The 144,179-nt window shown below is 35.8% G+C and overlaps 3 protein-coding genes across 9 annotated transcripts; 1 reads left to right on the top strand and 2 right to left on the bottom strand.

Annotated features, from left to right (window-relative positions):
- Positions 1-2,817: 2,817 nt before the first annotated feature.
- On the bottom strand, positions 2,818-59,297 carry PROS1 (protein S). The gene is made up of 15 exons (XM_067739176.1): positions 59,073-59,297; positions 40,984-41,141; positions 38,240-38,264; positions 31,525-31,611; positions 29,498-29,620; positions 29,267-29,398; positions 26,940-27,065; positions 24,174-24,295; positions 22,464-22,579; positions 19,244-19,433; positions 13,736-13,903; positions 12,255-12,423; positions 8,560-8,708; positions 6,318-6,543; positions 2,818-3,223 (listed from the first exon to the last, which is right to left on the bottom strand). Exons 1-15 carry the CDS (start codon positions 59,146-59,148, stop codon positions 3,063-3,065), a joined length of 2,028 nt encoding a protein of 675 aa, XP_067595277.1. The 5' UTR covers positions 59,149-59,297; the 3' UTR covers positions 2,818-3,062.
- Positions 59,298-66,540: 7,243 nt separating this feature from the next.
- ARL13B (ADP ribosylation factor like GTPase 13B) lies at positions 66,541-141,956 on the top strand. Of its 4 annotated transcripts, none has more exons than XM_067739171.1 (10): positions 66,541-66,901; positions 81,546-81,612; positions 88,163-88,412; positions 117,885-117,990; positions 119,437-119,639; positions 122,784-122,898; positions 126,066-126,291; positions 128,672-128,788; positions 129,758-129,826; positions 139,549-141,956. In XM_067739171.1, exons 2-10 carry the CDS (start codon positions 81,558-81,560, stop codon positions 139,623-139,625), a joined length of 1,218 nt encoding a protein of 405 aa, XP_067595272.1. In that variant the 5' UTR covers positions 66,541-66,901; positions 81,546-81,557; the 3' UTR covers positions 139,626-141,956. The 4 variants fall into 4 exon arrangements, with proteins under 4 accessions (XP_067595272.1, XP_067595270.1, XP_067595273.1 ...); XM_067739169.1 differs by having other exon boundaries at positions 81,542-81,612; XM_067739172.1 differs by lacking the exon at positions 81,546-81,612.
- On the bottom strand, positions 70,865-112,985 carry STX19 (syntaxin 19). 4 transcript variants are annotated; one of them, XR_010943771.1, is made up of 7 exons: positions 112,933-112,985; positions 103,202-103,269; positions 101,763-101,961; positions 79,826-79,910; positions 74,381-74,444; positions 72,630-72,691; positions 70,865-70,964 (listed from the first exon to the last, which is right to left on the bottom strand). XR_010943771.1 is itself a non-coding variant. In XM_067739173.1 (4 exons), exon 4 carries the CDS (start codon positions 100,028-100,030, stop codon positions 99,146-99,148), a length of 885 nt encoding a protein of 294 aa, XP_067595274.1. In that variant the 5' UTR covers positions 100,031-100,043; positions 101,763-101,961; positions 103,202-103,269; positions 112,933-112,985. The 4 variants fall into 4 exon arrangements, 2 of the variants coding, with proteins under 2 accessions (XP_067595274.1, XP_067595276.1); XR_010943772.1 differs by lacking the exons at positions 70,865-70,964; positions 72,630-72,691; positions 74,381-74,444; positions 79,826-79,910 and adding an exon at positions 91,348-91,845; XM_067739173.1 differs by lacking the exons at positions 70,865-70,964; positions 72,630-72,691; positions 74,381-74,444; positions 79,826-79,910 and adding an exon at positions 99,146-100,043.
- Positions 141,957-144,179: the final 2,223 nt, after the last annotated feature.

Genomic DNA, 144,179 nt, shown 5'->3' with positions numbered 1-144,179 from the left:
TTAGAAATTTATCACACTTGTCCCTAGAGGTTCCAGAGTCCCTGTCTTCTCCCAAGCTCATGTTATTAATAGCAATATCAAGACATCTGAAGTGAAATTATTTTAAATATCACAGTCTTCTTCTATACTGACCATAGAGATTAAAGGCCTAAGGGATTTCCAAAAGAAATAAAGGCAATTATTAAACAGACATACAAAAAAAGTCTTCTCTCCAGCAATAATACCAGTTCCAGAATGAAAAGAAAATTGGAAATACTCTGTAAGACTCACATATGGTGACTGAGACTGCAAGTACGATTTCCAACAGGAGAATGAGGTGAATAACTCTGTTCTCACAAATTAACCATTATTTTCACTAATACGTAACCCATCTCTGCAAATGGTAAGGTCTAGGGGAAGTCTGCAATGACCCTGTCACTTAGATTTTTTTCATGACGCAAAGCTCAAATAGCACCAAATATCCTGTTTGGCCTTCATGAAACCACTGTTCTCTACTACTCTTTAAAAGTAGGAATCGGTATATCTTGGCAAAGATCAAGATCAAAGATCTAGACCCCTTCTCTTTCTAAGTCATATGTAAGTGCATCTCAAGATAGATATAGTTTATAAATGAGTCTCTGGAGCCTCTATGAAGATCACTCCATGTTGGAAAGTCTCTGTTTTTCATGGGAAATGTGAAATTGATCTCCATAGCTACCCTTGTATCTGGGCATAATTAAATGAGAATCAGAGAACTCCTCCCCAAAGAAAATTCATTTTTCCCTTTCTTCCTTTTTTAAATTTTTCATTTACTTTCAGTTTTACTACTTCCTTGCTTTTTTACACCACTGTAATTATCAATAGTTGCTTGCTGAAATTCATCAACCACAGTCCATGATGGTTATCAGGAGAGAAGCTACATCCAATAAGATTATCTAGGGCTTCCCTGGTGACACGGTGGTTGAGAGTCCGCCTGCCGATGCAGGGGACACGGGTTCGTGCCCCGGTCCGGGAAGATCCCACAGGCCGCGGAGCAGCTGGGCCCGTGAGCCATGGCCGCTGAGCCTGTGCGTCCGGAGCCTGTGCTCCGCAGCGGGAGGGGCCACAACAGTGAGAGGCCCGTGTACCGCAAAAAAAAAAAAAGAAGATTATCTAGCACAATTTCTGGCACATGTCAAACACTCAATACATGTTACTTTTGCTTTTCTTCTCTTTCTGAGCATCAGTCTACAACTCAACCATAACTATTAATCAAATAGTTGAACTTTGTCTTTCCTAAAAAACTACTGTGCTGCATGAAGAGTTGCATGTATATTTTTGTAATTTTATGTTCTGTTCAAAGACGCGATAGAAAAGAGATATTATTTATATAAGTTTTAAAAATATCAGCAATTAATTATGTTTTACATGATGTAAAATATCTATAGTGGAAAAAGGTTTATTTTCTAAAACTGTCAGTGAAGCATCTGCTACATACCTAATGTGAATGGAAGGTTTGAGAGGGCTAAAACTTCCACCTGAAATGCATTACCAGCAAGTACCTAGCAATCTTACCTCCTTACTTTAAAGATATGATATTACAAAGACACAATATTAACTGTGTCCCTCTGTGGTTATCCTCTCATTAAAATCTGTTCTAGTTTTCATAGTTCCTTTTGTTCTTCAACAATCACATTCTAGGAACTAACTATGGCAACTGAAGTTTGATTCAGGAAAAACTATGAACATCCACATTACTCATTCTCTCATTCATTCTTTCCATCCTTAGGTTCTGCCTTTTCTAATCTATAGCTTGTGTGACCCACACAACCAAATTTAAGGAAAGTACCCATCCCAGGTTTCTACACGCATTCTAACACAATCTAGAATCTCATCCTCATAAAATCCAATTACTAAACAGTAAGATTCATGTGTTGCTCTCATGAAAATTTGTCCCACTTATTTTCTAATTCAGTAAAGCTACTGGTTCAAATGTGAAACCAGGTGAAAGAAAGATGAAGTCTTAGCTGGTTCCCCTGAGGGACTGTTTTGGACTAAAGCTTTAAGGGCTTCCACTTGATTCATACTTAATAAGCCAATGTCTCTTCTGCCTTCATGAGGAAAAAACGAAAACAAAAAAGTATCTGCTCTGATCAATAGTGTCACCAGCAAAGCCCATTAACAATTTCTCGGTAATAAAATAAAGTCTAACCTTTTTCTTTTCCTTTGTGCTCAAGTCAAGTTTCACTTGTTCACAGGGGGCCGCATGCTGAGGCCTCACACCTGCCCTTCAGACCAGAGTTCCTCCTAAGAAACAACCGTGCCAACACCTTAGTTTAGGGACCCATGTGCAGAAGCGCCGAGCAGGACCCTCAGTTCAAGATGGCGGCGGCAGGCCACGTGCAGAGATGCTGCGCCAGGCACTGCGATCTGGAGCGTGAGCAGCACAGCTGTGCCGCCCCGGGGAGAACCCCACCCCCTCCTGCTGAGATCCTTGTAAAGCAGCCCCGCCCACGGCCTGTCGGGAGAGAGTGTGCTGCGTGTGCTCTAGAGCGGGAGCTCCCACCTTTCCATTCTCTCATCAGAGAACAAAGCTTTCCTTTGCTTCTGAACCCAGCTCAGTCTCCTTCTATTGGTTCAAGCTACACCAGGCAGAAGGTCCTTTATTGGGGACCGACTTGGGAGGGACTGGTAACAGTGGTATTTAGTCACGTGTACTTTTGTTTGGATTCCAACAAAGGTTTAACTTCCTTGCCTTCCCCCCCAACACACAAAAAAAGATATTTAAACACTAGTTCATGATGATAAAATTAAATTTTACAAACGTAAAAATGAAGAAATGTCATTTGTAGCAAAAAATTCAAATTAAAAATTTTTATAGGTTTCATTATTTAATCTCTAGACAGAACAGAAGAATTTTTTTAATGCAATTTGTATCACAAGAGAATCTTGTTTTCTTGAAAAAGGACCTTTTTAAAATTCCAGGTTGAAGTACCACGAAATAATCAAGGTCTGCACATCACAGGTAAAACCCTTCAGCTATTATTGAAACATAAGTATAATTACACACTGGAAAAAGATATTATCAGCAGAGAAAAGATGCCTTAAGTATTCTTTGTCTTTTTCCAAACTGATGGACACGAGTGAGCTCTAATATCATTATGTTTAGAAATGGCTTCATCCAGATCCAACTGTACACCATTAATGTTCACTTCCATACAGCCATTATAAAAGGCATTCACTGGTGTGGCACTGAATGGAACATCTGTAAAAACAGAATATTAAAATATTAGCCCAGGATTAGCATCTTACTTGCTTATAGTTAGAGGAATTATTCAGACTGCCCATTTCCAACCAAAATCTAATCCTAAAGGAAAAGTTAATAATGTAATTCTGTTCAATAAATTCATATTAAGTGACTCCTGTACACAGGTATTGTGCTTGGCACTGAATTCAGCATAGCATGAGTTCCTCTGATTGCGTAAACAGTTCCAGCCAAACCTTAAAGAAACATACTTTAAAAAGAGTAGAAAATAGCGTATTCTTCCTTGTGATGTTCTACTTTATTATTTCCTCTTTAAATCTGAGCAATAGTTTAAGCATTATTAAGTCATTTTTTCAACTCAAAATTATAGTTACTTGGAAATCTTTTTTAAATGCCACAATAAATATATCTCTTTTATTTTTGCTGGAATTCTATATTTTCCAACGAAATAGTGTCTTGCTGAGCATATGATAGCAGGTCGTGATAGGGAATTCACTTTTATGTAATGTTTGGTGTTCTGAAAAATAACAGTTTTAATAATACTTCAGTAAATAGGGCCTCTAGGCCTCTCTACACTTTACTCTCCTTATCAAACTTAATACTTAGGCGACACCCTTGGATTCCTAAGAACTGTGGTTCATCTTCAAAACATCCATCTCTCTACTTGCTTCCTCTTTTTTTGGCACCTCATCTCCATAAATTTTAATCCCAATGGATATTCTTCAGCCCTTATTCTTCCTCCTCAGTGTCTTATGCAAAAAAAATATATATATACTTCAAATGTCCCACTTCTAACTTGCCAATGTAGTGAATAAGTCCATACTTTTCTATGGGCTCATAGCATTTTTTAAGAAAACCTTTCAAGTCTGGCTGACTATCATAGGTTATACCACTGTTATAAATATCCTCAGAATCATCTATTTCCCCTGATTTTCAATTCATAACATGCAATTTAACACGTCTATTTTGCATAACAATCAATTTACCCATCCCATAGTTCACACTCTCAATGTCTCAATTTCCAGTTCTCCTCAATTTTTCCTCACTCTTTTTCTAAACACATCTTGCTGTTCTCAGTGCTGTTGCCAAAGTCCTGGAACCACTGAAATTCTGATATTTTCACTTCTTTTGAACTCTTTCATTGTTTGTTTGATTTCCTAAAATTGCATTCAACTAATTTGTGAATAAGGTAGTAGGTAGATTTCAATGCAGAATTCATTCATTTGAACTGTAATTTTACTTCCTAATAATTAATCATGTTAATGTAACTATGTATCTATATCTATCCATGGATCTATCAATCCATTGATTTATAACTTTTGCAGCCTATTTACTTCTTTTTTCTTTTTGTATATCTTGGCCATGCCGCATGGCTGGCAGGATTTCAGTTCGCCGACCAGGGACTGAACCCGGGCCATGGCAATGAAAGCACCGAATCCTAACCACTGGACCGCCAAGGAATTTTCCTACAGCCTATTTACTTCTATTCCCCCCAAACCCAGATAAAATTTCCATATATGGGAAATGAACACACTGAGCAGTTAAAGTAACTTAATGAAGGTTACTAGAAGTCTAGACATCAAACTCAGAATTCTCCCCATGAGAATAGCATGCAAATGGTATTTGAAAATGCTTCTAAAAAACTTTCTGCCTCAATTTTTTTGTCATTTAAAGAAAAGTGTTGATGGCAATTTTATGTTTTCCAATATTAACTATTTCTCCTCCAGTTTTCCCCATCTTGGTAAATGGAATCTTCACCCATGCAACTGCTCATGCCAAATACCTAAGAGCTTCTTTCAAACATTAATTTCTATTAACTTTGTTTCTCACATACATCTCCAATCTATTCACTGTATAGTATCTCCACCGCCATCACCCTAGTCCAGCAGCTTCCCCAGCTTCCTCATCTGCAAAATGGAGATAACAATAGTACCTACCTCACACGACTACTTTAAATATCAAATGGGTTGATACAATTGAAGCACTCTGAACAATGCCCAGACTGTTTATTATGCACTAAATATGAACGATGGCAGTATCGTTGTCACTACTGTTATTATTACTGCTTCTCCATCTGAACTACTTCAGTAGCCCCCAACTCATCTCATCCACTTTTGTCTCCCACCTGTCCATCTCCATCCATTATGCAGGGAAATTCTTTTAAACTTCATTATTGATAGACCACTTCCTTGTCTAAAACTTGTTAATGATTCTCAAGGCTCTAATAATAAGATGCATGACCATGAACCAGGTCTACAAACCTCCCACCCACCCACCCATTTCACAGCCTCCTCTTGCAGTACCATCCTCCTTGCCCAATGTGCTCTCACCATACTGGTCTTCTATGTATTCCTCAAGCATGTCAACCCCTTTTCATTTTGCCATGGACACTTTTACCTGCATACTAGTTCCAGTCTCCACCCTCATCACCTGGTTAACTTCATTTAATCCTTCAAATATCAGATTTGTATCTTATTGCCTTCTTCAGAGAGCTTGTTCCTGGCCCCCATAACCAGATCAAGCCTCATTTTCAGGCTCTAATAGTAACCCCTACTTTTTTTTCATAGAAGTTATGAAATCTTTTTTTTATATTTTCCTAATCACTTGTTTAATATGTACCTCTGCCGCTAGATTGTAAAGGTCTTAAGAGGAGGGATCATATCCATTTGTTTATTGCTGTGTCCCTACTGCCTGAGACATAGGTTCTTAATAATATTGGGTGACTGATGGTTGGTTGAATTGAAGAATAAATATTAAACTCAGAAGATAACTGTGAGGATAAAATGAACTAATAAATCATTTCTGGCTAGGATAGTCAAATGCAGCCAAGCTTGGTTAGTTTCAGTTTACCATTAATAAATTAAATAAAAATGTACCAATAAAATGTTCATGCAAACCCCCAGAAAAAGAATAATGGATACTGGAATTTTCTCTTCCCTTCTGATGCCCCTTTACTCTAACTACATACGCTGTATATATATATATATAGATAGATAGATAGATAGATGCTGTTTTACTACAATTACATATTTAAAATACTATCAATTTCATTAAAAATATACTTTTTAAAACTGAAGAAAAAGTAAGAAGATACCTGGAAGGCCACCCAAGTAAGTGGCCACTGTTTCTTTCATTGCTTTGTTCAAGATGGCAAATTGTCTTTGAAAGTCTTCAGAGTGGAAGCTGTCTTTTCTATTTTGAGTCAACAGCTCCAAATTGTTTCTGTTGACTCTGATTTCCAGAAGGGATTGTTGATTAGAGCACAGACTTAGGGCCTCTATCCGAGCTATTACCATATTTTCAACAGATACCAGGATATCCTGAAGAACAGAGCAAAGACTCAATATAACAAGTACTAACGTTAATGCTGCTTAAGAGAGACTTTAGTTTGTGAAATTCAAAAACAGAATTTCAATGAGGTGGGGAAAAGTATGATAGAGCTTTCAAATTTATTTAAATGAAAAAACTACTATTATCGTAATCATAATTTTAAAATACACATTAGTTTTAAAAACTCCAGGTTTAGCTAACATGTACATGTATAGCAGGTTCCAAAAATTCAATAAACTAACAGCATTGTCTCACCAACAATGGGAACTAAAGTAGTGTCTTAAGCAATACATTTCTGTTTATGAGCCTTCCTAATTTCAAAACCTACATATGGAAAAGGAAGGAGTTGAATCATTCTTTGTTGGGGAAAAGACTTGGAAATTTTGAAGTGCTTTAGTAAGCACATGCCAGCAAGACTGAAAGGTTTATTTGTGCCACACAAGAAATCCTGTAGACTTGGGACAAATTTTATGAAGTCTCTGAGAAAGAAAAACCAGGATTGCCAGCAGTAAGTTACAGAGTATTTACCAGAAGGTTCTCTCTCTATATATATATATATTTTTTTTTTTTTCTGAACTTTTCAAACTGCTGATACACTAAATTACTCAACTTATTGAGAGTCATCTATACATCTAGCTTCCCGGCGTGTAGAGGAAATATAAAAAGAGAGAAAAAATAAAATCAAAATGAGGGAGACGGTTGTTATGATGCTTCCCAGATGGTAGAAAGATAGTCTGAAGTGTTTACTTAGGAATCCAAGATACCAATGCTAAATGAAGCCTATACTTCCCAAATACAGCTTAGCTGAGGAAATCTGTTACTGTGTTATACACATGCATATCCTGAACTCAGAAAAAGTCAGCTGAGAAAATGTTCCAGAATGATCGATATTATGTGGAATAATGTTATGAAACGTTGTTCACAGATCATAAGAAGGCAATCTGACACACCAAAAAAAAAGGGGGCTGTGGCCATGAAGACAAACACAGAAAAGATAAAATAAATATCAAAGACATGGCACTTGTTAACCTCCTCTACCGTGTGAATGTAGTGTTGAAGGCAGGATTTCCATTTTGCTTAAAGAACAAAACAAACAAGCAAAAAAAAAAAAGCTGAAACTCAAATGTAGCAAGCTCCTGTGGTCACTGGAGACAAAAGCTCAGCAGGATCTTTTTAGGTTGCTTACAGTTAACCATCAGAAACTGCCCCCATCCATCCTTTAAGTGGCAAATAGCATCCCTTTTGATCACTACAGGCATTATTCAATTATATGTCTCTTTCTAAAAGCCACAGAGAGCATCCAAGCCAACCGCGGCACAAACGAAAGCTGCTTGCTGTAACATGGAATCCCCCCACTGTGGATGACACAAGGACAGAACTATTAGCCTCTAATAGAAGTTGAATAATACAGATCTGATAACTCTCATGTTTTCTTTTATCCAAGAGTTTTTTCCTGTGCTTTCTCCTAATTTCAAGGCAGAGTTGCCAGCAGGAAGCCAAATAGACTGGTTTTAGTTTTCTGTAGTCTTTCCTAATTTACTTATGGGAGAAAAAGATTAAGAGTGCCAGAAAACACAAAACATTATAATTAGGCACTGAACATTTCAGAGTGGATTGCAGTCAGACTCACTTCTATTTTGTTAATACATACAAATTCCCATGATACTTCAAAGATTCTGAATAAGGGCAGATCTCTGGGTACTCAGAGAAGACTCCAAGCAACCTTTGTGTGAGTCTGCCTAATCGGAGCTATAGATGCAATAGGCTTTGCCATTCCCCCCTCCCATCCCTTTACTTCTTGGTTCAAACCTTGGAAATAAGCCAGCAAAAAAGTAACAATGATGAATATTTATTGAATCTTTAATGATGTGCTAGAGGCTGTGCCAAATAGCTTATATAAGTTATTTAATTTTCAAAATAGCACTTTGAGGTAAATACTGCAATTTTATCCATTTTACGGATTAAAAAAAAATTACAAACCAAGGATCATAAAGGTTTAAAGTTACCTGAAGCTCTTCAGTGGCGGAGTCCACCAAGGACAAGGCAAAGGGCACTGTGTTACTGGAAACCAAGGCCAACATAACACCGGTGCCCGACGATGGGCGAATATTCAAGGACACGTTTACTTGCCAAGCCTCAGGATTGGATACATTCTCTGTTTAAACAATGAAACAGAAGCAGGATCAATGTCCTCCTAAGGTGCACCAGAAGGAATTAAGTATAATCTTATCAATACTCAAAGCCATCTTTGTGTGATACTAAAGATTTTAGTCCTCTTTTTCAATGATCTATATAACCAAGGCACAACAGAGCAAAAGAAAAACAGTTTTCAAGGCAGGCAAGAGACACAGATGGAGCCTCATCCTTTTGTTCTTCTTCCTACAACAGAATTCTGGATTGTGGTGTTCAGGATTACTACGATTTTTTCCATTTGCTCTTTAATAGCTCTTCCTTCTGTCTTATATATTCTCCCATGGTCAAATCTCAGAGTGGCTGTATTTTAAAGTACACATTAGAAGAAAGTTCAACACATTTATTGTACTATTTCTGAGGGAAAATTTGGGTATAGCTGCCACCCCCCGCCCCACTTCTCTTCCATATAGGGGTCAGATTAGAGCAGTGGGAAAGCAAAGTATGATTTCATAGGGGTGTGGGATGGTGTAATGGTAGAGAAATACTCTGAAGTCAATAGTTAACTTTGAAATTCTAATAGGAGCTCTTGTGTGATTCTCTTATCATAATACTTAACATTCTTTCTCTTAATTACTAGGTCAATTGTCTACCCAACTTGAGTGCAAGCTCTACATGTCTCTATCATCACTGTCTTCCTCAGCAGTCCCTTAACAAATATTTATTGAATTAATATGATTTCAAAATAGTTTGATTTCTGAAAATACTAGTTTACAATCTGAATGCAGTCTTCGTCATTCAACATAAAGTAATGTACAACAATAGCCCAAATACTACTTGGAGGCTTTAAAAAGGTGAATGTGAATGGAGAAAATAATTTTCCTTTGACAAGATGTTCTTCCATTTAGCCACATCTAATACTATAACATTTTTCACTATAATCCTTTAATTCCCACGCAAGAGAAAAAAAATGCATATAATCATTTTGAAGTAAGTAAATTTACTCTAAGATATTAACAAACTCAAACTAAAATGAACATGTAAATGTACAGAAATTATAATGTAACATTAAATATTAATTATAAAGTAGGTCACTTTCATATTACCTGTGAAATAACTAATTACTTATGAAAGTAATTTCTTTCAGGTGCAATAAAACTCTTATTTTCATTTTCTTTCCAGAGATTTCTTTTTGTCCTTTGAACAAATTGTGGGCCTAGTTTTTGCCTATGTCCAGTCATCAACTCAATTTAAACTTTTTTTTTTAAAAAATACCTTCATATACAGAACAGAGCTAAAGTTAAAGACGTATTAATTTATGTTAGGAAACAGAAAGCACTAGTGTAAGATGCTTTCTTAAAACTGTAGCAATACTTTTTAAGGCTGAAAATAAAAAATTTAAAATATGTTTTTTTCTTAAATCAGAGATATCAAATCAACACTAAATTTATAATACAAACTGTTAGTAGCTCAAATAATGAACTCCTAAAACACAAAAAGACAGAGACGCCAATAAAATAATTAAGATACACAAATACCTAATAAACATATGGTGAGATATTCAACTTCAGTAGAAACTGGGATAATAATTAGAACTACAAGATTTAATTTTTCAACTCTCAAATTAGAAACAAATCCCAAGCATAAACTTTCTTCTCTTGGTAAAAGTACAAATTGATAAATCATCTTTGGAAGAGAATCTGATTGAAGAGTAGGAATTATACCTTTGCATAACCTTTGATGGAGAGAATCTGAGATTCTCTCCTACAGAATTAATCACATGAGGGTACAAGGATAAATGTCCAAGGATATCCCAGAAGTATTATTTGTAAAGGTAAAAACCTGGGGTCGGTTTGGCAAGAGTTCCTGTTCCTATCAGACTATAGAAAACTGCGGAGAGTACTCGTTCCCATTCTTAAAACAACAAAAGACCAATTATCTATATAAGTACAACTTTTCTTGAACTATCACCAAGAGCCGAGGTTGCAGAACAACTGACTAGAAACCTAAAGGAAGACAGATACTTCGAGGGAGAAACAGGAGGAGAGTACTCTCTTACCCAAGGCAGACAACAAACACTATACAATTTGGTAAAAAGCATTGTAGGTAAAAATCTTAACAAAATGCTAAAGTCCAAGTAGGGGCTGGTGTGAGAATATAGAAGCCAGGGAAACTGCAAACACATGGGAAATTCATACCCATTCAAAGGATCTTACTGGGTGCTCAAGAGAAAAACTGGGAGAAGAGAAAGAGATTAGAGAAAGTTTCCTTCCTAGTACAAGCCCAAGGGGAGAGGAACAGCAAACTGCAGGAAAGGCACAAAGTCTCACCCAGATCATTCTTTGTCTGCTCTAAGCAAGACTTAAAGCATTAGGGGAAAGGCAGCAAAACCTTGTTGCTGTTAGGTCACATCAAAGTCCCACTGCAGCTACAGATTAGGGAATGAAAACAGCAAAAAACAAAACAACAACAAAAAATCATTTACCCTGGGGAAGGAGCAGGAATACACCTTGAGTCCTGACCATTAGATATCTCCCTTACTGGTGGGCAGGAGGGGGGACAGTGGAAAGTCCACACCCCTGAGACACAGGAATGTTAACACCTGTCTAAGACTGAATCTGCACCAGAACATTAGAGAATGCTCCTCTGACCCCCAGACCCCTCTAAATTGCTAGCAAATGTCAAGTAACAACTAAGAGCACTTCTGGGAGTGAAACAAGACCAGAGAGAGACACTTTCTTGAGGCAAATGAAAGCAATATCTAAAGCTGAGGGTGGATCAGTTATTAAGAAAAATCCTCTGGCCGCTACCCTAAGCACAAGGTATATTAAAGGAATTTGAAGGGTAGTCATGGAAACAAGAAAACCGAAGCAGCTCAATTCTTGACTAGATTGATTCAAGTCCCCTCGTTAAGTGTCTAGCAAAAGGAGAGCTGTGCTCATCTCCAAATGTAAATATTATTTATCTCAGTCTCTACTGTTTTATCTGACACCCACCTTTAAACAAAAATTATTAAATGCAGAAGGAAGCATGGAAAAATGACCCACAGTCAAGAGAAAAAGCAATCAATATGACCAGATTTAGATATGACACAGATATTGGAACTGTCAGACAAGGAATTTAATTATGGTTAATAAGTTGAAGGCTTGGGAAAAGATGGACAACACGCATGAACAGATGGGAAATTTTAACAAAGAGGTTGATATTTTAGGAAAGGATTAAATGGAAATGCTAGAAATAAAGATGAATACCTTTGATGCATTAATCAGTAGACTCAATACAACTGAGAAACTGGTGAACCTTAAAACAGGTAAATTTAATTTACCCAAAATTAATCAGATTATGTGCCAATAACCTTTAAATAACAACATAAGCACATTCAACTACATTTTTTCTCCCAATATACTTGGAAAAATTCTATTAAAAATATATAACAGTATGAATAAGCCTAACACTATATCTGGCACATAGTAAGTACTCAACAATGTTTACTGAAGGAATTATTGCTGTTTGTCAATGAATAAATTTAAACAGTAATGAGAAAAGAAAGATAAAATGGGAAATCACTTACTATAATCTATGCTAAATTGAGCAACTCCAGAACCAGGATAGTAGGAACCCTTCTCCACAGTGACAAGACAATGCTTATTTTGTTTTTCTTGAATGATTTCCTTTACTCCGGAAGCTCCTTGATTCATCAAATTCCAGCCTCGAATACATCCATCTAGACGAGGGTTAATCTAACAATTTAAAATATAGATCAATGAAAGCATTTTAAACTTAAAAAAGACAGACTCATAAATGAAGTGGCTTAATTGATTATAAGATATAGGTTTTCATTTAGAGGCAAAATTCTTTCTTTGATGACATTTTAAAGTATTTAACATATTTTGAATTTTATCTAAATTTTGTTCAAGGTGTCCTTCAGATGGACAGTCTTTTTCAGTAAAAGTGAGCTTATGCCATCAGAGACCTCCACTGGGATCCTAGTGATTTTTAACACCTCAAGCCCCACCTGCCTCTTCTGCATCATCCAGCACTAACTCTTCTGCTCTCGAGTTCCATATATGCTTCTAGCTGTGCCCCTGAGTTCTAAGCTGCTTTCTGTTTTTCTTTAACTGCATTTACAACTAGGTTTGTCTTGCCGTCAGATACTAAGCCTCTTCAGGAACAAAAGTGTTTGCATTCTTCAGTCTCACCAAAGCAACCAGCCACATTCAAGACATGCAGCCATTTCATAAATAGTTGATTCTTTTTGAATAATTTATTTTACTTTTTAAATGTCTTGATTTATCAATTTCAAAGGACAGGTATATTCACTCTGACATGAGTTAACTAATTCAGGTTTTATATCATATCACAGAAATCTTTTAAAAGCTAAGGTAACTGAAAGATGGATACAAAATGGTCAATATTTAAGTTAAATCAGCAAGTGTAAAATTGGCAGACCCATGACTTCAAATGAAAAATTTAAAACTCTTCAAGGTCATTGATTAGTCTCCTTCATGAAACCTTTTCCATGGTAGTTAGTCAAATACCACATACAGAAAATCATCTGTTATATCTAACTTCAATTTATGACAGGCTGCAGTTATATTCCCACCAAAGATTTTTCTATTTAAAACATTCCACCTCATGTGCTATCCTTATCTCCCAAATTTTAGTCCTAAAACAGACCTAAGAAAGTTCTTTGACAGGCTTCTACAAAATCATGTAATTTTGGACTCAAATATATGTATTTATATGTTTAATGGCTGAGTATGGACTATTATAATGTTAACGTTGAACTGATACTCGGAGAATTTTTGAAAATCTACTTCTCCATGAGTAATGCTGGGAATTTAAATGGGCTCAAAACACTACATTCATTTTCTTATTTCCTTAATATAATTTCAAGGGTTGATAATGTTATTTTTCCATGTTCAATTCAAGTTTTCACAGTTGGTATGTTCAACAAAATAACTTCATTTGACTCTCAGAAAAACACATTTTCAAATCTATTACAGATGAAGGAATTCACCCATGATGAATGATATAAGCTTGGATCGTTACCGGTCTAATGAGTGCATTCTCCACTTTCCGAGGTATTCCTGCAAAGTATACTTTGGTTTCTAGAAACCCATTGGTAGGCTTAAAAAGGCTTTCAGGTTTATTTATATTCATTACAGCTTCTTTAGCTATTTTTACACTAATACTCTGTTCTAATTCTTCCACGGAGACCTATAATTAAAAAGACAAAAATTATCAAACAACCAAACATTACTGCATTTCATTTGAAACACCACGATTGAAAAATCCTGTTATTATTCCAGTATATAATTTTCCAAAGTAATCATTTTACTGTACTTGTTAATTTGTTCCAATACATTTGAAATGTCACATTAGTGTAAAGGTGATAAAAATGTGCTTTAGTGTGTAATTCTTGATCGAAAATTAAATCAATACCATATTTTAAAGTTTAAAAATCAATATTTTTCTATTATATTTAAACACCCATTTATAATATATATCTTTCAACACCAGTGTGCCATAAAATTAACAGTTTAAAAAAAGAAAGTGGGGGCTTCCCAGGTGGCACAGTGGTTGAGAGTTCGCCTGCCGATGCAGGGGACGTGGGTTCGTGCTCTGGTCCGGGAGGATCCCGCATGCCGCGGAGCAGCTGGGCCCGTGAGCCATGGCCGCTGGGCCTGCGCATCCGGAGCCTGTGCTCCACAGCGGGAGGGGCCACGGCAGTGAGAGGCCCGCGTACTGCAAAAAAGAAAATCTTAGAAAACTTTTAAGCGCCCTTATTTTGCATTTGTCTGATAGTATAAATATGAAATCAATAAGGTAAATAAATTTTTAATATAAATTAAGAGAAGTTAGTACATTCAGTATTCTGTTCATTATGCACAAATTATATTTTATTTCAAAATTCAAAAATAGTTGAGGTCATAAGAAAGCACATTAAATTAAATTGGTTTTTTCCAATTTTGAAAGTAGTTTGGATTTCTAAAAACGGTTGGAAGTAGTGGTAACCAACAATTAAAAAAAAAAAAATCTTCCCTGGACTTCCCTAGTAGCCCAGTGGTAAAGAATCCCCCTTCCAATGCAGGGACCGAGAGTTTGATCCCTGGTCGGGAAACTGAGATCACTACATACCGCAGGGCAACTAAGCCCAGACGCCACAACTATTGAGCTTGTGAGACTCAACAAGAGCCCGCGTGCCGCAAACTACAGAGCTCATGGGCTCTGGAGCCCGCGAGCCACAACTAGAGAGAGAAAACCCGCGCGCTGCAACTAGAGAGAAGCCCGAGTGCCGCAACGAAGAGACTGCGCGCCGTAACAAAAATATCCCACATGCCTCAACATAGATCCCGTGTGTCGCAAATAAGACGTGTTGCAGACAAAAAAATAAGGAAAATAAATAAATAAATATTTTTTAAAAAAATCTTCCCATAAAGGCAATTTGAAGAACCATTGCTGCAATCTCCTTATGTAAAACTGTAGGACTCTAAATGCAAACCCTTCGTTTACTTATCAATCAGGGAAGCCAAACAATAGGCATATTAAAGCACTACTACAGGAAGGAAAAATCTATGCTCTAAAGTAAATAAAATAAATTTGGTAACATTTACAGATTTAAAGTTGGTCAAGGCTCTGTCCTTAATATAACCAGTCACCATCATTTTATTCTAATGATTATTCCCTCTTTGAAAGATGTTCTTAACTTAGCCTCCAGGACCTCCGTCTGGCTTGCTTCTCCTCACACCCCTTCGCAGTCTTCTTTGCTGGATCCTCTTCTTCTCAACCTCTATAATAAGCCCCAGAGTTCATCCCTCTAGTCATGCAAATATTTTTAAAGGGGGCTTTATTGCCCCACTCTAGGGCAAATTTGGGGGTGGTGGGCACTTTTAGTTTTCACAGTAAGTGGTATGCTGACATTGCAAGATGCTAGACACACCCTGCAATATGCAGGATAGTCATGCAAAATAAATAATAAAATATCCAATATCCTACAAATTTTCTGAACCTTCCTAGTAGATATTCATGTAGGGTATACTCATGCTTATAATTACCTGTGCTTGTGTGTAATATAAACACTAAATATCTGTTGTACCACTTCAGCATTCACTGAATTTTTCAAGAATGTAATAATCTTGTAAACAAAGAAGAGATTGATGTTTGTTTTGTTTGGATCTTTATCAAGATTTTCTCACCATTTTGTAAAATTACTATTACTAATGGCAATACCATTTATGCACTTATGGTTTTTCAGTTGCCAATACAACACCCCCAAGCATGTCTTCAGTTGTAGCTTTCATGTTATTCTATGTATAGGAGTAAGCTTTGACAAATATTATACTTGAACTTGAGCATTTACATATGGAAATACATATTACTTTCTAAAAATTATTTTCTTTTTTATATAATAATTAGAGCATTATATTGGATGTGATAGAGTTTAAAACGACAGATTGACAATAACCAATCTCAGGGCCTTTAAAGCCCTCTTTATGCTGAATACCAAAAAGTTTTTATCTACCTTAAATTGAAAGCTGGACCTTAAAAATATATACAGAATCTGACCAATTCTCACCACTCCCACTATCAACACTCCAGTCAAAGCTGCCATCTTCTCTCCACTGTGTTGTTGCCATAGTCTCCTAACCCCACATCCTATTCTGTCCTTACTCTCTACTGTCTAGTTTCCACAAAGCCATTAGGTCCTAACCAGGATTATCTTTTAACATGCAAATTAGATTATGTCACTTCTCAAAATCATCTAAGTTAGCCTAAGACTCTGTATTTGCTGTTCACGTGACAGAATTATCTTCCCCCAAAAACCTCTCCGGTCTTGTGTCCTCAAGTCTCTTTCTAATGTAATCTCATCAGAGATGGCTTTCCTGATTCCATATGCACACTCACCATCATCATTCTCTATTGCCTGGCCTTGCTTTTCTTTTTTCTCATAGCATTAATCACTATCTGACATGTCTATTTGTTGATGCATTTGTGGTTTTCATCTCACCACCACAATGCAAGCTCCATTAGAGCAGGGACTTTGTTTTATTCACTGTTGTATCCCCACCACCTAGAAGAAGGAATAGCACATAAAGTGCTCAATAAATATTTTGTTGAATAAATGAAATTATTATACAAATTATATATTTCCCACCAATATTAGGATTATACCCAACTATGAAATATAATAATCACTTACAAAGTAGCAATATTTATTCCTACAGGTTGTAGCCATTCTAATGACTTAATCATTACACATTCAATTTTTTAAATCTGAATTACAAAACAATTCTGTTATATGCTTTAATTCTAATTTCTTATTTTTAAAGTATTTTATTTAAAATTTTAAAATAATCCATAGTCCAGTTTACAGATTAATTTAACTTAACCACTTTGTCATTAATTAAAATTAAAATACTTATTTAAAGTATTTATTTATTTGAAATAATTTCTGTGCTGCATAAATTTGTTTGAAACAGTATATAATTCTTTAATAAATCATCAGGATTAAAAGCTAGTAAAACTACCATGCTCGGGGACGTAAAATGCATAAATTGTTACAATACTGGATTACAGTTTAAAGAAAAACAGCCAGCACCAAGTTTATTACCAGAGTCAAGTTTTTCTCTGACTTGCTTATTGTTCTTAAACTTTATTTTTTATATAAACTTGTATTCAGTTTATAGAGGGAGATTTTAATGTAAGTGTTTTAGTTAAAACATGGGCATATCATTAAATAATAGTTTCTTTTTAACAAGAATCATAAACATAGGAGACAAATAAATGAAACTGAACAGCTACCTTCCATCCATCCCGAATCCTGTCTCTTTTTATTTATTTATTTTTTTGCAGTACGCGGGCCTCTCACTGTTGTGGCCTCTCCCGTTGCAGAGCACAGGCTCCGGAAGCGCAGGCCCAGTGGCCATGGCTCATGGGCCCAGCCGCTCCGCGGCATGTGGGATCTTCCCGGACCGGGGCACGAACCCGTGTCCCCTGCATCGGCAGGCGGACTCTCAACCACTGCGCCACCAGGGAAGCCCTCGAATCCTGTCTTTAATAATATCACTCATGAACAGTTCTTTAATAAACACTACTTGCAACTCATGATAATTTCACAGATAAATATTTACCACCTTCTTTATACATACTATATCCTACCTAGAAATTTATCTAAATTCACCTTCAAACAGCTGATATTTTCAATTTGTATAAACTCATTAGAAAAAATTCTGTTCACTCTCTTTTGCTGCAAAAGTGATTTTAGCAGTTTTAGATAGGTGATTTAGGGACGTTAGGCATTAAAATGTATTCTGCAGCACATTGGAGGTATAGCTGTATGCATCAAATATTCTAGATAGAGCTATAGTAGGAAAGATGTAGTAACAAAGATACACTAATAAGCATTAGAAGTCAGAGAATTTTAGTGACTTCTCTGACAGTTGCATTTGATCTTGTGAAGACACTATTCTTTTAGAGTTAGGAGCCCAAAATCCATGGCTGCCAAAAGACAGACAGCCCCCTTTTCGGTGAACCATATCTGCACCCTACTGTTCTTTATTACCACCTTCCTGTAACATATTTCACATTATATTGTATTAGTTCATAAGGCAGCATCAGCTACTAAACTGTGAGGTACTAACCTCGAGCAAGGACAAACTCTTGCTATAGTTTTAGAGCCTTGAACTCAGGGATGTAGCACTTTAAACATGCTCACTAAAAGCTTATTGCGTATATGACTGCAAGAGTGGATAAATATAAGAATGAAATAATTTAGTGATGACTTTACATGGCTGCTCAACATGGACCTCTTGTCAGTTCCCACAGGCTTAGGTAGTGTCTGTTTGGGGCACAACATTCTTCTCTCTGCTCTTCTCTGCTGAAAGCAGCATTGATTTAATTGCAGAAAGGAATTCTCCCCTCTGTGGACTAACAGTAATCCCTTCTCCAAGTAATTCCTTCTCCAAGAAAAGTTCCATTTTAATACAGTAAATTAAAGTGCTGTTCTTGATTATTAAAATAAAGACTCACTTTTAGGGATTATCTAAAAATGCTAGTTTCTAAGCACTATAATTGGTACCAGCTAGTGTATCCTGTTTGTACAAACTGATTATACCTACATGATAATATTTAAAATTAAATTAAATTTTTTATTTTGTTACTATGTGTATTTCTCTTTTACATTAAAAATATTGATGGCTATCCAGTGTAGTTGTCCTTGATCAGTGTTGTCTTAGAATAACCCCTGACCTATACGAGCAATATCACTGTTCACCCAGTGACAGCCACTAAAAAAGGTAAAAAGTTAAGGACAGAGTAGTTGTCTTTAACAAAGCAAATAACTGAAAACAACTTCAGTTATGGGAAATCTGCAATATATTGAGAGATAATAACGTCTCAGGCTGTTTCAGGGATTTACAGCATGTAGAATATACTTCACACAACATCAGATAAACCCAAAATTATTTTGCTTTGGTATCACTATTAAAAAAATGATCAATGGTTTTATACAAATTGCATCAAAGTGGAAAGATTCTTTATGAATTCAGCAAAACGTACCATATTCCATAAACCATCATTAATAACTTTGCCTCCAGTTGTGACTTTGGCTGTATATTCATTCTTAAACTGAATTTCAATCTTGCCCTCACGAAGTGCAATCAGGAACCAAGCTGAGTGATCAGAAGATTCTGCATACAGGATAACACCTTCTGAATCATATGTCCGGAAATCAAATTCAGCTGAAAATCTAAACAATGGACAAAGAGAGAGACTTAATAGTAAGAAATATTGAAGACTATGTTATTCTTTTTTTTTCTTGTACTGGCAAACAGCAATACGTTGAAAGAGTCAACTCTTTCCCTGGAAAAAATAAAAGAGAAGGGCAGGACTAAGCTGTTCTTGTATTATCTCTGGCTCCATGTGTGTTTAAAATCAAGTTATTATATCTTCTTGCTTATTCGTGGAATCTTTTTTCCCAATGAAAAGATGCTTTGATAATTTTTCATCTTTTGGCATTTGTTTTGAAGGCACTCTTTAAAATGCTGGAATACTCATGTACAAATATTAGGCATATTGTCTCTCTCCTGGAGCCTTTTATACACTATGTAATCTGACATTAAGATTCCTTTTTTTTTTTTTTTTTGCTGTATCCATACATGATTAGTAAAAGATGTTACAATTCCATGATTGAAGTTTATCCATCAAAAACATATTTTCCTATGATTTCATATATGTCAGGAAGGAATCAGTCACAGAGATACACAAGGTAGTATCTGGATGATTGCAAGCTTAATTAAGACTTCATGTGTGGTAAAAGAAGGTAAAGTCAAAGACTTTTAAATGTATCTGTTCATTTAATTTCAAAAGCTCCCCCAAACTCTAATTGCATAAATTACTATACTAGAGTACATGGAAGGAGAGCTTAAAAGATATAGTCATGCGTTTGGGGCTATCTGAGCTCTGATAACACCTGTTGCTGTTAAGACTCTGCACATATATGTATGTAGCTACTACAGGGGAGGAAAAAATCTTAAGTATGCTGGACTAAAAAATAATATATATCAATTCAGTGCCCTTAGGATACTTTAATGAGAATTAGCATTAAAGTTTCCAAGGAACCAGCAAAGCAAAATGACTGAAAAAAGATAAACAGGGAATAGGAAAAATAGTTGTATAACTATTAGTCATCTGAGTTAAGTTAAAATAAAGGAAATTTAAGTTAAAAAATCAAGAATTCAGATAATTACTAAATAAGGCAAGAAAGAATCCCACACTCTTTCTTATTCCACATATAATAGTATAGTGATAGAGGCACCACTTGCAATGGGGCACAAATCTACCTCAAATGGAACAAAGAAAAGGTGATAGGGCTTCCCTGGTGGCGCAGTGGTTGAGAGTCCGCCTGCTGATGCAGGGGACACGGGTTCGTGCCCCGGTCCGGGAAGATCCCACATGCCGTGGAGCAGCTGGGCCCGTGAGCCACGGCTGCTGAGCCTGCGCGTCCGGAGCCTGTGCTCCACAACGGGAGAGGTCACAACAGTGAGAGGCCCGTGTATGACAAAAAAAAAAAAGAAAAAGAAAAAGAAAAAGTGATAGAATAAACTTTTTAGTCTTTAGAATTCCAAGAAAATATTACAAAGAGGTAAATGTGGAGTAAAGTATGTTGGGTAGATAACAATGTAGTAGGAATTTACTGAACTCATATTAAAAAGAACCATTTTGCTTCGAGTAGGGACTTCTATTCTCTTTCATATTCATCACATTTTGCTGATGTGAAGCATTATTATCTTGCCAAAATCCAAATCTATGTACTCTCAGGATCTTATAGAAGTTCATCCTATTATGGAGATAATTTCCTTCTCTTTGTAAAATCATGCTAAACCAGTCATTCAAAGAGTCGTGTTCTGCACATTTTCTGTCTGGAATACATCAGCATACTGACTCATTATATTGGGGAACAATTCGTTCTTTTTCAGAAGTATTGTAGAGTGAAAAAAATGAATCTGCTAACTTTGGGGTAGGGTAAGTATTTGATCATGGGAAACAGAGCTGAAGGAATTTGCAAAAAAAGAAAAAATAAATATAAAAGTGTTAGCTGTTCTTTGTGTTCGTTACACAGGTGGCAGCTTATAAAAATTCATCAAGCTTACATGTAAGATACATGTATATTTCTATGTGTATATATATATATTTATAATACTTCAATACAAAGTTTAAACTAAACAAATAATAAACAAATAAATACTGAAAGAAATAATTGATCCAATTTGATCCAATGTTACAGCCCAAGCATTTGTGAATTGTGAAAAATGAATACCTCTGAAAGTGCCTGAAGGTATGTAATAATGAACTCTCCTCTCTCATTCTCATTACTCTCATAGCAAGGAAAGGTTGTCTACAATCAAATCACTAGAAGATATTATTTGCTCTGAGATGTTAAAGGGGAAAACCACAACTTGGGGGAAACGAGAGTGTCAAAAGAGCACAATTAAATCAGTGAATAAATTTCAATGTTCCTGAATGGTAAAATTTCTATGGATTGAGTTGAATTATTTAATGAATAATCACTCATATATCTAATGAATTAAATATTCATGCTTATCTAATTAAAATATTTTAAAATTTGTACTCTATAATCAGTCTCAAATGTTTCCTTTCCATTATTCCAACAAAATTCTGAAATTCTTTTCCTAGTTCCAACAATGTATGGCTCTGAGAAAATTTGATAATTAGTCATGACTCAAAAATAGAAGAAATTACTCCCTCCCAAAAGTCAGCCTAACTACAGGAACGACAGATAAAGTACCCAGATAGTCAACTAAAATCATGCGATGCATTCCTTTAAAATACTACTTAAGCAATCATATATAGTTTCCTTAATAATTATGAATATAACTATATTCTAAAAGCAGTATTTTGAATATTTCTCTTTACTTAATTTTTAACAACATGTATAAAGAAAGAAAATTTCACAAATACATTAAATCTACTTTCCCAGCTTCTTAGTAAATATGTATTCACTAGAAAAGGAAGAACTATGGATTAAGATAAAATGATCATTGGAGAAAATCAGCCTAGAACGACCCCAAATGATTCAAGCATGAAAATTACGTGTAAAGATAAAAATGAACTTTGGGGTACCTCATATCATCTGACTGATAATATACCTAACTTATCTGATAATAAAATTTCATACATTTTAAACCTTTCAGTCACTTCTTTTCTTATGTCCTGACCTGCTTATCTCTAGAAATTATCATTGACATTGATACCTCACCTGGTGATTTCCGGCAAACGAAATTTTAAATACAAAACAACCCCTACAAACTGCTCTGCCAAGTAAAGCAATTCATAATTTTTGTCAAGGTTCAAAGGAAGACACACTGGAACAGCCTGGAGAAAAGGCAACAAAACAAACAAAAAGCATAGGTTACTGCTTGGTGTTTGTGTCAGGGTATCATCTTTTCTCTATTTCCTAGTGTTCTTGTCAAATGTATCCTCTGTGATACACTAAAATAAATTAAGAACACCCATGGTAATAATAAAGCAATATCTTTTACTTCCTTGTATAGCCCATCAGTATAATCTCCAAGAATACACATTTTAAAGTCTTAATTAAGCCAAAATTTTTCTGAGCAAAAATTTGCTATCTAGATAGTAAAGGGAATGCTGGAAAACCGGAATGGGTTAAATATAAAGTAAGATATCACTGTAATCTCCAAGGAATTCACCAAAAAAAAAGTGATTTAGAGTCATCTGATGTAACATCAAGGTTTTTTCCTTCTAAGAGCAAAAACAAATATTAAAATGGAAAGGTTTTTAAGGGAGAAGTTCTTGGGCATACATACAGGGATATTCTGGGGGGAACTGTGTAAACAGCACTGTATTAAATCTAGGTCCAGAAATAATATCTCATTTCCTCTTAGAACTTCCATAAATCTATTCCAAGGTAGATGGTAATGTGTAACTACAACAAATACTGAAATAATAGAAAACCAAATTACAAAATAGACATGAACACAATACAGTCCAATGAAGTACTACCAACGTTATTACGTATGCCAACTAGCTTACCTTACCTTTCTTTACCAAGTAGGTGGCATAACATGAAATGTTACATTTTTTGGACATACACAGCTTTCTCTGGGTAGCAGATAAAGAGGTATGTGTAAATTCATGATTAAATCATTATTTAGTTTAGGGCTTTTTTTACTATCTGCTTCATAAGCATTTGAAATTTCACTTTAACTTTTAAAAATTAAAAGAGATTCAAGAATTTGACTAAAGATCACTAACATGTGATCCTTATTTAGGAAAAAAAAAAAAAGAGCTTCAAATGTTGATCTATTTATTACAATGGAAGAAGAACTAGAACCTACCCCCAACATTCAATTTCTGGATCAATTATGAATTGAATCTTAGTAACTAAAAGCAATTTTGAGAGATACAAATTAACAAAATTGACCTCTCTGAATTTCCATATACTTAAACCCCAACTAAATCCTACTCTGACAGAGTTGTTTCCACCTGAGATTCTATGAGCACTCTTGCAAGTACTAACATGCCTGCGGCATGATCAAACTTGTCAGAGTGAGATAAAGAAAAGCAGACACTGGAAAATGTTTTCTCTAAAGTTCTATGAAAGACTTTTTTCTCACAAAGAGGAGTATAAACCTCAGCTTTTCTTAGTTTCTTAAATAAACATACACTTTGCATTTTATAAATGTACAGGCTATACAGATGAGCACTCTCTGAACTGTGGCCCTGCAGCTTTTCTTTTTTTTAATCCAGTCACTAATTATCCACAATGTTTACCACTTACATGACCAAAATTAGTAAAATGGACTGTGACTCATAGCCTGCTTTGAACTATAGCAGTTATAATAGACATCTGTATTCTCTTGATTTACCTCAACTGTGTGGAAATAAGTACCTGGTTCTTTCATTTTAAAAAAGAGGTGGGAAGGTTAGCCTTGCAAAATGTTACCTCACAACTCTTCTGGTCTTGAGCAAGTTTGAATCCTTTCTTCCCATCACAGTAACAAGAGTAACCTCCAGGGTGATTGACACAAAGTTGAGCACACATGTTCTCAGAGCATTCATCCACATCTGGGGTAAAAGAGAACATAAATTTTAATATCTCCTAAATGTTCAATCTCACAGAAGAAGGACTATGTTGATTTTAGTATGAGATAATCAATGATAATAAATCCTTTGTGAAAGAAATTCCTTTGACATCAAATCACATTCCTTTGACATCAAATCACAAATCACTTGCCATGGAAATTTAAGTGAGTTACAAGTGTAATTTCTATTTATATACCTGACCAACAAATTTAATGAATAACTCTCAGTAATTAATAATTAATAAAGATATAACAATTATACTAATTTTATGATTTTGAAGAAAAAAAGACTGAGAATCTCCATGTAACTGTCACATCTGATCATATGAATTCCATTGACACTACTTCTTAACTCTTTGCTTTGAAGAAAAGAAAAGGAAGGGAAGGGAAGGGGAGAGGAGGGGAGGAGGAGGGAGGGGAGGATAGGAAGATAGGGAAGGGAAAGGAAGAAAAGATCCCTTTTAATTGAAGGTTAATGTAATTGGAGATTAAATGATCATATCAAGAAAATTTCACTTTCCATAATGCAACGATTACTGGCGACAATAAATTTAAGGACATATATTTATTTCTTATGTAAAAAAAACAAAAAACCTCACTGTGCTATTACCTCCCATACTGTGAAATCTTCTATATGGTCCCTGTTCCTACTCCATATTTTAAGAAAATCATTCTTGAAAAGCTGTAATAAGATACTTCAGCTAAAGTACACTTCAGAGCTAGCTACCTACAATCCTTGACCTTTTTGATGAATACACCCTGTGATCTTTGAAAATTCCCAAACTCAAATACTATTATAGCATATAAGTTCTCCCTTAAAATGTCTTAAAATAGACCTCCCCAAATTAGTGAACCCTCAGTACCATAAAAATTGAATAGTATAACTAGAGGAATAAAGTAATATATATTTATATATAAATATATTTACATTTTCACATTTACATCTTTTTAAAAAAATCTGTCATTCGTTGAATATAACTACAATATTGATGATGAAGTTGGATAATAATAAGTCTGCAAATGCTTAGGGCTTACTACAGTAATTTCCACCTGGAGTGGTGGGAGAGTAGAAATGGTGGGTTGGGGGGATATTTTTCAGTGAGTGCATAAGGTTATAACACATCAAAATCTCAAAAGGAGTACAAATAGTTGAAAACAAAACTATTCTAAGATTATCATCAATTTAGGCAAACTCATAGAGGCAGAAGTAAGTTGGAGGTTATCAGGGGCTGGGAAAGGGAGGAGGGGGAATTTATTGCTTAACAGTTACAGAGTTCTGTTTGGAAAAGTTTTGGAACAGATATGGTAATGGCTGCATAACTGTGTGAATGTAATTAATGCCCCTGAACTGTACACTTAAAAATGGTTAAAGGGCACATCTTATATATATATTTTGCCACAATAGAAAAATTATTGATTTGATTAGTTTTAGTCATGGTATTAAATTCATTTTGAAATTTTAAAAAATTCAAAGGAGATAATTTATATATATCCATGCTTTTTAAAAAAATCTCTCTAACACAGTGGTCCCCAACCTTTTTGGCACCAGGGACTGGTTTCGTGGAAGACAATATTTCCACGGACGGTGGGGGGATGGTTCAGGAGGTAACGTGAGTGATGGAGGGACATGGGGAGCGGCAGATGGAGCTTCGCTTGCTCACCCGCCCCCTCACCTCCTGCTCTAGGTATGGCCTGTTCCTAACAGGTCGTGGACTGGTGTAGGCCCGGCCGTTGGGGACCCCTGCTCTAACACATCTAAGCTACCTGAGGCACACATGGCAGCACCACTGGAGCCAAATGAAGTAATCATAAGCTCCAAGGGGCTCTCCCAAAACCACAGGCACTAACATTACTAATCAGTACTTCTTAAGGTTTTAGAGCTTGGTTATCATTTGGTTATGAAGAGACTTTCTTTTACATGTATTTAATTATAATAGAACTAGGTCAGTTACTATTTTACAATAAAAGGCACACTGATATATGCACAGAAAATCATTGAAAAGCTTGGTATAAAACCGAAGGTTTCTAACCACCCTTGTTGTAACACCCACATGATTTTTAAATTTGCCTTTCTTTTTGTGCGTGTGTTCTTCCTTAGAGCTAGAAGTTCTTTTTATCTTTGAATATTATAAAATGTGTTTTTTCCCTGGTGGCACAGTGGTTAAAATCCGCCTGCCAGTGTAGGGGACACGGGTTCAGTCCCTGGTCCGGGAAGATCCCACAAGCCGGAGCAACTAAGCCCGTGCACCACAAGTACTGAGCCTGCGCTCTAGAGCCCGTGAGCCACAACTACTGAAGCCCGGGCGCCTAGAGCCCGTGCTCCGCAACAAGAGAAGCCACCACAATGAGAAGCCCACACACCACAATGAGGAGTAGCCCCAATTCGCTGCAACTAGAGAAAGCCCGTGCACAGCAACGAAGACCCAACGCAGCCAAAAGTAAGTAAATAAATAAATAAATAATTTAAAAAATGTGTTCTTTTGCTTCTATCATATATGGGAGGTCTCCGATTCACATACAGCTTAGAGGGCCAATCAGATTGCATACTACTAAAGAACCAATGCTTCTCACATCAAATCAGGGTGCAAACACCCTCTTCACCACCAATGACACCACCAGAACTTTACCTTCACAAGACTTTGATACGGGATTGTATCTGTAGCCTTCAGTGCATTCACATTCAAAGTCTCCTGGGATGTTCTTGCACACAGCTGTGCCACAAATGCTTGGCTTCACAGAGCATTCATCCACATCTATAAATGAAACCAGTATATTAAAAAACATTTTTCCCATACCAGAAGATACTAGCAAAGACCCCTTGATTTGCGTTTCCTGGATCTAGTTTAATATATCTAATGAGACAACAAAGTGGCCTGGGAATAACAAAATATTAAATCTATCATCATATATTAGTTCACTAAATAGGACTTCTTTATACAAATACATAGGGAATTTGATTGATGGTTGCTATTTCCTTTGTAGTCACGTAAAAGAAAAAAAAGCACTTTTTTTTCTTATCTACCAGGATACAGTATGAAAATAAATGGAAGAAGAGACTCATCATATTCTTAATATGTATTCTTAAATACATGTTTCTGAAATATGGTCTTAACAGCATATTTACTCTGTATTATCACAAATATAAACAGTGAAAATGAGATGGCTCATCAGTCTTACACCTTTCCTTTGGAAATGGACAATAGCTAAATCTGCATACTACTATTGTGGCTTAAAGTATTCAAGAGTGATTCAAATTTTAAATGGGATTGGGTAAGGTGTTAAAGTACTTATAAAGTGCAGCTAATTCAGCGTAAATTTTAGTGTTAAATTACTATTCCAGAAATTTCAGATGCGTTTATATTACATAGTAGAGTAGGAGACAAAGTATTGATTGGAACTAGTTACTGAATAAGCACCTGTGAGAAAAACAAAACAAGTGACAGAAATAGTTCAATAGAGGTGTAATTATTAGTGAACTCTTTTCATTTGTACTCTCTGAGGAAAGGTGAGCTCAGAATGAAAAATATATTTTCTACTCTAAAAAGTTGATATTGATAGTTTAATTTTTCCACAGACTAAGAGCCAAATTTTCAGACATTTCTCTATTTAAAATGACCTGCACAAAAATAAATGAATCAATTCCTTGTGGTAAGGGAATTTTTCTGTATGTTGATTGTATTCGTGACAATATCCTGGGTGTTATAAGGTACTATAGTTTTGTAAGATTTTACTATCGGGAGAAATTGGGAAAAGGGTACAGGGGATCGCTTTTTATTATTTCTTACAACTGCATGTGAATCTACAATTACTTCAAAAAATACTTACTTTTCTAAAAAGAGCTATAAAATCCATATTTTCAACAGAAAGTAAAAACATATGACTAAATTTATTTGGTTTGAGGCATATTACAAGGACTCATTTAAATCATATGAGTGTCGGTTATAGCATGTACATTTTATGACTCTACACTGACATCTAATGTCTGATGAAAAGTTTTATTCTTGCATTTTTGCACATTTACTGGCAGCTTAATCCCAGCCATATCCACATTTTAGCAAAGGCCCTATTGTAACAGTTGTATACATATTCTTCTTCTAGGTCTGTACTTTATTACTTAGGTATCATGGATAAAAGACTATGTAAATGAAGAATGCAAGAACATATGTCCTGATCATCAGAGACACTCATTTATAAGAGAACTTTTTGTTAAGGTGTATTAACTCAATGGATAAGGATTAAATTCCTATTAATTAAAAATATAAATCACAAATTCTTTAGCAGTATAGACTATCCAAGTATTTAGATGTAGAAGTTTTAATGGGTATTATTTGCTTGTGGAATGTATAAGGTATCCCTTCATTATAATGGTTTTCTATAACTGGTGTTTTAATGATATTGATATTCTAAATCTTTAACCTCAAACACCTTCAAATAGGCAAACAAGAAACATATATAATCTGAAATTGGATAACTGCTTATAATAAATCGTTAGCTTATACAGTTCACCTTAGAGTCACTCAATTGCACTTCAAATGATATTATAGTAAACTATGCTAGACTAAACACTACAATACAGTGAGGGACAGACCACTCCTTGAATATGAATTCAATTTAAGGATTTACCAAAGCAGATATGAATAGAGTTGAAAAAGAAAACTTTACATTTTAACTTACTAAATTTTTTACTTCATCACAAAAAGAGGAGAAGTGGTGGGAGAAAGAAAAAAGAGAAGGGGGAGAAGGAGGAAGAGAGGGAGGGAGGGAAGAAGGAAGAAAAGGAAGGAAAGAAGGAAGAAAGGAAGGGAAGGAGGAAAGGAGAGAAGAAAGAATAACTTGCTCCCATTTTCTAAAGGCAACACCTAAGAGTTTTCCAAGAATTTCCTGGGGGAATTCCTCTAATTGAATTTTGCTCTCACATAGTAAATACCTTTTTAGTCTACCTTCTTACTCTTACCTTTGCAGTCCTTTTTATTTGAAAGCATAAAAAAACCACTTTTACAGGAACAGTGGTAACTTCCAGGTGTATTATCACAAATCTGGCTACAACCTCCATTTACATTTGAAGGATGCTTGCATTCATTTATATCTAAAAAGGAGGAAATAAATTACTTTTAAAGTAATAAAACCTTCAGAGAACTTTTCAGGAGGCCAATCCAGATGAGCCAGCTGGGTTTATTGTACATACCAAATTCACACTTCTCTCCTTGCCAACCTGATTTACAAATGCAAGTGAATGTAGCTTGGCCATCTTTGCAGGTCATATATCCATCTTCATTGCATGGCAGAGGATTACACTGGTCTGGAATGGCTGAAGGAAATATATATCTATTTAATTTTTACCACATGCCATGGTAAAATAGAATTATACACCCTTTAATAGAATCCTGTGCACAAAGCCTGTGGTCGATGGAAAAAAATTACAACTCATTCCTTCAAATACTTTTTCATTAAGAAAAGTGGATCCATTAGACAAATCTTTATATTTTGTAAAAGGGAGCTACTTTTATATTTGCATATATATACAGTACTTTATAACTGTAATTTAATATATTCTTTTCATATATTACCTTATTTGATCCTTAAAACAATTCCACGAGGTAAGCAGAACAATAAAACTACTCAATATCAATAGAAATAGTGTAGTATCAATAGAAAAATTTGGAACTTCCAAATTGGGCTAAGATAGAATAACAGGGACCAGATTTATTCTCCTGCTTTAAATAAATAGAATTCTAGTCAAATGGTTTTCAGACATTGGGAAACAGGTAGCAGAATACTGTGATTCCTAAGGAGGGACATTTTCTTCATAAAATGTCACAGCACTTTATCACTATCTTAAATGATATGCCCATTTGTGTCTTGACTTATTTGTGGTCACTCTCACCTCACTAGACACTGCAACGGTCCCTGGCTCCTGCATGATTCCACACCTGTTTCTCCAGCCTTCCTAGCTCATCTGCAAGTTCCTTCCATCCTTCCTTTACATTCTCCTTTGTTTATGTTAGCAAAGCAAACTGTTACTTGCAAACAAAAAAATTTTTTAATCTAATTAAAACCTAATTACTGAACTTTTCAAAAAAGTCCTCATAAAATCAAATTTTTTGAAAATTAAGTATTAGTTAAAATGACAGAAAACAGGCTAATCAGGAAATTATCAAATTTTTTTTTGTCCTTTGGTAAATTGAAAAAATAAAGTATGAATTAAATATACACGTTTAGGCAAACTGTTTTACTTGCGTAGTTACAACTAATTTTGAATTATAGAAAATGCACATGAATGAATATCTCAATAATGCCAATGCTACATTTAAAATATTCACTGGACAAACATCCCAGTTTACATATTGCCATCTCACTTTTTTCTCTCTGACTGTAAGTCAGGAAATTGACAAACTAGAGACAAATAATCTATGAGAATTATCACTAGGCCTTATGTGAACTTCAGGGGGGAAAGGCTAATTTGATATCACAAGATTTTCCACATTTATATTGTTGATGCCAAAAGTCAGAAAAATAAACGTGGTTCCACTTTGACCTATTAATCAACTCTAACATTTGGTCATAAGTACATGATTATGCAACAACAGCCAAATTAAAGCTCTTGGGAATAAAATTCTGAAGTCAATGACCTAAAGCTTGGCAAACAAGGAACACTTCAATTTAAACATTAGGTGGAAAATTCATTTTAAGTAAAACAGCAGCATTTACATCTAAAACACATTCCTTCAGGGAGTTCCTTGGCGGTCCAGTGGTTAGGACTCAGCGCTTTCACTGCTGTGGCCCAGGTTCAATCCCTAGTGGGGAAACTAAGATCCCACAAGCCACACGATGTGGTCAAAAAAAAAAAAAGAAAAAGAAAAAAATTCATCTTTCATGTACATTGCTGTACACATACATACATATATGTATGATACTTCAATAAAAAGTTTAAACTAAATAAATAATAAACAAATAAATAAATACTGAAAGAAATAATTATTTGGCCAATTTGATCCAGTGTTAGAGTCATGTGGCATGGCCAAAAAAATAAAAATAAAAAAAAATTAAAAACATTCCTTCAAATGCATTTTGAGAATACCTCCTTGCTGGGCCTTGCAGCCCTTCAAGGGCTCATTTGTTGATTTTTAAACATTAGTTATATTTATATGGGGGTACTTTACTTGCAGGTTTTTGTTTTGTTTTGTTTTTTAAACTGATGGTAGAGGTGTTTACCATTGACACAGCTCCTTAGGTCAGGGTAAGCATTAGTTGACAGACGAGCAGCAGTGAATAATCCAGCTCTGAAGGAGCCAAGACAACCTGTAAATACAAACAAGTGTAATCTTAGAGCAGACACACTTACTTGATCTGAAATCATGGTAGAAATTATCCGAAGTGGTAGAATATTTATGCTTCTGTAGATTTACATGATTCAGCATTCAAAACGTCAATCCTAAATGTTTCCATCCACCTTTTTGAAAAATTAAAAATCTACAAGCAAGATTGCAATAAACACAGAATCATGAAAAATAGATTTATAGAGGCTTCTCTTTGGAAAAGAACCTTAAAGCCAGAAGTGAAAAATATTTTGAATTAGCAGGGAAATTTATTGCCACATAAATCTATGTTCTTAATTCTGTAGCAGAGACCTAAAGTCACCCTCAAATCTATAGACCAGAGCCTAATTTAGAAATTGTCTATAATTAAGTCAGTAGAATAAGTCAGTGTTTCTGGTTGCTGTAGGCAACTTCCAATTCTTCCAATGTTGCATAGAGACTAACAAAATAATATTTGTATAATGCCTCAGTATTACAAAGCAGGTTTACTTTATTCATTTTATTTCTTACTAGAACTCTGTGAAATTAGATATAGCAATCTGGCAGAAATAACAGCTGAAATAATAGAGATAAATTATGTACAGACTTTAACCAGGGGTCATTTAGTGCCAACAACATAACATTTCTTAATAGCCACTGAAGACATTATATATATCAGTTCATTGGACAGATAGTCACCAACTCACTAAAAAGGTGGTGTTTTGGTTAACTTTTGCTGGGTAACAAACAACTCCCGAAATTAGTGGCTTAAAATAATCATTCTATTTTGCTCATGATCCGTGGATCAAATATTTAGAAAGGGTTTGGTTAAGCTGTTTGTCTCTGCTGCACATGGGATCAGCCAGGGTGGCTGGGTCTGGAAGATCCACCTCCTGGATGGCTTTTCACTCATATGTCTGACAGCTCAGGTTCCTTAGCATCTCTATCTCCACATGGTATGCCATGCTTCAGGGCTTCTCCATGTGGTTGAGTTTCCCTGAGTATGCAGTCCTAAAGTGGCACTGTTTTCATGGTACCTAGCTTGCAAGAGGAAGAAGGCGGAAGCTGCCAGGCCATTTAAGAGGCATTGTATCACTTGCACCATAGTCTACTGACCAAAGCAGTCTCCGGGTCCACCCTGATTTGGAGGAGGGAGAAAAGAATAGATTCCACATAGTGTTGGGGAAGTGGCAAGATGACATTGCAGAAGAGTATGTGAGATGGGAGATATTTTTGCAGCCACCTTTGGAAAATGCAATTTATCACAGATGGGTTTAAAGGCTCATTTGAAGTCAGTGGGTATATTCCTTTCCGATTGCTTTTGTGACAAACACAATCTCAGTGGCCTAAAATAACACAGATTTATTATCTTACAGTTACAGGGATCAGAGGTCTAAAATTAAGGTGTTGTTAGGGCTGCATTCCTTCTAGAACTCCAAAGGAGAATCTATTTCCTCAGTTTTTTCAGCTTCTACAAGCCAGCTGCATTTCTGGGCTCATGGCCCCATCCTCATATCACTCTCAACTCTTGCTTCATTGTCATATGAACTACTACCAACTCTGACGTCCTGTCTCTCTTGTTTAAGAACATTTGTGACTACATTGGAACCACCCAGATAATACAGAATAATGTCTCCATCTCAAGATCCTTAACTTAATCTTCAAAGACAACATTTAACGTAACATTAGAGGTTCTGAGGACAGGACATGAACATATTTAGGGGGTCATTATTTAGCCTACCAAAGTAGGTTATAATATTTTCCCATAGAAACAATACTTTACATCATTGTGGTCTTTCTGGAGGCCCAGTGAGACCTAGGCAATCTTAAGTCTTGAGTATTCTTTCCCTGAATTCATTTGTCCCTCCTCTTGAATCACCCACTCCCAGAATTATCTTATTCTAGTGTGAACATTCCATTAGGATTCTCATTTGTAAGAAAGCATCATTTTGCACTTCTGGACAAATCTGACAGCTAAAATTTGAAACCCTTAAGCTAGAGGTTCAGCTGAAATGACTTCATATGGTGATTAGGACCCCAGGCAAGATTACAAAGTAGGTTTAACCCATAAAGCACCTTATATATGAGTCCATACTAATATATGTGATAATGTGTTTTTGGAAACCTGCATTTAGAATTACAGTGAGAAGAGCCAGTTGCATGGCTATTCCAAAGCAGTGCAGTCCCGATCCCTTACCTTCCCACTTCTCTTTCTTGCTGCCCAACAGGAATGGAGGAAGTTGGAGAGAATGAGTAGGAAGGTGAGAGTTGGAGAGAGATTGCCATAGCTTTTGTAGCCTGAAGCAGAAGCTCTTCTAAGAAATGGAAATAGAAATAGAAACTCGGGCCATCAGGGAGGAAAGCCTAAGAAAGAGGCACTTTCAGGAGAGGTTCCAGTGGTCAGGACAGAACATCCTAGAAAGAAATCTTGGTTCTAGACTACAACAGTTCCTATATCCATATTATTATATGATCATATTTTGTAACTTTTTATGATTATATTTTATTTTATAATCTTTATTTTATGATTATAAATCCAATCTATGCTGGGTTTATAGTATTTCCCCTTTTTGTCCTACACTTTTTGTTCTGGCATTTCTTCTTTCCCTTTTTTTCTTTCTCCTTGATTATTCTTGCCAGAGGTCAGTCTAACTTACTTTCCTTACTTTACCTTCTCAAAGAATGAGATTTTCTTGTGTTAATCTTCTCTTTTGTTTTCCATTTAACTTATTTCTATCTCTACTTGTGTTATTTCCTTATTTTTTGTTACTCAGGGCTTGCTCTGTTGTACTTTTAAAAATTTGCTTGATTTGAACGCTTAGGTTCTTTTTTAACTATCCAATCTGTCCTCTTACTGCTGCCTCAGCAGTCAGAACCCCAGGTCCCCATACTAGGTCAAACAGCCTTCAGTCTATCCATGGGTTTCTCACATTTCTTGTTGTTTTCATTTTATTTTGTTATTATTAGTGCCTGGAATGCTATTGTTTCTCTTGAGATGATTTTAAGAGAAGTCAGCAGTCTGAGCTAATCCACCAATTTGGCAAGAACTAGAAACTAAAAACTATTTCTGATGTTTACATTTTGGCTCAGAATTTAGCATTCTTTCCAAGAAGTTTTTCTCCCATTAATTTAATCATCCATTCTAGTGGGTGATATTTTAAAGCCCAACATAGATGGCAGAGTTTATTCCATTTTCTAAGGAAAAGAACACAACTTAAAAACTTATCTTTATATAATGAAATGCAGGGTATTTCTGCCCAAATTCCATGTTTTCAGTGCAGTATATGGATAGACTAATGTGATTTCTGAACACTTACAACTCTAAATCCAAACACTGCCAAAAAGTATGGGTTAGTATTAGTGGTCTAATTTCTTGGGTGATCTTATCTCACTGTAAGGAGCTCCCAGCATGAGCTGTGGTAATTAGTAAAATTACTGTTGGGTTTACCAGAGACAAAATTATAAAGGTTCCCCCCACCCCCCAGTTAGGACCACTGGCCTACAGGATATACACATCAAAAGACAGAAAGACTTAACTTAGAGTATTTCTTTTGTGTTTTCAACAGTGGAATTCATCACATACGCTTGTAACTAAAGACCAAAATATAAAATGTGAATCAAAAAATATATCATAATAAAAAGTATATTTTGGGGCTTCCCTGGTGGCACAGTGGTTAAGAATCTGACTGCCAATGCAGGGGACCCAGGTTTGATCCCTAGTCTGGGAAGATCCCACATGCCGTGGAGCAACTAAGCTCGTGTGCCACAACTACTGAGCCTGCGCTCTAGAGCCAGTGAGCCACAACTACTGAGTCTGCATGCCACAACTACTGAAGCCCATGTGCCTAGAGCCCATGCTCTGCAACAAGAGAAGCCACCGCAATGAGAAGCCCGCGCACCGCAATGTAGAGTATCCCCCGCTCACTGCAACTAGAGAAAGCCCGTGTGCAGTGATGAAGACCCAACACAACCAAAAATGAATAAATAAAATAAATAAATATTTTTAAAAGTATATTTTTTGTTTCACTATATAAGTCAATTAATAATAATACTTTACATCTGAAGAAAGTTTGACATAAAAAAATCTATCTACATACATATACTTATGTGATATTCCCAACAGCTCTGAAGTTAGAAAATATAGTTATAGTGTAAGTTAAATACAGAACCTCAAAAGTTAAATAAGTTTCCTAAACCGACACAGTAGAAATTTTTATGTCTGAGACTAGAGTCCACATCATATTATTATTATTATTATTTTTTTTAGGACTTGGCTTTTCTGTCATACTTCCAAATAAGATAGGCAAATAAAAGAGAAAGTTGGGTAGAAACAGAGGCAGTTGAGAGGAATGGAAGGAAAAAAAGAAAAAGATTTTATCTAACTTTTCCAAAACACATAATGTTGTATTAAAATGTTATTTATGTTTATCCAAATGTACTCTGTGATCAAAGGTACGTTATCTTCCAGAGTATTGATGCCTGCAGAAACACAGCCTCATTACATGGACCTAAGAATACCATATTTTAATGTAAGCTTATAATTTTAACAGCCAAATATTGTCTATTTTAATTACAAAATATTTAAATTCCTACCTAAAATGGAGAGAATGAAATAGTCTTGATAGTCTATCTTTTCTTGACTTTAAGACTATAAACCTTTAATTTTTGCTTTAGAAAGTAAGGAGTCAAAGCATAACTTTACAAAGAAGAAATGTTTTTCATGGATGTATATCAAAGATATGACAGCTAAAGTTTTTAGAAAATCTTGTTGAATTTTCATATCTAAAGTCATAAATAATATCACTACATAATTTTTATAGTATCCTCTTTCCAAATTTGAATGAAACTGCTTAAGTCTGTTATTAGCAGCTAGAAAAGGGAAGGGAAGGAAAGAAAAGAAAATGTGACTAGAGGAGAAGTTAGGGGAAAAAAATGAAGAGAACTAGCATGACATATTTTACTAAGTGCTTTGAAAACATTACCTCATTTTATTTCTTGCTAGAAACTTATTAGGTAAATTGTTACTATCCATTTGACAAATTAGAAAACTATAACTCATAGAGGTTAAATAATTTTAAGATCTTGTGGGAGATAAATGTTCGATTGGAATTAATAAAAAGAAATTATAATAAGTCAACTGGAAAACACCCAGCAGCCCAAGAACAGAAAAGGGTCATGCTATGGAGTTCTAAAGAGAGATACCATTGAACCGATGTCCTGCAGTTGATGAGAGGGTGAAATGAGAGGCAGTGTATTATAGCTGGGTCTCCTTGACTCCGGATTTGCCACAAAAATAAGATTCACACCATTGTGGACACTCAAAAAAGGGAAGAGTAACCACTTTAGGAACTATGAAAAAGAGCACTTGGTTCAGAAAGGGTCTTCTCCCAATGATGTTGGGCTCTTATATTGTTAATTGCCCTGAAGGGTAAATGTAAGTACATACCATCAATTCAATGTAAGGCTCTCTAGGAAAGGGGGAAAGGTATATATAGTCCCCTATCTACAGATGGTCTCTGGGATCTCTGCATGGGTATTCAGAAGTAAAACAAAAGCAAAGTGTAATACCCTAAACTATAATTAAACCCTAAAATTTCAAGAGAAATGAGAGTTTAATAGAAATAGTTATTTGCTAAATTATATTAACACTAAACTGCATACTTATTACTGTATATCAGAGTACATTCCTACTTTTTTTTTTTTCAAGGAAGATTTACTTTTCAGTTTTGCAGGCCTTGGAGTCTCACGTTGGCTGGCATGAGAGTGGGGTAGAAAGATGCACAGATGGGGACTATTCTGAGCTCAAAGGAAGAGGGAGAGCAAACCTCTGTGGGCTGGACCTATAGAGAATCTCATCAGAAAGACGTGTACAAATGCTACTCCACTTCCATTCTTTGGAAATGCTGACAAGTCTCCAAAAAATATTAATAAAATATTTTTATATTTATTTAAAACAAACTGTAGCCTTTTAATTGACATTTAGTTGAAATCATCTAATCTCTTTAGATATGGAAATGCTACCTCGCTCCTTTTGCTTTTGTATCCAAAGGCAAAACATGGATGGGATATTGTAGGAAATGAGGAAATGGTGCTGCAAAGTGGGAAGTTGTTAATAATTTCTATCAATATTTAAATGATAATTATGTCACAAGCTCTGGAGAGTGTAGAGATCTTTCCTTTCATTAAAAGATAACCCATGAAGAACATATGTATATATATAACTGATTCATTTTGTTGAAAGCAGAAACTAACACACCATTGTAAAGCAGTTATACTCCAATAAAGGTGTTAAAAAAAAAAGATAACCCATGAAAATTCATGTACTTATAGAGAATATTCTGTTACCTAAATATAACTTTGCATCAGCTCAGTGACTCTTTATGAGAAAGACAAAAAAATGAAAAAGACTAAAAGACAAAATGTCACATAGTAATTAAGAGAACCATTCCAAATTCATCTACATGACTTTACATAAAAGGACAGAAAATTTGCATATAGAATGAGAGAGATCTTACTCCCAAGGCTAATGAAATTGTACTGGATGGAATATATATGAGTGGAGGATTGGACTTCATCATATTTAAGTTTTCTTCCATTTCTAAGATTATATGATTGAGGTCCTTTGAACTTACCTAAATATTTTGGATAAAAATATTCCTAGAAAAAAAAAGAAAAGAAAAAATATATCTTAGCAAATCTAAATTTCATATAAAGTTAAAACGATTTTAAAATGTGTTTTTATATTAAAGATGCAATAAATTACATATAACTCTCATTTCCACATTATAGCATTTTTTCTATAGTAAAATATATACCAGGAGTAGATGACTAATAACATTAAGCCATAAGATGCTTAGGCTTAAAGCAATACTGATCAATTAGATCATGTTTCAAAGGTTTCTAAACTGAAAACAGGCCCCACTGAAGATGTCAAATGTGACTATATATGCCCCCTTTACGTAAATCTTTTAATTTTTCCAAGATGGTTAGATACCCATTTGATACATCTCACATCATGCTGAGTACACACACCAGATTCATTGTTGAATAACAGTAACATAATTTGAATTGAATTAAAGTGGACATTTACCTTTTAGCATCTTATGTACATGTAATACCTTGCTTATAAATTGGTTATGTACCAAGAATTTTTCTGTAAATCAGTAATTTGGACTAAGGAAAGCACTTCAGCAAAAGGAGAAAAATGTTAAAAATGATTTCTGATGGTAAGGTTCCCAGGCTAGTTCGCAAAAGCCTTCTTAAGCCATAATACATCCAATATGCAGCATTAATAACATAAGAACTCCTCATGAGAAACCAGTGTTTCTACACAAAAACAACCTCAAGTACAGAACATAACTTTCATCCAGGACACAATTAAAGTCCTCATTCCTTCCTCCTCTCACATATAAACCTACACAACACTTAGCTACTAGTTTATAAGATGAGATCTCCCACTAAGCAATTCAGACATCAGTGTTGTCATCTACAGAACAAAAGCCAGGATATAAACAATGATGAATTGGTTCAAAAGGAGATGATGTAATGGTGAAAGGACTATATTAGGGACAGTGGGGAGACAAGCAATAAGATGGTGACTAGGAGTGTGGACTAGGGTATGAGGGATGTGGGCAGGGAGTGTCTGGAGCAAGATAGAAAGCGAGAAGCAATAACAAATGGGTTTTTTTTCTTCTTTCATGTCTCCCATTTCTTTCTTACTCTCTCCATCATCTCTTTCTCTTCTGACAATAACACAACTGTCAGAATGAGTGGAGGAGAGGAAGCACATAAATAAGTTGCTTTTCTCTACCCTTTTCCCTTCCCTCCATATGGCTTCTGTCTCACTCCCCATTTGCTACTCAGAGGCTAAGCTATGAGAACATATTTACAGTGTTAGATATACACACTCAAGTATTTATGGGTAATATAATCAAATGAAATCTTGAGCATGCAGGCTTGCCTTAAAATGTTCCAGCAAAACAAAACAAAAATTAGAGTGGGTGGGGTAGAGAATAGGCAGAACAAGAATGGCAGATTGTTGATAATCATTGAAAGGGAAAGTAGGTATATTGGGGTTTATTATATTCTTCTCCCTACTTTGGGATATATTTACCATTTCCATAATAAAAAGAAATTTGTGTATACGTGTGTGTGTGTTTATCTGTTTCCTACACAATATGAGTACACTGCTATACTGTGTGAAATAAAATATTTTTGTCTTAATTGCTTTTCCACAACAGGCAACAAAACTAAGACAAACATTTTGATTCAATCTTGGAGAGTGTTAAAAATGAATCTTCGGGTACCCTGGGAAAAATTCCCTTTGAACCTATTAGATTAGGTGGAGGTAAGAGGATTAAAGGGCAATCCCAGACAACACAAGTTATTACTGTCTTGGACAAGTTCTCTAACTATAGACAAATGGTTCCTGCTTGTTATGGCTCATCTAGTCTCATGGTTCCAGGAACTAAGGCAGAGGTAAAGGAGGTACTTTGCGTATGTTTTCTCCCTCATTTCCTTTTGGTTATACAGTTCATCTCAGGGAAAAAAATCTGAGGTAACCCTGAAGGTTATCAAACTTGAATTCTTCACCCTAATTCATAGAGGCACTATTTATATTCCTGCTACCCACAGAACATGTTAAAGAACCCCCTTCTCTAGGAAAATTAGGGGACTAAAGATCAGATCTAGGGGCCCCATATTTCTGTATGATATTTAGGGGTCTTTGTGATCATTTTATTCTAGACTAAATTGGAAAAATGTATACACTAAAGGTATAAATTCCAACCGCAGGGACTATTGATGATTTACAGTGCGCTGAGGAAACTTGCCAACAGTTTATGGAATAAATTAAAAGTATTCTCAGGGAACACAGTACTGTAATGAATCCTTTATTAAGCATATACTGAGTACCTATTATGTACCAAGCTCTGAATTAGAGGCTCTGTTTTCTAAAGCTTGGTTAAAAATGCCAATGGAGAGAATTAATGAAGCATAGTGATAACAATGTAGTCACACACACACGCAACACACACACACACTTGAGGTGCCTTCCCCTCACCCAACACTACAAAATCCTGGTTGGGAGAAAGTAGTTACAAACCATGAGGTTCATACTATTTGTGATAATTAGGTATAGTTGAATTATAGTTTGGTCAGAGCACATTGGTTTTGACAAATAGTGTCTCCCTAACAAGCCCACTTTCCTTTGAACGTAATTCCTCCTGAAACGCTTCAGTGGGTACATGTGGAAGGTGATATACACAATCATTAACTTTAAAAAGAAACACAAGGGAACACAGACTCAAGCTGCAAACATCCCGTCTGTAACTATATGTCTAGGTATGCTAACTTACCACTTTTCATGAATTCTTACCGTTTCAGGGTTATTTTCAAAGACCTCCCTGGCTTCTTCTTTATTGCACAGTTCTTCAATGCATTCTCTTTCAAGATTACCCTTTTTTGTTTCTTCAATCAAAGAATTTGCACGCCTTTTCCTAACCAGGACTTGTGAAGCATGTTGCTTCGACAAAACTGAAGAAAAACAAAAAAAGTTTACATGAACAAATCTTTCATTTCTCCACCTAAAATATTATATTAAGCAATGATATATTATATAAATCATTTTCTGCCGGTAAATTGTATGCCATTTAAACTTAGTATGCTATTTAAAGTTATGCCTGTCTCAGGACTTCCCTCGTGGCGCAGTGGTTAAGAATCCACCTGCCAATGCAGGGGGCATGGGTTCGAGCCCTGGTCTGGGAAGATCCCACATGCCACGGAGTAACTAAGATCGTGTGCCACAACTACTGAGCCTGTGCTCTAGAGCCCACAAGCCATAACTACTGAGCCTGTGTGCTGCAACTGCTGAAGCCCACACACCTAGAGCCTGTGCTCCTCAACAAGAGAAGCCACTACAATGAGAAGCCCCCTCACCAAAACGAAGAGGGGCCCCCACTCGCCGCAACTAGAAAAAGCCCGCGCGCAGCAGCGAATATGCAATGCAGCCAAAAATAAATAAATAAATAAATTTATTAAATAAATAAAAATTAAAGTTATGCCTGCCTCAGTAGGGTTGAACTGAGGAAAACACATGGATACATAAGCACTTTGCTTAACAACTCAAAGAGCGGTTTGGTGTGTAGCTACAGCGTTTGTCTAATGATCTACACAAATTATTCAAGCTTATGCTTGAGGTCAAACATACCAAACAATAATTTAATGTTTACCTCGTTATGACTACATTGGTAAAAGCATCATGGTGAAATGGCTATAAAGTCATAGCCACAGCATCTTTAAAGCTAGAGTAACAAACTTTCTCAGTTTTAATGGAAAACTTGTGTGATCTCTGTGGAGAAAGAGAAATGCAGGAGTACAGTCCAATCAGCTATTTGAAAGAAACTTGATAGGCTAAAACACCTGGTTATTTATACAAACAAGAAAATAAAATTCCATGGCAAAAGGAAGACCTTGTGCAAAGCACAAAATACAGAAGAGAAAAAATCAGTAACTTTGAGTATATAAAAAATTGCAAGCAGTTGACAAACGATGATAAAAATAACAAAGTTCAACATCAAGCAACAGATTGCAGGAAAATATTTCCATCATATATAACAGAAAAAATTACATCCAGAATTTATAAACAACTTTTGCAAATTAAAGAAAAAGTAATACAACAATATGCCAACCAATACAGGAATGTGTGCAAGGTTAAAAACAAAATAAATAATATAAATAAAATATAAACAAAGCAATATCATTTACACATCACTACAGAGAAAAATTAAAGTAGCCAATAAACATGTGAAAAGATGTTTAACACAAATTTTTAAAAACAATTGGATTTTTGCCTAATAGATTTGCAAAAATTTAAAAGACGGATAATATCAAGTATTGGTGAGTGTAATAGGAATATAAACTGATAGGTATTATTTGAAGGTAATTTGGTAGTATCTGAAAATTAAAAGTACATATACTCGGGGCTTCCCTGGTGGCGCAGTGGTTGAGAGTCCGCCTGCCGATGCAGGGGACACGGGTTCGTGCCCCGGTCCGGGAGGATCCCACATGCCGCGAAGCAACTAGGCCCGTGAGCCATGGCTGCTGAGCCTGCGCGTCCGGAGCCTGTGCTCCGCAATGGGAGAGGCCACAACAGTGAGAGGCCCGCGTACCAGAAAAAAAAAAAAAAAAAAAAAGTACATATACTCTTCAATTCAACAATTCCGCTTCTAAGTAGGTCCTACAGATATGCAAATGTTGCTGAAAAAGGTATGTATAGAATGTTTATTGAAAGATTGGAGACTTCCCTGGTGGCACAGTGAATCCGCCTGCCAATTCAGGGGACACGGGTTTGATCCCTGGTACGGGAAGATCCCACATGCTGCAGAGCAACTAACCCCGTGCACCACAACTACTGAGCCTGCGCCGCAGCTACTGAAGCCCGCGCGCCTAGAGCCCGTGCTCGGCAACGAGAGAAGCCACTGCAATGAGAAGCCCATGCACCACAATGAAGAGTAGCCCCCTGCTCACCACAACTAGAGAAAGCCCACGCACAGCAACGAAGACCCAAAGCAACCAGAAAAAAAAAAAAGAAGAAGATTGTTTGTATTATCCAAAAATTAGAGGACTTCCCTTGTGGCACAGTTGTTAAGAATCCGCCTGCCAATGCAGGGGACGTGGGTTCGAGCCATGGTCCGGGAAGATCCCACATGCCACGGAGCAGCTAAGCCCGTGCGTCACAACTACGGAGCCTGCGCTCTAGAGTCCGCGAGCCACAACTACTGAAGCCCGCACACCTAGAGTCCACGCTCCACAACAAGAGAAGCCACCAAGATGAGAAGCCCGTGCACCGCAACGAAGAGTGGTCCCCACTCATTGCAATTAGAGAAAGCCCGCACACAGCAACGAAGACCCAACGCAGCCAAAAAAAAAAAAAGAAATGACCTAAATACCTATCAAGAAGGGAATTAAAAAATAAACTATATAATACATTTGTATAGTAGAATAATATGTGCCTATTCAAAAGAAGGAAGATACTTTTGCACTGAAGATCTCCAAGATATAGTATTAAATTAAAAAAGTGCAAATTGTAGTTGCTACACCTATAGCATAATCCTATATATACCAGCCACACTTGTAGATATGTAAACATCATGTGGACAAATACAGAGAAAAGACTCTCAAGCTACAATCTGCAATTATATTTGAAGAAAAGAATGGATAGTATGAAGTTTGGGCCTTATCATTTTAGAATGTGAATGGAACATTGTTTTTTAATGAAAACATTTTAAATTACAAGTAAAATCTACAAATAACTTTTTTTAATCCTGATTTTTAACCACAAATGGTTCTTTGACTAGGAAGATAAGCAAATAATATAAATAGCTAAATTTATTTTTCTCTTATTTCTCTTGTAACTCTGTAAATAAGAATTAATCAAAAGTTGACAATAGAATGAAGAAAAAGAAAAGCAAAAGGACTAATTAATCAACACTCACCATAATTATTAGTTGAACAACTGAACATCTTTCAAGAGAGAATAACATTTATTTATTTATTTATCTATTTTAATTTTATATGGGTTTTCCCACTTACCAAGACAGAAGTTTAAATGTGATGATTAACCAGCAAAAGTGTTTGAGTTATATTTTTAACCCTACCTCTCACCATCTTTATCACTGCTCAAGATCAAATCAAGGCTATGTGCGTCTAAAAGATGTTATTCTGGGGCTTCCCTGGTGGCGCAGTGGTTGAGAGTCCGCCTGCTGATGCAGGGGACACGGGTTTGTGCCCCGGTCCAGGAAGATCCCACATGCCGCGGAGTGGCTGGGCCCATGAGCCATGGCCGCTGAGCCTGCGCATCCGGAGCCTGTGCTCCGCAACGGGAGAGGCCACAACAGTAAGAGGCCCGCGTACAGCAAAAAAAAAAAAAAAGATGTTATTCTGTGAGCATGCCACCCGCCAAGTGTATTGCTAACTGATAAATGGCAGCCCAATCAACAATGAAAGGGTCTGACATTGCAATTATCTCATTTATTTGAAATAGTTTTAAACATGCTACTTGATAATAAATATAGCAAAAACTTGGCCCTTCTGAACTTCAAAGCAAATATGTGAGTCTTTCTGAAAAAACAATAACACTTTGTATTAAAGATAAATATTTTGATACAGTAATAAAACAATCAAGGTCAAATGCAGTTGGAAAACAAAACATAGACATCACTCCTTGGCATTTCTTCCTTACAGAATATTAAGTTTTAGAATGCAGAGGTTAATATTAATATTTAGGAATATCTTTTTCCCTATAAGGGCCCCCACTGCAGGACACAGACCAGCTGTAATAACACATCCTATATTCATGTTTGGGGAAGTTCTCAATTGTCCAGGGAGAACAAAGGTGCAGTTTAAAGGAATGCTCACATACATTTATAAAACTAGAAGGAAACAAAGTAACCTCCGTTATTTCAGAGATGATGAAAATGAGATGACCTCAATATTCAAGGTCAAGATATTTGCTCTAAGTTATAAAGCTAATAAATAGCAAAAGTACAACTTAGATCACAGGCATCCCAATGCTCAGACCTGCAACCATCCATTACTATTTGCTGCTGTTTTTCAAAAAGAGAGTACATTTTATTCAAGAGTGATTCCTTCCAAAACAACAAATACGTCTACCCAAAAGACAGAACCGGCAGCTTATTACCCAGAAGTTTCACTGTCTCAGATGATAAGAGGAATATTAAAAATGAAAATTGTTACACCTCTGACCTAAAGGATAATGAAGCTAATAATTTAAAAAATAATTTTGTCTAAATAAATTTTGCCTGAATTTGAACGTTTATGTTTTAGTTCATCTGGGTTCACCTCAATAATACTTCCAATTGGCATGATACTTAAAAATTTTCAAAGTGCATATTAATGATTTCATTTGATCCTCACATAAATAATGAAATATATTACAGGACAGAATTATCATCCCCATTTTCCTACTGAAGAAATTGGAGCTAAAAGCGGTTACATGGTTTTTTCAAGGTCATAGAGCTACAAAGTTGTGATATTGGGACAGGAATTTAAATGTACCCATCCTCCTAGTGCAACACTCTTTCTTCTATGTATTCTGCCACTTAAATGCTCACAATGTACTTGATCTAAAAAAATAAATTACGTGGTTGTGTAGTGGACATGTTTGGTATCTTAAATAAGACATTTACTGTCCTTTATAAAAAAGATCCATCCATCTAACAGAGTGTGCTTCCAAAGGAGTCTACTATTCATGTCAAAAAGATACAAACATGATACCACAGATCCAAACTAAGAACTACAGAACTGTAGGATGAGGCAAATATATGTTCCAAAGTGTTTTTATCAGCTGGCTCAAAGTCAATCTGCCCAAAAATATCTACCCTGCTGGCATGCAGGAATGTCTAAAAAGTTCCATAATTTATCATAATAATAACTATGGCACCATAAGCACATAAATGCTCTTTTTGCATTATCTCCTATTAATCCTATCACAACTGTTATACACATGAACTAACTGAAACTCAGAGAAGTTGAGTTTAATCTTACCAAGTTCACACAACTGAGAACAGTCAATCAAACCTGCCTCCAAAACCCATTCTCCTTCTGCATTACCACATTGTCTCTAATTACTTGTTTCACTTCTTTAGATCAAGAAGTTTTTCAAGAAAGTCCTTGTGAAAACACAAGTATGTGCTTGAAAAGTGTTACATTCAGATTCAAAGTTTAGGTTATAATGTTTAGTTATGAATCTTTCAAGATTAGAAATATGACTGAATCTGCTTGATTTTTTTAACAATCTGAACAGTGACCATAGAAGTTGAACAATTATGTCAATAACATAAACCATTATGCAAACATTAACTAGAGTTCTTTTTTGAAATTGTCTTCACAGCCTTCACATGTTCCCTTCAATATTTTCTGTGGGGACCAATTTTTTTTCCAACATAAATTTGACCATATAACAGAAAGTAATTTATTGTTGTTGGTACTTCACTTAAGCATCTGTCATAAGGATAGTGGGGTTAGCATTGCCTCTACTCACAGGAAAATTCCCTCACAGTTCAATTCAGTTCGACCTTGGTCAAGGATTAATGAAAAATGTTAAAAGCCCCTTTCCCACTTAGTTGTCCAAGCTTGCCACCCTCTGTTCAGAGGGGTCAGGACCACAGAGCTGCAGGTTGTCCAAAACTGATCAGTCAGATGTGGGTCTAAGAGGAGGAGGTCTAAGGTTTAGAATAGTTCATCCTCTGAATCTCTTCCATTCTGCTCTCTTGTCTTTGCAAAGATGGTTCTCACATTCCTCCCTCCAAGAGCTCTTCTCTTTTTAAATTCTGCTTTCTGTCTCTCTTTTGGCCCTTGTTATTTGGCATCCCAAGAATGAAAAACTGTCCCTAAAAGAATGTGTCTGAGAAGGGAATTTTAGGCTAGCATTTGGTTTGGCAGAGTGTTTGAATCTTTGTTTCTTCTTCACTGTGGGACAGGGTCAGGGAAAATGGCACTCAATGTACAAATAGAACAATTAGATAATACTTTGAGACATGTCTCCTATGTCTCAACTGTTGAAATGGCATGTTTTGCTTACAAAAAGTCTGATAAAAATAGAATCGCATGATATAGGAAAACCATTAGTTAATAATGAGGGGATTTTTATTTTACAATTTTATTTTAAATAATCACATATTAATTAAGTATAAAATCTTTCATTTTTATCATAAAGATTTATACCACAGAAGATTTATAATTGAGGAGGGATATTAAAAAATGTGAAGTTTGCAAGGACTAAGAAAAAATCAAAATAGATTTTTAATTAGGCATTCATCAGCCTACATAATTATTACCAACTTTAAGAAAAGCTTGTGTTAGCCTTCAGAAATAAATGCTATGTCTGTATGTATGTTATACTTCAATTTTTAAAAGTAAAGTTTATTTTTTTAAAAGAGAACTAATATACTACCTAATGCACTTCTCTACATTTCACATTTTGTTTAGTATTGAGGACTATGCTGCTGAGCAACTGTTTCTTCTCATATTATTATATTAAGGGTTAGAAAAACTTCAGAAAAAGTATTCTGTAAAGGTGAACCATGCCTCTGTCCTTCAAGAGGACTAAGCAATAAATAGGCTGATGAGAAATAATTTAAGAGAATCAAATATCATAAGAGGTAGGTCTGCATAGGTTTAAATCTGGGAAACAAAAAGAGGATATAATCTGTGAATTATATGTTGCACATATAAAGGTGAGTTCTATAACATTTGGATTAGAAAGGATGAGGGTTGGCATTTATTTAGAAGTAGGAAAGCCAGTGTCATTAAAAAATGTGACCATTGACCCCCATTCTGGAACAGATCAATGAATGGGTAGGGAAACAATGCTTGAACTGTTCAGCCACAACAGAAGTGAAACGGACCTCTCCTTACTTGAAGATTTAATTTTAACTAATTTACAGCCCCTAGTCTAGGGGAACAAAAAGAGTAAATCAAACACTCTAACCAATTCTCCCCAAGATTAAACCTTTGCTTTAGCCATAGACAGAGAAAGCAGTACATTTTATTCAATAGTTATTCCTTCCAAAACAACAAATACGTCTACGCAAAAGACAGAACAGGCAGCTTATTACCCAGAAAAAAAACTACGTTGTCCATTTCTGTTATGTCATGTGTTTGTTCTTGGTAAGTGATAAATTAAGGTACTTCTTTTGAAGGAACTTAGAGTTCAGATTTTGGCAAGGTCTGAAGAGGAAATTTCTAGAGCCCTGTCTTTTCTTCTCTAGACCACTACACTGCACACTGGCTACACTTTCTGAGGCTACAATGGGAGGTCTCTTTTTAGGATGTGCAGCAAGATATTCATGTAGTCAGCTTGCTTTGTCTTTTTTATCTCCTACACATTAGGACACCAAAACACTATCTGATTCGATGTCACGTAGCAAGAGGTTACAGCACAGTAAATGTCTTGTTTTTGTTCTATTTGACCTATTTTGTTAGGGTGGCATCAATTAATATAATTAGTTCACTGGCCTGTGTCTGTATTTACGTTTGGAAAAGCAAAAGGCAACAATAAGAGAGCTGGCCTAATTCTGCAATACCCCACTTCCTGCAACATCTCCCAGATCTCCCCAATAAGCAAGTCTGAAGCACGCGTAGAGGCTTAGAAAGACTCTAGATCTTAATGGCTTCCCTTTTGACTCTTAGGATATTACTATTTTTTAAGTGCTGATCTGGAAATGAGATTATTTGGAATATTGGTAAAGCATCGAGTAGGAGTTTATAATGCAATATAATTTCTACCAGCCTTTCAGAACTCCCTGTTGACTTTCTAAAAGGCCATAAGACACAGTCTAAATAACAATGGAGTAAAATGATAACCTAGGAAAGGAGAGAAAATGATTGGGATAAGGAGTCGAGGAAAAGAAAACAAGTAATAAGGAAAGGTGCATTTAACACATACCATGTGGGAGAAGGTTAGTAGCACAACTAGAAAGAGTTATTTTCAAAGAGTCAATGTCCTCCTTACCTTGACAATTGCTCTCGACCAATTCCCACAAAGTCTCCTAAACAGAAGCCTGCCCAGTTACCTAGGACTGATAACAAGTTTCCCCAAAGCAATGTCTTGTTAGAAAAACAGACCTCAACAACCACAGTAGAACCCTAAGCCAGCTACCTAGTCAATCTAATCAACTTAGGACTGTCTTCAAAAAATATGAAATAACAGCTAAAAGTCAGTAGATATTTGCATAAAATTAATAACATGAAAGAGAAGGTCAAGAGGAACATAAAGACTCCAAAGGAAATAAAGGTAATTGAAGACACAGAAGATAACTTTAAAAAATATATAACTAATATCCTAAATAAATTGAGAGAACCTGGCATCCATAAAACAAAAGTATGCTATGAAAAAGAAGTAGAGAACTAAAATATGATTTCAAAATAAAAAACTTAATGGATGGGGCTTCCCTGGTGGCGTAGTGGTTGAGAGTCCGCCTGCCGATGCAGGGAACACAGGTTTGTGCCCCGGTCCGGGAAGATGCCGCGGAGCTGCTGGGCCCGTGAGCCATGGCCGCTGAGCCTGAGCATCTGGAGCCTGTGCTCCGCAACGGGAGAGGCCACAACAGTGAGAGGCCCGCGTACCGCAAAAAAAAAAAAAAAAAAAAAAAAAAAACTTAATGGATGAACTGAAAAATAGAATGGACTACTCCCCACCCCCCAAAAAGTCAGCCCTTTTTCATTCCTATCACACTGACAAAGATTTTAAAAGTTAATATCCAATGTTGGCAAAGATGAGAGGAATCAGACACTTAAAATCTACTTTTAAAATCAGATTCCCAAGGGAAATCTAACAATATGTGTCTAAAACCTTCAAAATAGGCGCACTCTTAAACTGTTATATATAGGATGGATAAAAAACGAGGTCCTACTGTAGAGCACAGGGAACTGTATTCAATATCCTGTAATAAACCAAAATGGAAAAGAATATGAGAGAAAATGTATATATATGTATATATAGCTGAATCACTTTGCTGTAAATCAGAAACTAACACAACATTGTAAATCAACTGTACTTCAATACAATTAAAAAAAAAAAAACAGTAATTGGGGGCCACCTTAGAGGCTGTCTACCACAGGCCAGAATGATTTTTCCCTTTGGATGTTTCCTGTATTTTGTTATTGATATTGTGTTTTTCCCCTGGGTAGATATTTTTAGAATTTTTCATTACATTTGAGAGTAAGATTTCGCACCAGTTAAAAAAAAAAAATAGGCACACTCTTTAGATATTCAGCTAACAGTTCAATTGCTAGGACATTAAACTGAGGAAATGAACATGGACATAACATTGGAAATAATTTAAATGTCCAAAAATATGATTTTAGTTAAATATATTATGATGAACATATATAAAGGAAAATTATAAATCTACTCTAAAGTGTGACATAGATTTTAATTTATTGATATAAAAACAATTATCATTTTTAGATGAAATATCAAGTTACAAATAATATGCAGAGCAAAATTCCATTCTTTCGCTTATATATTTTAATTTCTAAGAACGTATATACACAGACAAAGGGGCTTAGAAGAATATAAAGCAAAATGTTACATAGGTCTCTTGCTAGTGAAACTACAGATGCATTTTTTTAGCACATTATATTAAGCGTGGATTACTTGAATGGTTTAAAAATGTAAGGAGATAGTAGGATATAGCTGGTAGTTTAAGTTGAGGAATGATGTCCAAAAAGGACAGAAGGTCAAATGGAACCCTAGGAAACTCTAACATTTACAGAAAAGGAGAGATCATCAAAATGACAGAAATAGAATTAGTAACACATACATATGCAGAGAGAGAAAGAAAATTTGAAGATAATGCTTATAGACATAAAAGGAGGTCAATTTCAAAAGGATAAGTTTCAAGTGTCAAATGTTGCAAAGAAGTTATTAATAATAATTACTATTATTTAGGATGAGAGCTAAAATATATACAGTTGGTTTAACAATAGGATCACCATTAACATTCTCAGTCCCCAATACAGTGGGAGGGTGAGAAGAGAGGAGACCTCCAGAACAAACTATTTCTTCAAGAAGATCAAATGAGACTAGGAAGAGAAAGAGTGGGTGATAACTTTAAACAGAGGCAGAGAAAATGTAACGTTTTCCTAAAGTCGGGAAGGTACATCACGGAATAGCTGTGAAACTCAATGAGAAAATGCCAAATATGCTATTTTGAAAGATGGAAAATATCATATAATTGCAAGAAGTTACAATTTTACCATTTTTATGGAGATTTAAAAGCCAGTGTTCTTGAATGTGTCCTTTTAAAGTCCATTCCAAAAAATGGACCAGAGGACTAAGAAGAATTATGCTAATGTCCTAGAACCAGTAAGAGCCAGTTCCTGTTACCACTCCTTCGTAGAAAGACTCAGAATCTATGTGCATAAGTTATCCTTATTTTATTTTCCCTCAAGCCTGGAGATTTCAAATTCTATATCTGGAACAATGTAATATAAATGAAGGAGTTTTCCCCATACTGGACCTAATAACAATTTATTACGTTTAGAAAAAACAAAACTGCAACATTAAAAAATTAAAGCAACATTTGCACTTTAAAGTTAGCCTTAGAAACCCCAGTTCCTAAAGGTCCTCTGTTACCCTCACATCTAATAAGTTTTTACTGAAGACCTTCCCTACAGCTGCGTTCTCCTGCCATGGGGCTCAGCTTCTTTCCTCCCTTCTCTGACATCCTCTCCCCTTCTCTGTCCCTGGCCACTGTCTACTGCCACCCCTGCAAATTTATGTTCACTTCTTATGCAGAATCATTTATCTACCTTCTCTACTATGGCCTTACAGACCAGAATGATTCAAACTCGAAGTGTAGGAATTACCTGAGAGTCTTGTTAAAATGCGTATTCTGAGTCAGTAGGTCTGAAGTGGGGTCAGAGATACTTCATTTCTAATAAACTCCCGGGTAATGCTGCTGCTGGTCCTGGACTACACTTGAATAGTAAAGCTATAGACCATGTTTTGGGGACTTTACTTTCTAAATCTAAAGCCATTTTCAAGGCAATTTCTAAAATAATAACAGTTCTCACCATAGGAATAATTTCAATATCAACTGCTACAATATGTTTTTCAAGCTGCCACATTAATAGCCAACTTAATGTCATTATACTAAGTCATCTGCTGGTCTGTTCGTAGGCATGTTAATTATGCTCTCCCTCTATCACAAATTTTATTCAGATAGTTAAAGCAACCTTACACTGTGTAATACACATCACCAAAGGTTTAAATGGGCAACAAGTAGTTGTGCTTCTCTTAGAGGAAGAAACAGTAATCTTAACCTTGGAGGAAAAATGTTTGTAACAGAGACAATGCTGACCAAATATTCCATGTGCTTCCTTGCATTGGAAGCAGATGTGAGTTTTGTTACTTCCACGCTAAGACGGTTAAGAACAAGTACGAAACTGAGTTATTTGTACTGAGGTGGATGGACCTAGAGTATGTCATACAGAGTGAAGTAAGCCAGAAAGAGAAAAACAAATACCGTATGCTCACACATATATATGGAATCTAAAAAAAATAATGGTTCTGAAGAACCTAGGGGCAGGACAGGAATAAAGATGCAGACGTGGACTTGGGGACACTGGGAGGGGGAAGGGTAAGCTGGGACGAAGTGAGAGAGTGGCATGGACATATATACACTACCAAATGTAAAATAGATAGCTAGTGGGAAGCAGCCGCATAGCATAGGGAGATCAGCTCAGGGCTTTGTGACCACCTAGAGGGGTGGGATAGGGAGGGTGGGAGAGAGATGCAAGAGGGAGGAGATATGGGGATATATGTATATGTATAGCTGATTCACTTTGTTATAAAGCAGAAACTAGCACACTATTGTAAAGCAATTATACTCCAATAAAGATGTTAAAAAAAAAAAAAGAACAAATATGCCTCCTCCATTGCTTTCCTTTCTTGTGGGGACATTGGATGCCATGTGTTCCAGATGGTACAACTAGAGATGTAAGAGATTTACACAAACCACATTGAACTTTACATGACTAAAAAATAAACTCTTATTTTACTAAGTCACTGAGATTCAGTGATTTGGAGATTAATTTGAAGATTTGTGGATTAAAGTGTTATCACACCATAGCATATCTTACCCTAATTAACATAAGATTATGAAAAATTTAAACTAATGCCTATATTCAATAATGTGCTAATTTTCTCCTTTATTAATTCTAAAAATAAGAGAGTTCTAGTGAAAGCATAAAACACATAGATAAGACAGAGTACTTCAGCGTATTCCTTGAATAAAATAAACAATAAAGCAAAAGAATGAAAAAAAGCCCTAAATATATTTAAATATTAGAGAATAGCACCAAGAAAATATCAATTTTCTAAATTACCCTATAATATAAATGGGGAAGTAAAGACCTTAGAAACCTTTATCACACATCAATCCATGATCCAAAAAAAAAAAAAGGAACAAAATCTTATAAAATATCCTAAAGTCTAAGAAGGCTAAGGACAGATCACCTGGTATGGTTGGGGAGGACAATAAAGAGAAAGAGTCTTTCAAAAAGAAGGACTGGGCTTCTCCGGTGGCGCAGTGGTTGAGAGTCCACCTGCCGATGCAGGGGACACGGCTTCGTGCCCCGGTCCGGGAAGATCCCACATGCCGCGGAGCGGCTGGGCCCGTGAGCCATGGCCGCTGAGCCTGCGCGTCCGGGAGCCTGTGCTCCGCAACAGGAGAGGCCACAACAGTGAGAGGCCTGTGTACCGCAAAAAAAAAAAATCTGGTCATGTCGGAATATTCCTGCTCAAGTGAGAAACAAGTTGTTATATACCTGGCTGTCCATTACTAAGATGGAAGAATAGATTTTGATGGACCTCTTATTTTTGAGGCATATTCCACTTTTAGATGTTCTACTCTGAGCTTTTTACTGTGAGTCCAAAAGCTGCCAAGTGTAGGTGGAAACCAGAATAAGAGAATGCTCTCTAGCTAGTTCAAAGTTCATTTCAAACAGTCTGTCATGTAGCCGAGCCAGTGACTCATCAGATCTAATTGGGCTTAAGTGGTCCATAGGACATCAGGGTACTCTTGAGACACAGTTCAATTGTGAAATGTTCAAATGGTATGAATGGGATGAGCCTAAAGCACCACTAAGTGGCCTGGGCCAGTTTCTCATTCTCCTGACTCTTTCCCTCCCTCCACCTCCCTTTATGGACTCATGAGGAAAGGCCTACAGCCAAGAATGAAAAGGAAAAGATACCTCAGTGTGATGTACCAACATGAGCCAGAGGTAGACCTGCTACAAAGCTACAGCCAGAGATGAACTACAGCCTCTCTCAAGGGTGATCCTGAAGAGCCCAGGAGAAATAAAACCTTCACAAGGTGGGGACAGATAAGCAGTTATTTCTCATTGTCCACTTTGCTTAGAATGAGAAATTATCAGAGATCAGAATCTTTGCTACTTTCTCAATAGTTACAACTGGTCTGTCCAGTTGTTCAGAGACCTGTAAAGAGTTAGATCTTAGGCCTAGAAACAAGGAAGTTTGGGCAAGAATTGCCCCAGAGCTGAGAATATTTGTGTTCCAAGTGGATAGCCCCATATCAGGGAGGTTCTTAATTATAAAAGGGGGCAGAATGGCCCACTTAATGATTGTCAGTTGTGGTTCTTCTCACAATATGCACCTAACGTATTTTCCACTGAATTAGAAGCTGAGACTGCTATGTAGCCATTTCAAGTTCTTTACTCCTGTTGGAAAAGAAGAGAGAACTATGCTGGAATGACAATAATCAAGGCAAAATAGTGTAGTTGCCACATACAAATCAGGGTTAGAAGTGTTGCCTCTCCAGGATGACTACTATACACAATAGAAATTGTAAAGAAGAGATGGATACAATCATCCATAGGTGGGAACAACAGGGCTCAGGTTCTTCCTGAATAAGGGTGTGGTACATCTCATTGAGTAGACAAAAAGATCAAACATGAGGAACTGCCTAAAAGCAGGAGACATACGAATTCGGTAGTGAAGGAAGAAGTCATAAATACCAGCTCTAGCTTCAAACCAAGAGAGACAGGCAAGCCCTAAAGCCAGTACCTGTATTCCCTTGCTTGTCTTTTTAAGATTATTTTCTGGAATATAGGATGTGTTGGTATACTACAATGTATCATTTCATCCATAGAGCACAGCACATTGACACAGAATTGTGACAGAACTAGAGGAGGCAAGGACATCACCTGGTGATACTAAACTAGGAAATGGTAGCCTTGAGCCTTCCTCTCTGAGTGTGGTGACTGGAATCTCTTGGAGAGGAGGTCCTTTCTGCTGTACATTAATTATTTGCATTATATTAGAAATATCTGCATTATATTTGAAATGTTTTTCAAATGGTGTTCATGGAAAGAAGGGCATGTGTGTATGTTGTACAGCCAGTAATTGGAATGTGTAGACTTCTCTTGTTTCTGCTTCCTTCCCAGGATCCATTCCTTTGTGGGAGCTGTTCTGGCACTCCACCTGATTCTACTGAGCTGTCAACCACAGGACTCCAGAAACAAGCTAAGCCAAAATAATCAGCCTCTCTTTTCTAAGAAATTCAATCATGAACAGGTATGCACAGAACTAGAAGGCAGTTAGAACTGAGTCATCTGATGGCAGCTCCTCACATAGTGAGCACATGAGTTCCCACTATATAGATCACCTAAATGCCCAAGTCCCTGGCTTCCCTCGGCCTGGTTATTCAACATGCCATTAAGTAGGTCTTCCAATAAATCCACTCAGCTTTTTTTTTTCCTCTATTTTTCTTTCTTACTTTCTCTTTTTTTCTTCCTTCCTTTCTTCCTTCCTTCCTTTCTTTCTCCCTTCCTTTCTTTTTCTTTCTTTCTTTCTGCTTTAGTTAGCAAGAGTCTTTACTGTTGCTTGTAGCTAAAGATTAATTAATATATGTATTATCAGGCTTCTCATATTTTTTCTCACAGTATTTTGAAAGTTTAAATATGCATATAGACCATTTAGCTATTAAAGAGGATATTGAACTTGGTGGACAGAAAAGGTCTATTATGAAAAGCATGACTGTATATCCTAGATAGGATTAATGGCAAGAGAATACGGCATAGGGTGTTGTTGTTGTTGTTGATGATGATGCTGTTGATGATGATGATGGTGTACATCAGATATCGTCTCTAACTCTTCCAGCACCAACCCCAACTCAAACCTAAGCTTGATAAAATCTCTCCAGAAAGAGGAAAGCAAAAAAGAGAAGGAAAATATGAGTCAGTAATGTCAAGGGTAGACTGCACCTAAGCAGAAGTGGAAGTCTGGAAAGGGCCAAATTAGCACAGCCAAAGGGGACATCTCCTTTCTTTTATTTTTCTTCACACAGCCTTTAGTGTGGTATACAATATATAGACAGTATAAGTTTTAAATCTATAGATAGATAGACAGATACACACATACATATAGATACAGATATAGATACAAGCATGTGTGAAAAGTCAGTTCACATCTCTGAACAATTTCAAAAAAGTTGAACTGGATGATTTCTCAACTCTCTCAAACCTAAAGCTGTGATTTTTAAACTTTTTCTTTAAATAGTGACTGTATTTCTATGGACTAAACAATAAATCAAATATTTGGAATTCTAATTCTATCTCAAATTTACCATCTTAGGGAGTAAACACATTCCATCTGTATCTCAGTTTTCTCATCAGTAAACCAGAAATGATTTTTAATCCAATTAAACTAGAATTAAAGAACTAATTTATATACACTATCAGTGTCTATATACAACAAGATTTCTCCATATGTATGGTTTGATTATCTCTGTATAATACACATAGACACACACATCACTTTTTAACTCTGCCTAGATTCCATGAACATGTAACAATCTCTACAAAAAGAAAGGGTTTAGCAAATTCCTGTGGTGACAAGCAGTACGTGTAGCAAGCCATTTGTGCCTTTTTCTTCTCTCTAAAACACTGCTTATCATGTTTTATGTATTTACCCATATATTTCTCTGTAAGCACAATTAAGAACCTTGTTCTCTGGTACAGAGTTCAACAAGCAGACCCCTGAGAGGACAATGCATGGCCGTCCAGTCCATAAATGATTATCAGTGGAAATGTACTCTAGGCTCCCATGGATGGGAAGGTCATGGTTGGCTCTGGAGGATGCATTCTCTGTATTTTGTTGGCTTCACTTGTACACTCTAAAATCATATTTCCCAATAGGGAAGCTGTCTCAGTCTGTGTAGGGGTCAATAAACACCTTTCTGTGATGAGAGCATACTCCATATGTTTAAGTGTTATTCCCAACATCTTGCCCTGTGATGTTCATATTATTTCCTATGTTAGTCTTTTCATATTGATTACAATTTACCAGTTATTTAGACCCAGTAGTTTTTCATGTTTTAATTATCCCCTCTGTGATTATTTTTTCTCTCCATTTCCAAATGTTCTTTTCTCTCTTCAGTGTTTTTTTGTTGGTGTTCACTTTCATGAACTTTCATTTCATTCTGGTAGAATATTTTAGTGACTTCCAAAATGGAATGATTGCATTCCAGGAGAGTGTGCAAGATAATTCATTAAGGTACAGAAAGAAAACACCAGTGCTACTGTTCAGATTTATTTTGACTTTATCCTTTAAAAACTCATTTAAATATACGTAATATAATGTTCATAGTATACTAGGTCAGAAGTGCAGGTGTGTAATAAACAACTAAATATTTTAAAAAATAAAAACACTGTTTATCAGACAAATACTTGTTTGTCCTACTGAACTATATACCTAATGAGTTAGTGTATGTGGTCTATATATAGGCTTAATGATAGAGGTTTGTATGTTGAAATTCTGCTATTGTGTGTCTTTAATATAAAATCAAGAAATGTTGTTTTAGCCTTTAAATTAGAATTTTAAAACACCTCATTCATCCTGATCTGTAACTAATAAAAACTAATAAACCTAGTAGAATGTTAGTAAATTCCTACTTAAGTCTCCTGACATTGTCATCTTTGAAAAGTTTACATTGGAGCTTTAACCAATCTAAAAGCTATGGTGTAATACAGAGTTTATCTCTCCCATGCCATTTCCTGAGAATAAAACATAGCACAAGTAAGCATTTTTGACCAGTGAGCATGCTTAACCTTTAAAGAACAAACTAATTAACTGACAACTAAGATGTACTAAATGCCTTGATATCCATATATATATATATAGAGAGAGAGAGAGAGAGAGAGAGAGAGAGAGAGAGAGAGAACTCAATATCCTGCTTTGAATTCAGGCATGGGAACATAAAGAACAGGAAACACAAAGATAAAGTACAAAGAACTCATGCGACGACCTCAGATCAGTGGCACTCCGTCAAAAATCCTCAGTACGAAATTATCTGAGAACTACAATATTTAACAGTCCTTTTGATTTCAAGGTTAAAAAAATGACATCTCCGTACTGCTACGCAAACCCGCACTCATCCCCAAATAATTCGTGTGTCAATGTTGAGATAAGGAAACCAAGCTCAAAGTCCAGGCACGGCAGAGCGGAGGTAGGTTGCAGCAGCGGGTGCTGGTTGGGGACAGGCGCTAGTACAAAGAGAAGACAGAGTGGGCTGACTTTCCTCTCTACTTTTATACTGTAATGTGCTCATCCTTGTCCTATGACTGGGAACTTCAACTGTTTGGGGCAAATGGGTACGTGTTCTAATTACTTCATTGATATTTAGTATCACTCTTGTTCTAGAATCTGTCCTGTAGGGCAACACTTGATTCCCAGAGCAGGGTGACTATTGACCCTGCTTCCACCATTACACTGCCCGCTAGATCCACGGCTGATGGAAGCACTTGCTGGAAACTTTCTAGGAGGCTGCAGCCCTAGAAAAGAAAATCCTCCCAGCAGGGCTCGGAGTTCAGTTGGCAATGCTGAGAGAAGAAGACAAGACGCTATTAATTACTCACAGTTCGCCTCCAAGACGGGAAGCACTAGGGCGAGGCACGCCAGCAGCGCCCCAGAGCGCCCACCCAGGACCCTCATGGCGAAGCGCGCGGAGGCGCGGGCGGCGACTGTGGCGCGTCGCGGCGGGGACCCTTGCGCTCGGCGTGCCGCGGGTCTGCGACTGGAGCGCCGCTGTCTGAGAACTGCGGCGCGGCGGCGCCTGTGAGCGAGCGCGCCCGCGGAGCAGCCGAGCCGGGGGCGGAGGGGACGGCCCGCTCCCAGCCCCCAGCCCGACGGGGAAGTGATAACAAGGACATTTCCTGGAAGCTTTTCTTTTCGGAGCTGGGGGCAGGGCTCAGGGAGAGCGCCGAAGGCCTAGTAAACACTGTCGAGACATCCTCCTCGCCCTTTCCCAAACTCCAGCGTTTCGTTTCGGTGTCCGGAATGTGAAGTTTGCCAAGGAAAAGGAGAAGCAAACGCAGTAAAACACACACACACACACACGCAAAACACAACCTCCAGCGAGCCGGAGTGGAAGGCTGAGTGGCCAACTATACTTTGAGGGCTCAGAGGTCGGGGTGTCCTGGCTTAAAAGGAAAACATCTTGAGAGACTGACATTGGGGATGAATATGTTAACCAAAACCTAGAAGCGAAATGAGAACTCTAGGAAGGCTACAGAGAACAGAGATAATGGTATCAAATGTGATAGTTTTGATTGTCTACATTTTTGTTTTGTTCTTGAATTTATAGCGTAAAAGAACTATAGCAAAAAAAAATGTTTGGGGAAAAAAGAGAATGTATCAAATTCTATCACCTTCAAACAGCTCGTTTTTGGTTTTTGCATGTTACCTCTGCTTTTTTGTGCTTAGGCAAGCGCATTTGAAATATGTTACTTAATGTTTAAGGCTGCCTTTGGAGCTAAACCGCCTGGATTCAAATGGCAATGCTCTGCAGCTTACTAGTTGTATCATCCGTAAAATGGAGATAGTAGTAGGTTTTCACGGTGTTAACAGAAGAATTTAAAGAGATAACACACGTGAAGCAATTAGTGTGTTAAAGAGTAGCACATAGTTAAGGCACACTTACTACTATCATTCCAGTATTTCTACCCAGTGAACAATATCAATTGATTTCCTATGTGTGTGAGTGAAAGTCAATAGGCTGATGATCTTTCAAGGGTGTATTCCAGCTCTAGCTTTCTGTGGTTTTATGATCCAGGTGGATGGAAGTTGATATTAGAGTCACTTTTTCTAAGAAAATTTGCAAAGGAATTGTTGAATATATCCATATTCTTCCCTCTTTTAAATTCTCTTCCTTCTTGCTATGTCTGAATCTACATGTCAATCTATTCACTTTATTCCCACCCCAAATGATTTAATTATAAATATAATTCTAATCTCGGTAGAATTGTTCAGTGGGCTAGTAATCAGAACATAAAACAAAATGACCTTTAAATACTATATTTAATTATTGAATATTTAAATGCATTTAGGCCATGAGCCTTTCCTCACTTGTTAGGAAGAATTAGAAGTAGAATATCAATTTTGAGTTCTCAAAATTTCACGAGGGAAAACTTCCAAAATCATGAATCAACAGCATTCATAACAAATCATCTCCCATACAGACATTAAAAAATATAAAGAGTATGAAGAAATAAATGTTGGAGAAATGCAAGGTACCTAAAAGAAAAATCTTGATCTTTCAAAGACTCCAACTGAATGTGAAGTTTTAAGTCATTTTAAGACTACAAATGTACATCACAGTGCTAACAATAGTTGTCAATGTGTCCTACCTACACTGTAATGTTGAACTTTGAAAAACATACCCTGAAATGTTTAAAATGAAATTTAATAATACATCTTTGGATAAAATTTTCAAGTTTTTAATTTATTGCATAAGTTCACTCTGTGAAGATGATTTTGCCTTTAGCTCAATATTGATTAACATTTGGTCAATTTCACTTGGCCAAAATTTGTTTTCAGTATACTTTTAAATATGCAATTAAATCTTATTCAAAATTTAACTGCTAATCTAATCCCTTTTCCTAGTCCTAATTCTAATCCCATTCCCTCACCCAGTTTTACATTTCTCCATATAATCTTCTACTGGTATATTGTCCCATTTACTTATTATGTCTATTACCTGTATCCTCATCTCTCTCCACCATGCCAACTAAAAATTGGCACTTGCCATCTGCCTCTACAAAGATTAAGTCACTAGTCACTGCAGCCGCTGACCTTCAACACACCCTGAAAGGAGTTACGGGTAATCAGGAGTGAGGCACTCTGTGCTCTGGGAAAAACTGACAGAACAGGCCTTCAGATAGTTAGATAATTTCAGAAGATTTTATGAGCCCAAATTCTTGCATCTTCTCATATCTAGAAAAGCGGTAAAAATCATTAACAGTGACATCTGGTCCTCGTCACTAGCAGCAAGCCTCTGCCAAAATGTGTGCTTGACTGCATGTACCCCCCTTCACTAAAGACATATATAATACTGACCTTCCCCCTGCCTCTTTGGAGCAGTGCCTCAGAGTTATCTGAGACGCTCTTTCCCAGGCTATAGTACTCATTTTGCTCCCAATAAAACCTAACTTGCAACTCGCACGTTGTGCATTTTTTTTCAGTCAACAACCACTAGAATGTAAAATCCATGAGGGCAGGAATGTTTTAATGTTTTGTTCACAGCTATATTCCTGGTGCCTAGAACAGTGACTGGTACATAACATTCAACAAAATTCAGTTTAACAATATAAGTCTGGGAGGGGATTTCCCTGGTGGCACAGTGGTTAAGAAACCGCCTGCCAATGCAGGGGACACTGCTTCGAGCCCTGGTCCAGGAAGATCCCACATGCCGCGGAGCAACTAAGCCCGTGTGCCACAACTACTGAGCCTGTGCTCTAGAGCCCGTGAGCCGCAACTACTGAGCCCATGCGCCACAACTACTGAGCCCTCATGCCACAACTACTGAAGCCCATGTGCTTAGAGCCCGTGCTCCGCAACAAGAGAAGCCACCGCAATGAGAAGCCCGTGCACCACAGCTAAGAGTAGCCCCTGCTGGGTGCAACCAGAGAAAGCCCACGTGCAGCAACCAAGACCCAACACAGCCAAAATATATATATATAATATATATATATAATATATATATTATATAGATATGGGAATATTTATGCCCAAATATCAACAGTGATCATTTTCAGTCGTGGGGTTATGGATCATTTTCTTTTTGCTGATTTATGTATTTTACTTTTCTACAATAATCTCTTAATATTTGCTTTGTAAAAACAAACAAATACTAAAGTAGTTAAATCACAGGCATTGAGGACCTGTCTTGTTTTATTTGTTTGTTTGCTTTAGATAGAGTGATTTTTATGGTTGTACTTTAAGAACGTTATTTGTTAAATGCTTACAAAATGGATCAGATTAGAAACCAAGTAACATTTATACAAGAGATAACAAGTGTTGGCGAGGATGTGGAGAAAAGGAAACCCTTGTTCACTGTTGGTGGGAATGTACATATCAGTACAACCATTATAGAAAACAGTACAGAAGTTTCTCAAGAAATTAATAATAAAACTACCATATGATCTGTAAACATTGGAGTGTTGCCCACGATTCCAGTTCTACAAGGATCAAGTCATTAGCCACTACACTCACTGACTTACAAATACATGCTGAAAGGAATTCAGGATAAAGTGGTCTGTGTTTTGGATCTATGGGCCCCTAGATAGTTAAGAAGTGTATCTAAGGAAGAATTTCAATGACCCCAGATTCTTGCGTCTTCCTATACATAGACAAGCACTAAAATCCTTAACTGGAGATATATGTTTATGTGATTAGCAGTAATCTTTTACCAAGATGTATGCTTGACTACATGTATTTTCCAGCCAAAAAATTCATATATATATGAACCTCTTCAGAGCAGTTCCTCAGAGCTATCTGAGAGGCTGTCTCCTGGGCTACAGTCCTCAGTAAGTCCTGAATAAAACTCAACTCACAGCTGTTATGTTGTGAGGTTATTTCCCGTTAGCAGATCTGACAATTTCACTTCTGGTTATATATCCAAAGGAAATGAAATCACTCTCTTGAAGAGACATCTGTACTCCCAAATTATTACAGCATTATTTACAAGAGCCAACAATGGAAAAAACAACCGAAGTGTCCATCAACAGGTGAATGGATAAGGAACATGTGAAATCTAACTATCTATGTTGCACATTTATGTATGGCAGTAGGGCATTATGCTAAGTGAAATAAACCAGACAGGGAAAGACAAATTCTGCATGTAATCACTTACATGTAGAGTTTTTAAAAAGTAAAATTCATAGAAATGGAGAGTAGAATGGTGGTTTCAGGGGCTGAGGGGTGGGGAAATGAGGAGAGGCTGATAAAAGGGTACAAACTTTCAGTTATAAGATGAATAAGTTTTGAGGATCTAACCTATAGCATGGTGACTATGGTTAATTATACTGTATTGAATACAGTATAATTTGCTAAGAGAGTAGCAAATTCTCACAAAAAAAAAAAAGAAGAAAGAAGGAAAGGTAACTATGTGAGGTGGTGGATGTGTTAATTAATTTGATTGTAGAAATCATTTCACAATGTATACATATACGTACACATGTATACATACATTTTCACATATATCAAAGCATAAGATTGTACACTTCAAATATATTACAATTTTATTTGTCAATTTTACCTCAATAAAACTGGAGAAAAAAAGTAACCACGTGACACTTAGGATGCAAATTCAACAATCTCTGGGAGATGAAACAAGAGTCTTAATTAGGATGATGACAGCAAGATTGTTTTTTTCATTCAGAACAAACAAGGTTGTACTGTAGTCAAACAGCCACCAAATTATAGCAGCTTAAAACAAGTGTTTATTTCTTGCTCATAGGAAGTCTACTACAGGACTCTCTAGGCAGCTGTCTTCCATGTGTTGGCTCAGCATTCCATGCTGTTTTTTTTTTTTTTTTTTTTTTTGCGGTACGCGGGGCTCCAGACACGCAGGCCCAGCGGCCATGGCTCAAGGGCCCAGCCGCTCCGCGGCATGTGGGATCCTCCCGGACTGGGGCACGAACCTGTGTCCCCTGCATCGGCAGGTGGACTCTCAACCACTGTGCCACCAGGGAAGCCCCATGCTGTTTTTATATTGTAGTACTTCAGAGTTAAAGTAGGCTTCCACAGTTACCATTGCAAGGGATGATAGAACATGGAGAATTGTGGACCAGCTCTTAAATGCTTTCACCAAGAAGTGATATAACCACTACACTCACATTTCACTGAACAAAGCAGGTCCCATGACTTCAAGAAGGTGGGAATGACTATCACATGTGCTATCACGTGTGAATGTGGGAATAACTATCACATGTGAAAAAGAGAACTGGAAATAGTAAGCAGCACATATGTCTACCAAACCACTTAATATATTGAAAAACTAATAGTCAGCTAGTTAACTAACTGACCAACTATATGTTGGTACCAGAAATGTTTGGTAATGTATCACTAACAGAATTAAGGAAGACATGAAGTAGAACAGGGGTTGAGTATAGTTCCAGAAATGCTCAAGGATAGTTAAGTGTAGTAGGGCTCTTCAGACACAGAAATAGTTATTAGACCCTCCAAGAGAACATGTTTTTTAAAAGGGAAAGCAGAGGGATAAGGTCAAATCTTAGAGAATACATATAGGAAGATGAAAGAGGAATAACCAGTGAGATGAGAAGATAACCATAAGAGTATATAATTGTGAAAAGCCAAGGGAGGAAAGAATTTTAGAAGAGTTAACTATATTAAATGTAGTTACAGAGGTATTATAGTGTCTGGACAGGACAGTCTGGGCAGAGACAGTCTAGCACTGATGAGGAAGGGCCGGTTTAGTTAGGAAAACCAGTTGAGGTCATACAGCCTTGAGCAACTGGAAAGAAAATTGAAGTTATCAAGGCAGGACAATAAGAATAGTGAACAAGATCCCTAGCAGTTTGGAGACAGAGGTAGGGGGATATATACCATAAATATTTATGGGACAGGTGACACCAACTTCAAAAATCTGCTATCTATTATTTGTTAGAAATTGCACCTGAGCTTTATTTCTCTCATTTCATCACCTTAGCCACCCTGCAAAGTAGGTACTTTCATTGTCATTTTACAGATAGGGTACTTGAGTTCAGAGCCAGTAAGCTGTAAGAGATGTATATGTGTTTGAATTAGGGTTACATGAATTAGTAAAAGACAGAAAATAATTTTTTTTTTTTTGCGGTATGTGGGCCTCTCACTGTTGTGGCCTCTCCCGTTTGCGGAGCACAGGTGCCGGACGCGCAGGCTCAGTGGCCATGGCTCACGGGCCCAGCCGCTCTGAGGCATGTGGGATCTTCCCAGACTGGAGCACGAACCCGTGTCCCCTGTATCGGCAGGCGGACTCTCAACCACTGCGCCACCAGGTAAGCCCAGAAAATAATTTTAAAACTAGATCTACCTTAATCCCAAACCATTATTTTCTCGTGGATACACTGGGCTTCCCAGCGCCCTCTCTCCTTTTACCAGGATTTGAAAATATATATTTAAGTGGAGACTAAATGGACACACGGGTCCCTACATATAATGCATTCTTTTTTTTTCTATAGGAATGTACTTGTCATTTACTTATTTCCAAACAATATAAAGGAAAAGCAGATATTACATATCTCTTTAAATAAAATAAAGCATGTTACAAAACAGCCAGTAGATCGTGCTCTCCATCTTGCAGAAACCAAATAGCTAGCAATCTATGTATTTAAAAATCCTGGAAAGAATATACATCAAAATATTAACACTGGTTATCTTTGGGTGGTGAGTGTGAGATCTTATTCTCTTCATCTTGTTCCTTTTTCACACTTTCTACAATGAGCATATTATTTCTTCTATAAACAACCCCACACACAACAAATATCATAAATTTCCATTTCACAGTTTATGTAACAAACAGCAATAAACGTTATACAGATTAAAACTTCACTCTCATCTGAACTATTGGATAGTTAGCAAATGAGTTTTCCCCTCGTTCTTAACTTAATTGCCCCAGTGTATTGTTTCTGTAGTTGTGCAGCCAGAGTTGGCTGGAATTCTACAGGATCCTCATCCTTGCTTCATGAAACAAAACAAAACAAAACATGCACAAGACCTGAGATCTCTGGATCTCAGTTGGGGTTGGAGACAGACGAGGAGCAGCACTCTCACACAGTTTGGATGGGTATGCAGATCGGTCTTAGCCCAAGATCTGTCGGAAATGCCTCAACTCATCTCTAGACGCTTCCGTTGCCTAGTTACGAGAACCACCTTCAGCTCCCCCTCCCCCTCAGTCTTCAAGACCACTCCCCCTTCTCCCTCCCGCCTCTCCGGCGGGGGCGGGGAGCAGAGCCGCTTTAGCCACTCAGAGCCCTCTGCGGCGGGCCGTCGAGTGATGATTGGAGAAGTGCATGGGCGGTGCTTGGGGAGGGCTTTCCCAACGTCAGCACGTTGACGCGGGGGTTTTCTCTGGTCGGCCCCGCAAACCCTTCTCGGGTCTGTGAAACTGCGCCTTTGGCCTCGCTGTGCTTGCGCGAGGAGCGCAGTATTCCGCTCGCTGGTCGGCGCGGTTATTGGCCTTGGTTCTCGGACTGACCGCCCTCACCTCCCTCCCGGCCTCTCCTCCGGGCCCATCCTCGTCAGGGGCGCGTCGCAGCGACGGCGGCCCCCCAGACTCGGCCCAGGACAACTAGCGGCCCATCTCCGCTCCGGGCTCGGATGGGAGGTGGCGGGAGGAGCGGCCTGGGATGTTCAGTCTGATGGCCAACTGCTGCAGCTGGTTCAAGCGGTGGCGGGAGCCCGTCAGGTAGGCTGGAGCCGGTTGGCCGGGTGTCTTCCTAGGGGAGGGGGACAGCTGCGCCCCAGGGGTAGGACGGGGCGCCGCCTGTCCTCTCTGCGCCTGGACGAGTCTCCCAGGCCGCAGGGGATGCTTTCCCTCCCAGTTTGATATATCCCCTCAGGGAGCGATAGGAGAACGTAGACTTAATGTTTAGTTGCAATTAAGTTCTCATCCGTAATGCGTATTATTGTTATAATTTAAATGGGTCCTAATTTCTTAAAAAGTTGTGGATTTTGTGTGTGTTTGTGTGTTTGTGTGTGTGTGTGGAAAAATTGTGTATATTTTTCCTCTGAAACTTTTGTAATGGGAATTTTTTTTTTAATAGGGAAGAATGGAATATAGTTTTCATAACATCCACAAACCCCTTCCCAACACACACATGTTGTTTGAGAACTTGGGCCTGAAATCTGTCTCCACTACTTAATAATTATATGACTTAACCACTTTTGGCCCCATCCTCCTCGTATTGAATGAGAATGATAGTATTTATGCTTTAGGAGTTTTGTATTAAATGAGAATAACTGATGGAAAGTGTTCTTAACTGTAGTGTAGCTTCAATTTTTATAGGAGATTAAGCCCTTTAGTTGAAAGAGTCCACTTCTTGTTGTTTCATTTTGAATGCTAGATGTATTAATATTTAGAGCCTGCTACTTGTTATTCATTCATTTGCTGAGAAAATACCATGTGCCAGGCACTATGCTAGGAAGAAGTCAGTGAAAATGATGCTTTTAAAATTGAGCTGCTCAACCAATAAAGAAGCCTTAAGTTCGTTGGTCTTTATAAATAATGTAGATTTTTTATAATTCTACTTTAGAATTAGGCCAAGGGTAAATTATAGCAAAAGTTTTGGGTTTTTCAATCATTAGCATTTCAAATAAGTATTTGCCAAAAGGGTGAACTATCCTTTAAAGAATGGCTCTGAAAAGCTACACTTATAAGGAAAACTATATGCCTATATTTGGAAATTTGCTTTAAATGAAACTTTTGAATTCTTCTCCGATCATTAACTCTTAAATGGATGTGAATCTTTTAGATATAAGTGATGTGATCAACTTTTAAGAGTCAAAGATGTGTTTGGGTGTGTAGACTCTGATTTAATTTGTTTTAATCATGTTCTGGTCTGATTGCCTAGTCTCTACGAAGATGGGAGCGTTATTCATAATAGATGGCCCTTTATGTTTTTCTCTATGTCTGGTTTTTAAAAAATATATTTTTTATATTTTAAAAAATATATTTTTATTTTTGTAAGAGAGCACAGTAGTAGCATGTGTCCTTTTAACTAAAAACACTCAAAAACTTTGCACTCCAAAGGGATTTTTAATTTAATTTATCATTCTTTGTGTTTGCTTCTCCCAGTAGCTATAGTATAATAGTCTCTGGGATGATTAAAGAAAAGACAGAGTTCAGAGAACAGAGGATGTATTGATTTCCAAGTAGAACAGATAACTGGATTTGATTAATAAAGCAGAATTGAAATTTAACCCTATAACTCAGTTTATTTTCTTCTTTAATAAGTAGTAGCATCAAGATCTGAGCTGTCCAATAGGGTAGTGACTAGTTGCATGTGGCTGTTGAGCATTTGAAATGTGGCTAGTCAGAATTGAGATGCTGTAAGTGTATAATACAAAGTGGATTTTGAAGATTTAATATGCAGAAGGGAAAAAGGTAAATTATCAGTCTTTTCTTCAGTTTGATTACATGTTGAAATGATAACTTTTGCATATACTGGATTAAATAAAATATAATATGTACTTTATTTTCATCTTTTATTTTCATTTTTTAAAAGGCAGTTACTAGAAAATTTAAACTGGAAAATTTAAACTTATATGTGTGGCTTGCAGTGTATTTTTATTGGACCTCACTGATCTAGATCATGGCATAATATGAAGGACATGGGTAAAATCTCTCAATGTTGGATAGAGCTAACTGTCAAAGGACTTAAAAACAAATTGGGTTACACCTATCTTTTAAGTACCTTTGTTCAATGCCTGGTTCATAATAGTGGCTGAATAATATTTGCATAGTATTTTATGTAGTTTGATTACTCTTTAGCAAATCCTTAAGTAAATATTAAGGAAGTAGTCCATTTACTGGAATAAATAAGAGGTGAGCAAGCTGATTTTAAAAAATATATCAAATTTTGTGCGCTTAGGTATTTGTGCTGTATTTTTTAAGTTTTAGGCTGTGCTGTTCCTTATTGAGATTCCTCTTCATGTTTTTATACATATATATGCATATATATTTTTTGGCTGTATTGGGTTTTTGTTGTGCGCGGGCTTTCTCTAGTTGCGGCGAGCAGGGGCTACTCTTCGTTGCAGTGTGTGGGCTTCTCATTGCTGTGGCTTCTCTTGTTGCGGAGCACATGCTCTAGGCACGCGGGCTGCAGTAGTTGCAGCTCGTGGGCCCAGTAGTTGCAGCACGCGGGCCCTAGGGCGCGTGGACTTCATTAGTTGTGACTCACGGGCTCTAGAGCACAGGATCAGTAGTTGTGGTGCATGGGCTTACTTGCTCCGTGACATGTGGGATCTTCCCTGACCAGGGATTGAACCCGTGTCCCCTGCACTGGCAGGTGGATTCTTAACCATTGCGCCACCAGGGAAGTCCCGCACGTTTATATTTTATGAAGATATGTTTGTAAGTGTGAGAAGTGAGTGTGTGTAAGAGAGAAGATGATCATTATTGATACACTATGTTCTGAGATTACTTTGCTGACTTAACTACTGTATACTGCACCCTTTGGATTTACCCACCTGTTCTCACTTAGATCCTCTCCCAACGAGCATATTATTCTAGAGACTGGGGTCAGGGATTAGATGGCATGTTCAGAACGTGTGATAGGGACAAGGCAGGAGTCAGAGGTCAAGAGTTAAAAGTACCAGTCTAGGTCAGGAGTCAGACCAGGATGCTAGGGAATTCAGGAACACTGTATCTGCTATTGTTAACCACCAGACAGAACCTAACGTAGGCTCTGCAGCTATGTAAAATTAACCTTGAATAGACTAAAAGCTATACTCACAGATAAGTGGCTTGCTCCTGTAGAAGCAGTGCACTGTAGTGTTTTTTTTTTTTAACTTTTTATTTTGAGATCATAATACAGTGATCAAAGCTAAGGGATTAACTTTGGTACTGTACTATTAACTAAATTATAGATTTTATTCTGAGTTCACTCGTTTTAACATCTAATGCTTTTTTTCTCCCTGTCCAGGATCTAATCAAGGATTCCACATTGCTTTGTTGTGTCTCTGTTCTCTCTCAATCTATAATAGTTCTGTAGTTTTTCCTTGTCTTTCATAACCTTGAGACTTTGAAGAGTACTTGTCAATTGTTTTGTAGAATACCCCTTACAAAGATGTTGCTGCATAAATGGGTAAAGGAAATACCATGGAGGTGAAATGTCCTTTTCAGTACATCGTATCAAGAGGTACATGATTTTGATATCTCTTATTACTGCTGCTGTTAACCTTGGTCACTTGGTTATTGTGGTGTCTGCCAGATTTCTCAATATAGTGTTTTGAGTCAAACAGATTTGCATCTGAATCTTAGGAGTTTTGGCACTTTCCCCCCAGTCAAGTGTGGATAATTTTTGTTTTACAACATTTTGAGAAAGAAAATGTATGCCAGTACTTGATGCTTTGCACATAGTAGTTACTCAGTAAATAATACCTCTGATCTTAGGAGATAAGTGCTGATTAGTAGGTTACCTTCTTCAATTCATTTTATACTTATCAGTATAAATAACCTTCCTTTGCTCTCTTTCTGTTAGTGGAAGAAGGGTTCCTTTTTCTTTCCAAGTCTAATTCTTACACCTGTGCACTGAATTCCATTTCTTCCCATTTCCTGGGAACTTTAGGGGTTCAGTATTCAGTCAGAGATCACAGAACTTCTGGGATACAAGAATAAACCTACACTTTTATCCAAAAATTTATTGTCCAATTTTATCATCAAAAATACAAAATCTCTCTCTCTTCTGTCTTCAGAGCTTCGCTTCTGTTCTTCCTTTCGTACGTAAACATGCTCAAGCCTCTCTTACCTAAAAAATAAACCAAATTAAATGTTTCTTAATGCTGCTGTAACAAATTGCTATCAACTTAGTGACTTAAACAAGTTTATTATCCTACAGTTCTGAGATCAGAAGTCTAAAATGGGTCAGCAGGATTGCTTGCATACTTTCTGGAGGGTCTAGGGGAGAATCTGTTTTTCTTGCCTTTTCCAGCAAAGAAAGAGGCTGCCTGCATTCTTCGCTTGTGACCCCCTTCCTCCATCTTCAAAGCCAACATCATAACGTCTTATCATAATGTCTTCTCTCGTCTGTGCTCTCCTGCTTCCTTTTTATAAGGAAGGACTCTTGTAATTACATCGGGCCTACCTGGATATTCCAAGATAAGCTCCCCATCCAAGATCCTTTAGCTTTATCACATCTACAAAGTTCCTTTTGCCACGTAAGAAAACACAGTCACGGGTTTTGGGAATTAGGATGTGGACATCTTTGGGAGGTTGTTATTCTGTGTCTACCATCCTAAACAACCCTGTCCCTGCAGCCACTACCCTTCCTCCTTCCCTTTACTCCACACTTAACAATTGGCAATGTATGAGTGGTACCTTCTCAGCTTCCTCCCCTCTCAAGCATTCCTTAACTTCCTGCAGTAGAAGGCTTTCACCCAGACCCTTCAGTTTTTCTTGCTACACCAGATGCTGCCTGGTTATTAAATCCAATGGATGCTTTTCAATCTTTTGGCATCAATTGACACTTAAGATCACTCTCTTCTTGGAATTCTCTTATTTCTTTTTCCTGAATTTAAAATTTTTTCACCTTTCCACCTCTTTCCTTTTCTATCTCTTTTTGCCAGTTAGCCTTTCTTCATCTGACTCCCAAGTTGGCTTCAGGTTCTGTCTTCAACTCTCTTTTCTTCTTCTACATATTCTCCCGTTATGGTCAGTCGCACCATATAGAGAGACTTCAGCTACCACCTCAACATTGACTCTCAAGTCCATATTTCCAACACAAAGACTCATCCACCACTTAAGACTTACATATCCAGTTACCACAGAATCTTCAATCTGAACACATCCAAAACTGAATTTACATCTTCTCTCATGCCGAATTGCTTCTGCCTTCCTTTTACCCACATCAGAAGCCAAGAGTAATCCTGCACACCTCTTTGTGCTTTGTTATCTCAAATCATCAAATCCTTTGGTTTATACCTACTTAATACGATTTGTGTGTCTTGCACTCTTTCAGCCTTTGCATACCCACTGCTCCATTTTAGATAAGGTTTCCATTATTTCTCTCCCAGATCTCTTTGACAGACTTTCCACTGTTCCCCTCTGATTAATGCTCCATACTGTCAATGATCTTTTTAGTATGCAGCTGATTTTAAACCTTAAGTCTTTCCTAATTGCCTTCAGGATAACATCCAAACATTACTTACAGAATACTTGCAATTTGACCTGAGCCTGGCTATATGGACTCATCATAAGCCATTCTTTTTCTTCCTGTCATTCCAGATTTGGGGTATTTAAGTTCTCTAGTCCCTCCATTCCTCCCTGAATGCCCTTCTCTCTTTTGACTGTTCCTAATCATACTTAAATCTCACTTGGGAGATTCTCTCCTTCAGGAAACTCTTTGAATTCCAGCCTAGATTCTTTACCTTGCATTGTGTTTGCTTATTAGCCTCTTGTATTGGTCTCTACTTACCATGTATTGTAATGTTTATTCAGTTTGCCTAGTCATACAGGATGTCTTGTGGACAGGAGCTGCTGTTATTTAAAAACATTTAATAAAATAGATAACTAATAAGAGCATGCTGTATAAAAAAAATAAAATGCAAAAAAAATTAAAACATTTAAAAGTAATGTATATTTATTGTTATTTAAAAGTAATGCATGTTTATTGTAGAACATTTAAAGCACAGTTAAGCAGAAAGGGGCAAATTTAAGTTAACTCACAATCTTATCCACCAGAGATTACCATTTTTTGTATTTTGGTGTAGAATCTCTTACATACATGTAAATTTTTTTAAACAATAATGAGAAAATCAAGTGCTATTTCATAGCTTTTTATTTATTTATTTTGCCTTAATGTATAATTAACATCATTACATATTTTCGTTCAACATATTTTTAATAGCAGCAGAGTAATGTGTTGAATAGCTTCACCAAAGTGTTCTTAATTATTCCCGTTATTAAATATTTAGGATGTTTAAATTTTTTTTTACTGTTATCAACAATGCCTTGGTGAGCATCCTTATATAAGTGTCTTTGGAAACGGAATTCTAGATCAAATGATATGAAAAAGTTTAAGGTGTGTGATATATATTGCCAAATTGCTCTTCAGAAAGGCTTCTTGTTTTTTTAAACCAATTTCTACTCCTACCAGCAGTGTTAAGAGAGTGCTTTTTTCCTCAAAAAATAGGAGCCATCACTTTTTCATTTTTTCCAGGTTATGGGGGAAATGTTGTCTGCTTTTATTTTCTATTTTCTTGATTACTGTTAAGGTTAAAAGTTTTTTCCTGGGCTTCTTTGGTGGCGCAGTGGTTGAGAGTCTGCCTGCTAATGCAGGGGACACGGGTTAGAGCTCTGGTCTGGGAGGATCCCACATGCCACGGAGCAACTAGGCCCGTGAGCCACAACTAGTGAGCCTGCGTGTCTGGAGCCTGTGCTCCGCAACGAGAGGCTGCGATAGTGAGAGGCCCACGTACCGCGATGAAGAGTGGCCCTCGCTTGACACAACTAGAGAAAGCCCTCGCACAGAAACGAAGACCCAACACAGCAAAAATAAATTAATAAACTCCTACCCCCAACATCAAAAAAAAAATTTTTTTTTCCCTTAGACATTTGTATTTCTTCTTTTGAGAATTTCCCAGTGATTCCCTTTGCTGTTTTTCTATTGGCACAGGTCCATTTTCTTATTGATTTTTCTAAAAGAGTTGTTAAGTGTTTATACTAGTAACCCTTTCACTCTAGTATGTGTTGCAGATATTTTTCTTTCTTTTGTTATGTTTTTAAATTTTTTGATGGTTTTTGAAGCATAAACATTAAATTTTTTTAATTCAAATATATCATTCTTTCAGTGTAATATTTAGGAAGTTCATTACCACTCCAAGATTATATTCACCTATACTTTTTTTTCTAGTACTTTTATGTTTTAATTTTTAACATTTGAATCTCTGTTGAAATTTATTTTGTGTATAGGGAGCAGCCTTCATCCAGGGCACAGAACACAAGGTCTGTTAAGTCATGGTTCTCAGTAAATATCTGGACCCTGTCAGCAGGTCCTCACCCTTACATATTATCATTTACATACTCAGAATTCTGATTATTTATACCAAGTAGCATCTAGTTGATGAAATGGTAATATAACATAGGATAGAATATATGAGTTTAAAGATGATTTCCAAGATTCTAGCAAGGGTTGGAAGCAGAATTTTAGAAAGGGTGTAATTTTACCTGGGTCTTGAAGAAATTTGTGCTTCCTATGCTTTCCAGGAGCATGATTTCAGGAATAGCCCACCTAGAGAGGCAGAAAATTAACATCAATTTAAAGGAACTAATTTTGGCAGCAAGAATTACGTAGTATAATTTAAAATAGTAAAAACATATTTTTACCAGTATTTAAAGAACAAGAAAAATATAGTAAGTACTCATGTGCTCACTACCTAGGTTTTACAAATATTAACCTTTGGTCATCACATTTCAGTTTTTTTCTGAAGAAATGGATAAATCCTTGAAGCTCCCTGCACCCTCTTTGTCTCACACCATCCTTTCCCTGAGGTAACCAGTAGCTAAAACTAGTTTCTTACCCATCTTTGTTTTTCCTTGTCACAATTCAGCCTACCAACGCTTTAATTCAAGTTTATTAGTAGATTGTTATTCACTGTGGCCAAGTCTAAAAGAAGAGGCTCACATGTCACAGTAAGCAATGTGGATTGGTGCTTTCTGTGTATCAGTATGGTATCTGGTAAAACATGCCATGATGTGGTATGTTATCTCTGCTAGGAATTTTTTCAGTGGGGAAACAGCACCCTATAGCCATCTTTCTTGGTCTAAGTAAATATAACTGTAAATCCTAGACTATTTATAGAAATTGCTGGTTCTTAATTTCTTAATTAAGCTGTACATACAGATTAGCAAGGATTATCTGATGTGCCATGGGCAGAACTGGAATATCTTACACTTCTTTTTATCCCCTTACAGCTTGTTGTTTATTCATAGTAAGAATCTCAGAATTTTAGGAAAGGGCTCTAGAGATATTTTGATTCTACCCCTTTATATTTTATTTTAGTTTTCAATTAAAAAATAGTCTTTATTTTTAGATCAGTTTTAAGTTTACAGAAAAACTCAGCAGAAAGTACAGAGAGCTCCCATATACCCTCCCTCCACCTAGTTTCCACTATTATTAACATCTTTCATTAGTGGGGTACATTTGTTGCAATTGATGAACATAGTGATATATCATTAGCTAAAGTTCATAGTTTACATTATCCCTTTATATTTTAGAAATGAACAAACTGATACTAAGAATTTCACTTGATCAGGACTTCAAAGCTAGCATATAACCCCAAGGTTTGCCCTCTTTTTAGTGCTTCATAAATTTATTTACTTATTTGGTTGCACCAGGTCTTAGTGGTGGCAGGCGGGCTCCTTAGTTGTGGCACGTGAACTCTTAGTTGCGGCACGTGAACTCTTAGTTGCGGCATGCATGTGGGATCTAGTTCCCTGACCAGAGATCAAACCTGGGCCCCCTGCATTGGGAGCACAGAGTCTTATCCACTGCGCCACCAGGGCAGTCCCGGTGCTTCATAAATTTAGAGAGTTATTTTGATGCAGTATTATCCTGGACTCTACAATCTGAATTAAAATGTCAGAAAATAGTGCATTTGTATAATAAAATCACACCATAAATGTTTTTGGTAAAACTTTTTCATTGTATTAATTTTTTTTGTGGTAAGTTTTTTGTTTTCTCACACATATATCATAAAACAGTATTCCCAAGTCCCTTTTCATATGTATTTGTTATTTATTAAATTGTTCCATGTAGTTTTAAATATTTTAAGTAATAAATATTAATTTTGATGTGTTAAATTTTGCTTCATAGTGTTTCAGTGAAGTGTTTTATTTTAACTTGCATAACATTTTTGAAGTTAGAAATAGCTTTAATGTAATTATCTCATTTGAAGTATTGTCTTCCTTAGTTGACAGATGAGGAAGTTTAGAGTTGTAAATGTTCAAAAGATTGTAATAATGTCTTTCAGAAAAGATTCAGAATACAAATGTTTTCTGAATCTAAGTTCAAAATGCTAATATTATGTGGCTTATATTTTAGACATATTAATTTCTATATCTGTTATATAAAAAGGGACCCTGAGATAAAATATGTAAAACAGTCTTTGGCTCTCTTAATCAATCCCTACTTTTTTTCTTAAGTCAGAATTATTTTAGTTTTAAAAATATTTCTCACTGTTAATTATTACCTTGAAACCATAAGCATGTAAATTTATTCAGAAAACTTCAGTCAGTTTGATGTAAGAAAATAGGTAATTTTAATAACATTCTCTAATATTGAACTGTTACTTTGATGTGAAGATTTATATAAATTAAATTCATTATAGTATGTTCTCAGCTTAAAGTTATATATTTTAATTTTACTTAGTGTTTACTTAGTAAATGGGGGATCAGAAAGTATGTTTCTGTTGTTTCATTCAGTAAAGATGCATGATGTATGCTCAGCACATTTGATCCTGGGGCTGCAGAGTTAAGACAAGTTCTAGTTGAGTTCAAGACACGCCATATAAATTCAAAGCGTTGGTATTGCAGGGTTTGGGAAAAGCTGAGAGCATTTATTTCTGAGGTACTTAATTTGTGGCAATTACTAAAAAGATACTTTTATTTTACAAAACTTTGTAGTATTTGATATTGTTCATCTCTTAACCCTTCCGGAAACTTTTCCCATCGCTGCCATTTCTTTGGTGTCATTTCTTTCTGGCTACAATTTTAAGGGTTTCTTCAAAGGTTCTTGGGGTTCTGTGTCCCCTGTCCCCTGGCTCTTCTTCCTTCTGTGCTCTTTCATCTGTTCTTGTAGTTTTAACTACCACGTATATGTCTCATAATCCCAGTCCAGGTCTCTCCTCCAGCTTCAGACTTCAGTGTGAGACAAGCACTACTGTCAACATGTGCAAAACTGAACCCATTAATCCTCCTCTATAATCTGGTCCCTGCCCATCTTGCTGGTCTCATTTGTAGACTCCCTGTCTTGAATTTTATTCTGTAATAAGAACAGCTATAGGTTGAGCACTTACTGTGTGCCACAAGCATTGTGCACCTTACTTACATGTCTTATGTAATTTCACCACATCCCTATGGGATGGATATTTTTATTATCCCATTTTACTGATGAAATTCTGAGAAGTTAAATAATGTGTCCCAGGTCATATAGCTTGGAAATGGCAATTTTGGGATTTGAACACAGCCTGCTCTAACACCAAGTTTGTGGCTATCTATCAGAGTACCCATAATCCCTATGTGTTACTTGTTACTAGTGGAAACATACTGTACATCTTACAACAGAGTCCTTCCATGTCAGCCTTTCTAGTTTGGTATATAATTCAAGACTCAGGGATAACTGTAATAAGAGCTAAGTGATCACTTTCAACTTCTGGGAAGGTCACATTATTACCTATATTATGATACTGGTTCCTTAAGTAGAAGTATATCGGGTTCCTTTTAGACTCAATACACAGCTGTATTGAGTTGTGATTGTGTATGAATGTAACAAGCATGTTCTCCTTTTGCTTAAGCATGCTTTCCTGAGATGTGCTCTTAATGCCTGGGTTCAGCAACTCAGCACCTTGCCAGTTCTTACCTCCTTGGTGTGGTGTCTTCTCAGGCAGTGTTCTTAGTCTGGAACGTCTTCATCCTTCCTCCTATTTTCACCTTCCCCTTGCTCGGCAAACTTCTACATTTTAAGAACTTAGCTGAGGCATCATCACCTTGTGTAAGAAGCTTCCCAGACCTTCTCCTGTATCTCTAGGCTGAATAAAGTCTTCTTGCTCTGTATTCCTTTAGCGTCTTGTATATATCGATAAGCATTTTAAACTGTCATAGTGTCATAATGTACAAATATTTGTTTACATTTTAGTCATTCTCATTAGATGATGAGCACTCTGGGATAGAAATGATGTCTCAGGCATTTTTGTGTCCATAGTACTCAAATGCCTTATGTACTTTTATTGAATTACTGCCTGACCAAATGACTAAATGATTGCTTTTATTGCTAGTGTCAACTTTCTAGACACTATAAACCTAATAACACTGTTTATTATTTTTTCAATTGAAGGACTAGTGTATTTGATCAATAATCATAAGACTAAAAAACATAGTTTTTTATTTCTCTGTTGTTACGTAGCATCACAGCCAAACTGTTCCCAATCAGTGATAATTTATCTTATTTTAAAAAGTTATAATGACATGTACATTTTAAAATGTGTTAGATTGAATATATTCAGTGGTTAAAGAGTTCCATAGAATTTTGAGTGTTAGGTGATCGTTAGCCTTTTAAACCCATTCTATTCTGAAAGTATAAATTTAATGCTTTGTTATCAGGCATTGCAGTAATTCATGCTGTGATTTCATTTGTACTGCTAATGTTATGTTTTTTCATTAAGGCTTTAATTACCTCAAATATTTAATTAAAGCTGTGTTTTCAAGTATATGGCATAATGATCTTAAAGATTAACTGTGTACTTGCAAGTGTAGTCAAAATAAAAATAGAAATCCAGAGAGACTTATTTCGTGCCAGTCTCAGCATGATTATAATTTTCCAAAGTGATTTTCATGTTTGAAGAACTTTTTTTTGTTTGAACCTAATATTCTGTTTTTAAAAAAGAAAGCTTTTAAGGTAAAATCTAACATTTTTCCTTGATAGCTGCTTTAAGAGTAATGTTTCAAAGTGTGTAAAAGTAATTATTTGGACAGTGTTTTTTTTTTTTAAACTGAAATCTTGACAAGAATGGAGCGGGGGAAACATAAAATGCTACCTTTGTAGTAGAGAATGAAGGGCCATTTTCCTTAAAAAGGTATATTTGAGATTTTTTACTCTGGCTCATAAGGGATGGGAAAAGGATCCATGATGTTCTTAGGAACTGCTGACCCAGTTGATATATGTTTGCAGTATGGTCTCCTGTGACTTCTAGAATAGGCATGGTCAGCTGCTATCTCTTCCTGTGCCTGCCTGTGCTTTCCCTTTACAACAGTCATCACACATAAATCTCTAATGCCTCTTTTCTTTCTAGGCTCTAAAGTTTATGATGGCTAGGGATTGTGGATGTTTGTTTGGTACTGTGTAATCGGTGCCTAATCAATAGTTACAGAATAAGTGATGCAAACAAGCAGAAAATGGGGATTTGTTCCCCAAAAGTAATTGTTTTGGTCATGGTGATGTTTGAAGCACTGTAGATCTTGAAATAAATTGTTAAAGAGCAATTGAATTAGCTTTACTATTATGGTCTAATTCATTATATATCTAGTAACTTCAGTTATCCAAAATATTGTTTAAATGCTATACAATCCATCTTTTTTGGATAGTCATTTGTTATATTTTATTTAAGAAATTATTTTGTACTTAAATTTTGTTCTTTGATATTTGGACGTTATGAATTCTTCAAACAAAATAGTAGAGTTATACTCTACATATCTCAAAGCTTCCATAAGAAGTAAACATATTTTTCAAAGTTGATAATACAGGTAAAACTTTCCCGTGGATAGAAGTACCCAGACCTCACATTCTACCTCGGATCCGTAATTCATAATCTGCTGTGTGCCTCTTTGGCATTTCCACTGACCCCACCACTGACTGACTGGGAATGGGGTGTGGGGATGCTACTGGTTGTGACTTACCACTGACTCGAGCAGAGACGTACTTTCGTTTATTCTTCACGGTGGATATAGGGATGGTTGAAGCATTTACAAAAGACTAAGGCTCCTGGATAACAAAGGAAATTAACATGAAGAGTAAATTAATTTCACTTACAAAAACCAAAGTCCTCACCATGGTCTACAAGGCCCTACGTTATCTGGCCTCTGATGCGTTTCTGACTTCCTGTCCTTCTCCCCTGCTCCTGTCTCACTGGGTTTTACCACACTGGCTTCCTTGCCTTTGAACCAGCTGTACTCTCTTGCCCCAGATATTTGCATAAGTAACTCCCTCCTTCAAGGCCTTACTCAGACTTTACCTTCTTTCTCAGTGAGGCCTGCCCTGATCACCTTATGTAACTACAATCCATATCCTGCTCTACTTTATTCTTTTTTCTGTAGTACCTAATCACCTCTAACGTATGATATAACCTATAATTTCCTTATTTCTTATATGTATTATATTGTTTGTCTCCTGTAACTAAAATGTAAGTTTAATAAGGGAAGGGTTTCTCTATCAGTTTTTGTTTTTCATTGTTGTTGTGGTTATTTAAATAAACAAGTGTATCTCAGGTACCTAGAACACTGGTGTATGGTATACAGAAGATGGTCAGTAACTGTTTGTTTAATAAAGAAGTCCAGATCCAAGAAAGCCAGGCCTAGACAGATGAAAAAACACCCTTTCTTGCCATCTAAGTTCTGCTTTTTAACCCTTCTTGGAATGATTGCCAGTGAAGAATGACTGTACTTGGTAGAAACCCTGACTCTACCCCATGGGAATGTGGCCCAGTTATGCTGTGGCTTTCTCTCTATATTCCCAAAATGGTGTTAATAGATGGTCTCATCATTTATACTAAGCAGTAGTTAAGCCTGGAACAGAAATGAGCTTTAGTGGTGGAGTGAATCGCTGAGATAATAGGACCAGTATAGTAGGTTTGTTCCTTTATAACCTGCCCCAGGTTTGAGAAGTTCGTAGGAGTTAAGTGAATTAGGTTCTGGTTCTGACTGTAACCAATTCATTGTCTTATCTTATGACTCTGGACTTATGTTTCTTCAACAGTAAAATTGAACTGGATTGTATTTTTTTTCTAACTCTGTGACGTTTAGCTATATCATCAGAAACATTTTAAGCTTTATAATTTAGGAACCCTCTTTCAAAATATGTTAGCGCTTAGGTTAATAATCATGTTACTATACTATGTTTAAGATTTATACTTGGTAAGGTGCTGCATATATAAAAACAGTTGAGCATAGTAGTAGTGTCAAGAACCTAACAATCATTCTTTTCTTATGTAATTTCACAAGAAAAAACAAATTTGTGCTAATCCTTAGACTTCAGTTAACTAGAAAATTGAGTCTTTAGACATGATAGATAACTCATGCTAGGATCTATCTCCCTCCTTGCTTTCTCTCTTCTTTCCCTTATTTCTTCTCTATCCTTCAGGTTATCTACTGTACAGTTTTCCTTTTTTTTTTTTTTTTTTTGCTTAGAGAACAAAAGGATGACACTTTACAGGTATTTTTCAAGAATTTTGTTTTTTGAATATATATTTTATTCATCATTGTACCCCCTAGCATCCAGCAGATTGTCTTGTACATATAGATGCTCCTTAAGTGTTGCTTGGATGAATGAATTTGCTTTTATTTTTACCTCAATACTTAATTGACTCAAAGTGATTTTTTAATTTTTATTGTTTTAAGAAAGGTGACTCTTGTGATGGTGGGACTTGATAATGCTGGTAAAACGGCAACAGCAAAGGGAATCCAAGGAGGTAAGCTGAAAAAATTTATTATTAAATTACTCTGATTTATTTATTTACATTGCTTTATTACATATTCATTGGGTACATATGCTGTGTACTCTATTACTTTATATTCTTAGTATACTTGAGGCTAATGTGGTGAATAGACTCTGGCTTAATAGTACCAGCCTGTTATGTTTCAGATTTGAATGAATGCAGAGGCTCCTCGAGGTTTTTGATCAGCTAAGAGGGATCGCAGCTGTCTTCTAGCCAGTAGGAAGGAAAAAGTAAAAAAAGGACATGCCCCTGCCTTTAATGATCCCTATCTTCTACTTACATTTTCTTGGCCAGAATTTAGTCACAGGGCTACAGCTAAATGAAAGGGAGGTAGAAATACAGTTAGCCAGCACAGTTCTCTTTGCATTTTTTGATTTTTTTTCAACATGATGTGTAATTTTTACAGTTACATTAAAGATACATTAAAGAGTTTTATGTCATTTATATTACATCTCATTGGATGTATTTATTTAGTCTTAATTTAATGCTTTGTAACTACAATATAGAGGTACTATACTAGTGAGTTTGTTGTGTACCCAGAAGATGTAGCACGAGCCAGGCATCTTGAGGGTATGAATTGGGAGAAAACCTAACATATATTTGTTCCTGAAAATGGATTTTGCAACTAGATATCATGCATGACAGATAGGGAGCTTTTATTTATGGAAATTCATGAAAAAAAATTGACACCTTGAAAAATTTGCTGTTGGAGAAAAACATTTTGTCACCCCCAATTAGTTGCAAACTATATATTATTGTTTGAGGAGGCTTCTAAAGCCTTTTTGTACCCCTCATGCTGTCACCTAGGTTATATCCTTGCAAAGCACTCACTGTCACCATCTAAACCAAGGGTTTGCAAACTTCTTCTGTAAAGATCCATATAGTAAATATTTTAGACTTTGAGAGTCATATGGTCCCTTTCCCAGCTACACAGCTCTGACATAGTAGTGCAGAAGTAGCCATAGAAAATATGTAAACAAATGAGCGTGGCCATGTTCCAATGAAACTTTATTTATAGACCCTAAAATTTGATGTGTTATGAAACATTATCCTTGGGGTTTTTTTGGAAATTATTTTAAAATGTAAAACACATGCTTAGCTTGAGGGCCATGTGAAAACAGGTGGCCAGCCAGATTTGGCCTGCCGGCCATGAAACCTTATCTAAACGTTTTCTCTTTCATTCCTTCAAAGCCTTATGTTCAAGGGAGCGGGATCCAGGAATGTGCTAATCAGACTGTCTAATTATTTGTGTGTACTTAGAACAAACTCTTTCGATCAGGCCTTCTTCTTCTGAATTCCACCTCCATTAGTTTCTTTTTCTGAGTTTAGAAAATGTTCAAAGTGTCACATCATGAATAAAAAGTCAAAGCTGCCTTCAACTTTGAGCTCCCCTCTGGCTCTGTTTTTGTTTTTCATTTCATATTTACTCTTCAGCCTACTCCAGTGACTGATTTCTTACCATTTTTCTTTTTTAAAGATTCCAGTTGTATAGAACGACTTGAAGTTTTTCAAATTGAGCCTTTTGATACCTTTGTGATTTTGTTTATGCTGTTCCCACTTGCCTTATTAAAGAGAATATCAACTTATCCTTAAAGACATTATCTACTTATCTCTAAAGATGCTTGTTTGTCGTATAGTCTCCTTCTTTATGAAGTTTCTTCTGATCTCCTGCTGCCCTCACCCCTTACCACCACCGTCAGTACAATTGACCACATCCTCTGTTTATGTCTACTCTTATCTGTATCTACTTGTATAGCTACTTAATTGCCCCTCTTTTTATATATTACTCTACCTCTCCAGACTATAAATTCCCCAAGGGCAGTTTTACTTATTTTGGTGTCCCAGTTCAGGCCATGCCTTAGTAGGCAGTCTTCCTAAAACATTTCTCCCATGGCTTCTCTTAGCTTATTTCTGTTTTGTTTTTTATTAAAATTTAAAAAAAAAATTTTATTGTATATTTCCTCCTTTCATTTGAGATAATCTTCCTCTCCTACTGTGTTGCCGTTGTCTGTGTCCAATATAATATAATTTTATTATAGCTTCCTAATCTAAGAGTACTTTCCCTATCTTGAGGTTCACTTCCTTCAATCAGCTTCTCTTCTTCATGGCTGTCAAAGTGATTGCATTAATAGGATATAGGTTCAGTTGTGCTAACAAATAAGCCTAAAATAACAGTGGTTTAATAAAATAGTTTATTTCTCTCTCATATTACAGCACAGGGAAAAGTAGTCTAGGGCTGGCATAGCAGCTCTCTGGTATTAGAGACTCAAGTTCCTTTTCCTATTTGCTTTGCCATTCCTAGTGTTCTCCCTTGCCTACCTGGTCCAAGGTGTCTCACTACTACATGTGCATTTCAGCTGGAAGGAAGAAGTAAAGGACAAAGGGAGGCTATCCTTCTCTTTTTTTAAAGTATGTGAACCAGAAGCCACCACATCATTGCAGTTCATAGGCCATTAGCTAGAACCCGTGGTGTTCCAGAGCTGGTTGCTAATTGCTATTATTGGCTCATATTAGGCAACGAGAGCCAGTTAGGCACCTCTCCTCCAAACTCTATGTTCAAGTGCCTCATATTGGTAATTTGAAATAGTCCACAGCGGGATTATTTACACCATGACAATTGGAAAACACTACCTATCAGAGTTCCACAGCCTCCAAAGCCAGTTAAACATTTAACAGTATACCACCAGCATATTATCTAAAACCTGTTCTCATGGCCACCCCTAGCTGCCATAGAGACTGGGGATTACATTCTTTATCCTGAACAGCCATGTGCTCAGCTAAAAAATCCAGGATTCTCTGACTTTCCAGTATTATTTCCTAATAGTTCTAAGGAACTGTTGTTATTTTGGGTGGGAAAATTCTTTGTGTAAATTGGTCCCTAGCATTGTTGACATTAACACATCTTTATTATATCATAGTTATTTGTTTATGTATATATTTCTTCTTTTTCCAGCTATATAAGTGCTCTATAAGATCAGAAAATATTAATAAATTTTATTAATCTTTGTATATCTAGGACCTTTCATAGTACTTAGCATATAACATAAGCTCAATAAATAGTTATTGATTATATATTTTCATTTTATCTTGAACTTTGTAGGCATTGTCTTAACACATATGCTTTACTGAAATCCTCAGGATTAGGGACCATATGTGTTTGAATGCCTGGTTCTTGTATGATGCCTGATTTATAACAGGCCCTCAATAAATGATTACAAGCATGGATGGATGGGTAAATATATGGAAGAATGGACATAACGATAGCAGCTTCAGCTGTCCTAGCAGTCTGGTGTTGTAGTATTGAGAAGTTATATGCTTTGTACTGAGTGCTAAGGATACAAAGATAGTTACCAGCTATTGGGAAGGTATAGGCTATTGTGGAGACCAGCAAGAACACAGAATATTACAATAGATGGTGTAGGTGATACTGAAAGTAGGAAGGAATCATCAGAGAACGATTTACAGAAAAGGTCGTAACCTGAACATTTAGTCTTGAGTCTTGAAACACAGAATCATGAGTAGGAGCCAGAGGAAAGAACAGAGAAATTGGGGAGGGTGTTCCATGTATCAAAAGAAACAGGCTTTTAAAGTCCTGAATACCTGAATTTGAGTCCTGGCTCTGTCTACCATGTAACCTTGAAAAAATTACTTAATATGAATTGGTTTCCTGGGAATAGTGCCATCATTTTATCTGTACTTACATTGTTCCCCTGCTTGGAATTTTATTCTCCCTTCTTTGTTATAATTTTTTTGTCTTTTAAGACTTTACTCCTATTTCATTTCCTCTCTGAAGGCTTTCTAGGCCATGACTCACTTCTAGCTCCTCTTTACCCTTTTTCTCTTGAATGCCCTCCATCTTAGTTTGGGCTGCTATAATAGAATACCATAGACTTAGTGGTTTAAACAACAGGTATTTCTCACAGTTCTGGAGGCTAGGAGCTGCAGTCAGGGTGCCAGTATGGTCGGGTACTTAGTGAGGGCCCTCTTCTTGGTTTACAGACAGCCATCTTCTCACTTGTATCCTTATGTGGTGGAAAGAGAGAGAGGAAACAAGCTCACTTATGTCTCTTCTTATAAGGGCACTAATTACATCATGGGGGCTCCATCCTTGTGACCTCATCTAAACCTAATTACCTCCCAAAGGCCCTACCTCCAAATACCATCACATTGGGGATTAGGGTTTCAACAGATGAGTTTTGCCAGGGACATAAAAGTGCAGTTCATAATACCTTCACACTGTGCTTTCCAGTCTTGTTTGTAGAACATATAGGTTCTTGTGTTATTCCCATTAATGGGAATAACACAGTTCTCTCTGAATTGTACTGGATATTCTTTGAGGACAGCAACCCTTTTTTATTCATCTTTGCATTCTAATGCCTAACAAAGTCCTGGTACTGAGTAGGTATTCTGTATGTGTTATTTCCCTTATCCCTTCCTCAGGATAGTTGATTTATTTTCACTGATAATTTCCTGGGGGTACCTTTCAAATCATACTCAAAGACAGCTGCCTATTTTAACTGTGAAGCCAGTTCTGGCCTGGACTAGATCCACATTTTTAAATGTCTAGTTTAATTCTGTTTTTGGAATATATGGCTGCTTATATTGCTTCTAAACTTGCCTTTTTCTCCTTCTAGATAAGGCAGGTCTTTTAAAAATTTGACTTGTGATGTCTGTTAACTTTCTAGAGAGCTGTGTAAACTGCATTAAGATGCTTGCTGAAAGGGAATGGTACATTGCAAGTCTGTTTCTCTGTCACACCTAAGCCTAACAGCAAATGCCTCTCAAATTTATCTTTTTTTTTTTTTTTGTGGTACGTGGGCCTCTCACTGTTGTGGCCTCTCCCGTTGCGGAGCACAGGCTCCAGACGCGCAGGCTCAATGGCCATGGCTCACGGGCCCAGCCGCTCCACGGCATGTGGGATCTTCCCGGACCGGGGCACAAACCCGTGTCCCCTGCATCGGCAGGCGGACTCTCAACCACTGCGCGACCAGGGAAGCCCTCAAATTTATCTTTGTAATAGCAAATGTTTTGCTGAATGTGGGAATGATAAGACCCTCTAAACCAGTGTTGTTCAGTAGAGCTATTGCAATGACGGACATGTTCTATATTGGCTCCGTCCAGTAGGGTGGGCCACCAGCCACATGTGACTTTTGAGCACTAGAAATACAGCTTGAACAACTGAGGAGCTGAATTATTTTATTTAAGTTTAATTGATTTAAGTTTTAAAAGCCTCATGTAGTTTGGTGGCCACTGTATTGACCGTGCAGCTGTAAACAAAGTACAGTGGAGTAATATTTGTTGTGAATTCTAGCGATGAAGAGAGAATGGAAGAGACAGACATGAAGTTTGAACTCTTCTCTGTAACCACTGAGTCACTTGGTTCTGTTAATCTTTCATGAGTTCTCTCTTGCCATTCTTCTATTTTTATTTTCATACCTCTCCAAAAAGTGGCTATCACTCTCATTTTCAGTCCATTCTAGAGACTTTTGCAAAGATGAATCTGAAGAAAGACTACTTAAGTCACCTTAATTATGTTATTGGTCTGCTAAAATACCTTCCGTGGCTCCCAATTCTCTATCTTCAGAACCCTCTTCATTGTACATTCAGGCTTAAGGGTTTGCTCCAACTACAGTGTTCAACTTGTGCGTGCATCTTGCTTTTACCATTTCTATTACTTAGGTCACTCATCTGACTGTCTAAATCCTACCGAGCTTTAAGGCTTAGGTCCCAGCTCCTAGTTCAAGTCTTGAACCTTAGTGATCTTTTTAATCTCTTACTGTCATTACCTCTCTGGCAGTTATAATTGTATACATCCTGTACCTTCTTCTTTGTGCTGTCATATGCAGAAGTCCAAAGAAATTCAATTATAAATTTATGAGAATATCCTGTATTCTATTCTTGTAGAAGAAAATAAAATCTACTCTTTGTATTTGCAAGCTGTCCTTAAAAGTCTCTTTATTGCAATTATAGATTTAATTCAGTTAATTAAAAAAGAAAGGTCCTATACTCTTCATAGCTTCTCCCATTATTTGGTTGTTCTAGACTATTCTCTAAATGTTTAGTTTTTCTTTATAACTCCACAGAGGTTGTAATGGTCCTTGGGGATGGCTGTGGTGTTGAAGGTTGAAATTTTTATTGTTTGTAACTTGGGGAGTCAGTGGCCTTAAAGGCAAGAGTTCATTTGTTTATTTATTCTACAGATCCTTATTAAGTACCCATTATATGGTGGGCATTAGTTTAGGAACTGGGGTTATATCAATAAAAGCAAACAAGCAAACAAAAAAAACAGACAGAAATTCCTATGTGCAAGGAGTGTAAATTCTAGTTGGATATTTTATAGTATCTACCTTTCCCCCAAACCAGTGTGCTTAGATGTAACGCTTATTGTGTAAGCAAATAATAAACATTCTATTTAGTACTAGAGTATGATGAATAACACATTTATGTCATTTAAGTGGTGAAGTTAAATTAGTGTTATTAATTTAAGGTCTAAAGATTCTTTCTTTTATATCATTTGAAACAGAGTATCCTGAAGATGTAGCACCTACCGTTGGATTTTCCAAAATTGACCTTAGACAAGGAAAGTTTGAAGTCACCATCTTTGACTTGGGAGGTGGAAAAAGAATTCGGGGAATCTGGAAGAATTACTATGCTGAATCTTACGGAGTAATATTTGTTGTGGATTCGAGTGATGAAGAGAGAATGGAAGAGACAAAAGAGACAATGTCAGAAGTGATAAGACATCCTAGGATATCGGGAAAGCCTATATTGGTGTAAGTAATGTTGGTGTCATTGTAAACCTAGAGACAGCAGCATTAAGTCATTAAATTTACCTAAGTTACAAAATACTGAATAAGCTAAATTGTCACACCCTCGTATGATAAAATGTATGTAATTTACTGGGAGTTGTTAATATACCAAGGCCTTATTATAATGCTATCTGTAGAGGTTAAGCACAGAGGCTATGTAATGAAGAAATCTTATAATTAGATCTCCTGGGTTTTCAAATGTAAACTCTTTGTTTTATTTGATCATTTACTTTTGTCAGATTTTGAAAATGGTCTATTAACAAGGTTCTAAAAAGTTTTTCAATTTATTTTCCTCTTTTAATAACTTATTTATGTTTTGCCTCTGTCCTTTTTTTCTTGAAGAGTATTCTTGTTTGAAAGTTATTTAGATGGTTTATTCTTTTAATGCCATGTTGATTTCTCAGTTTTTACTACTATATTTCCGAACTGAACATGTGATCTGTGCCATTATCAACTTAGTTGTATGCTTAGCATCATTTTGTCCAGCTGCCTAAACATTTAAAAAAAATTAAGTGACAAAGGACTTTTGCACTACCCGCCCTCATAGCATTTCTGCATAGTAAACACCAGATGGTGCTATAACTTTGAGACATAGTAAAGTGAAAGTAGTTTAAATTGCTCTTAAAATTGGAGTAAGTGGAATGTGTATTTTGCCTTCTTGTCCCTTTTCCCTCGTTCTTGTGTTTTATTACTAACAATTAAAAAAAAACCCAAACAACCTGTCACATGGTTAACTGAGAAATTGCAAGACAGAGTTCCTCAGTGGTCCTCAGTAATAAATGAACATTTTTAAATGAGGCAGTTTGGAAGCTCTGATTACAAAAAGTAAAACTTTATTGTATCATTTATTGTTAAGCTTATACTGTTTAATTTTTATACATTTAACTAATTAAAGAAGTTATTTGATATATATATAAAATTAATTCTCACCTTTATTGAATATGAAATAGATTTTAATAGATATGTATACAAAGAGTAAACTTTGTTGAACCCATAGACTAAATTAGTCTCTATAAATGTTTAAGCATAGAACCAGTGACTTCTAAAGCAAAAAGTATTAATGACTGATGTTCATTTGTAAAATAATTGAGTGTGCTTTTTTAACCCAATAGTTATTTATTTAATTTATTCTTTTATTCATGTATTCTCTCATGCATTTATTCATTCATACATGTACTAATTCGACAAATATTTATTGAACATCCACTGTGTGCTAGACATCGTTCTGGTGATAGGGATACCTTTGGGAACAAAAACAATAAAACTCCATGTATGATCTCAGGAACTTACATTCTAGGGGGTGACACACAATAAATGTAATAAATAAATTGTACATTAGGTGATAAGTGTATTGAAAACAAAGCAGGTAAAAGAAGATCAGGAATCCTATGGTGGTAGTGGTGACAGGGGCATGTTACTCTTAAAATTAGGATAATCATACTAGGTCATATTGAGAACATGACACTGGAGGTAAGAGAGTCAGTCATGCAGATAGATGTATGTGGCAAAGCCCTGAGGCAGAGGCATGCAGTTTGTGTCTGCAGTGTTTACTGAATAATCCAATGTCAGCAAGATATCTGCTTTCAGTTCTGTCACCTCTCTCAGCTAGTGAATTTCCAGAATTGGAAAAAAAACCAACAACTCACAACTAGGATGATTGCTCACCATTATAATTTCATAGTCAGTGCGATCTCACAAAGACATGGGAATTAATTAGGGATCAATAATATGTTTATGAAATATGGAATGGTTTGCCATTTGATAAGTTTTTCTCAAAGGAGTTTTACAACCATAGAATTTTTATTAATAAAGATAAACTTTTTGAGATGTGTGTGCTTCAGAAATATACAAAATTTACTAAAAAGTAAATATTCTCTTTTTTTTTTTTTTGGCCACACTGCACGGCATGTAGGATCCTAGTTCCCCAACCAGAGATCGAACTCACGCCCCCTGCATTGGGAGCTCAGGGTCCCAAGCACTGGACTGTCAGGGAAGTCCCAAAAAGTACATATTCTTAATAAATTTAGAAGATGTAGGAAAGAATGAGGTTAAAAAAAAAATGATTGACCTATCATGCAGAGCCAGCCACTGCTATCATTTTGATGAGTTTCCTGTGCATATTTTTGTAAAACATGTAACGTATGCAGTGTTCATATAATACATAAAATTTTCTATCCCACTCTTTTTTCTGTTTATAAATCCATCTTGAATATCTACCCTAGTCCCATATTTGGAAGTTCTCCTGTTTACCTTTTTCTCTCTGACCTACAATTAATTTGTCTTTTTGATGTTACTATCTTAATATCGTTTGAGTCTCTTTACTCCTCTCTGTCCTCTTTAATGTTACCTCCTTTCAGCCTTTCTTCACTTCTCCCTTGTGTTACTGATTACTCTCCTAACCAGTCTCCCTGGTAGCAGTCTTGCCTATTCTCTAAGCTCTCCTCTACATTGTTAGCAGGAGCCCTTTTCTTTATTTGATATTTTTCAAATTACAAAATTGGTACATGCTTTAATAAGTGAAACAATGCAAGAATAAATAAAGTACTTGAGAGCTCTGTTTTAAATCCAAATTTGATCATTTTACTTTTCCTCTGCTCAGAGTCCTTCAGGTTGCCTCCATAGCTCCACACAGATAGGAAAGTCTGTGTTTTAACTGACCCTAGCACATAATAGGTATGGCATTGAAAAGTCCATTGGATAGTAAGTGGGAGGGGCGTCCAGTAGAGCCCTAGTAAGCTGAGTGCTAGGGGCTAGTGGGTGTGGAGATGTAGGGGAGGCTACCTGAATTAGGAGGCTGGCTACAGTGCTCCTTGTTGCACATAGCTGCTTCCTTCCTGCCCACGGACATTTGGACCTCTCATCTGCGAAATTCTATAATGGCATCTAATTTCTTCCGATCACCACTTGTCTGTCTGAGCCTAAACTAGTTGATTTAGGACCTACAAAGCCTCTCAGAACTCACTTCAACCCCTTGATAATTTTCTCTTCCCACCCTCTAATAATGAGCAAACAGAGGAAAACAACAGACCTCTGAGAAGATTCAGTCATTCAACAGAAGGAAAGAAACCTGAAGAATTATTATCTTGCCTGTAATCATGAAATTACAAATTGGTAGAGCAGGATTCATTCATGCTATGGGAAGCAGAGTAGATGACCACGATAGCAGGTCCTGGACACACTAGCTCTGCCTGACCTGATTCTGCACAGCAGTCTGACAGCATGTGTCATTGCAAATGAAGCCTCAGTCACATTTCACTTTATGTCACAGATGTGAGGGTCCTCTTGAAAGGTCAGAGTCGTAGATCACTAGGCTTCGGTGTTTTATTAGCTCGGAATTTCTGTTTGGCAGTTCTCTAGTATTTACTGCTTAATCAGCATAATATTCCAGTCAAAATCTCTGAAATAAATGGTGAAAAGGTGAAAAAACATGAGTTTAGAGAGAAGACAGAGAATCTGAAACCTGGATTCTAAAAGTTGTGTATTTGTTTATGACGCTGACAAGTCACTTTACTTCTTTGGACTCAGTGGTTAAATGACTCTTCTTTAATAAAAGTAACTGTAAAATATAGTAATTCTGGGATTGTATTCAGCTGTGTATTATAATGTGGACCTTAGTATAGTCTATGCCAAGAATCCATTTTGGTAAAGAGGTAAAAGTGATTTGTATTCCTTCTAAAGAAAGTAAAAATGGATGCCATGCAAATATTTGGTCTGTTATCATGCTGAGTTGTTTATTTACCTAGAATAGAAAGTCTTTTTTCTCTCATGTCTACTCTAGGTTAACTTGAACCTCTACTCTGGTTAATTAAGGTATGAATTATATTACCTACCCTCACATTCCCCCCACCACATACATACTCTTGCTTTAACCATTTATAATTTAAATATTTATTAAAAGCTCTAATACTAGATAGTCTTGACAGATAAAGAAGACCTTTCCAAGAGAAAAAGTAAACAACTTTTGCAGTGATATAAGTAGCACTGAAATCAGTAGTAATTTCAAAATTTAAGCTCAACATCCACCGTAGAAATTTTCCATTAATAATACAAGGTACTATTTGTTGATTCCTTGTGGAAAGGGCTGAGCTAGAAGGTATTTTAAACATCTTAACCTATTGAAATTTTCAGCAGCCCAAGATTACACCAATGTTATATAAGAAGGCACATGTTCTTTCTGCATCTCTTCTTTCTAGTACAGTCTTGAAAGTTGCCCTCAGAGCGATTGTAAATTACCCTTCATTTTTGGTGGTTGAATCTCCTAATACTTATAACTGAAATAACTCTGGAGATCCATAGGCTAAAATTTCCTCCCAGGATAATAACAATTCTACTTGTGTTAGCATACTTGAACTCTTGGAGTGATGCCACTTTCTCATTATATACTGTCTGCTTTTCTGTGGAGTTATATGACCTAACTTAACTTTTGGTCAGACCTCACAAATTAGATGCTTCACAACAAAAATGTATAGGGGTTTCACTCAGGGAAGAAAACATAATATCTCATATATGATCTGGCTAGATGTTATGCACATTTCAGTAAAAAAAAGTTTGACCTGGAGGTCTTTGCACCGTGGGTGGCTTCCCAAGACCCTCTGAAATCACATACACAATTCTGAGTGCATGTGTATTTTTCTTGGGAGCAGATTCTAGCTCTCATCAAATTCCTAAAGGATTTCATGGCCAAAGAGGTTAAAAAAAAACATGGGAGTGAGTTTTTATATTAGGTGAAATAATAAGCAGGGTTTTATTATTCATAATTTTTTTATTGATATTGGACTTTTGTCTCCACCCTCTATATGCCTATTTGACTCACCTTTCTTCTAGACAGTATTACAGGAAACTGTTAGTTTGCAAGTTTCTTTGAGTCATATTCTTTCTTATAAGTGCCCAAGAGAAGTTAATTAGGTTATGGGTTATCCTAATACTGTTCTTAGAATTTGAGTCAAATGGACTTTCATGAGTCAGACCTTTCAATAAGAAATAGGAGAACCTGGGTCCTTTTCAGAATTCTGGAAACCCATAAGTATGAAAGTATGGACTACCTATGTCACTTAATCACTTGATCCTTAGTTGTAGTGGTGGGTCCCTTAATTTACTATTTTTACCATCTGAAACCCCTACTCACTTTATTTATAGGGTCCATTGGCTTAAGATTTCTTTTCTTTCAGCGCAAACTTACCAAGCTGTCATCTTCATCAACTTCATTTAGTTATACTGTTGACTCACCTCTACATTTCCTTACTGAGGGCTTCCTTTTGTCTGTAATGGCATCCAGCTACACTAACAGCAGCTGTAGTTTACAGTAAAGCTTCTCAGCTGGTTGACTTCCTAGGTAATTTATGCACAAAGAGCCTGTAGAGGTTCCCATCCTTTCCCTCCCCTGTCCCAGCACACTCTATTGTAAAACAAAATAACGAAGAAAAACCTGTCGACAGTGTCGTCAGGTGGCAAGATGTTATCTAGGGATCACCTGTATCAGCATCAGACCAGACCTGCTGTATTTTTTAGGGTGGGGCCAAGGATGCCTCTGGCTTTTTCACAGGTTCTCCAGATCTCTCTGCTGCACAGCAGAAATTGAGATCTACTGGTGCAGGGGAAAGCATGGGCTTTGAAGTCAGCCAGGCCTTGAGTAGGTTACTTAATCTTCCCCAGCTTCTATGTCTCCACTTGTAAATAAGGATTTTAATACTTCTGTTGTCCTGTGAATTCTAAAATAACGTATTTAAAGCATCTCATTCAGTGCTTTACTAGTTTTCTGTGCATGCGATGGTGGATATGAATAGTTACTATTGATGATATGCTGTGTCTAGGTAGAGATGAATTAGGAGAGCTAGTTTTAAAGTGGCATATGTGAATTCAAGCTACATGAAGCTTTTGATTACAGAAAATGACATGGCTTAGTGGGTAAGAATAGGAACCCAAGTGCTCAAAATAATTATTGCATACTTTCTGAACCAGTAGATTCCTAATAGAGTGCCTCCGATGCTTAAGAATTTTTTCTTTTAAGGTAGTAATTTTAAGGAAAAAATGGCTACTTTTAGTGCCTATTGTGTGTGAATAAACAAAATGTTCAGCAGCTAATTAAATATGTTTATGTTGCTTAGGTTAGGGTGCTTTTGAAATATAACAATGAAAATTGTATGTGATATATTGCTCTGCTATGAATCTTTCTGTGATTAAGTCTTGCTTTAAAAGCAGTATGTTTAGATATAACTGCTACTAGAAAATTACTATTTTCTGAACCCATCTGGATATAATTATGCTAATGAATATTAAATAGTACTCGATATTTTCAGTTTTCATGATAAACAATTTAGGAACAATTATAAACAAGTATCAGTAAGGCACTACATTAAAGAATATAGCACAAGTTTAGAAGGGACAGAAGCAATATCTCTCAACCACCTGATTTAGCTGGGGAGTTTATCACTAGTTTTAAATTTATCTTTTTTTATAATGTTCCTTAAACATTTGAAGCTGACCTGTGGGAAACATCTTTTTCTCCGGTAATGCTTGTAACTGACACAGTAGAAAACTCTTCAATTTCTTTATATTTTATAAGTTAAAAATTATTTAATAGTGTTAGAAGACATATATATATATATATATATACATATATAGTCATATTCCTGTTCACATAAGAATTCTCTCATTTTCCCATCACCAAATTTGCTCAGTTATCTGCTTTTATTCCTTTGTCTTCCTGCCTGTAATATGGAAGAAGTGTTTCTGCTCCTGTCCAAGATCCCACCCCTTTCTACTATTGTATTGGGTTGGCCAAAAGGTTCTTTCGGTTTTTTACGTAAGATGGCTCTAGTAGCGCTTAGTTGTGTTTAACTTCATTCGAAGCAATTTTGTTAGATTGTGTGTGACAGCTGTCATATCAGGGTGCATTTAAAAAAAAACTTATAAAAATTGGTGAATTTTTGTGTAGCCATTTTAATATTGAAGACGGAAGGAAAAAAGCAACATTTTCAGCGTATTATGCTTTGTTATTTCAAGAAAGGTAAAAATGCAACCGAAACGCAAAAAAAGATTTGTGCAGTATATAGAGAAGGTGCTGTGACTGATCAAATGTGTCAAAAGTGGTTTGCGAAGTTTGGTGCTGGAGATTTCTTGCTGGACGATGCTCCGCTGTTGGGTAGACCAGTTGAAGTTGATAGTGATCAAATCGAGACATTAATTGAGAACAACCAACATTATACCACTCGGGAGACAGCCGACATACTCAAAATATCCAAATAAAGCGTTGAAATCATTTGTACCAGCTTGGTTATTTTAATCGCTTTGATGTTTGGTTTCCACGTAAGTTAAGCGAAAAAAACTTTCTTGACCGTATTTCCGCGTGTGATTCTCTACTTAAACGTAACGGAAACGTTCCGTTTTTAAAACAAATTGTGACAGGTGATGAAAAGTGGATACTGTACAATAATGTGGAATGGAAGAGATCGTGGGGCAAGCGAAATGAACCACCACCAACCAAACCAAAGGCTGGTCTTCATCCAAAGAAGGTGATGATTGTGTATATGGTGGAATTGGAAGGGAGTCTTCTATTATGAGCTCCTTCTGGAAAACCAAATGATTAATTCCAACAAGTGCTGCTCCCAATTAGACCAACTGAAAGCAGCACTCGACCAAAAATGTCCAGAATTAGTCAACCGAAAACGCATAATCTTCCATCTGGATAATGCAAGACCACATATTTCTTTGATGACCAGGCAAAAACTGTTAGAGCTTGGCTGGGAAGTTCTGATTCATCCGCCATATTCACCAGACATTGCACTTCGGATTTCCATTTATTTAGGTCTTTACAAAATTCTTTCAATGGAAAAAATTTCAATTCCCTGGAAGACTGTAAAAGGTACCTGGAACAATTCTTTGCCCAAAATGATAAAAAGTTTTGGGAAGATGGAATTATGAAGTTGCCTGAAACATGGCAGAAGGTAGTGGAACAAAACGGTGAATATGTTGTTCAATAAATTTCTTGGTAAAAATGGAAAATGTGTCTTTGACTTTTACTTTAAAATGGAAGGAACCTTTTGGCCAACCCAATATATTATTCCTCCCCTTTCTTATATCGAGTTTCTCTCTCTGGGTCATTCCCATCAGCAGAATGTGCTCTTGTGTTTCTTTAAGTATTGTGGAATCCTTTGGCTCTACATCTCTCTTCACATGTTGACTCCTTTTTATAGTATTCTACTCAAAATTCTGGAAAGAATTGCCTGTAGTGGATTCTGTACTTATTTATATCACACTCTTTCCTCAACATGCTCCATTTGTGCTTTCATTCCTACAATTCCTTGAAACTGCTCTTATTGGAGTCAACAAATTATCTCCATGATGCCAAATCAATTGTCACTTTGCTGTTCTTATTTTACCTAAAATTGAGTATTTCCTCAACTTTGTTTTCCTTTTAGCACTTTTGCATTACAGCATACTTTTCTTGATTTTCCTCCTACTTCATCGATGGTTCCTTCTTAGTCTTTTTTGTTAACTCCTCTTCTGCTTTAAGTCTAAATTTTAGAATATCCCAGGCTCTTTTCTGGGCTTGCAGTTTTTTGCATCTAGATACTTTTGAGGCCTTAAATACTGTTTATTTACTCAGAGGACCCAAATCTATAGCTTTGACATCTCCCAAGAGTTCCTACTGATATAGCTAATACCTTAGAAACCTCCACTTTGACATTTTATGGTCATCTCAGGTTCTATTGGCCAAAACAGAATTTCTTGATTTCCTTCTCATCCTTAGTGTTGAAACCTTCATCTCCTGTCTTTTCCCATCTCAGTAAAAGCTATCATAATCTAATCGGTATCCTGTAGATTCTACCTCTTAAATCTATCACATTTTAGTCTAATTTTTTTTTTCATCATTACAACTTGGTATACAGTAGTTAAGAACTGGTTCTGCAATCAGATTGCCTAGGTTCAAATCCCAGTTCTCTGTGTACAGTTTCTGTGACCTGAGTCAGGTTACTTAACCTAGCTGTACTTCAGTGTTCTTGTTGGTAAAATTGTAAAATTATTAGAACAATGCTGGGACATAGCAAGGATGTTTTTTTTTTATTAGTCTTGAGTGTTAGTACTGCTGCTACCACCATCACCACCTCCACTCCCATCCTAGCTCAAGCCTCCATCATCTCTTAACTGGGACTATTGCATTAGCCTTCTAATTGTTTTCTATACCTATATGCTTGTCCTCTACTCACCTGCCCCAAATCCATTCTGACCCGTTCTCCGTACAGTAGACAGGATGATTTTTTCCCAAATATAAATTACATAACATTACTCCCAGGCCCAAAACCAGCTTTGCCTTTATTACACTTGCTGTAAACTTCAGACTTACAGGGCTTTACATCTAGCCCCTGCTGACCTTTCTTAACCTCATCTCTTACCTCACTGCTCTTTTCCCACTATGTACAACTGTACTGCTCATTCTTCTTTGAACGGAGTAAGTTATACCCTCCTCAGGGTCTTTGTACTATTTGTTTCATATGCCTGGAATATGTGCTTCCCTTGTCCTCATCACTCAGATCTTCACTTACATTACCTTTTAGAGAGGCCTATATTTTCCACCCAGCCGAAAGAAGCCACTCTGACAATATCTTATCATCCTTGTTTTAAACCTCTGCCAAGAACTTAACATTGTCTAATATTTGTATTTGTTATATGCTTTCTCCACTAGAATGTTAGTTCCCAAACTCTATCCCCATGTGAGTTCAGACTGTGTCCCTAGCCCATAGTCTAGTGCCTGGCTTCACGATAAAGTGATGGAGAAAATTCCAAGCATACCATTGCCTTTTATTTTTTACTTTATTTGCCAACCCTCTTAATCTGTAATACAGTGTCCTGAATGGACCCAAGTTCAGGAAAACAGTGCCTTAACTTAGCTTTTTAGGCCTTAAGCTAAAAGCAGCTCCTAGTTACCAACTAGACTCTTCATTAAGTACATAGTTGGGTTTTCCTAGGATTTGTTGACCACTGAGTTAACTGACCTATCTGAACATAAAAGATTTGATGCAGGGCTTCCCTGGTGGCGCAGTGGTTGAGAGTCCACCTGCCGATGCAGGGGACACGGGTTCGTACCCCGGTCCGGGAATATCCCACATGCTGCGGAGCGGCTAGGCCTGTGAGCCACGGCCGCTGAGCCTGTGTGTCTGGAGCCTGTGCTCCGCAACGGGAGAGGCCACAACAGTGAGAGGCCCGCGTACCACAAAAAAAAAAAAAAAAAAAAAATTTGATGCAGCTTCTAGTTTGATTTGGCTTTAATAGAGCACCACTTGAATTCTTGTTTTATACAATTCTTAACTACCAAAATGTTCTTAAATGAACCTAAAGCATTGTTTAAGTAGTTGTCACTTACTGACATTCATCTTGTTAAGGCATTGGAAGTTACAAAAATATGTAATAGAGCTTGATACCTGTCTAGAAACTTAAGATCATTTACCTCATTTTCAATTGTTAACCCATGAGTTTAAAGCTAATATGCTATTTTTAGTTTAATAAATGAAGACTTGTTTTATGTCACTTGCTTTAGAAATTTCTGTAACTCTAGTGGGTAAGGGCAAAAGGGGAAAATTATAACTTAATAGTGATGAAAGTATGTGAATGGCTCTATGAAATGAAGAAAAATGACACAAGACACTAAATTATGGGACATCCTTCATTCTAAAGCTGAAGAAATTTCTAAAATAGCTTCTTTATTTTGAGCCACAACATGGACAACACCAGCAACACAATACCCTGCAAGGATTTCTTTTTTTGTATTTTACAGCTAGTCCAAATTTTTCTTTAGTAGTGTTAACATACTCTTTTATGCCATTCACTATCATTTCAATATTGTTGATGCTTTCTCCCTGTTCCTCTACTAAAAGAGATATCTGAATGAAAAGGTCCCTTAAATCCTTTATTTGGTTCTCCAAATTAACAAATTCTTTGTGTCTCTGTTCCATCTCTGAGAGTTGTGCTTTAGTGATACTGATTTCTCGAAGTAAGCTTTCATTAAAAACTTCCCATTTTCCTTGATGAAGCATATCATTTACCTCTTCTTCCAGCACTTCTTTTCCAGCAACTTCAAGCTGACGGAAAATAAATGTCCTGCACTTCTCTTGCTTTGCTGCTATTGTGTCATTGTATAGAAACATAGTTTGCTGAAAATGGCGGAACATCGCAGCATGCTGAGATTTAAGTATCCTTGTGACCACTGATGATGGACCGTTTTCATCCTCTGACTTCTTAACTTCTTTTACTAAATCATCCAAACGTCTATTAATGTGTTCTGCTTGGACTTTTATCTCTTTTGTAATGCTAGACTCTCTCTTAAGTAGACTAAACCTTCTCATAGAAGCCACCAGACTTTTCTGTTGCTGCCCAAATTTTTGAACATCATCTGTCAAGTTGTTAATACTCTCCTGTAGTTTTTGTATCTCATGTAGGTGTCTCTCAGCTACAGGCTCTCTTTCATAAATAACAGCTTGCTGCAGAAACACCCCTTGTTCCTCTGCTTCTGTAGTCGACACATCCTTGTCTCTAGAGAGCTCAATTTCCTTTGTTCTTTGCTTTAGTTCTTGAAGTCGGTCTTTCATCTTCCCTGTCCTCCTAAAAGCAAAAATGATTGTGTTGAACAAAGAAAAATTTGGTATTTCCTCCCAGTAGCAGTTGGCTTTACATAGCTATGTCTATCTCTCAGGAAAAATCCTCCTAGTTTTCTGAAAAGATGACTAAAAATTAGAAAAATCAATAAGAATTTCCTCATAAAGATCACTGGAATAGCAAAAGTAATGTAAAATATTTTGTAAATCACTTCGCATAATGCAGTGCTTCTATGAGTCCCATACAGTTGAGTAAAGTAGCTGAGTAAGCAGTGATAGAGAAATAATTGCCCCCAAATAAGTTCTCAGTGTCACGATACTGCCACAGAATAGATTTTTCTTGATTTAGGAAGCTATATCTTAGAATGGAAGATTTGACCATATCTTTTTAGGATTAAAAGGTCACTCTGAATGTGTCCTTATTACTGGAGATACGGTTCCCAGTTAATTTGGTCTATGTAATGTCAAAAAAACATACTCCTTTTGCTAAATGTGTGTAGTTCAGCTAAAACCAGTATAGTGACAGGGCAGATTCCATATGAGAGCTTTAAGCAATATAGGTAATGTTGAATTTATCGCAAAATTTCTCAGGCTTCTGGATTGACTAACACATTATTTGACATAGCTTTGTTTTCTTATCCATTGCGTATATATAGAATCATATTCTTGGTTTAATCATGCTGATTTCTCATTATTAGCATTCCTTTGCAAAGATATCCAGACTGTGTTAGAAAAAAAATTTTTGTCAATTCATAATAAGTGATATTTTTACAAACATGAGAATATATAAAATCTTATTTGGGGGACACTGATAATATTGACACTTATTGTATGCTGTGTTGGTAGTTATTCATGGAATCAATTTGATGTACATAATTATATAGTGATATACATGAAGTGAATAAAAAGAAATCCTTGTTAATAAAATACTTTCTTTTCACAGCACATCTTGACTTTAGAAAGGCATTTAAAATGCCTTTCATGATATTTTTGTGGATAAGAGGAAGCTGTTAGGGAGTTACAAGTAGCTCATTGAACCACACATAGTATCAACTAGAGAAAAAGGTCTCTAATATGACGCTGTTATGCTATGGGATTCAGTTCTTGATATGTTTATGCAAATATTTTTATCAGTTATTTGGGTGTCGTAGAAGGCATGCTTATCAAACATGTTGATGGCACAACATTTGGAGAGTTCTTTAGTATGTTGAAATACAGAATTGGGATTTGAAAATTAAAATAGAACAGAACACTATACTAAAATAACAAAAACATGTTTAACTGGATAGATGTAAAGTATTGCACCTAGTTGTTTAGAAAACACCTTTACAGCTATAAACTGGAAGACCCTTGAGTTCATAGCAGTGCTTATAAAAATCACTGGAGATTTTAGTTAATTTTGAGCTTTTAATCAGAACTATCAGAATAGTTATTATGCTTTCATGAATAATAATGTGATGTCTAGATTGACTAAGAAAGATATTTGTTCCACTGACTCTATGCTAGTGAAAGCAAATGGGAGAGGGACTGTGTTAAGTATGAGATGAAAATCCACAAATTGGGAATTTCCAAGCTGTCATGGAAAGGATGAGATTGGAAGACCATAGTATATGGAGAGTTGTTGAAAGAAATGGAAATATTTGTTCTGAAAAAGAGAAGGTCGAGGGACTATCTACAACTGTTTTCTAAAATGTGTAGATCTGTATATATGAGGGATTAGACTTACCTGGTGTAACTCCAAAGGGCAGTGTGGGTGGAAATTACATGGAGTGAGGTTCGGTTCAGTATAAAGAAGACTTTTCACGCAAGTAGAGCTGTCTGAAGATGGAATGAACTGTTCCATGAGATAAAAACCTTGCCATCACTAGAGATGTTCCAGATGTTCTTGAATGATGACCCAGTCGAGGATACTGTAGAAATGATACCTGTATTACATAAAAAGTTAAACGGATATCCTGATAATATTCCTTTAGTTTTAAAGAACTGACATTCTGTCAAATAATTTTTGAAGCTTACTGTATGCAAAGTTTTAAATGCTATAGTGTGTATTCAGTAATACCTGTCCTTGAGTAATTAATATCTGAGGGGAGATGGACAATACACAATTAAACAGATAAATGAGATAATTTTCGATCTTGATAGATCAATTAGGCAAGGCCTCTCTAAGGAGCTATTTGAGTGTAGACCTAAATGTTGAGAAGATGGAGAGCCAAGAAAGTGCATCTTGAGTATTGGAGATGGGGTGCCAGGGCAGTGAATAGGACTGGTATGTTTTAAGAACAAAATTAATGCTTATATAGATAGAAATTAATATGGGCAGTAACATTGGAGGAGTGAAGTCAGGACGGTAGGTGGGGATCAGATCACCAAGGGCCTTGTGGGTCAAAGTAAGGAATTTAGATTTTATTCTAGATGCAGTGGCGGACAGTGAAAGGATAAATAGGGTATTGACGTAAGATTTATGTTTTTAAAAGATCACTGTATAGAGAATAGTTTCCTGATAACCTCCAGGAGACATCTGGATGGAAACTAGATGGAATAAATGGGAACCATCTGGGATATATTTTGCAGGTAGAAGCAATAGGACTTATTGGTGATTTTAACCCTTCAGTAGCACTTAACCACTACTTCTTGAAATTATTTTACGTATGTCTCCTGGCTTTCCTCTTGCCTCTTTGGCTCCTCCTTCATCATTTTCTCCTCCCTGGTTTCTTCTCGTCTTTCCTACCGCTGAATACTGGAATACTTCCACACACAGTCCTCTTTTTATCCACCGTTGTTTTCCAGTCTCACAGTGTTAAATGCCGTCCGTTAGCTGATGACTCAAAGTTATATCTCAAGTCTAGACTGTTCTCATAACACTTGTCTACTCAACAGCTTCATTTGAATGTCTGTGTCTAAAATAATTTCCTGATCTTCCAACTCCCAAACTGCTGCTCCATCTCAGTAAGTGGCACCTCTTCCAGTCTCTTCTTCCAGTCTTCTTCCAAGTCACCCTACCAAAAACTTGGGAGTCATTCTGGACTACGTGACTACTCTGTTTTGTGTCCCCCTCCCCCCTCCCCCCCACACGCTTATATTCAAACTAACAGGGAATCTTGTCAATCCCTTTTTCAGGGTACATCAGGAACCACCTCCCTGGTTCAAGTCACCATCCTTTCTCACCTGGATTATTGCAGTAGTCTCCTACATGGTCTCCTTGTTTCTTCCTTTGTATCCCCGTCTCCTCTGGTCTTAACACAGAAACAAGAGTTAAAATGTAAGTCAGATCATGTCATTCCTGTGCCTAAAGCCCTCCTTTAGTGTGATCTCTCAGAGGAAAAGCCAGAGCCTACAAGGTCCAATATGACTTCTCCACCTCCTTTTGCCCTTCTGACCATGCCTCCTAGAACTCCCCCTCCCTCTGCCCCAATCACACTGTGCTCCTGGTTATCCCTCACACAAACCTGGCAGGATCCTGCCTTAGGGCTTTGGCACTTGCTGTCTTCTCTGTTTGGAATGCTCTTCCCCATGTAGTGCTGTCTTATTCCTCCAACTTCTTTAAATCTTACTGAGATGACACCCTCTCAGTAAGGCTGTCCTTGGTCACCCTATCTAGAACTGCAACCACCCTTCCCAGCTTTAGTTTTTTTCCTAGCACTTTTCACTATATTTTACTTATTTATCTTACTTTATTGTCTGCTCTCTTCTCCAAACACAAGCTCTATGAGGGCAAGGATCTTTATTCATTCTGGTATTCCCAGCACCTTCACCAGTCTTATTTATTCAAGTTCTGATATTGAGCTCTTTATAGTTCATATTTTCCTGAGTTCTTAATATGTGACAGGCACTGTTCTAAGTGTGTTGTATGTTCTTTTAAGAACTCTGAATTAAGTATTACCATGGTCTCCATTTCACAGATGATGACATTAAGACCTGATCTTAAGTAACTTAACCAAGATATCAGCTCGTGGTAGAGTTCTGATTCAAATTCAGGCAGTCTAGTTTGAAGGACTCACTCTTTAATGTGCTATAAAGCCTTCTTCAATGGTATCAGATGCTCTATAGAGACCAGTTCAGATAAGTTCTGAGAAGAGGCAATTAGGTAAGTGAAGTGGCTGGGAAAGAAGCCAGATCACAAGGGATACTAAGACCTTGAAATCTGTTTTTGATGGAAAAAGTCTTTTATAGATATTAACAGTTTACTCAGAGGCATTTGCTATGTACCTGTGTTGCTGAGCATTTTAAGTACTGGTTGGAAACATTTAACAGCAAGTTTTTGTTGTCTGTAATGCACTTACAGTTTTCTGCTGTTTATTTTAAATTATCTAAATATGTAATTCAAATAGCTTGCAGTCTTTTATTTTACCACTGATTTGCTATATTAAAAGTAAAAGGCTTCAGTCTGTACAATTTATGCAAATAAGAGACTTCTAAGTAGTGGAAGGATTTCATTCCCTCTGTCTCCCCACCTTTCCATTGTCTGTATTCTACCTTACTTGCAAAGAATAATTTCTTTACCTTAGGAACAAAACTAACCAGATCCAGTGGTTTACTAAGATCTGTGGGAAAAAATAATAAGCTATAATATTAAACCTGGAAAATTTGTGAAAAGAAGATTAGTCAAGGAGGACTATGAGAAGGTGGCAGTATAGATTGCAAACTTTGGGTGTTAGGAAATTAGATCAATATAAAACACTAATATATTGATCCATGTGTTGGGCATACCTTCTAGGAAAGTATTGATATTTACTGGCCTTTGTCCTTACAAGTAGGAAATAAGCAAACTAGAGAAAATATAATACCATGTGAGCATACTATTTTTTTTAATAAAATTATTTATTAATTTTTATTTTTGGCTGTGTTGGGTCTTCGTTGCTGCACGCGCGTTTTCTCTAGTTGCGGCAAGCGGGGGCTACTCTTCGTTGCGGTGCACGGGCTTCTCTTTGCGGTGGCTTCTCTTGTTGCGGAGCGCAGGCTCTAGGGCACAGGCTCAGTGTTGTGGCATGCGGGCTTAGTTGCTCTGTGGCATGTGGGATCTTTCTGGACCAGGGCTTGAACCTGTGTCCCCTGCATTGGCAGGCGGATTCTTAACCACTGTGCCACCAGGGAAGTCCTAGCGTACTATTTGTTTAAGTCCTTTATTAAAGTGAAAACAAAGTGATTTTAATTGAGAAAGATTTCAGTACTAGAGCAACCAATTAAACGTGCAGAAAGTTTGATATCATTTTTTATATTTTTCCCACCTTTTAAATTATAATAAACAGATGAATTTATATGTATATATAATTTCATATAATTAAGTTATTTATAATTAATTAGTTAATTGTAATTAACCTAATATAATCCTTAATATAAAAATTCAGATTTTAAGAGATACATTGTAAAGATTTTTAGCTTTATAAACTAATTTAGGTTGGGATTTCTTGTGAGTATTAAATATTCAGTTTATGAAAAATTCCACTTGGTCCCATTTTTATCAGTCAAGATATGCTTGGTTATGTCACAGTAATGTCCAGTCACCAAATCTTGATGGATTACAACCACAGAGATGTATTTTTCATTCACATTTCATGTCCATGTTGGGTTAGCAGGGGCTACTGGTTCCCATCTTGGTTTCTCAGAGACCTAAGCTCCACCTTTCTGAATGTGGTAGGCTGGTAGGGCAGTTGGAAGTACTGGAGAGTCTCTCATAGACGTTAAAATGCTGTAGCCTGAAATGATGCGTGTCACTTTCCTTTGCAACTCCTCGACCAACTGAAAGAGGATGGTAGTGATATGTAGTCCTCACCTGTTCTCCAAAGGAGAGGTGAACCTGGTTTCTTCCACATCTATTGAATATTATAATTTGATTCCAAAAATAATCCTTAGAGGTTAACTAATCAATTTCTCATTTTTCTTAAGGGGAAATTGAAAATCAGAAAAGTTAAGTGTTTTACCCAGAGCTTGCTAGTAGTAGTACTGGTATAATAATGCAAACTTCCTGGCTGCTAGACCAGTGCTTTTTTCATTATAAGATGTATAATATAAATTTCCTAGAATGTATATGTTATGTAAAGCTGGGATCATCTATATGCTCTTTTGTATTCAGTATTTTATAAATATTTGATGATTATGCTAGAACAGATTTTTAAAAACACCTACAAACATTGGGAAGTGATTGTAGAAACTTTTTTTTCATGTGATAACTTTGAGAAAGCAGAATTACCACCCATGATTTATTATATGCCTCTGATAAAGACTAATCTTTCTAGTATAGAGGGAGGTAATTACTAAAGTCAGTTAGCCTAATGATTTATCTTGAATAGCTCCATACTGTTCTTTGTTTGGTTTAGTGTTTATCACTTCCTTATCTGTATGCTCCCTCTGGTATTACCATATTGATGCTGAAAATAAATTCCTCCAAAAGTGTTTAAAACGGATGTCATGTTGCTTTTGATATAGCCATAAGCTTTTTCTTTTCTTTCCTTCCTTCCTTCCTTCCTTCCTTCCTTCCTTCCTTCCTTCCTTCCCTCCTTCCCTCCTTCCCTCCTTCCCTCCTTCCCTCCTCCCCCCTACATGATTTGAACAAAGCCTTTTCTTTTAAAAATGTTTTTAATGTGATTATTTTCATCATTAATACAGATACACAGTTTAAGAAGTCAGACCACTTCAAGGCTTATGAAGATACACAGCTGACCCCTGCCTGCCCCACCACATTCTATTTCCAGTTCCTCATTCCCAAAGGCAGTCATTTTCAACTCCTTAGCTATATGTTGCTTTTAAGCTCCCTATTTCTTGATAATTTGCTTATGTAGATGTTTACACTTTTTTCAGTTTTAAATAATCTTTGCTATGAAAGATATGAATTTAACTTTTTTTTTTTTTGGCTGCACCACACAGCTTGCAGGACAGTTCCCTGACCAGGGGTTGAACCTGCACCTTGGCAGTGAAAGTGCGGAGTCCTAACCACAGGACCACCAGGGAATTCTTGGATTTAACTTTCTCTTACACCCCCGTCCTTCCCTCAAATTTTTCCTCTCAATGTAATTATATCACAGTTTTTGTTATAGTCAGTATTATATGTTTACGTTATTAGGACTACCCAAATACTGTATTTACCAGAATCACATATTATATATACCAGAATCACACCAGAATCATATTATATATACCAGAATCACTAGGGTTATATTTCCTTTCTCAGAATAATTTTTTTCACTGTACCTAGGCTTTTTCAGTGGATAGAGCTAGGAGATGTACATTTTTATTTTAAGAAAGCTTTTCACTGAAGTATTTACGCATATACAGAAAGTGCCCAAAACATAAATGTATACTTTGATGATTTTTCACAAAGTGAACGGACCCATGTAACCACTACACAGATCAAGAACCTTGTAACTTTTAAATTTTTCTTGAAATTATTAATTACCTAAGTTTTTCAGTTGCTTCATTTTGTATATATGCATCACTAATTCATTCTACAGCTCATTTGCACTGAAAATATTCTCTTAATGTATATATAGCAGGTATTCTTTTCTGTTTCATTTTATTGTTTTATCTTTTGCAGCTTCTTTCTTGGAACCCTGATTACCACACAGCTGTTGTGTTGGAATTTTTCTCTCCTTCTGTGTATTTTCTCCTCGTTCCTTGTTCCTCATCTCTATTTTTGGTTTATCCCCTTGATTTGAGGGCATACCATAACTTCCTTTTAAAACATAGGTGTGGTGATAACTTGCATTTCTGAAAATGTTTTTATTCTGTCCTTACACCTGAATGATATATTTGCTGCAGATGTAATTCTTACTTGGAAATTGTGTTCCCTTAGAATTTTGAAACTTTTGCTGTGTTTTCTTTTAAGTTTCTTTGTTACCCTTGAGAAATCTGCCATCTGATTCCTGATATTTTGTATAAGATGTGGGGTTTTTTGTTTGTTTGTTTTTAATTTCCTTCCATGAAATTCTTTGCCTTTTCTCTTTATTCCTCATGTTTTGAAATTTTGCAATAACATGACCTAGGAACGTCTTTTTGCATGTATTTGCTAGATGTTTAGTGGCTCTTTCCAATTTGGAAACTCATGTACTTATGGTTTCTTTTGGAGGGGATCCTAACTTTTAAAAGAACTTCATCTTCTCCACTTTCTTTGTATTGTTTTCTTTGAAATTGCCCTTATTTGGATGTTGACTTTATTAACTATTCCTCTAATTTTCTTAGTATCTGAAAAGTAGAGTGACTTGCCTGAGGTCACACAACTAAAAAGTAGCAGAGCCTACATTCAGATGTACATCTACTTGCCTGCAGATCTGTTATTTTTCTTTATTTCATAGTGAATAGATATAGATTATCCTAGTGAAACATGCTACAAATGAAGTTGATCTGTATCAAATATTGTATTATGTTGTTAATATAAATGCTATGTTTAAAAGAAAAAAGTTCTTCCAGCAGGTAATATAGCATATTAGATCTAAAATAATTATGTTAGCAGCTGTATTAGGATTTTTCATACAATCAGACCAAATTAAGCACGTTACAATTTAGAAAAAGAAAAAGTATTAGTTCAGGGACTTCCCTGGCGCTTCCATTGCAGGAGGCATGGGTTCAATCCCTGGTCAGGGAACTAAGATCCCGCTGGCCGTGTGGTGCCCCCCCCCAAAAAAAGAAAAATGATTGGTTCTGATCCCACACACCTGTGTCACGGAAAATCTAAAAAAATTTGAGTCCTATCCTTGGCACCATGTAGAGATAGGGATTCTTGTATTTTCTTCTGCTGTACCTCATAGTCACAGAATGAGATAAGACAAGAAGTGAGGTACACTGCATTCCTATTTATGTACACAGGTTTCTGTTTCCTATTCATATACTAACCTGTTACTATGAATTCTTACAACTATAATGTATATAGCAGATATGATGTTTGTTGTACTATTTTTTTTTAATTGACTTGTGTTCCTCATAATATGGGAAAAGAAAAGAGTGATAGTATTGGAGGCCTAGCTGAGAAATGAGGGAGGTATCAAAACCAAACATTTTGATTTTTTTACTCATGAGATTTAAGTCTTATCTCATGCTAAGTAGCCTGACAATTTTTAAATTTCACAGTTCTCAAGAACTACAGTGTCTCTTACTTTCTCTTTGGTTGCATGGCTTGGAAGAAATCCCAAAACAACCCTCTCTAATATACTTATGGCTAGTTAGGTCTTTCTTTTTTTTCATTTTAATTACACATAAATGAACAATGTCATCAAAAGCCTTTTTCTGAAGCATCATAGTTTAACATTTTTTTAAGAAATAGAATATTTCAAAATTGATATTGTAGCACAGTATACTTTTGCAAAGTGCTTTTGAGAAGGTAAATTTTACTGTCACTGATTTTGGAAATGAAGATATTTGACTCTCCCTTATAAAGGTGGTCTTATCCTGGATTTCTGTTTTGGGATAACAGTTTCCTGAAGGAATACCACACTTTCATATTTGAATAAAAGATACTTTAAAGAACTCTTTAAAATATATTGATATGTATTTTATATTCATTAATCTTAATAAATTTAGTAGCAAAAAGAAAGTAAATATTCTGAATCTTTTTTTTCTATAGATCTCTATATGTTAACTGATATTAAAGGAAAAAGTCAGATTTCCTTTCAGTGCTGTATATCATAGCATGCATATTATAGTTAATGATGTTTATATAAAATCAGCTGTAAAGTTTATACTGTGTTCATCTTGGTGTATGTCTTCATTTATTTCTTTTGAACATTTTAAATATATTTATGTTCAAGATCCTTTTACATTATTAGGTTATTTCTGGTTCCTTTTGTTTATTGTGGCCACCAATTGTTTTTCTTGGTGATGGGCAAGTATATTTAGTAAACTTTGTCAGCAGATTACCTTCAGTGGGGAATTATATTATACAAGAATGTCCTGAGTGCCCTGCATTATGGATACATTCTTAACCGCATTTTTGTGGTTGTCACTACTAGGGCCCCATGGAGTTTGCCCATCATAGCCCAGGTAGTATAAATACAGTTTCCCTCTATATCTGTGGGGAATTGGTGCCAGGACCCCCACAGAGACCAAAATCCACGGATGCTTAGATCTCATATAAAATGGTGCAGTATTTGCATATAACTTATGTACATCCTTCTGTATATTTTTACGTACTTTAAAAGTATACTTTAAATCATCTCTAGATTACATATAATACCTAATACAATGTACATGGTATATAAATGGTTGTAAATAAAATGTAAATGCTATCTAAATAGTGGCTGGTACGTAGAAATTTCAAGTTTTGCTTTTTGGAACTTTTTGGGTTTTTTCCTGAGTATTTTCCATCTAAGGTTGGTTGAATCAGTGCATGTGGAACCTGCAGGTACAGAGGGCTGACTGTATGGGCCTGATCTTTCTCTAGTGATTTCTATAGCCCAGGTAGTATAAATAAGGGCCTGATTTTTCTGTAGTGATTTTGTAGCCTGAGTGAATCCCTCACTCCCTGCTGTACTCCTGGACAAGCCAACAGAGATTTTCCTGTGTCTGTATACAGGCTGTTCTTTTTCTGGTCCACTATTTCAATAGGAAACTCAGTTTTAGTTCCCTATTATGAACAAACTGTAAACCCGAGCCTCTAAGATAAAAGTGTTTTCTTCTTGTAGCCCGTGGAGTTAGCTTTAATTCCTGCTCTCCACCTTGGCTATGAATGTGTTCCCTCTTCATTTCTGGCACCTGGAAATTTCCCTTTCTTACTTCACATGTAATGATGTAGTTTAGAAATTTGTCTTTTTTTCCCCCTTAAGATTATATCAAACACTTCTCTACGTTTCTAGCAAGAGGAGGAGTTTCTGTATCTGTGCATCTTCACTGAAAGTCATAGGTGATTATGTTTACAGAGTTAACATAATTCAGAATGTTCCCTAAATCCTTATATTCATCTCTGCAGAAACTGACCTAATGTAGGTATTCAGGTGCATGCTATACATAAATTGCATTTTCCAGTAGTTACATACGCACAGCTACATGTATAACTATTTCCCATTTAACTGTTTAATCTTATATCTTCATAAATTATAAACAAAGTGACATATCTAAGCATATTAAAATTTAAAAGTTGGAAGAGACAGAGTTCAAGAAGGCATAAAATATTAAGTGCATAGTTGTGAAATCATTTAATTGCTTAGGCAAGTGAAATTGATGATACTACCATTTTATGCAATCTTTTCTCTACCTTAAATTTATTTTCTTAATATCCGAAGAGTTCTATCCAAATGTGAGCCATCTTTCAGCATGTTTAACTTACTGCTTTGCTGTACAGTTTTGAATTCTACTGTTAATAACTGTATCTTTGAGCTTAAATGTGATATTTGCAAAAAGAAAGTTAGAACACTAATTTATAAATATAGTAATCAAGTTTGACAATTTGTTTTTGGAAATACGAAAGTAAACTTGTATGACTCAAATAAAAGTTTCTCCACTCTATTATAGACAGGGAACATTTCCAGGAACAGAAATATGAATAAAAATTATCTAGTGCTTTAAGAACTATGTCCTGGGATAGATACTTTATAAATTTATAGATTTTTTAAACTAAGACATTTCTTTTTATAGTTACTATAATGATTAAATATTTTAAGAAATGTAACCAGTTTTTATTTAATGTAAACTAGAATATTCTTTTGCTTTGTGTGTGAAGACATGTTGCAACATTTCCCTAGTTCAAGGTGAAAGCAGCTGTTACTGGAATGTTCACCTCTTTGGCTACTTAAATGAAGAAAACAAACTTAAAAAAAAATTATTACAAATTGTGTAAATTCTATCTAAGTTTAAATTATCAGACAGTTTTTTGTAATGCAGCCTTTCACTGCTTTTTAAATTCTATTTTTTGTTTAGTGTAAATAAGTTAATTGTTAAATTAACTCATTTAATGTAACAAGACCATTTTTGTTTAAATATTAAGACTCATGTAATTTTGAACTCTCACTTATCTGATTAAAGTAAGCTGTACTTATGTAAAATTATTTTTATATTAAATTTAAAACTACATAGCCACAAATATAATGTGTTCTAGGTATTACATAGCCAACTTTCAAGTTTACCCTTAAAACATTTATTAATAATAATTATTATTTTGATTTGAAATGGGTTATATATTAAAATCTAACATAACAATTATAAAATAACTTTGAAGAAATATCAAAAAATAAAACATGTTTTGGTTAAGCCTCTATACACTGTTTAATTTTGAAAGTATCAGACCTACCTATGTATGTTGCATTTAAATGATGTTGACTTAAATTTTTTAAATTATCAAATCAAATATAATATTGATATTAAATTTTATAATTTAAGTACTTTCAGTACACTAGCTGAAACATTTCAAAATTGAGTACTTTAAAAAAAATTGACTACTTTGGTATTTTACAGTAGTCCTTTTACAGCAAGATTATTTTTTAATTTCCTCAAGTTAATTTTAAAGATTCTGGGAAACTACAATGAAGAAATTAAGGCCTTGTAGAAAATTATCTTAAATTTTTAAACATTATACATACGTGTCATATTGGGCATTAACTTCTTTTCGAATTAAATGGAAAAGTGTTCTCTAAAGCAAGCATTTTATGAGTAATTTATATAGTCTGTTTATAGAAGAATTTTAAGTTTGTTTTTATAGGGTCTGACTTTCTAGTGTTTCCAAAATGAAAAGATATTTTTTTAAAAGACATAAAATAAAAAGTTGATTTTGTTTATGGTGGTCTATTTCTAGGAATTCTAAACCCAAATCTCATTCAGCATATCAGTAGCATATATGAGCACATCAGCTGCCTGTAGCCTGGTCCAAATCTGAGCAAAACAGGTAACTTTAATTATCTGTTGGGCTCTTTTTAAATGTCACAGATTTCAGTCTCTGGATGTCTCACATTAAAAAGTACAAAAAAGAGTGGTATGTTTACCTTTGTCTTGTTCCTTTTGTTGCTTTTCCACCTGCGCAGTTGGAGTCCTTCCTGTGAGAGAAAAACTGAGTACCATCTGTAATGTTTTATTCAAATTTTATTTGTCTCTGTCTTATAGTTCACAGGATAATTTCTGTACGGTTTTCATTTAGTTAACTTAATTGAAAGCCACATAATGAAGTCAAATAAGTTAAAGTTATCGTTTTGTTGTTAATATCAAATGAGAAGAACAAATTTCTTACCTCACCCCTGGAGAATCCAGTTCTGCCTGTTAGCTGCGTTTTCTTTAGATTAAAGTAAGATTGTTTTCAGTGGAGCTAGTTGGTAACAGGAAGTCCTTGTTAAACTGCCTAGATGTACTTGGCACAGGCTCTGTAGTTCCAGTCCTATATTACATATAAAGTACATTACTCACAAAAGAGGGGGTTCGTAATTAAGCAAAGATTACTTTGTTTTCCTTAGGTATGAAAACTTGCTAAGTGTATGGAATTTGGAATAAATAGGAATGGAAAGAACCTTGGGTAAAGGCTTTTTGTTCAGTTTATTTAAAATGATTTAATTCCATCTTATTTTAGGGAATTCCAAGAACTTAACTCAGAAAATTACCAAATTTCAGAACTACAACAGCCAGAAAAGAGTTCATGTCTTTAAACCTGCCACCTTACCTTTCTTTTTAGTATGCCTGCTATTTTTAAGTTTCTTTCATAGTTTTCCATATCAAAAACTAAAATTGTACAGCACCATATGTTATGCTATTTATTATATCAATATAACAATTCAAAATTAATTTTTACCAGAGTGAAATATTTGTAGGAAAAATCAGAAATAAAATTTCTCTCACACAACTAAATTTTCTTACATTCCCTTTTTCTCTGCCTGAGTTGTTATGATTTGAGGGTGAGAGGAGGGACATTGCTATAATATCTATCAAAATAACATCTGTATTTATTCTTTGGTTTAGTAGTCCTACTTCCTGGAGTCTGTTCCCAAAATAAGAAATAACATCTTCACACACTTTATTCCTCACAGCCCTCTTTGTAAAATCAAGACATTGGGAACAACCCATGATGAAACATCTATATAATGAACATTTTGTTCATTAATAAAGAGTATAGTAATAAATAAGATTTCTTTATACTACTTCAGAGTAATTTTAGGATTTACTGTTTTTAAAAAAAGCATGGTGATGCACAAAAGTGCATCTAACTTTCGAGGAAGAACAAGAGGGTAGAGATACACGCACATAAACACCCCGTAGCCAGCCAATAGCAGTGCATATCCATAGTGCCCAAATTGTGGTCTTTAAAATACCATTTCCCCCATGTACATGTTTATATTATTAAAAAAAAACAAAATCAGTGGGAGGATGAATTAAAAACTAATGAAACCGCTTATACTGTTGGTGGATGTGAATTGGTACAGCCACTATGGAGAACAGTATGGAGGTTCCTCAAAAAACTAAAAATAGAGTTACCATATGGTCCAGCAATCCCACTTCTGGGCGTATATCCAGAAAAGACCAAAAACTCTAATTCAAAAAGATATATGCACCCCCAATGTTCATAGCAGTACTATTTACAATAGCCATGACATGGAAACAACCTAAATGTCCATCGACAGATAAATGGATAAAAAGATGTGGTATGTATATATATATGTATATATAAAAATAAATAATGGAATGCTATTAGGCCATAAAAAAATGAAATAATGCCATTTGCAGCAACATGGATGGACCATGGACCTACAGATCATCATACTAAGTGAAGTAAGTCAGAGAAAGACAAATATAGGATATCACTTATATGTGGAATATAAAAAAAAATACAAATGAACTTATTTACAAAGCAGAAATAGACTCACAGACATAGAAAACAAACTTATGGTTGCCAAGGGGAAGGAGGGGAGGGATAAATTGGGAATTTGGGATTAATAGATACATACTACTATATATAAAATAGATAAAAAAACAAGGACCTACTGTATAGCACAGGGGAGTGTATTCAATATCTTGTAATAAACTATAATGGAAAAGAATCTGAAAAAGTATATATATGTACACATATATGTATAACTGAATCACTGCTGTACACCTGAAGCATTGTAAATCACTTACAATTAAAAATAGTATAATAATCAATAAAGAAAAAAAAACTAATGAAAATGGTTACCTATAGGAGACTAGGAAGAATAGTGGAAAAGAGAGAGAGAGGGAAAATATTTTTTTCTGATTTCATTTTGTTTTTATAGTTTGAATTTGGAACCATATAAGTGTTTTAAAAATTAAATCTTAACATAAAGAATAAAACTATCTTTAAAAAACAAAAGCAGCCTGAAACAAATGAACCTAGTTATGTATCTAGATGGTGGCATAACCGCACAGAGAAGGATTACTTCAAATAATTTTAGAATCAGTATTTTGACTGCATCTCTTGTGGGATATATCTTATAGACAAGAATAACCACAAAGGGATCTTAATGTGCATTAAGTAGTGTTATTTTTAGTAATAATGTTGGTATTATTATGTTGAAACTCATAGGAGAGAGCAAATAGTTAATGATGGCGTTATTAGGAGCTGTAGTTTTCAGCATAAGGAAAAAGATACAAATTAAGAAGCTAAGTAAAAACTTGGTAATGTTTGATTTAAAATGGAAAAATCAGTATGACCTCATGACTTAATTTTTTCTTTCTTAAAAACTATATTTTTCCTAGCTTTGTCCACTGAAATGGTCTAGGAGCAATGGCAAGTCAATACGATAAATGTCCAGAAGTGCCCAGATTGTGGTCTTTAAAATACCAGTTCATACTAAAAGGAACCAGGGCTCTTTAGGGAATTGGATGAGTTCAGGTCTGGACCATTGTTTCTTACAAAAAAGCAAAGAAGCTATCAAAGACTCTTGGAGTTGTACCAAAAGAAAACAGGAGCCAGCACAAAAGGGACTCCCACTAACCAAAAATGGGTAACTTTGAGCCTCAAAAAGAACAGTAACTATAATAAGTTGAAACATCTAATATATTTTAAAAATCCATGAGTCCATAATGATATCTCCCACAAACCAAGAAAGCAACTTGATCACCTTTGGAGGTTAATAGGACATCAGTTCATTATTATGAAAATTAGGAAATGAAGGCAAAGGATCAAATATTTATCTTGACTTTTCTCTGAATTGTACTTGAGTCACCAAGTAGTTAATGAAAACTTACTTTTTAGCAAAAATCCAGCTAGTTAGTGCAAATGGAATACAGAACTAAAAAAGTCATGATTTTATAGCCACTTATATGATAATGGTATTAAACACAGGTCATTAATGGTTGCTAAAACCATTAGATGAAAGTTTAACGGAAAACTTTATTTTGGACAAATCAGGCTGACTGCAGCCTGAATCCATGGATCCATTTAACCATCACTGAAAGTGGTGCACTCAGATATTAAATGCCTCCTAAGTACTAGCAGCATCTATGAAATATGCTTGCCAAAATATTTCAACTTGAAAGCCATCCAGCCTGTATATTTAACTACTAGATGCAGGAAATACAGGGTGTGTATGTTAAATGACTTCATAAGGAAGATATCAGCCAAATCCTAAACATGGGAGATTCTATAGAAAAGTGACTTGTTTTGTTTTACAGATAGATGTCATGGGAGGAAAAGAAGTGTTGGTCATAGTGTTGCAGGAATGGGAGGTGTTGGCGTCGGGGGTGATACTGATTCAAAAACAATTAAAAGAATAAATTGTAGTAATATGTATCTGGTTTGGATCTGGATTTGGACATAGCACTTGTAAAAAGATATTGAGGAATATTAATTTTTTTAAGAACTTAGGTGTGATAGTGATATTGTAATATTTTTTAATTTTTAAATTATGGGGTGACGTGATATGACTGATGGGGGGAAGTGGAAGATACGTAGATGAGCAAGAATGGTACAAAACTGATAATTTTTAAAGATAGGTGATAGGGTTCATTAATTTTACTATGTACTTATTAAATAATATATATTTGCCTGAAACATATATCAAACCCTGACCAAGACAGTGTTTTATTCAACTTTTTGACCTCTGCCATCTGATAGGCAAATAGTGGTATTTTGTGGTAATTCCTTTTTTTTTTTTTTTTTTTTTTTGCGGTATGTGGGCCTCTCACTGTTGTGGCCTCTCCCGTTGCGGAGCACAGGCTCCGGACGCGCAGGCCCAGCGGCCGTGGCTCATGGGCCCTGCCGCTCCGCAGCATGTGGGGTCCTCCCGGACCGGGGCACGAACCCGCGTCCCCTACATCGGCAGGCGGACTCTCAACCACTGCGCCACCAGGGAAGCCCCCTATTTTTTTTAAACTTATTTTGTTTTTTTCATTTGTTGTTCCTCAGTTTGTTCCTAATGAGTGTAAGGTTTTCTATGCACAGTGCTATGCTAAGTAAATTAGATAAAAGTGGCCTCACTTCTCCAGTAAATTGCACATTTATGTGGACACACTCACACGGTGGAAATACAGGTGAGCTCAAATAATACAAGCTCTGAATGAATATTTGGGTATTTAAAGCATGATACAGATTGTATTTAAGAAGAAAAGGACATGGGATAAGAGCCTTTACATCATGATGCAGTGTATTTTAAGGGAAGGATATAATTAATGTGAAAGTTGGAATTGATGGCTGAGTGCTGTGGAAACTAGTCCACTTCTTTTTCTATTTGTACTTTTTTTGTTGGCCTGTTGACCTATTGCTTGTTTTCTTGACACTTCTCTTTACCTGATTTCCCTTTTATAGGCCAATTCTTACAGACTTACTTTAGCGGCAATAAAAAGGAAAAATGAAATAAATTGTACACTACTCTCTAAAACCAGTATGTTCTGTAATGAGTAGGGTTAAAACTTTGGAATAAGAACATGGTCAAAACAATCTTTTAAGTGGCTGTCTGATTATATATTTGCTATAAAACTACTTATGTCTCTCTAGGTTGGCAAATAAACAAGATAAGGAAGGGGCTTTAGGAGAAGCTGATGTGATTGAATGCCTGTCTCTGGAAAAACTGGTCAATGAGCACAAGTGCTTATGTCAAATAGTAAGTTTTGGGGGTTCTGCCCTATGAATTATGTTTGGTATAACTTAGTTTTTGTAAAGGTGATAAGCAATTAGGGGGTAGGTAGCTAACAAAATAATTTATTAGTGGTTTTTTTTTTTTTTTTTTTTGCGATATGCGGGCCTCTCACTGTTGCGGTCTCTCTCATTGCGGAGCACAGGATCCGGACGCGCAGGCTCAGCGGCCATGGTTCATGGGCCCAGCCGCTCTGCGGCATGTGGGATCTTCCCGGACCGGGGCACGAACCCGTGTCCCCTGCATCAGCAGGCGGACTCTCAACCACTGCGCCACCAGGGAAGCCCTTTATTAGTGTTTTTAAAAAAATTTTTTAACCTGTTCTCACTGTTTTTTTAACAGTTCTCACTGTTCATTTGATATTATTTATTACAGTGATATTTGTTTTCTATTTAGTTGTTACTGACTTCTATAAGCTATCTTTCATGATTTCAAAGACTTTAGGTTTGCTCTTTGTTTAAGACATTGCTGACAGGACCTGTAAGCTATACAAACATGTCATGCTATAAATTTTATAAAATGGTAAAAGTATAAATACAAAATTTATACTTAGGGGAAGTTTATAATGAATTTTAAAAAATTATATCAGGAGAGTTATCATACAGTCTTGAGAAGATGGACTGAGGATTTAATCATTTATTCTGGTTTCAGAAAATGATTGTTAGGCTGTCAATCGTAAAAGATGGTTACTGGGAACTCCCCGGCGGTCCAGTGGTTAAGATTCCGCACTTTCATTGCCAAGGGTGCAGGTTCGATCTCTGGTTGGGGAACTATGATTCCACAAGCTGTGCAGTGCAGCAAAAAAAAAAAAAAAGGGCTTCCCGGGTGGCGCAGTGGTTGAGAGTCAGCCTGCCGATGCAGGGGACACGGGTTCGTGCCCCGGTCCGGGAAGATTCCACATGCCGCGGAGCGGCTGGGCCTGTAAGCCATGGCCGTTGAGCCTGTGCGTCCAGAGGCTGCGCTCCGCAACGGGAGAGACCACAACAGTGAGAGGCCCGCGTACCGCAATAAATAAATAAATATATATATAAAAAAAGATGCGTACTGCCGTAAATTCCCTGGTATAACAAATTAAAACTTTCTGCGATTTTTAATAAGTAAGAGTATTTTTCTTCTGTAAGTTCAGTTTTGTCAGTGAGTTCGTTTAAAATTTAACTGTCAACTTTTTGTGTCATAATCGCTCTCAAAACTTACAGATATGATCCATAAAATATTTCCACTCCTACGTACATACTAATGTAGTGATCATTTCAAAGGTGTGTTTTGTAAGTTGAAGCAGGTGCTTCATATCATTAATTTAATGGGTTAATTAATTTTGATTCGCCAGTAATTATATCTTAATGGTTTGTCAATAAATTTTTGTAGAGATCTTTTAGTTTTAATCTTTAAGTCAAACAAATTGCTGTTTTTAAGGAACCTTGTTCAGCAGTCTTGGGATATGGAAAGAAAATTGACAAGTCCATTAAAAAAGGCCTTTATTGGCTGCTACATATCATTGCAAGAGACTTTGATGCCTTAAATGAGCGCATCCAAAAAGACACAGCAGAACAACGTGCTCTTGAGGAACAAGAGAACCGAGAGCGGGCTGAGAGAGTACGAAAATTACGAGAAGAAAGGTAAGTAGATTAATTTTGTAGCACAGTGCATATGAAAAATCAAAAACACCACACTTTTATTAATAATTTTTTTAGTTTTGTCTATTTAGGTTCCTCTTTTTGTATGAAGGAAGATACTAGGTAAATTTTTTATTTCTGTAGACCTGCACAAGTTTGGTTGATAGGGTTCTAAGTTTGGTTGATAGCACAATTGGCATCTAGTGGGAAGAGGCCAGGGATGCTGCTAAACATTCTGTGATGCACAGGACAGTTTCCCATAGCAAAGAATATGTCAGTAGACTGAGAAATCCTTCATTAGTCTCAGCAAAGATAGAAGGTAAGCAGTGAGTGGATCAGCCAGCTGAAGCAAAATCTGATCTTCAACACTTGTTTTGTCTGAAAGTGGACTAAATTACACTATCTCAGGTTTTAAAACATGCTTTTAAAATTATTTTAAAAATATGTTGCCTAAAGGGAAATTTTAAAAATAAGTTTAGCAAACTCTAAATTAAAAAAAAATGTTTATGTAAATTCTACCACAGAATCAGTTATAATAATGTTAATGCTGGAAGAAAGTACTCAGATTTGATTAGAGGTTGAATTTAGTTCTTAATCCCAAGATTTCTCTTTCTTTCTCCACTGACATGGCAGGAGAGGGAAGAAACAAAAAGATTTCTAAGTGAGCTCCTGTGAGATCCAAAGTGGTCTTCCATCTACCTAAGTAATATTGGCCTTCCATTTGCTTTAACAGTTGCAGCCTGGTAGGCAAGAACACACTAACTGCCCTTGGTGAGGTGCTCCTTTATGCTGTCAAGGAAATCCTCTGATTACTGGTATCTTTCATTTAATTCAGAGATAGGACTTAAAGGAAAATATTTGGAGAGATAACTCTTCTGTCCTCAAGGGCTCAATAACATGAGTAGGTCAGTCATCTCAGTCTCTCTTGATAACAATATGAGGTTTTAGTTCCTATGAGAATCTTTATTTTCTATTCTAGTGTATATTTTCATGATATAAAGCTCAGTACAACCAGTCATTCATACAAGTATGCCTTCCGTGTATTTATAAAAATAAAATATATGGCCATACTTTTCTAAAGGCTTCTTTGCTTTTTCTCTACTTAGAAGAACAAAAAGAAAAAAAAATTGAGCTGGGTAAAAGAAATCTAATTAGTATTTTTTTTCAAGTTTTTACTTTTTCCATAAAGATATTCCAAGTCATGTTATGGCAGGCTTTTCTGGTACCCCATTCCCCTTTCCTCCTTTCTCCTAGCCATGCCACTTGTGGTCTGAGTCGTCTTCTGTTGAACAGAGACTGCATAATTAAATTTAGACAGGAATAATTAAAAAAAACCTTTTTATTGTTAAATACAATCTAATAGGTTTGGATTTTTTGTTGGTTTGGATATTTTTGAAAAAACAGTAAAACAAGCTATTATTGGTATCTGAAAATAGTATATTAATACCAGATACCTGAAATTGCTTACTAATAAATGAGTAACATTAATGACTGTTGGGACTTCCCTAGTGGTGCAGTGGTTGAGAGTCCGCCTGCCAATGCAGGGGACACGGGTTCGAGCCCTGGCCCGGGAAGATCCCACATGCCACAGAGCAACTAAGCCCATGCACCACAACTACTGAGCCTGCGCTCTAGAGCCCGCAAGCCACAACTGCTGAGCCTGTGTGCCACAACTACTGAAGCCCGCACGCCTAGAGCACGTGCTCAGCAAAAAAGGGGCCACTGCAATGAGAAGCCCACACACTGCAATGAAGAGTGGCCCGTGCTCACCACAACCAGAGAAAGCCCGCACACAGCAACAAAGACCCAACGCAGCCAAAAATAAAAACAAATTAAAAAAAAATAATGATTGTCCTGTAAGTATGTTTATATACAGAGTGCTTTCACATATATTACTTTACCTGAAATAACCCTATGAACTATGTATTTTATCCACATTTATGGGAAGGCAGAGGCTCAGGTATCCAGATAGATATCCAAGGTCACAGAAGTAGTAAATTGCAGATCTCTAAATTTTGGCTTCCTAGGTTCAGAATGAAAGTATATATCTTTCCATCATAGAACTTAATAAGTGCTGTAGTAATGAACATTGACATTGTTTTACTATATACTATTGTTATACAGTCTAGTTGCAGATCTACAATGGTTATGTTCCTATCTTCAGCTGCTTCTTTTAGTAACTTATTACCTTCATCTATGGGGCAACATTAGCTTTAAATCACAGAGTAATGAAATTCTCAGTAGTAACTAATATAGAAAAACTTATTTAATCTAAGTGATATAGGGCAGCTTATTTCTATAGCCTCTTCTACTTATGCAAAGCAACAGTTGTTATCTAGTTCATTTATGATATATAACTAGACACAGCTCTTAAGATGAAGGTTAACAACAGGACTTATTTATCTGGTTAACATCAGTGAAGAGGACAGCATTTGTTTGGGAGGGTAATTAATAAATTGATAAATATAAACCCTTGTTACATAGAAAAATAATTAATATGCATCACTGATGTTAAGAACTCAATCATAGGGAATGTCATTTTTGTCAGCATTTCTTTTTTTTTTTTATTTCTCTCTCTCTCTCTCTCTCTCTCTCTTTCTTTTTGGCTGCGTTGGGTCTTCATTGCTGCGTGCAGGCTTTCTCGAGTTGCAGCCAGCGGGGTCTACTCTTCGTTGTGGTGCATGGGCTTCTCATTGCGATGGCTTCTCTTTGTTGTGGAGCGCAGGCTCTAGGCACGCAGACTTCAGTAGTTGTGGCACACGGGCTCAGTAGTTGTGGCTTGCCGGCTGTAGAGCACAGGCTCAGTTGTTGTGGCACACGGGCATAGTTGTTCTGTGGCATGTGGGATCTTCCTGGACCAGGGATCGAACCCATGTCCCCTACCTTGGCAGGCAGATTATTAACCACTGCACCACCAGGGAAGTCCTGTCAGCATTTCTTTCTTTTAAAATTAAAATGATTAATCTTTACATGGGGATAGTGGCCTGTTACCTGCATAAAGATATCTGAAAATCTCTCAGTAATTCAAAGCCATGTCCAGATGTTTAAATTACTGAATTCAATACCCTTAAACCTATTGGAAATGTTCTTAAACATGGTTCAGCATTTTCTCATAAGGAATTCCGATTTTTTTCCCTCAAACAATAGAGAACAAAGAGAGCGAGAGCAGGCTGAACTCGATGGAACCAGTGGTCTGGCTGAGTTGGACCCAGAACCAATTATTGTTAATCCTTTCCAGCCGATAACATCTGTAATCATTGAGGTATGGATGGTGGCAAATGTAATTTTTATGTCTTAAGTTATAAAGTTGGAAGTTCAGAAAGGAGGCAGGGAGCTAGAAGTATTTCACCAGAGGTTGATTATTTGTAAAAGAAATTAAATGGGGGAGATGGGTTAAAGGTTTGCTGCTTTTTCTTCCTCTTCAAATTTACCTTCTGATCTAGTATAAAAAGGGAAGATGACTTCAGAATTAACTGAGAATGAAAATAAAGATTGAATGTAGCAACTATCACAGTTACTGTTCTGATAAATTTTTTTTGTCACTTATTTCATATGATAATAGTATGTTGACTCATATTTACATTATCTTTATCCCTGTATTGCTATTACTATCCCTTTACAGTAATATTTAGATGCTTATGGTGCATTATAGTACATAAATGATTTTCTAGTTATTTTCCTAGGATACTTAATGTTTGAGACTATAATAAATTCTCTTATATCTGAATATTATTTATTTTAATTTTAAATGTCAGAAGTTTTACCAAAATTAATGTGTAGATTTTAATCATGAAGAAGTTATGGGGTTTTGTGTGTGTGTGTGTGTGTGTGTGTGTGTGTGTGTCCGTGTCCCCGTGTCTGTCTCTCTGTGTCTTTGTTTTCATTTGCTACTGGTGTTTGGAGTTTGCATTGGCCCTGCTTTAATCACCTTCAGCAGCTATTCCTCCTCAGTGACAGAGCTTCCTAAATCTCCTCTCCGTTCCCTCAGAGCTTAATGTGGCAGGTGGCTTGCTGGACCCGCCTGTATGTTCTCTATTCCTCTTCCCTGTCACTGCCTCCTTCCACACAGGTACTCATCCGGAAAAGTGGATGATTATTTCTTCCTTGGGGCTGCTGCTGAGGAGGGAGGCAGCTCCACAGGTAAGAAGATGAGTGTAGAGTTTTTGGTGTTGCTTTGTGTTTGCCAAATAGTTGGTAATATGAGATATTTGGTCTGAAGTTAGTTAGATACTAGAAGGTTAGCTGTATTTAATCTTTTTATTAACCCCATTGCATTTACCTTAAGCGTGTGCTTTTCTAAGTATAGTAAAGCAGTCTTAATAACTTGAGCTATTGTTTTGTGTCCATACTATTAAATATTGTGTTTGTCAAGTTTTATATTCTTTTAAAAATATTGGTAGAGGAAAAGAAAATCAAGTTTGGTTTTTTACTTTGAAACATTGATTTACTCTATATTTGTAATAAAGCTCACCTTATAGATAATGACCAATTATTTTATAGTACCATGGTTGTAAATTACTTAGAAGGCCTTAGCACTTCTACCAACATTGTATTTTTCATGATATAAAGATATGAACAATACTGGTATACAGCACAGAATATCTTATATTGAAGTCCCTGAATTAATTAGTGGCATGGGGAAAGTACAGTTATTATGCTTTTAAAATACAGTAATTTTAAGAAGATCATCAGTAAAGGAATGAAATAAATGGAAATAAATTATCCATAGTCTCTCTTTTTCACCAGGCAAATTTTCTTTTCTTCCCCAAAAAACTTCTCCTTTAAAATATTACCTTACATTCATTCCTTTGATTTTATCACAGACAATAAAAATGGTGAGATATTGGTTCCAGAATAGATAAACACATCAATGAAACAATAGTAACAAACCAAATTATATATAAGCATTTAGTGTAAGATAAATGTGGCATTTCAAATCTGGGAGAAAAGGATATTGGGACAACTGAACAGTCATTTGGAAAAAAGTAAAATTATTGAACACTGTATACCAAATTAAATTTCAAAAGACTTAAATGTATAAAAAAAGAAGACTTAAAAATACTCACATAATACAGTTAGACATTGGTATATACTTGGAGGAGGTTGAAACTTTCAAAGCAGGACAATGAGGCCACAAATCATAAAGTGAAAAATAGGTAGATCGTATTATATTCAGTATTTAAAGAGATGTTCTACAGAGTTAAAGACAGAAAAAAAACCCCAAGCTAATCCTAATGAAAAATATTTGAGACCCAGGAAACAACAAAAAAAGAACCCTTAAAAAATTACTGTGTAAATAATGAAACTCTAGTAGAAAAACGAGCATTGGGTTATCATGGGTAGTTCTTTAAAGAAAAAATTAAAATGGCAATAAGCATATTTAATAACTTATCTTCAGTTGTATTGATAATAAAAATATTCAATGATAAATCAACACTGAGGTAAAAAATATTTATTAGTTTGGCAGAGATGTAAAAGATTGATAATGATTAAAAAAGCATTAAAAAAGATGTCATGGGGAGCACTTCCCTGGCAGTCCAGTGGTTAAAACTCTGTGGTTCCACTGTAGGGGGTGTGGGTTCGATCCCTGGTTGGGGAATTAAAATCCCACGTGCCGAGTGGCGAGGCCAAAAAAAAAAAAAAAAGATATGGGAAAATACACTCTCTCAACCCCTTGCCTGTGGTGTAATTTTACTTTAGTTTTTCTGAAGGAAAGTTTGTAGTATGGCACATTTAAAAATGTGCTTACTCATTGATCCAACAGCTTGACTGTTAGGAATTTATTCTAAAGAAGTAATTCAATGATTATATTTCTTATAATAGTGAAAGGTTGAAAATCACTTCTTTGTCCATTGATTGGGTATTGGTAAAATAAGATGATAGAACCATTCAAAACGATTGCATAATTGATGAAAGTAGTAATGGCTTACACATATAGCATTATATAATATTTTCATAGCTAACACTTTATTATGTGTCATGCAATATTCTAAGCACTTTATAGGTTCATTGACAAAGAAAGAAATGTATATTCTTAAATTAAAATTTCAATTCTTTTTTGTTTAAAAATATACATAAATATGTATATATAGACAGTCAATCACATTTATGTATGTTTGTGGATGGTGCATGTCTGTACATGTGTGGGGTAGGCAAAGAAAAGCACCTCTTTGTGACTATACGTCAAACAGTGGTCATCTCTAGATTGTGAAATTACTGGTAATATTTGTTTTCTTTCCTTATACTATCTCTGTTTTCTGAATGTTTGACAATTAGCATGCTTTAATGATAGACTCAACAAATAATTTTTTAATAGAAATATCACATTGCCTGGAAGTTACAGAATGCTCTTGGATAATTTGATTTCTCCCTTAATACTATCTTAGATATGACTATTATATTAAAAATGATATATTTCATTTTTGTCAGAATGAAAAAAAACTTGAAAGAGAGAAAAAGAGGCAAAATGTGGAGGAAGACAGTGATGGCTGTCCCCTGAAACATAAAATGGACCATGAGCAAATAGAGACACAGAGCCAGATCAGTGACAGTAGCCAAAAAAACAATGGGTTCGGAATAGTAGAAAATTATAAGGAGGCATTAACACAGCAGTTGGAAAATGAAGATGAGACAGACCAGCAGTCATCAGAATCAGGTGATAATCTAGTTATTAAAAATATATATACTTATTTATTTTTATATTTATTTTATTTATTTTTAAGTTTTATATATTACATATAACATAAATAATATATATAAAACTTAAAAATACCTCTTTCATTTGTCATGATTATTTTCATAAAAAATGTATTGCAAGATCTTTCATCTCCAAATGCGTTATTTATCATGGTTTTCTCTTGAATTCTAGGTAATCATTAGTCAGTTTGCTAATTTATGTTTTTATTCATGATGCCTTAAAATCTAGTCCTTTGTAACTGAAAAGAATTTCAGCTGAGAATTCATTTTCAAAAACTTGGAATATTGCACAGCCCCAGGAATCTTTGGAACATATTTAAAACCTTTAAAGCTTTTGGAGGTTTGTTTTGTTTTTCTTAATCCTCATAATGTTATGATCAGCATCATTTCCTTTATTTGCTTGTTATTTCTATAGGATGCAGACATAATCAATTGAACATTTTGAAAGTTTTATCAAATAGCCATATTACTCTTATTTTAATATTATACAACATCTTCAATTCATAATTATTTTACTTTTTCTAAGTGGTTATGTAATTTAACAGAAAGTTCACATCTTTTGGTATCATAGAGAGAGCCTCTGCCTTTGGACTCAAGACATCCTGGGGTAGCATCCAGACTTTCTCACCTACTAGATATATGTTACGTTATATAGTGTTCTTCAGTCTTCGTCTCCTCTCTAAAATGGGGTTGTCATCTTTTTTTTCACCAGGCTTTTAGGTTTACTTATAATAAAAGTAACTCTATGGTGTTCCTAGCACAGGGCCTGACACATGGGAAATACCCAATAATCATTGCTTCCTTGCCATTCCTAGTTAGCAATATGGTTCCATGGTATATAAGAATTTTTGTACAGTATCAAAGAGTTTATGAAAATAAGATCTCAGTCCCTGAGCTGCAGATTAGCTCAATGGATATTTTGCTATATAGAAATAATTAGATTTGAAAGTTATAGTTTTGTAATTTGGGAAGTTAGGGTAGCCACATTTGTACCCATATCGCTCTATCAACAGTGTAAAACAAAAAGTAGACTTAAAGTGGCCTCTCAATATATTGGAAGAACTCTTTCAAACACTAATATGTTGTTAAAGAACAAAATGATTTGGTAGATGATTTGAAAATATTATTTAACACAGCACTATGCTATTTACCATAGCAGTTCTCGGGTATATTATTCTCATTATACAGAATAGGAAACCAGGGCCTTGGAGAGGTTGAGTAATTTAAGATCATATGTCTCATCTGTGGCTGTACTGAGACACACTTCCCTCAACTTCAAGTCCTCTGCTTCGTATCCTATGCTTGTCCATGACCCTGTTCTACTGCCCATCCGAAAGTACCATATGGTTCTGGAGGTTCTCTTTCCTTTCTCCCAGCTGTAAAGCTTACAGCTTTAATTGTAAAAAGATGTCTCCATTTCTATCTAGAGTAAAATGTCTCAAGTGATACTAATTTACTTAGAAAAATAATGTTTCTAAATATATTTGTATTTCTCATTGCTTTATAGGTTTCATAGATGTTGGCTGCTTGTTGTGTAACAGATAATTTCCATTTTAGAAAATGTATTATATATATAAATTTAGCAATTTGGGATTGTCAGTGAAAATATTTCAGTGACTGTGATGTTTGGTTATTTAACTACTGTGCCTTCCTGGTTCACGTTGTTAAAGTTTACATGTTAACAACACAGATGCACTTAAAATGTTCATATGTGCTTAAGTGAGAATCTGTAAATAGTTATTTTTAGAAAGATTACAAATTCAATTCTGTAACATCTAACAATGTGAGTTTTGGTTACATATATTTATATTGGGCGTATCTTATTTGGGGGTTATTTTCATGGATAATGTGTTTAGATTTGATTGGGGTGTTTTTTCACATTTCAAAGGATTATTTTTGGACTTATACCTAGAATCATTCTGTATATCCTATTGAGACAAACCAATTCCTCTCCTTTTTCTCCAGGTCATTCTGAGTTTCATGGAAATCCCTGCAGCTAGATAATTCCATTTACTTAGTATGATATTTGGGGAAAAAAATATTACTTTTGGAAATACCGACTTTTTTTGTATTCCAAATCACCTTTCATAGAACTTAAAATATGGCTTTTTGCCATTTGTGTCATATTCATCAATCATTCATCCAATAAACCATCACTTAAAAATTTATTCTTAGTAAAGGCAAGTTCACAGTTCATTATTGGTAACAATTTTTAAGTTGAATTGAAGATATATTCCTATGGTAATAATAATATCAATATTCTAATTCTGTTCTTTAGTTTTTATTATAGAAGTAACTTCTTCACAGAGGCATAAAGTTTCATGTTTATATTCTTACAGATAACAGTAAAAAGAAAACTAAGAAGCTAAGAATGAAAAGGAGCCACCGTGTAGAACCTGTTAATACAGATGACTCTGTTCCTAAGAGTCCAACACCACCCCCACCTCCTCCTCCTGGTGAGTTAATTGATGTTGATACTGAATTTAGAAATACTGCTTTAAACATTGAAGAAAAAGAAAGAAATTATGCAGTTTTTATTCAGTATATTTATTATCTTGTGAATTGTGAAAAAGGTAGAATTTTTTGCTCCATCTACTTTGTTCAGAATTTATCAACGTAAATATCTGTTGCTTTTTTTATTCAGAAAAAATGTTTTATGAAAGTAAAAAAATAAGTAAAAATTAATAAGAAAACTTTACCTAAGCACTTCTTATAATGGATTCAAGTCCTATTTGAAATATCAGTACCCAGATTGCTAAAAGGAATTTAAGTTTAAGGAATGGATGGCTAACATGAGCTTTTAAAAAATTAGATCTTTCATCCTGAAAGTTAACATTTGAAACCAAGATGTGTGAGTGTTTCCATTATATTTCCAACATTCATGCTGACCTTCTAAGCTGTTATGAGGATTAAGTGGAATACTGCATATAAAGCACTGGGACATACTAACTGCACAATAATCGTAATTTTTTAGCACTGGGCATAGTACCTCACATACTCAATAAATATCAAACGTATATATTTATAATTTCCTTTTAGCCCTGCTAGAAGGCTTTAGATGGTAACATTTTCCTTTGAGAATTATTTTAAGACTCATTTCTAGTATTCCATTTAATAAGTGTACATTTCTTTTAGTCTCTGTTGGGGGTTAGAATAGTAGCCTAAGGTTATTTATGATGGTAGTGAGGATGTTTATATTTTTAATGAAAGGTAAATAAAAATTTTAAGCAGATATTACCAACCTATAATTACATTTTTAAATAGAAGCCATTTAAAATGGGTTTATGGTTATTCAGTACTGCATCATTCAGTATATATGAATTGATATTGAAGTTATATACATTCCTGTCAAGAAAGGGATCCTCTCAACAGACCTAAAGAGATATTGTTTAACAGTGTTTTTAAATGTTTTTCTTTTTCTTTAGTTGGCTGGGGAACCCCCAAAGTCACTAGACTTCCAAAACTTGAGCCTCTTGGTGAAACACGTCATAATGGTAATGCAAAAGGATCAGTTTTCAAAGCTCTACGTATCACATTCACTTTTCTTTACCTCATTACTTCAACAAACTTTTACTTTTGGAAGCCTTTCAAATCCACAACCATCCTTTTTCATTATACTACACTTTTTTTCATTTATTTATTTTTTTATTCTTAAGTGCCCTTTGCCTCTATATAATTTGATTTGACCTTTATCTTAGAATACAGAGGTAAAGACCGTCAGAGCTTGTGTTTATCCATTATATATTAATGTAAATAGTTGTGAAAGGGAAAGAGTTTTAAATATCTTAAATATGAGACAGTACATTTATAGTGTTAAAAACTTCATTGTCCTATATATGCTCAATATACTCAATGCTAATGTCGCATAATTGTTCTTTCTCTGCTTCTAATGATACTCAGCTGCTGTATATTACAATGAAGTAAAGAGTAACACAGTTTGTAAGATCAGAGACCAAATCAGTAAGCCAAATAAAGTTCAGCTAAATAGAAAGTTACTAAAGGCTTCATTGACTAAAGAAAACACTTTTTTTTGGATGAAATTAACACAAGGTTTAGTACAGCCAGTATAGGGCATAAGAACTTCACCTGGAAAACTAGAGAAAGGACAGTTGGAAGTAGAGAACTGCCTTATACAATAGGCAGAAGTTCTGATTTCAGACCATCAGCCCAGATTCTTTTAATAAAATATTTCTAAAATGCAGAAGGATAATTTTATATATATATATAGTAACTCAATAAACTTCTTTATCAAGAACATTTCATTTCCTTTCTGATAGCTTTGTTTACCTGATCTAGAACTTGGTTTCCTAAGAAGACCCATTTACTAGGGAAAAAAAAATCAGAAGTTTAATCTTTAGAAAAGCCTTATATATAATTTGAAATTATATTGAACTGTATAAAATATTTTATTCAAAAAGTATATAAATTTAAATGTGCTGGTTGCTTTCTTTTTCTGAATACTGTGTCAATAATGAAATATTTCTTCATAATCATTAGTGAAAATTAAAAGGTTTTTTTCAATTCTAAAGACAGAAAGTTTGTCCTTAGACCATATCAAAATTACAGTGAAATCACATGTCTTTTTGGTTGCTGACTTTACATCATGATGTTTTTATTGACTATAATAGGTTAATTCCTGTTTTATTACCCTCTGAAATTGTGTATGCTAGACTGCATTATCAGTTTAAATATTCACTGTGTTGTTAGAAACAATTAGATAATGCTAATATATGTGTGTATAAATACATGTGTGCATGTGTTTATACACAGATATATTAGCATTACCTAATTGTTTCTAACAACACAGTGAATATACATAAATACACGTATATAGAGAAAAATTAATTTCTCATATAACAGGTACTATTTTTTCTTACTGAATTGGGCATCCAACAAACAACTGTTTTGTATCTGACACCACCTGAAACATTGGTGTTGCCAAGATGAATAAGACGTAAATTCTACTTTTCTGGGGATCCTAGTCTAACAGAAAAGATAATACTCCAGCTTACTATAGTATATGTGACAATTCACAATATATGGTAAAAGGTTCTATGGTGTATAATTGGAGTACTGTGCACAAACTGCTAGACAGTGAAAGTGGTATTAGGACTGGCTCTTTGAAGAATGAGAAGAGTCAGTAAGTAGAAGGAACAGACTATTCAGAGGTGGAGAGGTGGGAAAAGACATCGCTTATTTGGAAAATAGTATGAAGTTACTTGTGACTAGAGCTTAGTTAGGTTCATGTGGGTAGAATGGATAAGAAAGAGGAAGTTTAAAGTTATAGAGAGTGCTGATCTTTGAATTATGGCTTATAGCCAGATTGTTTAGGGCCTCACATGTATGTTAAGATGTCTGGACTCACTATAATTTTACAGGAGACACTATACATTTTTAGCAGAGAAATAGTATTACAAGGTTTATTGTTTAGGATAATAATTTTTGTCACAATGTAAAGTATAGACTAGATTGTGGTCACACCTGAAGTGAGGATCCCAGTTAGAAGCTGTTGCAGTAGTCAGAGTGAGAAGTGAAGATAGGAATTGGAATTGAGAATAAAAATGTATGCAAGGAATATATGAACAGTTATAAGTACTATATAATGAATGGATGTATGGGATAAAAGGAGAGAGGAACAGGAAATTATTTGGCTCAAGGAGCTAGAAGGTTGGTGCTATTTCTGAGACTGAAAATACATGAGGAGGAAGGAAACTTTCTCTGGAGGTGTCTGTAGGCTTATCTATTTGGAAATTTCTATAAGCCAGTACAAATAAGATTTTGGAGCTCTGGAGAAAAGGGACACAGGTGGGTGGGAGGGTATGTAGGTAGTTTGTTTTTTCAGTTGTCATCGCACAATAGGAATGCTTTGTTCTGTAATAGATGTTCTGTAATTGGTTACTGAATGAATGCAGTTGAAAGAATGATAGTTTCCTGTTTCTGAGGGAAAGTATGTAGAATAAGGAGAAAAGAACTAATGGTAGCATCTAGGGGGAACATTATAGTTAGAAGCAAGTGAAAAAGAGGTTGAAAATGGGCTAAAAAGGTTGTTTTTTGTTTTTGCTTTGTTTTTCTTTGCTTTCCTGTATTTATTTTTAAATTAGAACTCCTGGGAAAGAATTATAATCAGTTAGTTAAGTTTAAGACCACCATTTTTCTAATATATCAGTTAATTTTAAGTATGTATCAATAAACTTAACTTTTCAGAGCAAAGAATTAGACATCCTAACTTCACAAGTTTTTAAATATCTGTATTATTTTTTCTCATAAATTTTAAGGCAAAGTATACCTTATCTAGGTAAAAAAAGATGTACAATCAACTCTGCTTTCATTAATGGAGAAGAAAGTAGGTATAATAAATTTAAATTTTTAATTAAAAAGCTTAAATTAGTTTTTAGTGTTTATCACGAGATTTTCATCTGAGATGCTGATAGTTGCCAATTTTATAATCTCATTCTCTTCTCTTCCCTAACTTTGTACACATTTATTTGAATGTGGTTGATGGCAAGTAGACAACAGATACATGACAAACAAGGGTAAATAATTAAAAGTTAACTACATTTGGGTTTGGCATTTAAAATTTACTGAGATGAAAAACAATTTGTTGTAGTCAAATTAGGAATTAAGGCAGATTCTTATTTGTTCTTTGATTAGAGACATTTACCTTGATGGCAATTTAATTTTATTACTTTTCTAATTTCTTTTATTTTCTGTAAACTTCACTCTGTGTAACAGGTAAGACAGATGCATTCTTCACTTTGTAAATACTCTCAATCGGTACTTTATCAACATGTTACGTGTTATACGTTATGAGAAATAAATCCAAGATTCTGTTAGCCAAAAATACCAAGTGCAAAACTAAAGAATATTTTCAAATCTTAAAATATGAATCAAGATTAAATTTTGTATGTTAAAAAGTTTGAAGCCCTTTATAAAAATGGGTGTCAATTAATTTGGTCATATCAGTCGGGCACTATGATCAACTTATATCCCCTACATTTAAGGCAATAAGAAACCTATTTTGTGTAGAATGGTTTAATTCTGGCGGTTAAATACAGAATCACATTTAATCAAAAGAAACTTTTTCTTTGTGATGATTAAATTAAATCAAATACAGAATTAAATTAAATACAGAATTATTCTGAAATAATACAGAATCAACTGCAAAAAAAAATAATTTCTTGGGAGGGAAAAAGATACTTCTTGCCATGTGTATGTGATTTATCTTTTTAGTAGGGTACTTTTAAATTCCAGAAGTAAAACATAATAGAAACGGTATTCATTCTGGTTTAATCTTGAGTTCTGTTATGTGTTATAATTCTCATTAATTTTGAAATCAAGAAATTAGAAAAGGCATACTTTAAATTTATCAAATAATTGTCTCTGTTATAATTTTAATTATAGCAATAGTAATAACTGTATATACTATGTGACTGGCATATTGCTAAGCACTTTAGGTACATTATCTCATTTTAATTCTTCTAATAGCCTTGTAAGATGGGCAATTTTTTGTGTAAGGAACTTATACCCCAAGGTCACATAGCTATAAGTGGCAAAATCAGGATTTGAACTTAGGTCTGTCCAGCTTTGAAATCCATACTTTGAATTCATTATATTATACTATTACATTAAGATTTGTTAGAGCATCATTGCAGCTTAGTAGTTGCTTTAAATTTATAGTTGCTTGAACAATCATTTTCTCCTAATTTTTTTAAAGAGGCAAGAGTATACAGTTTATTATTTAAAAATTTTTTTTTTGTTAAGTAATGATATAGCTGTGGCAAATCAAGTATTGTCTATGGTACACTCTGGTAGAGGCTGCAAACTGATGACACAAGGCAAATCTGACTGTTTAACCAAACTGATGACACAAGAGCAAATCTGACTGTTTAACCAAACTGATGTTCAAAATGTTTGAAATAGGGGGTACATGATGGTGGTATGTCTCATTACTGGTGGTGTTAACCTTGATCATTTGGATAAGGTGGTATTTGCCACATTGTAAAATGTTACTGTTTTCCCTCTTTGTAATTAGTAAATATTTTAGAAGTGATTCTTTGAGATTATGCAAATATTCTGTTCTCCACAAACTTTAGCCTACTAGTTTTAGCCTCCAACATTGGACTGTGTCTGCAATAATTATTACTATGGTATTTGCCTAATGGTAATTTTCTGTTTCTCTTTCTTACATTGAAATTTATTCAGATTCATTATTTAATTTATTTTTTATTTTTTCCTTCCAGTTTTATTGAGATATAATTGATTTAAAGCACTATATAAGTTTAAAGTATACAGCATAATGACTTGACTTACATACATCATAAAATGATTATCACAATAAACTTAGTGAACATCCATCATCTCATACAGATAAAAACAAAAGAAAAAGAAACTTTTTCCTTGTGATGAGAACTGTTAGGATTTATTCTCTTAACAACTTTCATATATAACATACAGCAGTGTTAATTAATTAATCATGCTTTACATTACATCCCTAGTACTTACTTATTTTATAACTGGAAGTTTGTACCTTTTGACCACCTTCGTCACCATACAAAGATACTACATTATTATTGACTATATTCCCCACTCTGTACATTTCATCCCTGTGACTCATTTATTTTGTAACTGGAAATTTGTACCTCTTAATTTCCCTCACCTATTTCACTCATTCCCCCAACAACCCTACTGCCCTTGCTACCCACCTCCCCTGTCCAGCAGCTATCTGTTTGTTCTCTGTATCTATGACTGTTTCTGTTTTATGTTTGTTCATTTGTTTTTTTTTTTAGATTCCACATGCCAGTGATATCATACAGTATTTGTCTGACTTGTTTCATTTAGCATAATACTCTCTAGGTCTATCCATGTTGTCAAAATGGTAAGGTATCCTTTTTTTTTTTTCTGGCTGAGTGATATTCCAGTGAGTGTGTGTGTGTGTGTGTGTGTGTGTGTGTGTGTGCGTGTGTTTATATGTGTATCACATCTTCTTTATCCATTCGTCTACTGATGGGCACTTAAGGTTGTTTCATATCTTGGCTATTGTGAATAATGCTGTAATGAATAAGGGGGGTGCACATATCTTTTTGAATTAGTGTTTTTGTTTTTTTTGGAAAAATACCCAGAAGTGGAATTGCTGGACTGTATGGTAGTTCTATTTCTAATTTTTTGAGGAACTTCCATACTGTTTTTCATAGTGGCTGCTGTGCTGTTTACTTTCCCACCAACAGTGCATGAGGTTCCCTTTTCTCCACATCTTCACCAACATTTGTTATTTGTGTTGTTTTTGATGATAGCCATTCTGACAAGTGTGAGGTGATATCTCATTGTGGTTTTAATTTGCATTTCCCTGATGATAGTGATGTTGAGCAACTATTCACATGTCTGTTGGCCATCTGTCTGTTTTCTTTGGAATAATGTCTATTTAGGTCCTCTAGCCCATTTTTTAATTGGATTGTTTGTTTTTTTGATGTTGAGTTGCATGAATTCTTTGTATATTCAGATGTTAACCCCTTATTGGATATATCATTTGCAAATATCTTCTCCCATTCAGTAGGCTTTCGTTTTGTTCATAATTTCCTTGCTATGCAAAAGCTTTTTAGTTTGATGTAGTCCCATTTGTTTATTTTTGCTTTTGTTTCCCTTGACTGAGGAGACATATCCAAAAAATATCGTTAAGACTGATGTCATAGAGTGCACTGCCTATGTTTTCTTCTAGGATTTTTATGGTTTCACATTTTACATTTAAGTCTTTAGTCATTTAAAATTTATTTTTGTATATGGTGTGAGAAGGTAATCCAGTTTGATTATTTTGCGTGTAACTCTCCAGTTTTCCCAGTACCATATATTGAAGAGGCTGTCTTTTCTCCATTGTATATTCTTGCCTCCTTTGTCATGGCCTTTTTTTTAGTGGCAGCCCTAGAGTTTGCAATATACATTCACAACGAATCCAAGTCCACTTTCAAATAATACTATACAACTTAATGGGTAGTGTGAATACCTGTAATAACCAAAGAATCCTAATTCTTTCCTCCTGTCCCTTGTTTCATTGCTATCATCCATTGATTTATATATAAGCATATATATAAGCATATATAAGCATACATAAGCATTTATATATAAGCATATATGTACATAAGATATGCATATAAGTATATATAATCAGATACATTGTTGCTATTAATATTTTGAACAAACTGTTATCTGTTGGATCAATTAAGAATATGAAAAATAAGTTTTCATTTTACCTTTACATATTTCTTCTTTGATACTTTTTCTTTCTTTATGTAAATCTGAGTTTCTGATGTTTATTATTTTCCTTCTGTCTGAAGAACTTTTAACATCTCTTGCAAGGCAGGTCTAATGGGAACAGATTCCTTCAGTTTTTGTTTTTCTGAGAAAGTTTTTATTTCTCTTTTACTTTTGAGGAATAATTTTGCAGGGTATAGAATTCTAGGTTGGTGGCAGTTCTTTTTTCTCTAAATACTTAAAAAATTTCACTCTACTTTCTTCTTGCTTGCATGGTTTCTGGGGAGAAGTTGAATGTAATTCTTACCTTTGTCCACCTACTGGAAAAGTGGTTTTTCCCCCCTGGCTTCTTTCAGGATTTTTTTTTTCCTTGATTTTCTGTAATGTGAAAATGATACACCTAGATGTAGTTTTGGGGACATTTATCCTGCACAATGTTCTCTAAGTTTCTTAAATCTGGTGTTTGGTGTTTGACATTACTTTGAGGAAATTCTCAGTCATTATTGCTTCAGCTGTTGCTTCTGCTCCTTTCTCTCTTCTCCTTCTGGTATTCCCATTACATGTATGTTAGACCTTTGGTGCTTGAACAGTTCTCGGATGTTCTCTTTTTTTCTTTTCAGTTCTTTTTGCTTTTTAGTTTTCAAGGATTCTATTGATATATATCTCTTTTCCCAGCCATGTTCAGTTTACTAATAAACCCATCAAACGCATTCTTCACTTCTGTTACAGTGTTTTTTTCTCTTTTCCCAAAAGCATTTCTTTCTGGTTCTTAGGACTTCCATCTCTCTGCTTACATTTCCCATCTGTTCTTGCATGCTGTCTACTTCATCCATGAAAGCCCTTAGCTGATTAGTCATAGTTGTTTTAAATACCGGGCCTGATAATTCCAGTATCAGTGCCATATCTTGTTTTGACGCTTGCTCTGTCTCTTCAAATTGTGTTTTTGCCTTCTGGACTTTTTTCTTGATAGTCCAGCATGATGTACTTGGTAAAAGGAACTACTGTAAATAGGCCTTTAGTAATGCCATGGTGCTGTGTGGTGGCAGGGGAAGCATTCTATGTTCCTGTGATTAGGTCTCAAGTCTTTTAGTGAGCCTGTGCCTCTGGACTGTTAACTTCTTAAGAGTTTCTCAATTTTTTTTTCTCCCCCATTAAGTGGTGCAGAATGGCTAGGGCCAGCTGGAATTGGTTATTGCTCTTCCCCAGGTGGGTTAGGTTCTGATAATACCCCAGCAGGTTAGACTCTGGTTAACTAGTTTCCTCTGAGTGTGGGCCTTGTTAAGAACAAAATACTCCAAGGTATTTAATAATGGTTCCTTTTCCCCTGCTCTGCTGTGAGCAGGAGGGGATTTTTCTCCAGTATTTACTGTGGGAATTTGTTCAGTCTCCTGGAGCTGAATCTCACAATATCGGGGAGGGGGTCCCCCTTATGACTTAATTTCCCTGGAGTTTTTAACTCTCAGGCTGGTCCACACTGAGCATCCAGCATTTTGTCAATCACATTTCAGGTTTTCCTACCTGGGCACTGGTTCCCTCAGCACTTTCCATTCATGAATGTCTGGCCTGGTAAACTGAGACTTCCTGTGTTTGCCTGTCTCTCCAATACTGAGGGCAGTGGTTTGTTTTGTGACCTCCCCTCTCTTAAGGATCCCAGAAGAACTGGTGATTTTTTAGTCTGTTCAGCTGTTTACTTCTTGTTAGTATGGAGTGACTTCTAAGCTTCTTAAATGCTGTTAGGACTTTGCTAAATTAATGTTTGTTAAGTAGAGCCCCTGGCCTCAGTTCAAAAAGACCAGAAGAGAAATTGAAATAGAGAAATTACTCACAGGTCCTGAAGGAAGTACATGACATGCTTCAAGGGTTCCACAGTGCGAAGTGGGAGGTCAAGGCAAGCTGTAGGCAGAGAGAACTGCAGTACCTGGGCCACATGCCTTTATTAGGGTCTGTGGATGGAGTGCTTTGGGGTTCCCAGGCTAAGGCCAGATTGGTCAGTTTAAACCAAAACAGCGGAGTTTTGGTAAGTTCCTCTGGGGTATTATCTAAGGGAAGGTGAGGGAGACAGTTGATCACGAAGGCCATTGGGGAAGTCATATCAGGAACTTAGCATTTACCTGTGATTCTGCAGGCTGTTTTCTAGAGCATGTTCTTGCATGAGGTGCTAGTATCTATTTAAGGCCCCCACAGGCCACTTGGCCAGACAAAATAGATGCTGAGGCAGCAATACCATGGAGTAGCTTAGCTAAACTCCGGCCCATGCAGAACTGGAAATGGGCCCCTGAATATATTTTTAATATATTTATTTCAAGTAATCTTGAACACCTGTGCTTCTAGAATAATTTTTAAGGTAATAGGCCAGAAAATACTTACTGAAGGTTTCCATATGCTATTAAATTGATAAACCTAAATTTATGGTAATTAAGGGCTAGGAACTTATTATGAAGTACAAATTAAGACTGTTTCTGTATCAAATATGCCCTAAATCAATGAACTATATTGAAGCATCATTGTAAAAGATTCCTATGTACCAGAACACTAAGATAATTAATGAATTTTTCTCTGCAAATTCCTAGAAGTAATAGCCATTGGATAAGGATATGGATTGTACAAATACTGATTTTATCAGGGCTTTGGCAATAGGTTCCATAAATTTTAGATGTTTGTTGTTTGCTTTGTTCTAATGTGAACACTTAATTGGAAACAATAATAATAATATATACATTAGGTGCAGCTTTTTATTAAATCAAGTAGAGATTAATTTATAACCTAGAGTTATGAATTTACGCTAGTGGTTGTGTTTTGAATTTATTCAAGTTTTTTTGGATTCTGCCTTTTCTTTCCCTTGTCCTCCCCAACCATTGCTTCACCTGTAAAGTCAGAGTGTCTTACTCTTTTAAAGGTGGAAATTAAAGAATTGTGTCAGAAATCTTGATTTACCATAAGACTTGTATATTTTTGGTACCCCTTCTTTGCACAGACTTCTACGGGAAGCCACTGCCTCCCCTGGCTGTGCGACAGAGACCTAACAGTGATTCTCACGACGTCATATCATAACCAGCTCATATGGACACGCTCTGTTAAGGTCGGCAAGATGAGCTGGAGGACCTTCTTTCTCAAAGGAGAAAAACCCTGAACATCTATGACTGGGGCAAGACAACCGTAGCAGTATCAGTGAGCCAAAGACCTGACTGTTTTGATAATTACTTACCCATGGTCTTCATGGTTCAAAGAAAAAAAAGAAGCAAAATGACCAGCAAATGGGACAAGCATTTGGACCAAGTTAGCAAAAATAAGTGTTGACTCTGATTTATACATCCCCACTCATGGGCATATTCCTGAAGGAAAAGCTGTTCAGAAAAAGAGCCAATGGACTCTGTACACTTTCTTTACTATTTGTTTAATAGTCTTTATTTCTGTATCTTAAACATTTGTAAGATATATGTGCATGGAAAGGGAATTCTTAGGAATTTATAACCTAAATTTTTAACTTTTTATATTTTTCTAAAACTTTGGTTTAAGAATTTTAATTACTAAGATATTGACTGTGCACTTTCCTATAGATGCTTTGTTTAAACTGTGTCTGGAAAATGGAGTTGATTTACATGACAGACATGAACTATACAAACAGGATATATTTATATGGTTTGAGGTATGTTTTATAATAGTACTGTTCTTGAAATATACATCCTAATTTTACCTTATTTTAAGATATCTTTTTAAAATCGATTCTCAGATTTTTATTTTACTAAATTATGTTATTTGAAAGCACTAATTAATTAATTGAATTTTTGTTGTTTGTTTTCTTTGGTGATGTTCCCAATAAATGAGAGACACTTGCAATACCTTTTGACTTAAATGCTTTTTAAATTAATAAAACTGTTTTCTGAGATATTATTAAAAGTTCCAATAAACACCTCTTTCAAAGATTAGATCTTTTCAGAGATCAGGGTACTTCTTCTCACTCCCTTGTTCTATCAGAAGCTTCAGTGACTCTTTTAGGTTATTCTAATTCTCTTTTGCCTTGAAATTAAAGGCAAAAAGACCAGAAAAGCTACTGTAGTCCAGAGACTTTATTTTATAACCGGGAAATACTTGGGTACTAAAGAAATAAGAATGAAATGTTGGTTTAAATTACATTTATAAAGAAATAATTCCAAAATAATTACTTAATTTAAAATAATAGTACTTCGCTTGCACTGAAGAACGGCATCTATAGGATTCTTCCTCATCTGGCATTTAGACAAACTTTTAGATATATATTTTGAATAATAGATTCAAATGTTTAATTAAAAGCATCCATTTACATCAAGGTGAAAATACTCTAACCCAGCAGTCCCCAACCTTTTTGGCACCAGGGACCATCCCCCACACACACCGTCTGTGGAAGACAATTTTTCCATGGACGGTGGGGGGATGGTTCAGGAGGTAATGTGAGTGATGGGGGGCGATGGGGAGCGGTAGATGGAGCTTCGCTTGCTCGCCCGCCCCTCACCTGCTCTGTGGCCTGTTCCTAACAGGCCAAGGACTGGTATCGGTCCGCAGCCCGGGGGTTGGGGACCCCTGCCCTAAACAGTAATCACCTTGTTAAAATTGGTCAGTTTGGCAACTTGTACTGTTAACAGACTTATACTGGTATCTGACAATAACATGATTAAGTATGTCTAAGACAGTTTAATACGATTATTTACTTTTAAAATTTTCCTTTAGAGCATCACATTTTATTCACATTTTTTAACTCATTGAACACGTTTATTAATCAGGTCACTTATTACTGTAGTCAGCATCATATGCAGTTTTTTGGAGTTTTGTACATGGGACCTACTTAGCACACTGAATAGAAAAAGCGTTCTATTTCAGATACAAAATTCATAACAACCTAAATTTGATACGTGACTGAAGTGTAAGGAAAAGCAACACAAGAAGACAATGTAAATTTTGAATTGGATTTTAGAGAAGAAACTTGTTTGTATATCTTTTTTGGTTCCATTTTGTAAAATTTACATTTATTCATTTTCTAAAACCTAAACTAACACTTTTGCCATTTTTAATATTCATCTAGTTTGGGAATAGATATAAATCTTTAAAATTTTTGTTTCCTACCAGTGATTACTGTAGTGTACAATAATTACTGAGTCCATTTAATAAAAATAAATAAAAATCATTTTCAAGATTTTGAAATTAAATATATGATAAAATGGAATAAATGTTTTATATCTCTCTCAAAAATTAATTTGTATTCTTAAAGCATTCTAAAAATATTTTTAAAGTTTTGTAAATCCAGGTGGCTTTTAACAAGTAAATGCCTATTTTGTTATATGCTGCATTTTTATTCTTAATCATTATGAATTATGACATTTTCACACAATAAAAATAATTTCATCAGTATGCTGTTTTGCTTTTCATTTGAGAAACTTAAATGATTTCATTTTGGTAACGAAATAAAACATTTTTTTAAATATGATTGTTGACATTTTAAATTGATAGATTAAAATGATAAATTTTTTGTTACTTTACATGAAAAACTTTTCTCTCTGCATGCATTTTTATATATATGGGAAAGAACATTGTCATTTCAAAGGCAGTTAAACATACATCATATCACCTTATGTTTCTAGATGACTTGATGTCTGTCTCTTGTTAAGATAAAGCTACTAACCAAAAGATAGTTTCACTTTTTTGAAAGATAATTCTCTATACTTTTATGTGTAAAATGCATATATAACATATATACAATTGTGTATGTAGTTGATTTAAGTAGAAAACGTTTTAGAAGCAACACTAGAAAGAAATGTTGCAAAATGCTAATAGTGAATTTTTTAGTTATTGGTCATGTGTTTTCCTCAATTTTTCAAGCTAGTTTTTTGTAATTTGTCTACTTTTATAATGGAGGAAGCAAATTCATAATTTTGTAAAAATTAAGTGCCATGTTTTCTGCAAGTTTAAAATGAAATGCTCTTTTTAGTGCCAGATGATGGAATAGAATTCACCTAATTTGTAAAACTTTCTGTGAATAGTAGAGGAACATTCAACAATTGAATATGCCATTATATTTGAGGCTGATCTCTTACTGTGTTCCTTTACTATGGCAATATTTTATTTTATTTGAAACTTGGTTCTATATGTTACGCTTTTTATGTTACTTAGTTTCTCCCATTCCACACTAAAGAAATACTATGCTTCCAGATGGCAAAACTTATCAAAAGTGAAACTGCTTATACAAATAAAGCTGTAGGTTATACATTTTGTTATCTTTGGCTTTACTATTTAAGTTTTTCTCTAACTGAAGTATATTTTGCAATTGAGATTCTGCTAATACTGACCTTCTAATTTATCAAGAAATACATTCCAGTGGATCAAAAAAATAAATTCATATATTTCAAACTTTACATTAAAGAATGGTGTAACTTATCAAAATAGCAATAATCCATTGTCTTTGTGGAAGCAATAATAGAGGTCTATTTTTTTGAGAAAAAATAGTAAATCAGAAATGAATTTCTTTTAATGAAGGGGATCAGTTTATATTAAAGGGAAAATATGAAGAAAATCATTTGCCAGTTTAGAGCATGAGTTGTAAATTCCTTTTGTGTGCTGATGAGGAAACAATTTGTGTTCTGGGTAAATGAACCAGTGGTCTCCAAATTTTATACATCCTCTTCAGTAAGCATTTTTAGTATACATTAAATATAAAGTTACTGCATTAGTTTGCTAGGGTTGTCATAACAAAAAGTACCACAGACTGGGTGGCTTAAACAACAGAAATTTATTTTCTCATAGTTCTGAAGCCTGAGTCCAAGATTAAGGTGTTGGCAACCTTGTCTGAAACCTCTCTCCTTGGCTTACAGATGGCTGCTGCTAGTGTCTCAGTGTGCCCAAATTTTCTCTTTATAAGGACACCAGTCAGATTGGATTAGGACCCACCCTAAAGGGCTCCTTTTAACTTAGTCACCTCTGAAAAGGCCCTATTTCCACATGCAGTCACATTCTGAGGTGGTGGGATGGGAGAGTGGGTGGGGGAGGGGGGAGTTAGGGCTTCAACATGAATTTTGAGGGGAAAAGTTTCAGCCCTTAACAATTATATACATGTTCTCCTGTATTTTGCATATACTCCCCTAAATTTATTTTAAAGATTAGAAAAAATTAAATAAAAATACAAGTTATTATATTCATTTCCCAGTCCCAGTGGATTGTCTGCTGGAGTTTGTACACACCACTTTGGAGGACTATGATTAAAAAAATGAGAGCCTCAGCTAAGTAGCTACTCACCTAAAGTGAAGTTCAAGATTGCCTATAACTGTGATTTGTTCTCTTGCTTTGATGGTAGGTTTCTCTATTGTGTTTTTCTGCTATTCAATTTAAGGAGCTTACACCCTCTTGATGTCAGATTGTTTTACTACGAATCCTGTCTTTACCTTTTTGATGCATAAACCTGAATGTGAAGGGCTTTGAGAGATGTTTTATATAAATATGAAAATTCATAAAGTTTATTCTGAAACACTTCTTATATCAAATGACTTCACAATAAAATTGCTTAGGTATGTAAAAATTATTTTCCTGCATAGCAGTAAGCCCTTATATTCTTAAGCTGCCTCAGTCTTTAAAAATAATAAT

This window comes from Pseudorca crassidens, chromosome 5 (assembly GCF_039906515.1).
Source record: "Pseudorca crassidens isolate mPseCra1 chromosome 5, mPseCra1.hap1, whole genome shotgun sequence".
NCBI lineage: Eukaryota > Metazoa > Chordata > Mammalia > Artiodactyla > Delphinidae > Pseudorca > Pseudorca crassidens.
The sequence above is the reverse complement of the archived record's forward strand: the minus strand, read 5'-3'. Positions and strand labels throughout refer to the sequence as shown.

Bases quoted from the DNA above. Each gene is read 5' to 3' on its own strand.
- PROS1 (XM_067739176.1), bottom strand. From the start codon at position 59,148: ATGAGGGTCCTGGGTGGGCGCTCTGGGGCGCTGCTGGCGTGCCTCGCC. The intron at 29,621-31,524 runs GTAAACACCTCT...TATTTCCTTCAG, and splicing joins CCTAAGGAGCTGTGTCAATG to CCATTCCAGACCAGTGTAAT. The intron at 6,544-8,559 runs GTAACTTTAAAC...TCTGTTCTTCAG, and splicing joins CCGCCACTGAAGAGCTTCAG to GATATCCTGGTATCTGTTGA.
- ARL13B (XM_067739169.1), top strand. From the start codon at position 66,843: ATGTTCAGTCTGATGGCCAACTGCTGCAGCTGGTTCAAGCGGTGGCGG. The intron at 117,991-119,436 runs GTAAGTTTTGGG...GCTGTTTTTAAG, and splicing joins ACAAGTGCTTATGTCAAATA to GAACCTTGTTCAGCAGTCTT. The intron at 129,827-139,548 runs GTAATGCAAAAG...TTCTTTGCACAG, and splicing joins TGGTGAAACACGTCATAATG to ACTTCTACGGGAAGCCACTG.
- STX19 (XM_067739173.1), bottom strand. From the start codon at position 100,030: ATGAAAGACCGACTTCAAGAACTAAAGCAAAGAACAAAGGAAATTGAG.